This window comes from Manis javanica, chromosome 6 (assembly GCF_040802235.1).
Source record: "Manis javanica isolate MJ-LG chromosome 6, MJ_LKY, whole genome shotgun sequence".
In the NCBI taxonomy this organism is placed as follows: Eukaryota; Metazoa; Chordata; class Mammalia; order Pholidota; family Manidae; genus Manis; species Manis javanica.
Window position 1 is genome coordinate 124,027,915 of NC_133161.1, and position 144,179 is coordinate 124,172,093.

A 144,179-nucleotide genomic window follows, 5' to 3' on the forward strand; every position below is an offset into this window, starting at 1 on the left:
GATATATATGTTTTGAGGAGATTTCCTCTGAACTACTTACACCGCCATCTTCCCATTATCCCATCACAAACTTTTGTATACAATGAAATTAACTGGTCACCTTTAGGTTGATGTCAGATTATGCATAAAACTTGGAAGATATGAAATGATCCTTCAAGTGCATTGATTATATATATATTTTAAAGTTGATTAGTTGATATGGGGACCTTGTGAGAGACTTTATCCTCTATATCAGTTGTATGTCTTCAGTATTTCATAATAATTTTAATTAGTCAAATGTACCAAGTCTGACATTTTGGTAAGTACTATTGTCCTAATTTTCCAACTAGTACTCTTATGTGAACATATGAGATTCCAATCATAATATGTAACTTTTCAAGCTACTTAACATTTTTACATATACAAAGAACATTCAAATTATATACTTTAACCAAAATAGGATTGATGTCACTAAAATGAATAATGATAAGCAAAATTTTCATGTTTGTGAAAAGGAGAGTTACCCACATGTCATGATAGATTTTCCTCCTGTTCTACATAAGATGATTACTTGCACATTAGGCTGGAGAAATTATTATTTTACTAGCTAGAGCCACAGTTTCTCTTTAGAAGTATTTGCATTTTATAAGAATATCTTTACCTGCTGCTTTTATGGAGGAAGACAAAGTGTAAAAAAGTATGATGATGCGAGTGAAAATAAGAATGAGAATAACAAAGTAAGAGCGGAAAAAATAATTATCCAGGAGATGTCAGAGGGAGAGATTTAGAGAAACTCTGGATGAAGCATTAAAAGGCAGTGAGGAAAGGAAGAAAAGATAGAGAAGACAGAAATTTAAGTAAGGAGAGAGCTGGAGAGAGGGAAAGCACAGCATGGCAGGAGGGTGGCCACTGCAGAGGAAAATGGCCAGCAAGATCTTTCAAGTGTGAAATGAACAAGGATTTTTAAGTTAGAGGAATTCAGCATTTTATTCCAAGTTATTTGCATTGCTTTGAACTTCCTTAGTCCATATTGTTTGATAATCTTGTGAAGTCTTGTTTGGAAGATGTGAAAAATAATTAGAATATACAATAAAGAGAAGTATAGTCTCACCCATTATTTTCTTCTTTGATACCTATGCTCAGCATCCTATTTAGATATTTGTGCAGTTCTAAGCAGTAACTTGCACATATGAAAAAGAAAAGTTGGCTGGTGGATTTCTCAGTCATGGACATCCAACCCCAACACACGTCTTTTCTAAATATATAAGAAAAAGTTGACTCATGTAGTTAGATAAGTTAGGTTACGTTCATGTATGAAAACTGAAATAAAACGGCTATAATTTCATTCGTACATTGTGTCTTTTCTGTAAAAAAATCATTAATTTAAAACATATGTTTTGGTCCAAACCTCCAGGATTTTATGGGTTATTTCAGAGTCCACCGAAGTGAATATATACAAAGAAGTTATACCAATTTTTCAACAAACCCTAGCTATAGCATGTGTCTATATTTTGTGTAAATTCCTTTAATATTCTAAGTTTGGAAGTTTCTGCTTTGTAAAGGCTTCTTTGAAATCATGTTTAAGTTGTAGTTTGATCACTTCCAAAGAGCAACTTTCATGTAGCCCATCAATGAAATTTGTTTGAGGGTTCTCCAAGGAATCCAAAGTCAACCCATACATTTTAAGAGGTGAACATTAAATTTCTCTTTTCTGGGCATGAAGCTGTGTTTCAATATTTAGGCATTATTAGCAAGTTCATAATGTTTATTTTCTTACAGAAGCAAGAATATTACACATCGCTATTTATATTCAGTAAGGTAGATTTCCCTAGAAATTTATTTCAATTCTTCCATTTTTGATTCAATTCTTCCATTTATGATGGGTCTAGTACAATGACATTAATACTCATTTGATTCTCTCTACCAATCTGTTTGTCAGGTGTATATTCAGATAATTTTTCCCAGTATGAAGGAAAGGAAATATTTAATGTAATATAATTTTTTTTCCAGAATAAGAATGTTAACAAGGAGTAAGAGGAATGAAAATAAGTGTTTGGTTGGGGGAGTGGCAATGTGGGTGATTGTAACAAATTTTCCATTGATTAATGCTCGGCTTTCATACCAACAGATATCTATGATTATTTTTCCATATCTCAGAAAGCTGTACCTTACTCCAGAGAAAAGTACATAACTCTCTCTAATAAGATATAATTAAAGATATATTAGTATACTAGCTTGGGTTAAATATCTCTTTCCTTTTAGAAAATGATCAAAATCAACTCTGTATTTGAGTGAAATTTCATGAATTGGCTTCTGGATCACTTAAAATTTGATGGTGATATTCCAAGTGCTTAATTTGAATCCATGTGATCTAATAATAAAATGAAAATGTTCATAATGAATAGCATAAGCAAATTACCAGGAAATTAATGACTAGTCTGTTAGAATTTTCAGCCTTATGGCTATGCCTCCTATTTATCAAAATAAATGGTTGACCTTTGAGTTTCCTTAAGATTTTTCTGGAGACAAAAATCTAAGACATCATTATTAATAGTATTTATTCTTTATTCTTTCATTTCTGTCTCAATGTTTACCCCTAATATTGAAGATTCTAATGGGAAATAAGGTGAAAAATAAGGAATTTTTGTTTAATACTAACATACACGCTGACATTTTTTTATTTTATTTTTTATTTTTTATTTTTTGAGAGGGCATCTCTCATATTTATTGATCAAATGGTTGTTAACAACAATAAAATTCAATATAGGGGGGGTCAATGCTCAATGTACAATCATTAATCCATCTCAAGCCTAATTCTCGTCAGTCTCCAATCTTCTGAAGCATAACGAACAAGTTCTTACATGGTGAACGAATTCTTACATAGTGAATAAATTCTTACATGGTGAACAGTACAAGGGCATTCATCACAGAAACTTTTGGTTTTGATCACGCATTATGACCTATAAACAATCAGGTCAAATATGAATATTCATTTGATTTTTGTACTTGATCTATATGTTGATCCCACATTTCTCCCTCTATTATTATTATTATTTTTATTTTTAATAAAATGCTGAAGTGGTAGGTAGATGCAAGATAAAGGTAGAAAACATAGTTTAGTGCTGTAAGAGGGCAAATGTAGATGATCAGATGATCAGGTGTGTGCCTATGGACTAAGTATTAATCCAGGCTAGACAAGGGCAGCAAGACATCCACGATTGCAGAAGATTTCTCTCAAAGCAGGGGGGGGTGAGGTTCTGAGCCTCACCTCTGTTGATCCCCAAATTCTCACCTGATGGCCCCCCTGCGACTGTGCCTGTCTTAGGTTGATCCTCCCTTGAGGAATCTTACCCGTCTCTGGCTGACCAGTCATCTTCCGGGGCCATACAGGGAATTGTAAATTTGGTAAGTGAGAGAGAAGCCATATTGTTTGAAAAGGTTAGCTTTTTACTTCTTTGCAGATTTATGCCCTGTGGCTTCTATGCCCAGCACTTGTCTCGAGGTATCTTTACCACCTGGAGGAATTATGATACTCGGTAAATTCGATATGAGGCATGAATTCTATTTAGGGGTTGTAATTAGGAAGGAAGAAGAAAAGCTATAGATGTAGCATATGGAAGGAAACATGGGAGGATTGATTATTTCTTTGACATATCTTCTTGTAGAGTACCTTAAGTATGTATAGGTTTTAAACTACTAACTAATTTGCACACACATATTAACATAATAGGAATACGGTGACATAAACAAAGCAAATCTATAATTACCATCCATCTCCACTGAAGCCAAGAAAACCATTTAGGCACCCTAGGCATTTGTGAAAATTTATCTATGATATGATATGATGGATATTGTCCAACTGTACTTGAACAATCAGACAAATTAAAGCAGCCCATTTCTGGGATCTGTTCACATCCCATATGTTCTTTTAACCGTAGATAGTCTATAGTCATGAGATTTTGGTGTGCTACAACTTGCACCCTTCCCAACTCCTGGTTGAGTTCCAACAGTACAGATCCAGTCAAATTCGTTGTCTCACTGTATGCACATGCCAGCCTAGACATCTCCCTCCTCATTCCTATGGCAAGTCCAGGAGAAGGTGGACTGGATGCAGCCACAACCGCAGCATCGTCCAGATCCCTGTGGAGGCTTTTTGATGATCATCCCCCTGGCACAAGTCCTCCAGAGAGTGCTGATGCCGGAAGCTCCTCCTCATATCGTATCTTAGTTCATTTACTGGGTATCCAAGCTAGGCCTTGATCTTCTGCATAGAAACAAACAGACCCTTTGCCCATATTCTGAAATGCCCTCTATACCACTGTGCAGAACTCATTGGAGGTCAGCACACAGTAACTGCTTTTCTTTTTTTTTTTTTTATTAAGAGAAAGGAATATTCTCAGAAAAGAGTACCTCCATAGCTGATCATCTGACACCCTTTAAGTGATCAAAATTAAGGATATTTAAAGCATGCGTTGATCTTTCATTTACCAATAGTTTTATACTGTCAAGGAGTAATCCCCCTTTTCTTTCTTTCTTTCTTTTTTTTTTTAATTTTTAATCTACACTTATATGAAGAATACTATGTTTACTATGCTCTCCCCTATATCAGGTCCCCCCTAACAACCACATTACGGTTACTGTCCATCAGCCTAGCAAAATGTTGTAGAGTCACTACTTGTCCTCTTTGTGTTGTGCAGCCCACCCTCCCCTTTCTCCCTCCCCCCATGCACGCTAATCTTAATACCCCTCTTCTTCTTCCCCCCCCCCTTATCCCTCCCTGCCCACCCATCCTCCCCAGTTCCTTTCCCATTGGTACCTGCTAGTCCATTTTTGGGTTCTGTAATTCTGCTGCTGTTTTGTTCCTTCAGTTATTCCTTTGTTCCTATACTCCTCAGATGAGTGAAATCACTTGGTATTTCTCTTTCTCCGCTTGGCTTATTTCACTGAGCATAATACTCTCCAGCTCCATCCATGTTGCTGCAAATGGTTGGATTTTTCCACATCTTATGGCTGAGTAGTATTCCATTGTGTATATGTACCACATCTTCTTTCTCCATTCATCTACTGATGGACATTTAGGTTGCTTCCAATTCTTGGCTATTGTAAATAGTGCTGCGATAAACATAGGGGTGCATCTGTCTTTCTCAAACTTGATTGCTGCCTTCCTGGGTAAATTCCCAGGAGTGGAATTCCTGGGTCAAATAGTAGGTCTGTTTTGAGCATTTTGATGAACCTCCATACTGCTTTCCACAATGGTTGAACTAATTTACATTCCCACCAGCAGTGTAGGAGGGTTCCCCTTTCTCCACAGCCTCACCAACATTTGTTTTTGTTTGTCTTTGGATGGCAGCTATCCTTACTGGTGTGAGGTGTTACCTCATTGTAGTTTTAATTTGCATTTCTCTGATAATTAGCCATGTGGAGCATCTTCTCATGTGTCTGTTGGCCATCTGTATTTCTTTTTTAGAGAACTGTCTATTCAGTTCCTCTGCCCATTTTTTAATTGGGTTATTTGTTTTTTGTTTGTTGAGGCGTGTGAGCTCTTTATATATTCTGGACGTCAAGCCTTTATCGGATCTGTCATTTTCAAATATATTCTCCCATATTGCAGGGTTCCTTTTTGTTCTATTGATGGTGTCTTTCGCTGTACAGAAGCTTTCCAGCTTAATGTAGTCCTACTTGCTCATTTTTGCTGTTGTTTTCCTTGCCCGGGGAGATATGTTCAAGAAGAGATCACTCATGTTTATGTCTAAGAGGTTTTTGCCTATGTTTTTTTCCAAGAGTTTAATGGTTTCATGACTTACATTCAGGTCTTTGATACATTTTGAGTTTACCTTTGTATATGGGGTTAAACAATGGTCCAGTTTCATTCTCCTACATGTAGCTGTCCAGTTTTGCCAGCACCATCTGTTGAAGAGACTGTCATTTCCCCTTTGTATGTCCACGGCTCCTTTATCAAATATTAATTGACCATATTTGTTTGGGTTAATTTCTGGAGTCTCTAATCTGTTCCACTGGTCTGTGGCTCTGCTCTTGTGCCAGTACCAAATTGTCTTGATTACTATGGCTTTGTAGTAGAGCTTGAAGTTGGGGAGTGAGATCCCCCCTACTTTATTCTTCTTTTTCAGGATTGCTTTGTCTATTCGGGGTCTTTGGTGTTTCCATATGAATTTTTGAATTATTTGTTCGAATTCATTGAAGAATGTTGCTGGTAGTTTGAGAGGGATCGCATCAAATCTGTATATTGCTTTGGGCAGGATGGCCATTTTGACGATATTAATTCTTCCTAGCCATGAGCATGGGATGACTTACCATTTATTAGTGTCCCCTTTAATTTCTCTTAAGAGTGACATGTAGTTTTCAGAGTATAAGGCTTTCACTTCTTTGGTTAGGTTTATTCCTAGGTATTTTATTCTTTTTGATGCAATGGTGAATGGAATTGTTTTCCTGATTTCTCTTTCTATTGATTCATTGTTAGTGTATAGGAAAGCTACAGATTTCTGTGTGTTAATCTTGTATCCTGCAACTTTGCTGTATTCCAATATCAGTTCTAGTAGTTTTACAGTGGAGTCTTTAGGGTTTTTTATGTACAGTATCATATCATCTGCAAATAGTGACAGTTTAACTTCTTCTCTACCAATCTGGATTCCTTGTATTTCTTTGTTTTGTCTGATTGCTGTGGCTAGGACCTCTAGTACTATGTTAAATAACAGTGGAAAGAGTGGGCATCCCTGTCTAGTTCCCGATCTCAGAGGAAAAGCTTTCAGCTTCTCACTCTTCAGTATAATGTTGACTGTGGGTTTATCATATATGGCCTTTATTATGTTGAGGTACTTGCCCTCTATTCCCATTTTGCTGAGAGTTTTTATCATGAATGGATGTTGAATTTTGTCAAATGCTTTTTCAACATCTATGGAGATGATCATGTGGTTTTTGTCTTTCTTTTTGTTGATATGGTGGATGATGTTGATGGATTTTCGAATGTTGTACCATCCTTGCATCTTTCGGATTAATCCCACTTGGTCATGGTGTATGATCCTTTTGATATACTGTTGAATTCTGTATGCTAATATTTTTTGAGTATTTTTGCATCTACATTCATCAGGGATATTGGTCTGTAATTTTCTTTTTTGATGGGGTCTTTGCCTGGTTTTGGTATTAGGGTGATGTTGGCTTCATAGAATGAGTTTGGGAGTATTCCCTTCTCTTCTATTTTTTGGTAAACTTTAAGGAGAATGGGTATTATGTCTTCTCTGTGTGTCTGACAAAATTCCGAGGTAAATGCGTCCGGCCCCGGGATTTTGTTCTTGGGTAGTTTTTTGATTACCGTTTCAATTTCTTTGCTCGTAATTGGTTTGTTTAACTTTTGTGTTTCTTCCTTGGTCAGTCTTGGGAGGTTGTATTTTTCTAGGAAGTTGTCCATTTCTTCTAGGTTTTCCAGCTTGTTGGCATATAGGTTTTCATAGTAGTCTTTAATAATTCTTTGTATTTCTGTGGAGTCTGTCGTGATTTTTCCATTCTCATTTCTGATTCTGTTGATTTGTGTTGATTCTCTTTTTCTTTTAATAAGTTGGTCTAGAGGCTTATCTATTTTATTTATTTTCTCGAAGAACCAGCTCTTGGTTTCATTGATTTTTGCTATTGTTTTATTCTTCTCAATTTTGTTTATTTCTTCTCTGATCTTTATAATGCCCCTCCTTCTTCTGACTGTAGGCCTCATTTGTTCTTCTTTTTCCAGTTTTGATAATTGTGATGTTAGACTATTCATTTGGGATTGTTCTTCCTTCTTCAAGTGTGCCTGGATTGCTATATACTTTCCTCTTAAGACTGCTTTCGCTGCGTCCCACAGAAGTTGGGGCTTAGTGGTGTTGTTGTCATTTGTTTCTATATATTCCTTGATCTCTATTTTGATTTGTTCATGGATCCATTGATTATTTAGTAGCATGTTGTTAAGCCTCCATGTGTTTGTGAGCCTTTTTGTTTTCTTTGTAGAATTTATTTCTAGTTTTATACCTTTGTGGTCTGAAAAATTGGTTGGTAGAATTTCAATATTTGGAATTTACTGAGGCTCTTTTTGTGAGCTAGTATGTGGTCTATTCTGGAGAATGTTCCATGTGCTCTTGAGAAGAATGTATATCCTGTTGCTTTTGGATGTAGAGTTCTATCTATGTCTATTAGGTCCATCTGTTCTAGTGTGTTGTTCAGTGCCTGTGTGTCCTTACTTATTTTCTGCCCAGTGGATCTGTCATTTGGGTGAGTCGTGTGTGGAAGTCTCCTACAATGAGTGCATTGCCGTCTATTTCCCTCTTTAGTTCTGTTACTATTTGCTCCTGTATTGGGTGCATATATATTTAGAATGGTTATATCCTCTTGTTGGACTGAGCCCTTTATCATTATGTAGTATCCTTCTTTATCTCTTGTTACTTTCTTTGTTTTGAAGTCTATTTTGTCTGATATTAGTACTGCAACCCTTGCTTTCTTCTCACTGTTGTTTGCCTGAAATATGTTTTTCCATCCCTTGACTTTTAGTCTATGCTTATCTTTGGGTTTAAGGTGAGTTTCTTGTAAGCAGCATATAGATGGGTCTTGCTTTTTTATCCATTCTATTACTCTATGTCTTTTGATTGGTGCATTAAGTCCATTTACATTTCGGGTGACTATTGAGAGATATGTACTTATTGCCATTGCAGGCTTTAGATTTGTGGTTACCAAAGTTTCAAGGTTAGCTTCTTTAGTATCTTACTGCCTAACTTAGCTCGCTTATTGAGCTGTTATATACACTGTCTGGAGATTCTTTTCTTCTCTCCCTTCTTATTCCTCCTCCTCCATTCTTCATATGTTGTATGTTTTGTTCTGTGCTCTTTTTAGGGGTGCTCCCATCTAGAGCAGTCCCTGTAGGATGCCCTGTAGAGGTGGTTTGTGGGAAGCAAATTCCCTCAGCTTTTGCTTGTCTGGGAATTGTTTAATCCCGCCATCATATTTAAATGATAGTCGTGCTGGATACAGTATCCTTGGTTCAAGGCCCTTCTGTTTTATTGCATTAAATATATCATGCCATTGTCTTCTGGCCTGTAGTGTTTCTGTCGAGAAGTCTGATGTTAGCCTGATGGGTTTTCCTTTATAGGTGACCTTTTTCTCTCTATCTGCCTTTAAAACTATTTCCTTGTCCTTGATCCTTGCCATTTTAATTACTATGTGTCTTGGTGTTGTCCTCCTTGGATCCTTTCTGTTGGGGGTTCTGTGTAATTTCATGGTCTGTTCATTTATTTCTTCCCCCAGTTTGGGGAAGTTTTCAGCAATTATTTCTTCAAAGAGACTTTCTATCCCTTTCCCTCTTTCTTCTTCTTCTGGTATCCCTATAATACGGATATTATTCCTTTTGGCTTGGTCACATAGTGTTCTTAGTGTTGTTTCATTCCTGGAGATCCTTTTATCTCTCTCTATGTCAGCTTCTATACTTTCCTGTTCTCTGGCTTCTATTCCTTCAATGGCGTTTGCATCTTTTCCATTCTGCTTATAAATCCTTCCAGAGATTGTTTCACTTCTGTGATCTCCTTCCTGACATCTGTGATCTCCTTCCGGACTTCATCCCACTGCTCTTGCATTTTTCTCTGCATCTCATCCCATTGCTCTTGCATTTTTCTCTGCATCTCTGTAAGCTTTTTCATGATTTTTATTTTGAATTCTTTTTCAGGAGGACTGGTTAGGTCTGTCTCCTTCTCTGGTGTTGTCTCTGTGATCTTTGTCTGCCTGTAGTTTTGCCTTTTCATGGTGACAGAGATAGTTTGCAGAGCTGGTACAAGTGACCGCTGTAAGAGCTTCCCTTCTTCTTGGTTTGTGGCCTTCCTCTCCTGGGAGAAAAGCGACATCCAGTGGCTTGTGCTGGGCAGCTGTGTGCAGACAGGGCTTCTGCTTCCTGCCCAGTTGCTATGGAGTTTATTTCTGCTGTTGCTGTGTGTGTGGTCTGACTGGGGCTGCTCCTCCAAAATGGTGGAGCCCCATTGGAGGAGGAGCGGCCAGGAGCTATTTATCTCCGTAAGGGGCCTCTGTGCTCCCTGCTGCCCATGGGGTTAGAGTGCCCAGAGGTACCCAGATTCCCTGCCTCTGGTCTAAGTGACCTGTCCTGTCCCTTTAAGACTTCCAAAAAGCACTCTCCAAACCAAATCAACAACAGCAACAATGAGAGAGGGAACAGAAAAAATAAAGAAAAAAGGAAAAAACACTCGATTTTTTTTTGTCCTCAGGTGCTGGTCCCAGGCACCCGCTCACTGGTCCTGCTGCCCTGTCTCCCTAGCACCAGGGTCCCTGTCCCTTCAAGGCTTCCAAAAAGCACCCGCCCACTGGTCCCACAGGGAGATATGCGCGATATTCTTTGTCCTCAGGCACCAGTCCCAGGCACCCGCTCACCAGTCCCACTGCCCTGCCTCCCTAGCACCGGGGTCCCTGTCCCTTTAAGCCTTCCAAAAGCACTCGCCAAAAAGAGAAAAAAAAAGGGGAAAAACGTGCAATTTCTTCCGTCCTCAGGTGCCGGTCTCAGGCACCCGCCCACCGGTCCTGCAGGGAAACATGCGGGATATTCTTTGTCCTCAGGCACCGGTCCCAGGCACCCGCTCACCAGTCCCGCCGCCCTGCCTCCCTAGCACTGGGGTCCCTGTCCCTTTAAGGCTTCCAAAAAGCGCTCGCCAAAAAGAGAATAAAAAGGGGGAAAACACGCGATTTCCTCCGTCCTCAGGTGCCGGTCTCAGGCACCCGCCCACCGGTCCCGCAGGGAAAAATGCGGGATATTCTTTGTCCTCAGGCGCCGGTCCCAGGCCCCCGCTCACCGGTCCCGCCACCCTGCCTCCCTAGCAATGGGGGCCCTGTCCCTTTAAGGCTTCCAAAAAGCACTCGCCAAAAAAAAAACCGCTGCTGTTTCTTTCCACCCGCCAGGAGCCCGGAGGAGGGGCGCTCAGGTCCCGCCAGGCCGGGGCTTGTATCTTACCCCCTTCGCAAGGCACTGGGTTCTTGCAGGTGTGGTTGTGGTCTGGATGTTGTCCTGTGTCCTGTGTTCTCTATTTTAAGAAGATTTTTCTTTGTTATATTTTCATAGCTCTATGTGTTTTTGGGAGGAGATTTCCACTGCTCTACTCATGCCACCATCCTGGCTCCGCCCCCTACACGCTGACATTTTGTGCATGGTCATTGATGGAAGAAATTGAAAAAGACACAAATAAATGAGATTTTTTTTGGTGCCTATGGATTGGAAAAATTAATATGGGTAAAATATCCATACAATAATAAAAAAAAACTACAGATTCAATGCAATTTCTATAAAAAGTCCAATGGCATGTTTTTCACAGGAATAAAAAAAAAATCCTGAAGGTTGTATGGAAACACAAAAAACCCTGAATAGCCAAACATTCTTAAGAAAGAATTACAAAGCTAGAAGGTTCACTCTTTCTGATTTCAAACTACATTATAAAATTATAGTAATCAAAACAGTACAGTACTGGCATAAAAAAAGACACATGGATCAATGGAAAAGAATGTGGACCCCAGATAAAAACCCACAAATACAGTCAATTAATTTACAAAAGAAGCCAAAAATATACAACAAAGTAAAGATAATCAATCTGATAAATGTTGTTGGGAAAATATAACAGCCACATACAAAAGAATGAAAGTGGACTAGATTAAAGACTTGAACATGAGATATGAGACCATGAAGCTGCTGAAAGAAAACATAGGAGGTAAGCTCCTTGACATCAATCTTGGAGATGATTTTTTGAGTTACACCAAAACAAAGGAAACAAAAGCAAAAATAAGCAAGTGGGACTACATGGACTACAAAATTTTTGCATAACAAAGGTCATCAACAAAGTGAAAAGACAACCTAGTTTGTGAATCATAAATCTGATAAGGGGTTAATATTCAAAATATATACATAATTCATACAACTCAATCGCAAAAAATCAATCTGATTAAAAAATGAGCAGAGGAACAGAACATATATTTTTCCAAAGAAAACATACAAATGACCAACAGGTACATGAAAAAGTGTTCAACATTACTAAACATCAGGGAAATGCAAATCAAAATCACACTGAGGTATCACATCACACCTATTAGAACAGCTGTCATCAAAAAGACAAATAACAAGTGTTGGTGAGGATGTAGGGAAAAGGGAACCCTTCTGCACTGTAGGTGAGAATGTGAATTGATACAACTGTGGGAAATATGGAGATTCTTCAAAAAATTAAAAATAGAACTATAGTATGATTCAGTAATTTCATTTTTGAGTATATATCTGAAGGAAATGAAATCACTATCTTGAAGATATATCTACATCCCCATGTTTATTGCAAATCATTTAAAATAGCTAAGGCATGCAAACAACCTCGATTTCCATGGATGAATTAATGGATAAAGGAAATGTGGTGTGTATGTATTTATAGTGTGTGTGGGTACACATGTATTTATATGTATATATATATATATATGTATACATCAATGTATGTATATACACACACAACTATTATTCAGCCACAAAAAAGAAAAAATACTGCCATTTACTACAACATGGAAGGACCTTGGGGACATTATGCTAAGTAAAATAAGTCAGACTGTGGAAAACAAATACTGTATGATCTCACTTGTATGTGGAATCTAATACAACACAAAGCAAAACAAAATTGAGCTGATAGATACAGATGAAAGATTGCTGCTTGCAGAGGCAGGGGGTGAAGAAAGGGGGAATTGGAGGAAGATGGCCAAAACCTACAAACTTCCAGTTATAAGGTAAATAAGATCTGGAAATATATTGTATAGCATGGTAACTATAGTTGACAATATTATATTGTATATTTGAAAGTTGCCAAGACCAGATCTTTAATGTTCTCATCACATGAAAAAGAAATTGTAATTATGTGGGGTGAGGGATGTTAACTAACTATATTGTAAGTGACTATTTCACAATATGTACATATATTAAAGCATTATGTTGTATACCTTACATCCTTACATTAATAAAATGTTACATGCCAATTATAGTTGAATAAAAATGGGGGACAAAGGGAATTTATCAAAAATAAAACATATATGAAACACTCAAGAGGGGAGGATTAAAGATGGCAGCATGAGAGGTAAGACAGAGGCTTCCTCCTAAAACCACATATAATACAAAAATATAATAAATACAACTAATCCTGAAGGAACAACAGGAAAGAGGACTGCGCCACACTGCATACACCTGGAGAAAAGAGGAGACCTCACAGAACAGGGTCACATACCAAAGCTGTGGCCAGGCAGGACCCAATCCCTTCCCCCACTGCAGCTCAGTGGTGGGAGGAAGAGAAATGGAGCAGATAGGGAGTGGATCATCTCTTCAAGCAAGGGAAACAAAAGCAAAAATGAACTCATGGGACTACATCAGACGAAGAAGTTTCTGTATGGCAAAGGACACCATCAACAGAACCAAAAGGCATCCTATACTATGGGAGAATATATTCATAAATGACATATTTGATAAGGGGTTAACAACCAAAATATATCAAGAACTTATACACCTCAACACCCAAAAAACAAATAACCCAATTAAATAATGGGCAGAGGATATTAAGAGACAGTTCTGCAAAGAAGAAATTCAGATGACCAACAGACACATGAGAAGATGCTCCACATCACTAATCATCAGGGAAGTGAAAATTAAAAGCACAATGAGATATCACTTAACACCAGTAAGGATGGCCAGCATCAAAAAGACTAAAAGCAAGAAATGCTGGCGAGGATGTGGAGAAAGGGGAACCCTCCTACACTGCTGGTGGGAATGTAATTAGTTCAATCAATGTGGAAAGCAATATGGAGGTTCCTCAAAAACCTAAAAATACAAATACCATTTGACCCAGGAATCCCACTCCTTGAAATTTACCCAAAGAATACAACTTCTCAGATTCAAAAAGACATATGCACCCCTATGTTTATTGCAGCACTTTTTACAATAGCCAAGACATGGAAGCAACCCAAGTGTCCATCAGTGGACGAATGGATAAAGAAGAGATGGTACATATACACAATGGAATACTATTCAGCCATAAGAAAGAAACAAATCCAACCATTTGCAACAGCATGGATGGAGCTGGAGGATATGATGCTCAGTGAAATAAGCCAAGAGGAGAAAGAGAAGTGCCAAATGATTTCCCTCATTTGTGGAGTATAACAATGAAGCAAAACTGAAGGAACAAAATGGCTGCAGACTCAGAGACTCCAAGAAGGAACTAGTAGTTACCAAAGTGGAGGGGTGTGGGAGCGTGGGTGGGGAGGAAGGGAGAAGGGGATCGAGGGGTATTATGTTTAGTACACATGGTTTGGGTGAGCACAGGGAAAACAGTGTAGCACAGAGAAGGCAAATAGTGAATCTGTGGCATCTTACTACACTGATGGACAGTGAGTGCATTGGGGTATGTGTGGGTACTTGAGAATATGGGCAAATGTAGTAATCAGATTGTTTTTTCATGTGAGACTTTCATAAGGGTGTATATCAATAATACCTTAAAAAATTTAAATATATGTTAATAAAGCATATGCAGTTGGAGCAAGATAGTTGCTCTATAAACTTAATGCATGCTACAAGAGGATTCCTCAGAGAAACACCCCAGACTATACTATATGTAGCCATTTTATACATATATTATAAAGCTGAGAATGTCATTACTGCGAACTCGGTGTCTCTGGTAGATTGTTTACAGTGGATAGAAACAGGTGAAGAAGGGAATATGTACAGATACTGTTGTTGCTTAACAGCACACATTTCCTAATAGTAGAAATGGACAGTACAAGCTGGTGGTGTCTAGTTGCAGTCAAGAATGAGAGTTGTTAACAGAGAAGGCTTTACAAGAGGTTGTTTTCTCCTCAATGGTGCCTACACATACTCCCCTTCTTCACCTGTTTCTATTCTTTGTGAACAATTTACCAGTCACCAAATCTCAATAAGGACATTCTCATCTTTAAAACAATACATGTATAAAATGGCTACCTGTATAGTTTGGGGTGTTAATTATTCTGAGGAATCTTTTTGTAGCCTGCATTATGTTGATAGAGCAATGGTGACCTACAGGTAGCTGGAAAGCAGTGGCCAGGAATCCTGAAATCGGCAGAAGTGTTGTATAGCAGAGGCTAGCGTACTGTGCTAAAAGCTCGTGGAGATTACCAACTGGCTCTCCTTAGACTCTTAGAGGAGAAAGATCCTAACACCAGAAGTACATGGGGCATTAAACCTGTTAGCGAAGAAAGTATTTAAGAACAGTGATTAATTTAGTGGGGCTAGGGCCCCTCAAGAGCCTAGAAATGTCAAAGTGGTATAATTAACTTAGCCGTAGCATTGAGTATTGACCAGAGAAGTAGCAGGGACAGAAGCAAGCATGTATTGCTTAATAATCTCTTACCAGGATAGCTCAAAATCTGAGTGTTGTGCCTCATTCATTTTCAAAGAAAACATGTACTTGAGTAGATGTTTCAAGTTCACCTTGCTGACAAGTCACATATGTCTTTAAGTAGGCTGTAAACTCTGAGAGAATATTGCATCTTTTATTTTTTCTTATTTCTTCTGTGACATACACATAGCACTTTTAGTGGTCATTCAAGCAATATTTGTAGATGGAATTGTTTAGCAAATAACAAAGTTGAGCTCAATTCTAAATTAAAGACATTGACTAGAAATCTCCTTTATTTAAACTTTTTTTTTTGTTTCCTGGAAGGCTTAGAGTTTGGAAAGAATAAGGTGGTAGAGGATGGGAATATGTATGGCATCATAGCCTATGTATTTCATCTTTATCTACTTGGGCATGTTGACTGAATGAGAGCAATTAGTGGTTAGTAATACCTTTTAAAAAACCAGAACTATCTATAGCCCCATTTGGTGTCAGGGGATGGGGTATCATTGGGGGAGTGCACATATACTCTCCTGGGTAAATAACCCATCACTTCATCAGACATAACACACACATACCTCAGAACACCGATAAACAGATAGTGCTTATAGAGATTTTCTACTTGGAATCTGGCATGATGAATTACAGAGAAGAGACTTGGACTTTGTAATAAAATAAATGTAAGCTTTTCTTCACTTCTAGAGCATGAAGAAGAAAATAAGGTGAAAAGTTACATTCAGTGTGAATAATGTGACTTGAATCCAACATATTAAACATGTATTTGCCATATGTTGTCCTGTGTATACATATGATAGAGACTCAAAAATACAAGTCTTTTCCCTCATGTCACTTACATGCTAGAGAAAGGGAGGTAAATATATAAAACAAATAAACAAATGAATATATATAATGTAAAATAACAATATTCAGTGTATATCGTATTATCACAAATGGTGATAAGTGCTATAGGGAAAAGACCTTTTCATATTTTAAAATGTCTCATTTTAAAGTTCTTTATAAGATAAATACATTGCTTTTTATGATATTTTTTCATTGTATATTAAATGTTTTTTCCCCAAATTTACCCATTTTTTTCTAAAGAACTAAAAAGTAAGTGCAATTTGAATATTATATTCTTCTGGGAAATGTTACCGTCCTATGCAGAAAATCCCATGTTTCTTGTACTCCAAACTCAAACATTAACTTTTCAAATTCTCCCTATACCTTAAAATTGTACATCTACTGTTAAATTGAGGTCATGATGATATACTCATAATTAACTCAACCACCAAATATTTTTTAAAAGCTGACTGTACAGCAGTATAAAAACAAAGAGCAAGTATATTGTTATTCATTTTAGTATGGTTTTACTGACATGAATAGAGAATCCATATTTGTTTGATAATATCTTTGTCAATACTAAATTTTGTTGTTGCTAATTTACACATTACATTTCAAGCAAATATTGCTTACACTTTATTTTTCTCAGTTCTAGAGTGTCTTAAAAAATATTGTTTTCTTTAGTTTTCATGAAAGCTAAGTAAAATAGCAATTTACATGCACTGTGATTGACATAGTCAGGCAACATGCTGCTTTCTGACTTCTAAAGCAGTAAGTGATTTTTACAACAATGTTTATGGAATATTAGGGCTTTTGCAGTTACTGTATTTTCTCTTTAGCCTTGCAAAATTGACATCTCCAACTGATTGGGACATGGTCTGTAGGCATTTTGTTTGAAAGAATTCAAAAATGAAAAGGTTCAGGCATGAAGGAGTATTATCCACTAAAAAGCCTTGCTCGAGGAAGCACAAATTAAATTAATAAAGGGTAACAGTGAGTGAACATTAAATAATTAGAAATTCGTTTTAAAATGGGAACAAGTCCTGTGGTTTAAAATCTCCATTTTAACTCTGTGTAAAGGTGAATTTGAATCCTGTGTAGAACTTAAGGGACAGAGTAGGATCAGTAGGAGTTCAAGAAGTGTGAAGAGTTCCTGCCTTAAGAATATATTAAGCCTGCTTAATCAGAGGCCATGCCTGCTAGGAAGAACACAGCACCCTAATACCACTTGGGGATATTTATTGATGACAGTCTGAAATTTTTCCTAAGTATAGCAAATGTTTCACCATTTTAACTATAAATAGACAAACTGAAATATTTTTTATAAAATGTCTGTACCTGCCCAGTGCCATGGCAGACATTTTTCTAGGTGAAAGAGGATATTAGGACTTTGTATTTGCTATGTGGGTGGATCACACCTGCTTATACAGGTAATGTGATGTGTTCTTTGAAAATAGATCCATCATACTGCCTGAGTAAGGAATACATGTATGGCTTGTATTTTAGTTTATATGGATAAAGTGAATTCTAATCAAGAATCATAATGCAACTTGGTAATACAATGAACCAAAATGAGACGGCAAGGACTTAATCCCTCTGGAACAGTATGGTGTTCTACCAGCAAAGAAGACAGATTTGAGATCAAGTGATAATTTTGAGGGAGTGCAGTTTAGGAGAAATATCTCTCGGCCACAAATATATTCAGCAAAATGTTCATAAAGTGTGCCCATTAGCCTTTGTTATTTTTAGCCTTAAAGCTTCAGTATAATTTTGTTCTAAGAAAAGGAAAAGATGGGCCAATGGAAGAGGCTGCTATAGTCTAAAGATGCCTTGGCAGTACAGAAGGATCCCAGGTAGAAGTCCTCATAATAGTAATAACAGGAGCAGCAGTGGCAGGAACAGAAGTGATTTTTTCTTTTTCTTTTCTTTGTGACATTGTAATAGATGATAGGCTATCAGTGCCAGATTCCTCTGCAGGTGAATGCCTTTACTTCATTTCACATAGAAGTTGCAAGGGAGGCAGGATAATGGAATGGAGTGTCTCTGGAATCTGACTGATAGAATTTCAAAATCCCACCTCTATCATCTAATCTTTTTTTTTTAAACTTAGTCCTTTCACTCAGTGTTTTAAAAGTTTTCTCAGCCATGTAATGAGGGATAAAATGACACATCCTGGTTTTTAGGGTTTCAGTGAGGACTAAATTAAAAATACATTTTAAGTACCTAGACCATGCCTGATATATAAGAAGCACAGAAATAAAAAAAAAGTGATCTTTTATTATCCTTTCATTTATTGTTTGAGGAAACTAATACTTGGAGAGTTAAAATAATATTCTTTATCATATAACTAACAAGTTTCAAAGCTAGGATTGACTCCAAATTCTGTATTGATCTGGAATAAAATGTTATTGCTTTTGTAATCTGCCATTTGTAGACATCAGAATTATGAGTCATTTTAAATTAATGGACTTCAGCTATTGTTTTTACAATCTGACTTAAATAATTTTGCTCAATATTAATAAAGGAATTAAGAAAGTACTACACTGAATCACTATGGAATGAGAACCATGTATTATATGCTAAATAGCTTACACCCGGGTGAACATACAGTAATTGCACACAGTAAATTGTGAATAGAGTAAATTGCAAGAATTCTATAGTATGATTTTGGTGTGAACTTAAATGATTTGGAACTAGGGTTATAACCCATTTCAAATCAATCAAAATAGACTACTTTGGCTATCTGGAACTGATTTAATTTTTTACTTTTTCATTCACCATTTTTCCAGGTACACTCTTTTTAAAAAATTAAGTGCTTTAAAGCTTTTTTAACTCTATGAAAATATGTATTTTCACACACACTGAGAAACTGAAAAATATTATACTTGAACCTGCAACTTTTTGACACATAGCCCAATACTTTTAAACTGAACTATTTTATTCACAAGCCAAATCACTGACTTGGGAAATCAGGAATGTACAATGCAGTAGCTGGTACATTTGAAGCCCCTAGTAAATATGTAAACAGCTCTCTTTCAATTAGAAAGCTGTGAAAATGTTTCTGAGATACTTCCCAGTTATTGCTTTACCATGTCTTATCTGTGCATCCCAGATCGTGCTACTATGTTTGAAAATTAGCTACTATCACTATGCACAAGCCTGGGTGTTTGTGCACATGTGTATGTATACTGATAGCTAATACAAGAATGAACACATGAATGGATTTAAAATCATTCTCAATTCAAAAAAATATAATTAGCTTACTTGTCTAATTTAAAACATCAGGAGACCCACAAATTTACCAATATTTATTATCTTCTTCTCTTAGAGACATTTATAGGCCAATATCATTAAAGCATACATGCTTTTTGTTTTTCCACCTCATTATTCTTTATAATATCATTGATCGCCCTTGTGAAATGCTCCAAGAAAGGAGCATTTGTGGGAGACAGTGAGCTCAATGGTAAAGAAGTACAGAGATGCAGAGAGAAGGAGTGGTTGATATTATCAGTATGTGAGTCCTCATAACATTTTTTTTATCATTTTTTCTTAACTCCTTGTATAAGCAATTGTATTATTTTCTCAAAATTAATATTTTTAAAAACATTACACAAAAATTAAGAATTGCATAAAAGAGGACGGAAGGTACAGTATTACAAAAATTACTCTGGGTAATTTTATCAGTATGGAGATCACTGACAATCTTTCAAGCTATTCTTAAATAAAGATGTTTAAAGAACCTTACCTCACACCTCCCCACCAAAAAACCCCAATTGATTGTATAAAATATACATTCATTTCCCTTTATTCATTCACTCCATATACATTTAAAAATATTTACCATGTTGATTCTTTTGGACAAAATATAAGTAAACACCAATGAATAAAATAAACCTATCCTCAAGGAACTCACAATTTGTGTGGAAGAGAAACAGTCAGGTACAGTAGTGTGATAAACACTAAGGCCAACACGGAGTGCTTGGGGACCACATGACAAGGGACTCAGATTTTGGCATAGATGTTGGAGCCAGGGTCAAGAAAAATTTGTTTCACAAGTAGGACACTGTTTCCCACTCTACTTAAGAGACAGATTTGATACCAAATATTCATTTTCATGCACTTAAAACAAGATTGTCAAAAATTTTCTTCTATATTTAAAGGATTAGTACCAAAGTCAGATGGTCTAATGAGAGCCGGATATCTAGCAAATTCACATTGCTCAAAGTTGTTGAATATTTGAACAGTTCACATGTTCTTGGGCACAGAATCTTCTGCTTTTCCATCATCTTCACTCTGTAATAGGAAACTTTACAAAGGTATTCAACCATTTTCAGTATTATCTTTACAACACTCAGTGTGAGATATATCATTCCCATTTTAGATGACTGAGGCACTGATGAATGAAATAACTTGGTGAATTTCATTGTTAGTAACTAGTAAAGTCAGGATTTAAACCCAGTTAGGCTATCTTCTGAGCTTTTGGTCTTAAACTACTGCATAATATTTCCTTACCATTTCTCTTCATACTAACATAATACTGGCCAGCTTTTATCCTTTGTTCTGAAAACGGTTTGTCATGAACTAATAGATTATAAAAGATTAACACTGTCCATTTTAATTTTTTATCCTGACTTAATGAGGTTTAGAAGACAAAGTACCTAGTAAGCCTTCAACAGTAGAGAAATCAATAAACATAATATTCACAATAATGGAAGACCACACCACCTTTTTTATTTGAATCTAATATTTATGTCTCACTAATGAGTCTAAAGCATGTTTATTTTTACTACTTAGATAAGCTTACAAAGTAATAATCTTTATATAGTAATACAATGCTAGCTACTCAAAATATTTTCTTAACTAAGTTCATTCAGTTTAACAAGTACTATTTGCTTTTTAAGTGTGTATTAAAAATGGTTTAAAGTTGACTGTAAAATTCCTCACAACTAATTATTTTGTGAATGAAAATGATTTCACTGGCCAGACAGTACTTGGAGGCATTCAAGTTCTTATCAGCCTATGTGGAAAATCCTCACAAACACCAAGGACAATCAGTAGAAATACTGCAAGGATTATGCCTTAGTAATATTACTAAACTGGTCCTGAAATAAAGGTTACTCTGCTCTCAACAAATTTAAAAACAAGTCAGAAAAAGATCCAGGTGATCATCAAATAAATTAACTTCCTGCCAGGACAAAGGCCAACACTCATTAAAGCAAAACAATAAATAAGGCATTCAGAAATGTAAAGTGCATGGTGTGAAGCTTCTGATAAAAAAAGTTACCAGACCTGTTAAGTCAGGAAAATGTTACCCATAACCAGGAGAAAAATCAGTGACCAGAAAGAAATCCACAAGTGGTAAATTTATGAGATTAGCAGCAAGGTCTTGAAAGTTGCTGCAAATATGCTCACAGACTTAAATGGAAACATGATTAGAACAAGGAAATCAACAGAAGGCATAAAACTAAGTGAAACATCTAGAGATAGGTACACACTGTGCAAGAAATTCACTGGCTGGGATTAATTGCAGATTGGATATTGTAGAAGAAATATCTGAAATGGCCCTGAAGACTTAATAATAGAAACTAAACTAAAACAGAAAGAGGCAAAAGGGTGGAAAAAGTAAGCTGAGTTTCAGTGCCGTTAAGACAGTGCCAAAAGCTAACATTCATGAATTCGAGTCTCAAAATGACAAGTGAGAAAGTGGAAACAAAAAATTTTGAAGATATAATGACTAAAATTTTCCAAATGTGATAAACCACAGAGAGAAGTAGCCAAAGATATAATCATATTGAGATAATTTAACACATTTCCTCAGTACAAAATGCAAAGCTATGCAGCTTCTGCCTGTTTCTCATGGGACACTTGCTCTGGGAGAACCAGTCACCATGTAGGAAGCTCAGCTCTTCTGAGACTGCTGCTGGGAGAGGCCACGTGTGGACACTTGAAAGCCTCAGATGAGCTCTCAGCAGACAGCCAGCATCAACCCACCGCTATGTATTTGAGCCGTGTTAGATGTCATTGCAGCTGGAGCTTCAGGTGATTGAAACCCTAGCCAGTGTTTGGATCTTATCCTATAAATGGACCCGACAGAGAACGGCCCAGCTAAGCTCTCCATAAACTCCTGACCCACAAAATAAAGTTCTTGTTTAGAGCTACTACATTTTGATGTATTTTCCTACCCATAAATTGATCACTGGAACAGTTAACAAATGCATATTTTATAATTGCTCCATGCATACACAGAACACACACACACACACACACACACACACACACACACATTTCCACAACCTCTGCACTGAGATGGCTTTGATGATAAATTCCACTAACATTTTTTAAAGGAGAAAATGCCAACACTTCCAGAAGTCAGAATAAAGCGATCAATTCCTATGTTATTTCATGATGTTAGCCTAACTTTTCTTATAAAAATTTGATGCAGACATGACATGAAATTTTTTTTAAAGTTAAAAGTCAATCTTACTTTGATCATGGTTGAAAAAGTCCTAATTGATATATTAACTATGTATCCAGCAATAGATAAATGATAGGTAGGTGGATGATAGATCATATTCCATAAGCAAACTGTCCTTTTCTCCAGGAAAGCAGGATCTTTATGACATTTAAGCATCTGTGAGTGAATTCAGCACATTAACAAAATAAAGGAAAATAAATTATTATCACAATAGATTCAGAGAAAACGTAATAAAATTCATCATCCATTGTGATAAACTGTCTTAGCAAACTAATTTTCCTACATGTTTATTGAAAGTGTAATTAGGTATAGCCACTGGGAAAAACTATTTTGACATTGTCTGTAAACTTTGCACATATACTTACTCAATGGCCCCAAATTACTCCTAGATGTATACTGAATATACATGCACATAAGCAATAAAATACATACATAAAATTTTTCTCAACCACACCATTTGAAAGAATCCCATTGGACAATATGGTTAAGGGAACTTTTATATATATGACCAATTTAAGGATCATGAGAGATGGGTAGATTATCCTGGGTTATCTGTATAGGCTAAATGTAATAGCAGAGTCTTTATAAGAATGTCAGGAGGGTCAGAGTGGAGAAACGGAATGTAACAACAGAAACAGGGCTGTGATATAGGACCAGGACCCAAGATTACATGAAGTTTCTACAGAAGGGGCACGGAAACGGATTCACCAGAAGGAATATTGCTGTGCACATTTTAGCTTTAGGAACTCCAGAATTGCCAGATGATAAATCTGCGTTGTTTTAAACCACTGCATGGATGGTAATTTGTTACAGCAACAATAGGAAATGAATGCTACCACCTCTGGAATTAGGAACATTGCCCAAAGCCAAATTAATTGTTTTCTTGGAAATATCTACTAATTAACTTTAAATCTATAGATTATGGATTCAAGTCCACTGGATTCACATAAATTGAATTTTTAGACAGTTGGCAACAAGATTTCACCCACATACCCCCATGACCTCAGATATTATTAAATTTCTGCTAGAGTCTTTGGGGAATTCAAAATAATGAATTTTTAACATACAAATGTTGTTTGGTATGACAGTTTTATGCCCTACATATGAAATTGGTAGGAATGAAGGTGGCTTTAAGCAATTTTTGAAGCTCTTTAGAACTTTTTTGAAAAATTTAGTAGTGAACTTCATGAAGAGGTTGGTATATATCTAATACAATTGATGAGGCTTTGAATGAAATGTTTTCAGGAAGAAGTAGCTCATGAAAGATTTTTTTTTCTCTTTCTAAAGCATGAATGAGAGGTTTCTCCCTGATACTAAGTAAAATAATAAACAGGGGAATTTTAAAATTTATCTTAAGACTTTTAGGTAAAAATTTAAATTTAAGGCTTTAAACTCAGCAGAGTAAAATATTTATTCAACCTTCAAATTGTTGTGCTTGTATGGCTTGGACTTTTACTTTCAGGAGAACTAACATTTTAGTCTCTTTTCTCTGAGATTTTGATGATATAAGGAAGTTTATATTCAAATTTTGACATTTGTATGAATTATTGGCATTAAGTTATTAGAGCTCTTAAGCATTTATCATCAGTCACCTGTTACACTACTTACTGATATATTGCACTGTACAACATGGCAGAAGAAAATATGGAATGAGAAGAAAATAAATAATTTTCGGACCTGAATACAAATTGACCTTGGAATTTACTCAAGTAATATACTGGTTTACCCCATTTCAAAGCTTTTTTGTGTCTAAAAATCCATTTTACCTACTGGTGGTCCCAGTGGACCCTCAAAAGGAACTTTGAACGCAGTTGAGGGAGGATGCGAGGATGGCAGCACGTCTGCCCTGTGGAAGGCTCCCTTTCTCCAAAGGGGTCATCCGCACCCATGCAAACAAGCTATATAGTGTAATCCAGGGAAAAGAGCTCCAGTGTATATAAAATAGAATACTTCTTCCCTTCTCCTGATTTCTCTTTCTGTTCAGAGGGAACCTCATTAGGTACACTTCTGACCTTTCTCTAGCACCTTTCTTATTCCTCAGATAAAGGGGCTTATTGAATTGATGAACAGGGGAACAAGCACTGGACGTGTGCGAACCTGTCCTTTTTCCTCTTGGCAGTGAGTGAGCTTCCTTCAGAGACCAAATATACAACATTGCTCCTTCCTGAAGGCAGCCTGTTAGACAGCTCTACCCGGTGGGTGCTGGTAAATTCATCTGACTAAATTGGGAAACTCCACATTCTATCTCAGCCTTTATTATTAATGAAAGATATACTTTAAATTCTTCTCACCCACTCTTTGAGTCTCCCTCACTGTGCTCAGAAAGCAGGTGGAGAAGGTCATACTATTTTTATAATTCCTTTCACTTTTCAGGTTCCCTGAACTATGTATGGACTGTTAAAGCCAAGGAGACAAATTAACTCCTGTGGACTGCTACACAATATAAATATAAACAGCCTTTCTGGAAAACAACCTGAAAACATTTAGTACACTTGGATTTTATTACCTAGGAATTAAAATAATGGCAATAGAGAAATTTTTATAGGTATTTAAGGGGACAAATATTAAGATTTTTATGACAGCATGATTTGTATTAGTAAGTGGTTGGGGTGATTAAATGCCTATTTCAACTGAATTGTTCACACTCACTGGCGCAATGCATTTTAGAACAGGAGTAATGACTTAGAGATTGTACCACGACTTGGATAGATCTCAAAAATAGTGCTAAATGTGAATAATAAGAAATATAATATTTGGACTACCCAGTCATTTATTTACATTCAAATAACATGTGAAATTAAAATATGTACTTTTTAAGGTACAGGGATATATTTAAAACACATTAGGGTAGGTGTGTTTATAGAATAGGTACATATGAGATGGGGGATTGAAAAAGTGTTAGTTTAGACTCTGGACCTCACACTAAAGATTCATATTCAGCTACATTAAGATTAGAATCTAGGAATACACACTTTATCAAACACATTCAATATTTTCATGACTCTAAGACTGGGATTTATGGATAAACAGATTGTCCAATTAGATAGCTGCTGCTCTTTTCAAATTACTCAAGATTTTCAAGCTATGGTTTAGTATGCCTTCAAATATTACTCAATCTTCAAATATATCTCCTTTCAAGTGAATTTTTACACATTTCTCAAAACAAAGATCAGAGAGTCTTTTCCATGAAAACTTCATAAATCTCCCCCCCACACACCAATTTGAAAGTGGCATCTCCCACCGTTCATCTCTAACTGCCATTTCTTATGACACATCTCCCATTTTAAATGAATCTCATTTGGCTCTATGCATTTTCATTTCCTTGAAAGGAAGCTTATAAAGAAAGTTGCCTCTGGTATTCATCTTCCACGGCATCTCAACATTTTAGCTCAATAAATGTTAGCAGAATAATGAATTCACCAATACCTATATGTGGCATTTAAGCATATCACTTTAGTATTCTAATCCTTTGGTCATGGGTGGGAAATAATTTGTTTTATTTACTATTTTGTTTGTTTTGCTAATATGTTATACTGAAAGTGCTCAAATATGCATATTTTGAAGTAAAGTCACTTTTTTAAACTAAATATTACTTAAACAACTTTTTACATGAAACCTTGTATTTCTTCAAATATGTTACCTTATATTAAAGTACTTTTTTGATTTCAGGAAGAATATGCACTTATTCATAAAGACAGTAGTCAAGATAGTAAGATAAATGGAGATAGAGAACTCATGGGGAATACTTCAAAGTAGAAAGAGCACAGAATTAAGAATAGTCAGGAAAAAATAACATTGTGAAAGTATAACTTGGGTTGTTTATAGTTAGAAGTGATTTTCAAAATATTCAATATTTGGAAAATCCAGTCGGAATGGAGTCAGTCCAAAACACGGAGTGAGATCTTGGAGGCATTTATTGTGTTAGGCATTACTATTTTAATTTGAATATTTGAACAAATCCAGATTTGACCCAAATCTGACCCTAGAGAGGAAACAGAGATCTGACCAGTAACCATTTACCAACTGGTAAAAATAAATTTTATTATTTAATAATTTGTGTAGCTATACCAATGTGTATAGTCTTAATAGTCACAAGTGGTTACCATTTATAACAATAAAATCTTGACATGATGGAGTCCAAAATATTCAGTTGTGCATATTTTGGAATCATATTGTTACAAGGTTAATTAAATTTAGGGGTGAATCTACCCAGTTAGCCAGCTAGGTGTTCTGGGATCCACTTGTAATCCTCCAAATCTGTTCAATCCCAGCTGCAGTTTGGTACCAGTTCATAGCTGTTATCCACTTTGGCTTACATATAAATGGGGAAGGTTCTGTATTTAATGTCTGACTGGGGCTTCCAGCAATGTGGCAGCTAGTCCAAGTATTTTTTTGTTATTGGACATGCATTCTTTAGCTCAAAGTATATTGGGAAGAATCAGCTCAAGGTATACTGGGACACTAATATTCATCTTTTACCTTCCAAATTCCCAAGATGAATTTGTTTCTCCACCCCCCCAACATCTTTCCCTTATCACTACTCTCCTCTGAGAATATATAAACTTTACCTACCACTTTGGATAATGGAGTCTGGGAAAGAAATGGCAGCCAATCAATAGTGGCTTTTTGTACACATTCCTATTACTGTGGGAATACAGACTAGACAGTAAGATGAGCCCTCTTATTTAAATGATACCCTTACTAAAAATCTAACCCAACATCAATGGTATAAAATAAAGAGCATAGATAGAAAGGTGATTGGTATTCACTCCCATCTCTTTCATTTCCTAGCATTGTAAATTTGAGAATGATATTTATAATCTAAGTATTTTAACTTCATTTGTAACATGAAAAATGTAAGTAAGAAAATCTCCAAGGCTTTTTTATTCACTAAAATCTTATTATCTATCTGTAATTACAATATTGAAAATACCCATTTCTCTTTTACATTAGTTGCAAGAGACTATTAAATGTATTTTCAGTCAAGTTAAATAAAAACACATTTTTATCTACTTAGACAATCTTAAAATATGCTCTATTGCCAAACATGATTTGCAAAGATTTTTATTATTATTATTTTTAATTGTTTTCATAACAATCACTCCAGGCTATTCTTCCAACTTCAGGAAAAGAAAATTCAACCAATGTTTAATATATGATTGCAAATGTGATACATTCCTCTTCCTTTTTAAGCCTTTCTCCATATTCCTCTTTATTCACTTTAGATTTTTGTTCCAGAAGGACTTCACGCTTTTCCTGGCTGTACCCCTTCTCCAGTTGTGTACTGCCCAGCCCTCCATCTTTCTCTGGACACCCCAGAAGAGCCCATGAAAGAGTCTGCAAAGGGGTGAGAATTCCCCTTGTGTCCTGAGCTCCAAGAGCTTCTGTAATCTCCCTTCAGCCCACATCCAACCTTTAGCAATTGAGTAAAACTCTTCTCTGAGTCCTTACCCACTTAGCAGCCCTGTCTTCCTCCCATGACGGCTGCGTGCATGACAGTGCTCACACCTTGACTCTTCTTGGAGAAGTCTGACTTCCCTTAAATTTTAGCTACTGACTTGTCCTATCATTTCAGCTCTCTGATGGCTTTAAGAGAAATGTTAATTTTATAAATTATTTGGCTATATTTTATCATTACGTTGGAAGCGTGTGTTTTCAGCTTTTCACACTCTAGGTGGTAGTTGGAAATTTATTTAAATCATCGTTAACGTGTTTTTGATTGCATGATTCTAACTCATTCTTAATTAGTATGCAGTATCCTAGACATAGTCATGTTTTGTTTCTTTTTTCATTTCAAAAACATTTTGAAGCTTCATTTTGTTTTTTATTTTTGTATTTATATTTATATATTTTATATTTTTAGAAAAAAGAAAATTTGTCCTAATCATTCATTTTACCACTAAATGATAACCCATCACTGTTGCCATTTATACTTTTCACCATTTATTTAACATATATTTGTGGGGTAGCAATGAACTTGGTATTTTGTGCACTCATGTAATAAGCCCAGAATGGTAACATGCTCACTCAATTACACTTTTCACCTTCATGTGCATCCATTCTATATGAATGTAGTTGTTTTACTTTTCCAGCTTCTGAATAACAGTTGAATACTTCACTACAATGCAGCCTTATTTTAAAAACCAAAACCACTTGTCTCGAGCCCTACCTTCAAGCCCAGCTAGTATTAGCTATTCTTCCCTAAGAGCAAGACCTAGTTCCCACAGTATCTATGTAGGAGTATAACCGATTAGTATTCTGCCTCCGACTGCAGTAAAAATGATTTCTCTCAGTTCAAGCATTGCTTCACAATACAGACCACTTTTGACATGTCTAACCCGATGTATATGATTCCTCTGCTATCGGTCTTGCCTAAGAGAATGTCTCCATTACTGCATATCTTTTAATACTGACATTTGTTTTACCATATATTATGGAAGCCCAGATAAAATCTCCATTTAGTTTAGTCTTACTTCCTAGAGTCATTTCAAAATACCATTGGAGCATACCTATGAATCTTGTGGGCATTACACTTCCATGCAGCTTTAGTACCTGATATAGAACCTGACAACTTAAAAATTAAAAATATGGTTTGTGAAAGATTTGATGTCCTAAGCATGTAATTATTGTAATATAAAACTAAAAAATAATTCTTTTGATCTAATGATTTTTTAATCCCTACATTTATTATCTCAAATTTTAACCTAATTTTAAGTGGACTGGGGAATGACTCCCTAAAATTTAGGATTCTGGTTGAGCCATACATTCTATTAGTTCCTACATTCAAGGAAGATTTATTCTAGTAATACTTCCTTCAAAAGGTACTAGTTTCTCTTTTTCTGCAAAAAAAAAAAAAAAAAGTTTAAAGCTTGAAATTCAAAAAGAATAAATAAAAATGAAAATGTTAGGCTGGAGAAAGGAAAAACAAGGACATGCAAACAGAACAGAGAGATGCCATAGGGGGAGAACAGACCAGACCCCAAAGTCCGTGCCGTATATGGAAAGGGGACAGCTCTTCCTGAATTCCATCCTGATGTGCCAACTAAGACTCAGATGTCATCCTCCTCCCTCTTTGAAAGAAAAAAGTTTCTAGTTGACTAATATGTCACGTTTAGCCAATCATACCTCTCAACACCCCTTAGGATAGCTTGCCCACTCCTCCCCCTCCTAATCCCTTATAAGTGCCCCACTTCCCTAACCGGGCGTGACTTCTCAGGCTTGTAGTACCCAGGCCCTGAGAACCTCACCCGGGGGTATTTAAATAAATTACCTGGCCCTTTGTTGCCTCTCTTTGCCTGCTTATTTCGGTTAGAATTTATCTTACAGAAAATACACTATTAATGATAAGCAACTTATATTACATGGTATCCCTATTGATTCTCACACATCCTCAATTATACTTATTAACTGGTGATTTCATATTTGTGATAAGTTAATTTCACAAATAAATCATCTACTCAAATCACTCAAATCATCTACTTTTTCCTTAGCTAACTATAATCTGCTTTTCTTCCCTACTATTTATTTCCTCAAAAATATGCTGCTAATATTCTTGTTGACCCAATTTTCTTGACTCATTTCTTCATTGTTCCAAAATGTTTGGAGTGGCTAATGTGTACCAGAGGCTGGAAAAGGTTCAGGGACATATTGTCAAGGAACATCGACATTGTCCCTCATGGTCCTTACAGACTAGTTGTGGAAGGAGCAAGGAGACATTATTTAGAAGGAACACTTACCCCCCACCCTTCCTGTTTCTATAGGGATGAATCCATTTTCCATGCCTAATGTGATGGGTGAGTTTATGATTAAAGCTGAGCATGTTTGACTTAGTTGTTTTCTCTCTTCTTTTCTGAATTTTTTTTTTTTAACTCACAAAAGCTCAGCAGTTCTGCTTCTACATATAGTCAGTCCTGCAAGGACTGACCACCACAGAACAGGCCTGTCCACCTTAGAAATAAAATAACCATTTATTTTACCAGAAAAATGAGTTTATTTGGGAATAGTAGAGTGATTGCATTTCAGGACAAGCAAACTATCACAAACCATTTGCAAATCTGAAGAGACAAAAGGAAGGTCAGTTTTTATTAGGGTTTAGGAGGAAATTGGGGAGGATTGTTTTGAATAAAAGTTCACTGGAGAACAAAAACTTGAAGTTGTGGAGGTTCCTCCTTGGTTGCGATTGATAATTAGTGCATTGTTGCTGGGGCAAGAGGAGGTCTTCCTTCTTTTTCTTAAAAGCAGGCAATAAAGTTCCCACTTGAAAAGTGTCCTGTCTTGCCGGGGTAAGAATTATCTTCCTTCTTCTGCCTTGTTCCACGGACCTGCAAGGAGTGGTATGTGCCTGAGAGCTCCATCTTCAGGGCTTCCAGACTCCATGTCAGATAAGGTTTCCTTCACTCATTTTCACAGGTCCATATTAGTCTAGTGTGGTCTATGCCTCTACCCGTGATTCTGTCTAATTCAGAAGCAAATGTTAGTACACCCTCTTGTCCACAAACCTAAGTCACCCTCTCCATTTCTCTTTTATCAGCAATACTGCTAACATTTTTATACCCATCTCTCTGTCTCCTGCAATTATCTAATTGTTTCTCCACTGGGTAAAGAAAGACTTGCAGGAATTATTTGAATACTTCATGTACACAACTTTGGTTGGGTCAACTATGAACTTTACAAAATGTTCAAGAAGTATGACTTGTGCAAAATACATAGAAAGGCCAGTCTGAATAACATTAGTCACTAGGTTTTGAAAACATGTGGCACATGTGTAGCTTTAATAAATAGGAGCTTGCATGTGACTTTAATAAGAAGAAAGTTGCAGTTTGACTTTGAAATACACACAAAGGTGACAAGGATTAGATGTATCTCTAAAACAAGCTCACCTTGAACCAAACAGAGCTTCAGAAACAATTTTTTTTTCTTTTACTTTGTTTTTCAGTCAGTACTACAAACCAGACCAGGATTAAAAAATTTTTAAAGGTAGTCATCTCCTCTATGTTTGTCCACAGGTTTGATAAGTGCTTAGTTTTAAACTGTTAAAGCTAAGTACAGGGTATGCAGTACAAGAGTAGCTACTTCAGATTCTGTTTTCGTTTTTAATCTTGAGCTGCAATGCTCACCTTGCTTAACCAGCAGCAGTGAATTTGTTTTCAAATTGGTGATTGAACTTACAAAGCACTAAGCTTCACTAGTGTCAAATTTACTTACCATCAATATGAGAAACAGGACAGGGAACCCAATATGCATGGTGATAGCATAGTGAAGGTCATGCACGCAGCTTCTGAATATTCCCAAGTCACTCCACACTTAGCATGTATGTTACAGAGAGCAGGACGATTGGGCATGAACCAAAATCAGTTCTAGGGTCTCCTTGGCTTTTGTACTTTCATACTGTATTAGCCATGTAGCTTCAAAGGTATTTTCCAATCTCCACTGTAACTATACCTCACCAATTACATATTATACATGAAAAACAGGTTATCTGTAAATAGCATTGATGAGAAATACATACCCTTGTTTGAATACAGTAGTTATCTTGGATGGAGCATATTTCTGTAAATTCCTTGAATTCATGTGGCAAGGAAGATTTGAATTAGAGTTTATTAAAATATAATATTTGCATGACTTAGAACTTAAAATTATGGTATACAGAAAAATAAATTGTACCTATTTATTAGTGATTAGATGAGAAAATTTGAACTGCTGTTATTTAAAGAATGCCATCAAAGAGAAACAGATTAAAAAAAAAAAGCCTCAATGAATTATCATAAATCCTAGGGTGGGGGAAATAAAATGCTTATGATAGATCACTATATCTATGGGAAATAAGGCCTTTTTTTCCAGGCCAAAAAGAACTGGAGTGATTTGAAAACATGCTTTACTTTTACTATCAGATGAAAAGCGTTGGTGAATGAAAACAAAATAAAGGAAGATAGTTTAATTAAAGTGAATAAAAAAAAACACTTCCGCAGGGAGAAGGCTGAGATCATATAAGAAAGAACAAATATATGTAAAGAGGAGGTGATCTTAAAATCTAAGTGTGGGTAAAATTGCAATATTTCTAGAATCTCTCACCGCCTTTAGTTCATCTGCATATCAATAGGTGTTTCCAAAGGGTGGAAAGAAGTAGCCATCTACATATCAACAGGTAATTACAAGGGCCTGCTAGGGTTTATCTGGACCCGAGAGGGTCAAGAGAAACGGGAGGACTGCTTGTAAGAAATAAAAGAACTTCTTAACTTTATTTCTCACTTTGACTGATTTCAGTTTTAAAGGTATTTTGCCCAGGGATTTTCCCCCTGGAGTTACACCAAGATATTGTTTTTAAAATAGAACTTATTTTATTGGTAATATCTATTAAGATAGCCATAGAATATCTCATTGTTCTTAAAATAGGTTGGAAAATGAGGAGACTCTTTATTATTAGATCACAGAGATGACTAAGAGAAATCTTACAGGGCTGACAGTGATCATAGAGATAGGACTGAAAGGACCTTCAGAGGAAACCAATAGTCTAGAAACTTTTGAGATGTGACCTTTTAAAGCTGTCAACAGAGTCCATTCTAAGAGCAAATTATTCACTCTATAAAGATTAAAACAGCTATTTTAAGATATTAGTAATGCTGAATAGGGTTGGGGTCCAAATATTTAGGAAGACTAATATAAAATACTCCAAAAAAGTTTCTGAATAAACTTGAAGGGCATATAATTATTATAGATGAGAGATTATGTTATTTGAAAGAATATATCTCAAAATTTATGTAATTGAACTTCTAATTAAAGATAAAGCAGAAAAAACACATAGGGAAACCATACAGACAAATAGGAAGCAAGATTGGATTAGGTGTTCATTTAATGGGAAAACATAATCCAGGTGAGATTATATAACTCAGAATGGAGAGCATATGCAATGTTTTGTATAAAACCTTAGAGACATACAAGATCTATTCACAGGCTAGCTCTTATTATAGGAAAAATAATAAGACAAACTCAAAACAAATTATATTAATTTGTTTATTAAGTAGTTGTCTCAGAAAGCAAATAGACATTAAAAGGAAAGCAGAATGTACTCAGTTCTAGCAAATACATTAACTGACAGGCTATAGGTGCAAAGTTAGTTTAACTTAAGAAAGGTGGTTAAGCTGTTACAAATTTATGGTTGCCTAGTATGACAAAAGAACAATACAAGCAAATGAGCACTAGGGTCTTATCTTCACCCATTACTGATGTAAAAGAATGACAGAAATTTTTCTCAAGTTCTTGAAATTCAAAATCTGAGGAAAGATGATGTCTTCAGGAGCATTTGATAGAGCAATTGTTCCTAAATAGAATTGAGGATGTATAGGCTTCACAGACAGTGATTGTAACTTCAGTTGTCTTGAAATAAATGTGTGGCCTCAGGTGAAGGGGAGATTCATCCTAGAGGCAGGTTTCACTGGTGTCCATAGTTCTACAGCAAAAAACAAAATTCCGAAGTAAAGGTACTGTGCTACAAAATTTTTAAAGGTTCAATCAAAGGAGGTGTATGACATTAGGTGAGTGTGCACACTCAAAATACCACTATTGTGCCAAAAACACAGTTCAAAGGGAAATGACAATTAGGAGATTTTACTTATGTTGCATGGGAAAGAAGGGAACTTCAGTAAGATCTGGTGACACATTAGACATTGCTTATTTTTTGTTAGAAGAGAAAACCGCTGTGTAAGTGATACTCACGCTCTGAGTCAAGAGGCAGTATTTCCAAATACCCACTCTCTCCATTTGGAGAAACCATGACATTAACCTCTTTTGGGGACTCTTCTACTAATTTTATTTACATTTAAAGATAGTAAAAACTGGACAGCTGTCATTGACCTAACTGGTAAAACTGTTAAGTATGGTTTCTCTATTCAACCTCTTTCTCCTAGAAAAATCTTTGAGTTTGTGTCATATTCTTTGGCAACAGTCAAATATGGCCTAGTGGTATGAGCATCTGATGAATTTCATGAATTACTCTGAATCACTAACAAGTAAAGCACATCAGACTTCATAAGCATAAACTGCATGTTCCAGTTAAGACAGCACAATTGATAAACATGCTCTTATTCTTTCCAAGCTTTGAGATTCCCTATTACTGAGAATGAACAGCAAGAAACTGGGGCTATAAAAAAGGCTTTTACTTAATGTAAGCAGGAGAATTTTATTTGGGACTTTAATAGGATTCTTTCTGAATTTTAATGTCTTCCCAGGAAATTAGCCATGCATAAAATTTATAATCAATTTGAGAATATTTCTTTATTAATTTTATTGGGATGTCTTAATGTGGCTATTTAATTTCATTACAAAAACTCTGCTAAGTCATTTTATACAATGTAGCAAAATGTAATTTGGGAGGAATATAGAATAAACTGGATTTTCAGACTAGGGTATGGAGTGGCAATGATGTTGATTTAATTAATGTTTAATATTCTGATCCATTTCAGAGTCAATACTGATGGAAAGACATGGACATATATGAGATAATTGGGAATTAAAATCAACAGAACTTGGAGTTGAACTGCATGTTGGGTCATGAGAAAAAATAGGCATCAAGGATGTTTCCTAGTTTTCTGATCTGCAGAAGTAGGTGGATGTGAGAATTTGATTTTCAAAAGTCATGAATTGTGCTCTTTTTATGCAGAGTTTAACTGAAGATCTCCAAGTTACAGTGTTCAATAGAAAATTGGAAATGACTACCATATGATTTCACTTATATGTAGAATTTAAAAACAAAATCAAGGAAAATAAAACAGCCATAAAGTTAGACAAAGAAGTGACTGGTGGCTGGAATGGATGATGGGGATAAAGAGACACACTATCTCAATCATAATATAAGTTGGTCTTGGGGATGGAAGAGCAGTGTGGAGAATATAGTCAGTGATTCTGAAACATCTTTCTATGTTAACAGATAGTAACTGCACTAGTTGAAGTGAGGATTTAATAATGTGGGTAACTGTTGAATCACTGTGCTGTTTCTTGAAACCAATATAATATTGTATGTCAACTATACTTCAATAAAAAAAAAACTATTCCACAAGCAGAAACAAAAAAGAAACAAAGTTGGATACACCTTCAGGAGCTCAGAGATGAATCCTGGTATGGAAATATTAAACTAAAATTTTGGGATATATAAACAACAGGTACACACATCCAGCAAAGGAGTATGCGTAAGAAGTAAAATGGACTTAGGACCAAGAAAGATAAACATTTAAAGATGAGAGGACTTAACAAAGCTTCCAGGAATGTAAGAAAAAAATAGAGAAATCAGTGGAAAAGAAGGATTTAGAAAGATAAAATATTAAGTACTCTGAGATCAAATGCAATAGAGACTATTAAACTCTCTTTTGATGTAGAGAAGTGGAAGTGACTGGTCATCTTAGCAAGAGTTATTTAAATATAGTGATAACAGATGCACACTGAATAAATGAATCTGGGGGAGTTGAGGTAATCAAGATTAATAATTTCCATACTTTTTTTTAAAGCTTGGCTGTTAAGAAAAACACTTTTTTATTAATTTGGTAAATGTAAATAGGTGAAGTAGAAAGAGAAAAGATGGGATAACGGCATCCCTTTAATCCATGTTGGAAAACACACACAAATAGTGATGGTAAGGCTACACAAGAGTAGAAAATGTTTGTAATACAGGATAGTGAAGTGATAAGGAATAATGGAAAGTTGTCAGTAATAAATTCATTTTAGTAAGTCTTCATGGATTAATAATTTGATTTCTTCACAGCATGCTCATTTTAACTGTATCTTTATATATAAGAAAATTCTGAAGTAGTGGCTCTATTAGTTGGTTTAGGTTTGTGTTGTTAACTAGTGAGAGAAGAGTGGTGATGAGAGGCACCATTTGGAGCCACTCAAATCACAGTGTAAGGTGGCTTCCTCTGCTGCGGTCCTGGTTTGTGTCGCATTTTTCCTCCAGTACCTTTAATTACATTTCCCATAATTGGTTTACCTGTTGCCTCATAAAGCGCTCACGTGAGGCCCTCTGAACAATCTGGAGTCAACCCTGGGTAGTCACATTTTAAACTATGTTCAGGAAGGAAAGATGGAACTGAAAATACTTGGCAAGTCAACCCATGATACTATTTTCATTTTAATTATATTCACGGAGTAAAATACTTCTTGATAATATGCTGTTAACACAGTGAGTATTGAAAGTATTACTTAATAATCATTATTAAATTTTGTGGCAGTTGTCAAAAACTGTAATTTATTAAACTATAGGAAATTTAATTCATTTAATTTCTGATATATTCATACTAAATGTCTAGTGTAATATCTGAATTCACTCATTTTCAGAGTAGATCATTTGAAAGGACAAAATTAAGAAGAGAGTATTTAATTTGTTTTATGAGCACACTTATGTTTTAAGTAGGTCATTTGTATAGAACCTTGTGTGAAAGGAAGCATTTCCAAACAAATGAAGCCATTAATCTCACAGTATCCTTGTACAATATTGGTATTTTTACTTCTTTAAGAGATCAGCACACTGACCAGTAAATTGAAAGAACTTGACAAGCTTTTCTTTTTAATGAACAGTGAAGCTAGTATTGGGAATCTAGTCTTATGGGTTCACAAAGTAGATATGGTTAGCTAAAAATATGTTTGCCTTCTTTTATTATGATTTTTAATTTATTATTAATAATAAACCCTATATACATACTGAATTTTTTAAAAGATGAGTAAAATCACTAATGATATATTTTAGGGAAGATTCGAATGTAAGTTAGGCATTCACCATGTAACAACTATTTGCACTCTTGGGACATTGATCCATCAAAAATGTATGAGATGTTAAAGAGTAACACCCTAACACCCAAATGAAAATCCTACAGTAACATTGTGTTTTATTTAGAATAAAAATCTAAAGTCCTTACTATGACCTATAAAACTCTTTGTTACAGATAGATATCTGTCTACCTGTATTAATTAGTATTAGCTTTGGCACTTAAAATAGAAAGTCTCAAAGTAACAGTGACTTAAAAAATAAGGAAGTATTCATCTGTCACTTAAAGATCCGAAGCTGTTTTCAGTCAGTTCAGGGTCGTGCAGGGTTGACATGACAGAGTGTGGATTTATCAGCGACTCCTCCTCCGTCCGGCTCACCTCACTGCCGTCTGCTGCAAGTGGCCCAGCCTGATCGCCCCAGACGGCTGCTGGAGCTTCCTGTTCAGTCAGCGGAGGGGAATGGTATGTTAAGAACAATTTTGGAATTCTGTCATTTGAGAAGAATGAGAGTATTTCAGAGCAACTGGTAGTCTGGGTTCCACCCGTTCTATTAACCACCCATGTTGTTCTGCCTCTTAGTCACTGTTTTCCACCTCTTCTGCCCTCCTTTCAGTTCCTGGAACACATCTAAACACTTTTTGCTCAGTTTTCCCAGCACTGCTTAAAAATACCTCCCACAGTTACACATATGCCTTGGTTTTTTTTTTCATCTTTTTAAGCTCAACAAAACTATCATTTTGGATGTTTTAATATTTTTGAAATATTTTATATCATTTTTAATATTTGATCATGTACTATAACATTTCAACTCATCACCCAGTTACTTACTTTTACAGCACCCTGTTCTTGCTTTTTATAGTGTGTATCAAGTTTCAATCATAGGTCTAACCAATAGATCGATACAAAAATATTTCTCCATAGGTGTAGACAAAAATAGAGATAGATGGAGGTAGGTGTGTGTGTTTTGTGTGTGTGTGTGTGTGCATGTGTTCATGTAAACAGACTATTAGAGCAGAAGTAAATTCTGAAGATGATTTGATCTATTATTTTCTCTCCACCTGTCCCACTTTTTTTTTTTTTCCTAAAGAAGTTTGAGTAAAGTGAGATAATATCCAACTGTGGTCATAAACACATAGATACACACAATTACTAAACCATAGTCACAGAGTATTTTCTCTTCCAGTTCCCCACACCCCAGTTCCCTCAGGTCAAGGTAAAGAAACAGGGTGATATTTGCATATGCAGTGAAATGTATAACAAAAAGGAATCCTGAATTTAGGGAATCTTAATCTTTTATAATGGAAAATAAGCATGCCTGTCCTTTACTCTGGAGAGAGACATTTTCTTTATGATACTGTATAGATATCATACCTTCACTTTGCTCCAGAGAGAGAGACACTATCTCTTTCTTCTCAGGCTGTTTGCTGCACTGATAATCTTTGAAAAAATAGTTTGCAACAAATGGCAAACATGCCTCCCTTGCAATGTGTGCAGATATAGGAAAAACTCTGAGAGAATTGTCTAGTATCAATATACAAATATGCTTAGTGAAACATTAAGAGATAAACATAATGTATTAAAATAACTCAAATAACTGAACTTGGAAAGTATCTACATGTAGCTTTATTAAAAAAAATACTTGAGAGACTGAAAGAATGTACAGCCAATGAGACTTGATTAATGGTCAGATACTTCCCTTCATGGAAACCAATGTAGGACATGATTTACAAGATTAACAGACAATCATTTCTTTGTCTGCCTAACAGTTCTGTCACCAGTAGGAGTTTTAATCCATTCCTTAACAGCTTTCTTTGCAGCCATATGTCACCAAGAAAACTGTCAAACTGGTGTTCTTATTTAACTCCTCGCTATTGGACTCTAGGTGATTGTTGTAAGCGTAGGTGAACCTGAGTTAGAGTAATCGCCCCTTCCAAAGACCCTCTCCTCTGACTACAAGAGACTAGTAACAGAGAACTGTTTACCACACAGAAGCATGTCCTGAGGGACTATAAGGACCAAGTGTGGGCATTTGGATTTGTCAATTCGAAATCTATCGGTTCTAGAGGGAAAGCTGCTTTAATAGGTAATGAAGTGTCTGACTGCGTTTTCCATGTTTCCCTGCTGACAGCTTTCAGGCCTCATTCCTCCCGTCTCCACTTGCCCTCCATCTGGGTAAACTGCATGCGAGCAACCTGATAGGAAAACCCCACTGCTCCCGCACTTGACGCCATGGAGAAGTTCAAAGCCCACACGTTCCTGCCCATGTGGGAACTCCAGGCCCAGCAAACATGGCACTCAAACCACAGTGAAAAAGAGTCTCTTGGCCCTCCTCTCATTCAAGTAAAGGACATCTACTCTGATCTCCCAGGTTTGTGTGTGATGTCATCAGTCTGACTACTAGAACCAATTTTGGGTGAGAAACTGATCCCATCTTCCTCCTAGCTATTCGCAGGACACAGTAGAATAGTAAAGATGCAAACGGTATTACTAGGGGTTAAGGATAAAGTATGTAGTGAAGAAATAGAGACAGTAAAGGGAATTCTAAGAATAAATCTTGAGAAGAACAGTAGAAATTAGTATGACATTTACTGAAGGAGTAGCCATGTTAAAAGGATGTGTTTTAAACAAGTGGAAAGTGTAAAGAAAAACTTTCCTAAAAAGCAGTAATTATAAAAGTTATTTCTGATTCATGAAATTTAATGTATCATTTCTACCTTAAAAACTATGCAAAATAAGTTATCTATTAAAAATGTTACAGTTGAAGTGGCTGGGGTCGTCAGGCTTACTCTACTGTGTCAGAAATAACCACTTGCAGAAAACTTTTGCATACTAAAACCTTGCAGACAGCTCTTTTGTCGTTGTTTGGGGTTTTATTTTATTTCTTTGCTTGCTTGCTTTTGTATTATGTTATGGCTTTTAGGAAGTGTTCAAAAATGTTCCGTTTCTATGGTTTCTCTAGATGTCTTCTAATGCTTGCTTTCTCAAACTGAGTATTTCACAGGTGTTTTGCGCTCATTCAGCCTCTGCATGTCTGCAGAGCATTTCCATAAATTGACCTCTTTTTGAAATCTGTGGGAATTAAAACATCTATAGTACAGCCATGGGGGTGTAAAGGTATATAAACTTTAAAATCATAATTTTCATGAACCTCCTCTTGTATTTATATTTCTCATAAGGGAAAATTTTTTAATTGACTTTAAAATTGTGAATTTTGACAATATTGTAAGTTGTCATCAAAATGGACACCTGGAGAAAGGACTATACTAAAACAAAATGATGAATAGTCTCATATGTGATGGTAATTTAATATTTCAGTGGGGGGGGTTATATTTGAAATAAGTCTTATGTCATGCTGAAAAAAAAGAAAAATGAAATATTTGATTTATTATTTTCAAATGATGACAGTGCCATCACATACTGGACTTCTCAGATTAAAGAAAAAACAGTTTTACATTAGCATTCCTTAGACATATAATAAGAAGCTTATTTACTAATCCTGTGACTTTATAACTACAGAATAATTAAAAACAATGAATGCTATGTTTTATCTGAATCAGGTCAGTTTCAGATTATGTTCTTTCCATCCTAGACTGTTTGAATAGAATATCAGGAAACCAAAATAAAGGCAATTAATCATATATAGTCAGTGTGGTTTTACAAACCTTACAAACCAATGACAGAGGAAATATAACTATTAATAAGAAGTGTTTGAAATCTAATGCATGCAAATTATCCTCTAGAGTCCATTAAGTTACCTCTAGGACATAAGATTTTAAAATTTAATTTTGTGGTGAAAAATCACAAAAAAAGTTTAATCAGTGTGACCACACACCAAAGATGGTTTTTAATCATTTTTATCAGGTGGGTTAGGGTCGTGGGAATAATAGATGCAAGTTTGGAATGAAAAATAACACATTCAGAATGAAAAATAATACCCATGTATTTAAGGTGAGAGCAATACATTTCTGAATGTTTGTCATGAGTTATGTTTTAAAGGGTATTTAGACATCAGTTAGGATTTGGAGACTATAACTTTCCTAATAAGTTATATGACTGCATAATATGGGTGTGGTCAGTTTGTCCCTTTGTGTTGAGAGACAGAGAGGGAGGGAGAAGGGAGGGAAGGAAAGAGGGAGAGAGAGAACTGACAGACATATACAGAAAGATGGTTGGACAATAATGAAGTTGTAGAACTCACCAGAGAATTGGGGCATTTCGTAATTTTATGTCCAATCTAAACTGAGGAATGAACTAATTTTAACCGTAAATGGCCAAGAATAAATAGACCATGTTTTAAATCAAGAGAAAGAACCCTCAGCCTGCTCCTGTCCACTCTACCTGCAGAGATACCAGCACAGAGGAACCAAAGAGCCAGATCTGTACTGAGGCAATCACTCTATTGGTATAAATAAAACACACTCTTCTGAGGAAATTCACATCAGTGGACTGTCAGAGTTGCAGACAAATGTGTAAGTAATCCAAATGTTGCAGTTAAAATATATTTTCCCCAAGAATTCATATTAAAATGGGACAAATAAACCAAAACACCAGTAGGAAATCTTAGCAAAGCTCTGAAAGAAAATGTCAGGTTTCTTTTTATGAATTTCTAAAGAAAAGAAGTTACGAGGAAAGAAGTCACGGGGCGTAATTTCATTGTTGAGTTCTAGTTGAGCATCTAAACCTATCATCTTAAAAATGTGGAGGCAGAATGATTAGCTGAAATATGTTTTTCTTACAAGTCAATAGAAAGGCAGAACAGCCTAGGGGAGTCTGATTTGAACAGTAATTCCTAAACATTAGTGTTTCAATTCTAGGGTGAAGCCGATTTTCAAAATTATGAAAAAAGCATCATCTCCAGATTCTAACTAAGAGACCTGAAACAGGATGACAGATGAAGAACACTTCATTTTGGCAAGAAGTTGTGATGAAATGTGAAAGTATTGCATAATTTCCTGGGACAGGTAAATTAAAGCAAATATTTAAGAATGTGATGCTTGTATTTTGTTAGCATCCATCTAATAACATTTAATTAAGTATTGCAGGTTTATGAACTCAAGAGCTATACTTTCTTGCTTGTAGATTTGGTAAAACAAATGCATGCATATTTAGTTTTTGCTGATTAAGTGGTGACTCTTAAGACAGGAGATTCCAAAATAAGCAGTTCAAGTATAGGACAGGATAATCAGCATTTTAATGAACAGCTGAGTGATTCTGAAGAAGGTAGTCCATAGACCACATTTAAAAAAACACTATTTTACAGACTTAATTTTTTTAGGCTAAAGATGTTTTACTTTACCTGCATAAATGAGGAAGCATTTATTTTTATCTTGCAATATTTCCTATACATACTCATGCAATAATGGTCAGCACTGCATTTTAGATTTACTTGTTATCCATTTTCCATTCATTCATCCAATATATTCTGAGAAACTATTCTGGGAATAGTGATAGGCACTAAAAATTTTATGATGAGCAAAGAAAAGGGTATCTTGCACTTAGTTAGAGTAAAAGATAATTTCAAAGTAGTGAGATAACAAATATTAAAATAAAATAAAAGAAACTAATTCTAGATCTCTCTCAGAAATAGTGTTTTTTTTAATAGTAAGAGTTAGAAATTAAAAACAAAACTACTGAAGTAGCGTAAAACTATCAACTAATTCTAAATAAATCTAAGAACATAAAAGAATATCTCCATGATGTCTCAGTAGAGAAAGTTTTCTTAAATGGTGTATTTTTAAAAATGTCTATGTATGAATGACAAGGCATGTAAACGTGGCTACATCAAGGATGTGAACTTCCAATACATCATTAAGAAAGTGAAAAGTAATCCATGTGGTAGGAGAAAATATTTGCCACACATGTAACTGGTGAGGGGATTATATTCATAATAGTTTTAGATTGAAATATATTAATAAGAAAAAGTAAAGATAACTCAATAGAAAAATTTTCAGGGAGGGAAGAAAGGAATATAAGGAGGGAAGGAGATAGATAGGTTTGTTTCTTAAGTCCTTAGAAAGTCTTCAGAAAAGTAGACATATAGATGGCCAAATATTTTAAAGAGGTGCAAGTCTAGTTAGTTATTAATGAATTGCAGAGTAAAACATAAAAATATATATACACTGTATACCCAAAAGACTAAAATAAAAAAAAATAAAATGTCTGACAATACTAAGTTGGGAAGAATTTGGCACAGTCAGAACTTACACTGGCAGCAGAAACAGAAATAGTCCAGAGGAGTTAGATTTTGATTTTGAAAGCCAAAAACAACAGCAAAATTTAAAAAACAGTTGTTATTTTATAGTTGAGAACTTGTACACTCCTCAATTCTGAAATTCTTCCATAAACATTTATTCTGCAGAAACATGCCTATTTTCACCAATATATATGTACAAATATGCCCATGGTATAATTATTTGTGACAAATAAAACTGGAGCATCCCAAAATGAGATTAAGAATAAAATGAACAAATAAAAATACCTGTATACAAGGCAATACCCCCAAAACAACAAAAAATTGTAAACTATATTTGTACATAATAACTTAGATGAAGTTTTAAGTATTATGCTGAGCAGAAGAATACAGAAACAAAATTAATACATGTTGGATAATTTCATTTCTATAAAATTTGAAAACAGGTCACACTGAAGTACAGAGTAGTTATAGTGCTGCCTGCTTTTACAAATTTGTTTTGCTGTATATCTATATTTTATATGCATTCTGTATGATATATTTTATAATTTAAAAGGAAGAAAAAGAGGAGCCAACAAATGGAATAACTGGAATGGCTGATGGAGCAGAAAAATTTGTACATGGTTGTACTGGCCTAAAGGAACAGAAAAGGGCAGATTTGGTGAAATAGTTGGATGTATGAATGTATAATTAGTTGAATGTATGAAGTTGGGATTTCAGAAATGATGCAGTAGTTAAGAATGAATATGTCTAGTAAATATGCGAAGTAACTAAAGTGGAATTAAGAAGTAGATCATTGAAAGTGCAGATGCCAAACACCTAGAAGGCCAGCGAATTAAATGTAAACCAGCGTAAATTTAGACTGTGTCAACAATAATGACACAACTAATGATGTAAGAAAAGATGGCAAAGTAGGTGATAAAATGAGATTTGAGATTTTATTTGGGGATTTGCCCTCACTGGAATTTTATATTTAATGGCTATTTCTAAAATCAGAGTTCAAGACTGTTCACTCTAATTTTTTCAAGTGAAATTTATTTTTCAATTAGAGATTGGTCACAGGTAATTTCCTACCTCTTCAATATCAAAAACATTTCCAACGATATGATAGCTCAAAATATATTTTGTCCAGATCAATCTGCAAATGGGGTTTGTGCCCAAAGCTTCTTAGATATTTTGCCATCACTATTTGAGACCTCCAGCATAAGTACCATTTAATCGTATTCTCAGATACTATTCTCATATTAATTCTTTCTCTGATAGATGCATGCACTGTTTGATTCAGCATAGTATCTGACTTAATGAATATGGTAGACCTCTGATACATGAAATTAACATATGAGTATAACATAAATTGCTCTTCTTAGACTTTCTTTGAATAATGATCTATCTAATAATACAACTTTTGGCAAATCTATTGGAAATTTAAGTAACAGCTACAGATGACACATTAGTCTGAAATCATTCAGTAGGACATTAACATGAACTTATTACCAATAGAGCATTCATTCATTCATTTATTCATTCATCCATCGAATACTTCTTGAGAGCCTTTAGTGTTCTTGGCAGTGTTCTGAGTATTCTGGATACAGAAATAATCAGTAGAGAAGTATTCTTATGAAATCTACTGGGTGAAGACTAGAAAGAAAAATTATATCATATATAATGTGGTGATAAGTGCAATGAGAAAAATATAAAAACATCAAAGGAATAAAGAGTGATGGAATGGCGCTATTTTAAGTAATGATTTCAGAGAAGGTACTAAGATGATATTTAAGCAAAAGTTTTAATTTGTGTGAATGTGTTATAATAAGATAAAATGAAAGTAAGGGTTCTGTAAATTTTGATACACTGCAAAAAATGAACCCTGGATAAAAATTGCACACTGTAAAAAGGGCATGTAAAAAATGTTATAAAAATCAAGACAAATTTGCCAAACTGAGCCCTCCTGAAATGTCTTTTCTCACATGGATAGGACACAAGATATTTTAAAGACCTTCTAAATAGCAGATGGCAAATGCTGAGGATTAGCTTCCTGTATATATTTTATTATTCATTAACTCAATAAAATAAGATACTAATTTTCAGAGTTTGCATAACCTTCTAACTTCTATGGACATTTTGCAACCTTGAATATATTGGTCAAGTATTTTAAAGAACAAGTTTTATATAATTTTTGAACATAAATGTCCTCACAATTTAAGCTTACAATATCATGCATTATAAGAATTGAGGTGATAAATTTAGGAAATGTCCTTTATTCAAATTCACACAGTGAATGGGAAAAAAATATATCCTTACCCAGTTTTCACATCTAAGGAGAAGAAAGATGATTCAATTATTGGGTTTTTATATGGTCAGGAAATCAGACTATCAGAAGAAAAACATTTGATAAGAATATACCTAAGAATTGATAATGTATTTTTTTATGTGTTGGTCATTATATTCAGTGTTTAATGGTATATAATTGAGGTTCAAATTTGTATTTTTCTGATGATTATTGAAATTGAGCACTTCTTCATAGGACAGTTGGAGATCCTTTCTTGTGAAATTTCTATTGAAACCATTTGGGTACTTTTTATTGGGTTATTTGTCTCTGATTTTTCATACTCACTTGCATATTTTAGTTTAAGTCCATTTTCTGATATTTGTTCTACAAATTTTCCCAACAAGTTCAGATACTTTTGCTGTTTTTTGACTCTGTAAATTTCCACTTAAATTTTACAATGTTGCTCAATTTCAATAGTAATTCCGGTTGGATATGATTTTAGATTGGATCAAATCTGATCAGTTTGGAAAGAATTATACCTTATAATACTGCATCTTCTAGTAAATAAATACCACAGCAAATTTATATACTAATTTTGATCTTTTTATCTATGAGAGTTTGCCATGCTGCTGTTGAGTCATAGATATTGATAAAGATCATGGAAAAGACATAATAAACCATAACATGCATTGACTGTCACAGGCATTGTCTGATTTACTGATTATAAAGAAATCCAATAATTCAGACTTTTCTATTTCCTAATCTTAAAAATAATACAGCTTTTGCTCAAATAATTTGTATAAACCAAGCATCTGATATGTATTTTATTTAAATATTTTATCCATATGACTTGAAAACTGAATATGTGACACTTAGAAATGGTTTTACACCTTCATTCAATAACTTAGTCAATGATATTTCATTATTTCCCATAGAAAGAAGCAATGTTCCCATTAAAAATAACTTTTCATTTGCAAAACTTTACATTTAGGAAGTATTGCTATATAATACTTTATATAATCTTTGGTACAAATTTTAAAGTTTAAAAAAATTGGCATAAAATGCAAAAGTTATCTGAAATTGAGGAATAAGGGTACAGGGTTTATAAAATATTTTTTTTAATTTCACTTAACAAAAAAGATATTTATCGTAGAGTTGTTTACAAATAATAATCCATACTTGTGAAAAATGAAATTCTCAGAATAACATTCTCAGAGTAACAATTTCAATTGAACATTTATTAAACAGTGAGCAAAACACTGTCCTGGGTACAGGGCAGGAACGAGACTTGTAAAAACAAAATGCTTTACTAGTTGGTGTTTTGTCAGAATAGTAAAGTAGGAAAGAGAGAAACCACATTGATAAATTGTAATTAATTAATATCATTTGAGGGAGACTTCCATATTAATTTTTCTTAAATTGCCTAATTTGTGTCATCTCTGCAAACACCTATACTATTGATTAGTCTATTATCTAGAAAAATCTAACATAACCAAGTAATGGAATATTGTACAGTATTTAAATCCATGTTTTCAAAGAAAATTTAATGATAATGTGAAATGGTCATGATATAATTTTAAGTATAAAAATAATGAAAAAGATGCATATGCATGCACAAATTATTATATGGTATCATGTGTGTTAGAGGGGTAGTGTGTGTGTTCATGGGTGTGTGTGATATGAGAGACCAAGAGAGAGAAAGTTGTTAAAAGTTGGGTACAGACTACTTCCAAGGGGTTTATTAAGAGGTGCCGCAATGAGTATCCTCATTGTTAACTCATCCTTTTGTGGAAAAGAAAAACTCAAGAGGCAGGATAAAAGAATCACCAATGAACATAGGGAGTGACAGCAAGGACAGATAATCGGCTTCGCTTTCTTTGATTACCCTGCAGTGTACAGGAGAAAGAATAAGGATTATATCAGCCCAGCTCTATCTGTTCTCCCATTGGTTGGCTTGACAGGGTGAATGGGCTTCCTGTGACTCACACAAACCCGGAAAGCATCTGGGTTTGATTAACACAAGAACTTCACTTTAGCCCAGAGATGCTGGCAGTGAGCATTATGGGCTGTGGCCCTAGGAGCTGCTGTTGAGAGTAGTTGGAGAAGGTTGAGAAGAGGCCAAATCACCCACATCAGGGAAATTAGAGTGAAAAGGCCCTTGTATGGCCATTTGAAAGATGTTCTTTTAACATGTCTCTATCAATTTCTCGGTCTTTATTTAATTTCTCGCATAAGAAGAGGTTCCCAGTTCACCTTCATAATTCTCCTGTGCCAGTCTCAAAATAGTTATGTTTTTCAAGAGGTTCTACTTACTTTGATCTGAATAGTATTTAAAAACTGCAATAGGGATGCAAAGATGCTAGGTTCCTTAGTGTGTCGGGGCTGTTATCACAGAACATTATAGATTAGGTGGCTTAAAAGCAAGACATTTATTTCTCACAATCTGGAGGCTAGGAAGTACAAGACCTAAGTGCCAGCAGATTCTGTGTCTTGTAAGGGTCTGCTTCCTGGTTAGAGACCCCATATTTTCTCTGTAACCTCACCTGGTAGAAGGGGCAAGGTGACTCTCTGGGGCCTGTTTTATAAGGGCACTAATCCCATTCATGAGGGCTCCAACCTCATGATCTCATCACCTTCCAAAGGCCCCACTTCCGGAGCCCATCATCCTGGGGATTAGGTTTTAATATATGAATTTCAAGGAACACAAATAGTCTATAGTGCTAGGCATGCTCATCTGTGACTAGCTTATCATTGTTTCTTGTTCTTTTCAGCAAAGGAAGGAACTTATACTTTTATATCAGATTGTATTATATTTATTATATATATTATATTTGTATTACAAATTATGAGTTTATACTGAAACCTGAAATTCCATTCCAATACCACAAGGTTCTCCCCTTATAATCCTTCCCCTTTGTATCCCCTTGTCCCACATTGAGAATTCTAGCTGTCAGTGGTACCAATGTATTTAATCATTTACTCAATACCACAATATATGTCAAATAGTTACAAAATTGATACATCCATACCTCCAAAATCATCAAAACTACTAATTAATGGAAAATATTTATTTGTAGTTCTTTTATATTTTTATAGGAAATGTATATATTCACTTGGATTAGTCAAAATTATTTGGATTTAGCTCTGCTTTCCCCTTTTCAGTGGATAGGTTAATTTCAAATACAGTTATGTTAATATATTTGTATTCAGAGATCAAAACCATACCAAAGATATACATAAAAAGTGGTACTCACTGCTTTAACTGATGTCTCCCCTAGGTAATCAATTTTAATGGTGCTTGTTGCATTATTTTTATTATTTCCTTTTTACAAAAATAAGCAGATTTTTCCCCCTCTTCCTTCCAAAATGACATTTTGTTTCATAATTATAGAAAAAGATGTTTTAAACACCCATGTGCATGTTTTTGTGCAGATATACATTTTCTATGACTTTAGGTAAATACATAAAAAAACAATTGCAGAATCATATGGTGAGAGTATGTTTAGTTTGATAAGAAAACACTATAGTGTCTTCCCAAGTGGCTGGACCATTTCATATTCCCATCAGCAATGAATGAGAATTCCTGTTCCTCTTCACTCATTTTCTTACCTAGCAATACATTCTGGAAACTAGTCCATATCTGCCATTAGAGATCTTTTTAATTTATTTTTACGGGTACATAACATTCCATTGTATGATTGCACGACAATTTACATTTATTTAACCAATTGTGTGTGTGTGTGTGTGTGTGTGTGTGTATGTGTGTGTGTGTGTGTGTGTGTGTGTGTGTCCTGTGTGGCTACTTCATAAAATAGATGAGCCTATTGTTGTGGAAGTATGTTAAAGGTGTTTATTTTGACATATGATGAACCTGTCCAGAGACTCAAATGCCACATGAAGCATGAAGTAATCTCAAGGAGTCATTTGCATATTTCCTTTGTGTTCTGACTTTCCACTGCATCTTCTCTTATTATAATATCGGTGATTTGTTTTCTATTTCTTAATCTAATTCTGTCTCCATCAGTTTTTTTTTTTACTTGAAGTAACTTAAGTTTTCTAAATATGGTTAAACATTGGCATTCTTGTAGATAGTGCTCTTTCACTGAATTTATGTTGCTATTTCCTCTTTCTGTTGGTTTGCAGAGATTTGGATCACTATATTGATTTATCGTGATTTATGGCAAACACTGTGCCTGGTGGCACGGGTTTGCCTGTGCTCTATTCTCTGAGACTTGGACCCTTAGCATTTAGGTCCATTCTTTTCTTCCTTTAATATTCTCTGCTTCCCTCTTTTTCTAAAGAAATGGAAGATCACCGATAATTTTAATCAGAATTTTCAATTGAATTTGAGAGCTACCTGTTTCCTGTATGCATATTTATGAACTGTCAAAAGTGAATGAAAGGTAACTTAAATGTCTATCAATTTTCTGAACAAGGTTTTGTTTTTGGTTTCATCCTAATTGTTGTTGATTTAGGTGTTGTGCTAAGGGACCTATGTGCATACTGGCCGCTGCTCTGAAGTAAAATAATACGGAAAATAATAACGTTATTTGTATGTATAATATATTGGGCAGGGTGAGATATATATGAAGTCTTTCCTTCCTTCTTTTTTTCCCCCCTGCCTTATATGTATTCGTTCTTTGAGTATTTACTCCTCAAACATATTTTAGATACAAGGCACTGTGTAAGATGTTTCAATTGGGTAATTTTTACAAATACTTTGAATACCTGTGTAGATCATATTTTCAACACTGAGTGAAATAAGTTTACAGTTTTCTGTTCCTTAGATGGATTTGAATTGACAATATAACAAATCATATTTTAGTATCTATGTCAATGAAACTACAGACTATGAAACCGAAATGGAATTTTTACTTGACATTATAATATAGAAGAATACATGAATTATTAGCATACTATATATACATATATACATAAAACAGAAAATATGGAAATTTACTTAAGAGGGAATTTATGATATAATGAAAATTTATTTCCTCAAATCAAATTTAGTGAATCAAACCCAAGGCTGCTTGCTCCACTTTTCATTTATTTTCATTATGTTGCCATTCATAGCAGGATAAAATATTAGATAAGCACAAAACCATTAAATAAAAAACATTTCATTGAAAAACCTGTGTTTAAGAAGGATTATCTGATCAACAATTTGGGATTCTGCATGTTGTTAGACGAATAAGTTCCAAGTCTCAATAAAGTGACCTTTTACTAAGTACATAGGGGAATATAAAGACTTAAAAAAATAGGGAATACCACAGTGAGTCAAAAAAAATAGTACAGTGAGGCCTGAATAGTGTCTTCCCGGCCAAGAGAACAAGATAGCTTTTGCCAAAACATAATTGTTTTACTCCAGGGAATTTCACTTCAAACTGTCAAAGACTTATCACCAAAAATGCATTCATTATTTCACTACAGATTGTCAAAGATTTTACCAAAAATACATTCATTATTTCATGCATTTATTATGAAAATATATATATTTAATATCTAGGGTGTGAAGAACACTGAGTTAAATATTATGATGGGTACATACTAGGTTCCTCTTGACAAAAATAAGTCTGAAAGTTTTTCTGTCAATTGCCTGTACCTGCACTGTATCATCCTAGGGTAGGGATAATAATGACAGCATTAGTGGATTATAGTGTGCAACAGTAACAAGACAAACATGAGAATTGCATGATTGTTGCATAGAACAAAAGCGTAGTATGATGTAATATATTGAACGTTGGATATGGAACCAGGCTCAGCTGGGTTTAACACCTTGCTCTTCAGATGGAGCCTTAGGCAATCTATGTAACTCCCCCCAGCTTCCCTTCTTTTATGTGTAATACAGAAATGAGCACATGAGCATTGCAAAAGTGAATTTGACAGTGAAGATTAGATATACTGAATTTCATTTTATTCAATTCTGATGACACTGGTCCTATCACTAATGTCAGCCACCTAATCTTTCTATGTCCTCTCTGATATAGACCAAACATTTCCTATTCCTATTCAGGCTCTTTTATCTTTACAATGTGCAGTTTTTAACCCATCTTACATATAGATTTGAAAATATCTCACATTTTACCAATACTTGTCATTCTTTTTTTTTTTTTACCATGTATCAAGCATTAATTTAGCTGTCAGTTCTTTTCAAAAAGAAACTAGACAGAGATAGTTCCATTTAATGAAAGCTTCGATGCAATTCATTTCCTTATTTTTTTTTGAGAGGACATCTCTCATATTTCTTGAACAAATGGTTGTTAACAACAATAAAATTCTGTATAGGGGAGTCAATGCTCAATGCACAATCATTAATCCATCTCAAGCCTAATTCTCGTCAGTCTCCAATCTTCTGAAGCATAACGAACAAGTTCTTACATGGTGAACAAATTCTTACATAGTGAATAAGTTCTTACATGGTGAACAGTACAAGGGCATTCATCACAGAAACTTTCAGTTTTGATCACGCATTATGAACTATAAACAATCAGGTCAAATATGAATATTCGTTTGATTTTTATACTTGATTTATATGTGGATCCCACATTTCTCCCTTTATTATTATTATTTTTTTATTTTTAATAAAATGCTGAAGTGGTAGGTAGATGCAAGATAAAGGTAGAAAACATAGTTTAGTGCTGTAAGAGGGCAAATGTAGATGATCAGGTGTGTGCCTATGGACTAAGTATTAATCCAAGCTAGACAAGGGCAGCAGAACATCCACGGATGCAGAAGATTTCTCTCAAAACAGGGGGGGGTGAGGTTCTGAGCCTCACTTCTGTTGATCCCCAATTTCTCACCTGATGGCCCCCCTGCGACTGTGCCTGTCTTAGGTTGTTCCTCCCTTGAGGAATCTTACCCGTCTCTGGCTAACCAGTCATCTTCCGGGGCTATACAGGGAAATGTAAAGTTGGTAAGTGAGAGAAAAGCCATATTGTTTGAAAAGGTTAGCTTTTTACTTCTTTGCAGATTTATGCCCTGTGGCTTCTAGGCCCAGCACTTGTCTCGAGGTATCTTTACAACCTGGAGGAATTATGATACTCGGTAAATTTGATATGAGGCACGAATCTATTTAAGGGTTGTAATTAGGAAGGAAGAAGAAAAGCTATAGAGGTAGCATATGGAAGGAAACATGGGAGGATTGATTATTTCTTTGACATATTTTCTTGTAGAGTACCTTAAGCATGTATAGTTTTTAAACTACTAACTTGCGCACACATATTAACATAACAGGAATATGGTGACATAAACAATGCAAATCTATAATTACCAGCCATCTCCAGTGGAGCCAAGAAAACCAGTTAGGCACCCTAGGCATTTGTGAAAATTTGTCTATGATATGATGGATATTGTCCAACTGTATTTAAACAGTCAGAGAAATCAGACAAATTAAAGCAACCCATTTCTGGGATCTCTTCACATCCCATATGTTCTTTTAACCGTAGATAGTCTATAGTCATAAGATTTTGGAGTGCTACAACTTGCACCCCTCCCAACTCCTGGTTGAGTTCCAACAGTACAAATCCGGTCAAATTCGTTGTGTCACTGTATGCACATGCCAGCCTAGACATCTCCCTCCTCATTCCAATGGCAAGTCCAGGAAACAGTGGGGTGAACGCAGCCACAACCGCAGCATCGTCCGGATCCCTGTGGAGGCTTTTTGATGATCATCCCCCAGCACAAGCCCTCCAGAGAGTGCTGATGCCGGATGCTCCTCCTCATATTGTATCTTAGTTCATTTTCTGGGTATCCAAGCTAGGCCTTGATCTTCTGCATAGAAACAAACAGACCCTTTGCCCACACTTTGACATGCCCTCTATACCACTGTGCAGAACTAATTGGAGGTCAGCACACAGTAACTGCTTTTTTTTTTATTTTTTATTAAGAGAAAGGAATATTATCAGAAAAGAGTACCTCCATAGCTGATCATCTGACACCCTTTAAGTGATCAACATTAAGGATATTTAAAGCATGCGTTGATCTTTGATTTACCAATAGTTTTATCCTATCAAGGAGTAATCCCCCTTTTCTTTCTTTTTTTCTTTTCTTTTCTTTTTTTTATTTTATTTTTTTAATCTTTAATCTACACTTACATGACGAATACTGTGTTTACTATGCTCTCCCCTATATCAGGTCCCCCCTAACAACCACATTACGGTTACTGTCCATCAGCTTAGCAAAATGTTGTAGAATCACTACTTGTCTGTGTTGTACAGCCCACCCTCCCTTTTCTCCCTCCTCCCTATGCATGCTAATCTTAATACCCTCCTCCTTCTCCCCCCCCTTATCCCTCCCTGCCCACTCATCCTCCCCAGTTCCTTTCCCTTTGGTACCTCTTAGTCCATTTTTGAGTTCTGTAATTCCGCTGCTGTTTTGATCCTTCAGTTTTTCCTTTGTTCTTATACTCCTCAGTAGAGTGAAATCATTTGGTATTTCTCTTTCTCCACTTGGCTTATTTCACTGAGCATAATACTCTCCAGCTCCATCCATGTTGCTGCAAATGGTTGGATTTTTCCACTTCTTTTGGCTGAGTAGTATTCCATTGTGTATATGTACCACATTTTCTTTATCCATTCATCTACCGATGGACATTTAGGTTGCTTCCAAATCTTGGCTATTGTAAATAGTGCTGCAATAAACATAGGGGTGCATCTGTCTTTCTCAAACTTGATTGCTGCGTTCTTAGGGTAAATTCCTAGGAGTGGAATTCCTGGGTCAAATGGTAGGTCTGTTTTGAGCATTTTGATGAACCTCCATACTGCTTTCCACAATGGATGAACTAATTTACATTCCCACCAGCAGTGTAGGAGGGTTCCCCTTTCTCCACAGCCTCACCAAAATTTGTTTTTGTTTGTCTTTTGGATGGCAGCTATCCTTACTGGTGTGAGGTGATACCTCATTGTAGTTTTAATTTGCATTTCTCTGATAATTAGCGATGTGGAGCATCTTTTCATGTGTCTGTTAGCCATCTGTATTTCTTTTTTAGAGAACTGTCTGTTCAGTTCCTTTGGCCATTTTTTAATTGCCTTGTTTTTTTTTTTTGTTTGTTGAGGCATGTGAGCTCTTTATATATTCTGGACGTCAAGCCTTTATCGGATCTGTCATTTTCAAATATATTCTCCCATACTGTAGGGTTCCTTTTTGTTCTATTGATGGTGTCTTTGCTGTACAGAAACTTTTCAGCTTAATGTAGTCCCATTTGTTCATTTTTGCTGTTGTTTTTCTTGCCCGGGGAGGTATGTTCAAGAAGAGGTCAGTCATGTTTATGTCTGTTTCATTGCATTAAATATATCATGCCATTCTCTTCTGGCCTGTAGGGTTTCTGTCAAGAAGTCTGATGTTAGCCTGATGGGTTTTCCTTTATAGGTGACCTTTTTCTCTCTAGCTGCCTTTAAAACTCTTTCCTTGTCCTTGATCCTTGCCATTTTAATTATTATGTGTCTTGGTGTTGTCCTCCTTGGATCCTTTCAGTTGGGGGTTCTGTGTAATTCCATGGTCAGTTCGATTATTTCCTCCCCCATTTTGGGGAAGTTTTCAGCAATTATTTCTTCAAAGAGACTTCCTATCCCTTTTCCTCTTTCTTCTCCTTCTGGTACCCCTATAATACGAATATTATTCCTTTTGGCTTGGTCACATAGTTCTCTTAGTGTTGTTTCATTCCTGGAGCTCCTTTTATCTCTCTCTATGTCAACTTCTATACGTTCCTGTTCTCTGGTTTCTATTCCTTCAATGGCCTCTTGCATCTTATCCATTCTGCTTATAAATCCTTCCAGGGATTGTTTCACTTCTGTGATCTCCTTCCTGACATCTGTGATCTCTCTCTGGACTTCATCCCATTGCTCGTGCATTTTTCTCTGCATCTCATCCCATTGCTCTTGCATTTTTTTCTGCATCTCTGTCAGCATGTTCATGATTTTTATTTTGAATTCTTTTTCAGGGGGACTGGTCAGGTCTGTCTCCTTCTCAGGTGTTGTCTCTGTGATCTTTGTCTGCCTGTAGTTTTGCCTTTTCATGGTGATAGAGATAGTTTGCAGACCTGGTACGAGTGACCGCTGGAAGATCTTCCCTTCTTGTTGGTTTGTGGCCTTCCTCTCCTGGGAGAATAGCGACCTCTAGTGGCTTATGCTTGTCAGCTGTGCACAGACAGGGCTTCTGTTACCTGCCCATTTGCTATGGAGTTTATCTCTGCTGTTGCTGTGGGCGTGGCCTGGCTGGGGCTGCTCCTCCAAAATGGTGGAGCTCCATTGGAGGGGGAGCGGCCGGGAGGCTATTTATGTCCGTAAGGGGCCTCTGTGCTCCCTGTTGCCCAGGGGTTAGAGTGCCCAGAGATCCCCATATTCCCTGCCTCTGGTCTAAGTGTCCTGTCCTTCCCCTTTAAGACTTTCAAAAAGCACTTGCCAAACCAAAACAACAACAGCAACAATGAAAGAGGAAAAAGAAAAGAAGAAAAAAAAAAAGGAAATAAAGCTCTATTTTCTTTGTCCTCAGGCACCCGTCCCAGGCACCTGCCCACCAGTCCTGCCGCCCTACCTCCCTAGCACTGGGGTCCCCGTCCCTCCAAGGCGTCCAAAAAGCACTCGCTGAATAAAAAGGGAAAAACGCACGACCCTCTCCGTCCCCAGGCCCCATTCCCAGGCACACGCCCACCGGCCCTGACGCCCTGCCTCCCTGGCACTGGGGTCCCTGTCCCCCTAAGGCCTCCAAAAAGCACTCGCCAAAAAGAAACAAAAAGGGAGAACGCGCAATTTTCTTTGTCCCCAGGCGCCGGTCTCAGGCACTTGCTCACCAGTCTTGCTGCTCTGTTTTGCTGGTATTGGGGTCCCTGTCCCTTTAAGGCTTCCAAAAAGCACTCACCAAAAAGAAAAACAAAAATGGGGAAAAATGCGCTATTTTCTCTGTCCTCAGGCACCGGTCTCAGGCACCTGCCCACCGTTCCTGCCGCCCTGCCTTCCTGGCATCCGGGTCCCTGTCCCTTTAAGGCTTCCAAAAAGTACTTGCCAAAAAAAAAAAAAAAGGGAAAAACACGCGATATTCTTTGTCCTCAGGCGCCGGTCCCAGCCACCCGCTCACCGGTCCTGCTGCCCTGCCTCCCTAGCACCGGGGTCCCTGTCCCTTTAAGGCTTCCAAAAAGCACTCACCAAAAAAAAGACCGCTCCGGTTTCTTTCCACCCACCGGGAGCCGGGGTAGGGGCACTCGGGTCCTGCCAGGCCGGGGCTTGTATCTTACCCCCTTCGCAAGGTGCTGGGTTCTTGCAGGTGTGGATGTGGTCTGGATGTTGTCCTGTGTCCTCTGGTCTCTATTTTAGGAAGAGTTTTCTTTGTTATATTTTCATAGATCTATGTGTTTTTGGGAGGAGATTTCCACTGCTCTACTCACGCCGCTATCCTGGCTCCGCCTTCACTTGTCATTCTTCATTATTTGTATCTATAGCCTGTTTTCATTTAATATTTAACACCAAATAGTCATGAGTCAAGATAATTAGATCAAATCTAATAACACTTGCCTGCCTAATTATCCACAGAACACTTCAAAAATATAATTAATCTTCAAAATGATACCATCACCATCACCACATGACCCATTGACATTTGATCAAGCACCAATCTAAAACTCTAATTCAAAATGCTTTTTTTTGAATATTTTCAATGTAATTCTTAATTTTGAGTTCCCTTGTTATTCTTTTATTTAAGATATGCCTTTCTATTCAGCCAGTTTGTGAATATTCCCATACCATTTTAATTTACATCAGTCAAATAATCCAAAGGTAATCCAACACCATAGGCGTTTATCTGACAGTATTTCTTGCATACCTCGGTGTGTTATGTATGCTACTGGATGATAGAGTTCCTTTAACAGAGATGATGTGGCAAGGATTCATTTATCAAGTCAACATTCAAACTACGTAAGTTTCAGTACTTCTGGATTGAAACAAGGTACCAATAGTCCATCAAAGAAGAGAGAGAATGGCCTAGAAATTCCTCTACACTTTTGAAGAAACAGTGCATTTTCCTAAAAGGAAATAGAGTCCAAGTTGTGTCTTTACTTTATTGCCGTCTAAATCTTTATAGTACCTAATTTTAACAAAATTGTAAGAACATCTTATAGTCAGTTATTTCTGCAAGATTTTTAATGAAGAAAAACAGTTTCTTTATTTAACCTTTTTTCCATTTCTCTCTCACCAGAGGCAATCATTTTTTTTAATTATAATTTTTTATTAAGGTATTATTGGTATATACTCTTATGAATTTTTCATGTGAAAAACAATGTAGTTACTAGATTCACCTATATTATCGAGTATCCCCCATACCCCATTGCAGCCACTGTCCATCAGTGTAGTAAGATGCCACAGAGTTCCTATTTGTCTTCTGTGTGCTACATTGTCTTCCCCATGAACCCCCCACCACATCATGTGTACTAATCATAACACCTCTCAATCTCCTTCTCTCTCCCCCCCACCACCCTCTCTCCCTTACCCCTCCCCTTTGGTAACTGCTAGTCCCTTCTTGGAGTCTGTGAGTCAGTTGCTGTTTTGTTCCTTCAGTTTGGCTTTGTTGCTCTACTCCACAAATTAGGGAAATCATTTGGCACTTGTCTTTCTCCACCTGGCTTATTTCACTGAGCATAATAACTTCCAGCTCCATCCATATTGTTGCAAATGGTAGGGTTTCTTTCTTATGGCTGAATAGTATTCCATTGTGTATATGTACCACATCTTCTTTATCCATTCATCTACTGATGGACACTTAGATTGCTTCCATACCCTGGCCATTGTAAATAGTGCTGCAATAAACATAGGGGTGCATATGGCTTTTTGAATCTGAGAACTTGTATTCTTTGGGTAAATTACTAGGAGTGGAATACCTGGGTTAAATAGTATTTCTATTTTTAGTTTTTTGAGGAACCTCCACATTGATTTCCAAAATGGTTGAAGAGGCAACCAGTTTTTAATGTCTTTTAGGTAATTATTTTGGTAATTATTTGGCATATATAGCATGTCCCTAAAAACACATGCTAATGTTGCTTCTTTCAGTTTTTTAGTTTTAGTCATGAGCTATGTGTATGGTGGCACATGGGAAATCATTGGGATGTGTAGAAGAGGGAATAATTTTACTTCTTAAATATACTTTCAAAAAATCCTTTTCATTTATACCAACTCATTTGCAGGCACACACACTCTCAAAGGTTCCTGGTACCACCAAATTTTGTTTAGGAGGACTCTGCAGTATAAATTTGGTTGGTATTCTGTAGCCCCACTGCCTACTACAGAGTCATTTTCTTTGGAAATAATATATATATCCAACTATAATATATGTGCATGTGTCTATATATTTCTTTTGCACTTTGGCCCTCCTCTATTTAATCTTATTTACCTTGGTGTCTGGAAGAATGGAGGCAGAAAGTTGGAACAAAGTAAGTTTAATCTTGGCTTCTAACCTAAGTAATATACTAGGGAAATTGCATACTAAGTCAAAGATCTGTGTTAATTCCCTCGCCTTTCTCTTCTTAGTTAAATAAAAATATTTGTGCAAGAGGAGTATTATTTTCATTTATTTTATTTCCAGCTTTCAAAACTGCTTGGTGGTGTCTTTTTCTCTATTCTCCATATCCTTGTAGATTTATATTTTATAAACTAATTCCCTTATTGTGTTGTGGAGGTATTTTAAAGGAAGCAAAAATTGATGTAGCTATTTAATCTACCAGCTTTATCTATATGCCTTATTTGAATTACATTATCTTTAATGATGAATTTCACTGACCATGAAGTCAGAAACCAAAAAAATGAAATTTTAATGTATTTCTTATATGAATCTAAATTTGATCTTGAATATCCATTTTACTGATAGTTGAAAATCTAATTTTCATGATTTCTACTAAATTCAGTTAATTTAGTTTTCTCAGTCAGTTGAAAGGTTATTACAATTACTGTTTTCTCTGTGGTCTTTGGTACATGAAAATCTCTGGTAATGGTCACAATTTCAAGAATTCTTTAAACATGGAAACTACTAATGCTACATTTCTGGCACTATTAGCTTCACAGGAAAGTGGTATACTAGTTTATACCACTTGCTGAGACTTTATGCCTAAAACTCTAGATAGGACTTATAATATACTATTTTCATATCATGCTCAAACAGGATGGAGATACAGGTAGAATTCCTGTGAAGTTTACCAATTTCCCATTTGTTATTCTGCAAAGTAAGCACAAACCCTATCTGATCTCAGATTCCTATATATACCTGGGCTTTCTAATTATTTTACTCTAATACTCCTCTTGCACAAATATTTTTATTTAAGTAAGAAGAGAAAGGAGAGGGAATTAAGACAGATCTTTGACTTAGTATGCAATTTCCCTAGTATATTACTTAGGTTAGAAGCCAAGATTAAACTTACTTTGTTCCAACTTTCTGCCTCCATTCTTCCAGACACCAAGGTAGATAAGATTAAATAGAGGAGGGCCAAAGTGCAAAAGAAATATATAGACACATGCACATATATTATAGTTGGATATATATATTATATCCAACTACATTTAAGTTTAATTTGTCATACTTAATAAATTAGCATGCTAATTTGCATACAATTATTCTACATTTATATAAAATCATTTTTTACTTATAACATTGCTGACAATGTTACATCATTAATTATTTTTAGTTTCTATTACTGTTGTTTAATAAATAATCTTAGTATGCAAATTGTGTACAAAGTTCTCATCAAACTCTCCAAGTATTTTGTTAGCATAAATCTCTAGATGTAAAATCACTGGATTAAAAGTGAAGCACACATATAATTTTCTTATGAATATGACAAAATGATTTCAAAGCAGGTCTCATTAATTTACACTATGAGAAGTTTAACAGTCTTTTTTACTGCTTCCTCACAAAATCTTGTGAGAGTAAGAGAGGTGACCTCAATAATTTGAATACTCAAGAAAATATGCTGCTTAGTCTGATTGAAACAGATTGCACAAAATAGTAGGTAGTTGAAAAATATGAACAGCCCAAAGAAACCCTTGCCACGTGAGCAAGGCGAACTACAAACCAAAATCAGAAGGGGTCACTCCAATATTATATAACAAACAAATAATGCAGGTATAATATTTGGGGGTATTTGCTCATGAGATTGAGTATAGAGTAGATTTTGGTAAGTGCTTGCTTATGGACTGAATTTGCTAAATGAGATTGAGTGTATCTGATCTAATTGATATTCAAGTAGCTTAATCTTTTCCACCCTAACAATATAAACATGGCAGATTAAATTGATTTTTAATTATCATCTATCCATCTAAATAAGGTAAAAGCAGGAAAATCTGTGAAATGTTTGAAGCACTTTTTAAATGTCATGATGAGAATTTGGAGAAAGAAAATGCTATAGAAAAATCTTTATAAAGTCTCTGAGTCAATCTTACTACTCTTGGTCCACTACTGTTTATCCATTCAATAATGAAAGATGATAGGTCTCAGAACAGCAAAACCAAAAATCAAATGTAAATGGGAATTGATTCCTAAGAATGAATGTAAACTGGCAGAGTCTAATGATATAATCCAAAAACCTGGATCCCAGAGAGTTAATAAAAATACCAAAAATATCTATAACACTTACAATATGCCAAGTATCATTTTAGGCCCTTTATATTGATGATTAGTCCTTTTAATTTTAAAGATAGCCCTACGAGGTATGTGTAATTATTATACTCATTTTAAAGATGATGAAAATAGCACATAGAATTAAAGTAACTTGCTCAAATTCAAAGGTATGATGAAAATTCAAAAGGCCTAGATTACCTGCTCAAAGCAGTCCTCTGATATATTGGTAAAATATATCACTAAACACCAAACAGTTCTACAATTTTATCTTTACTTTCCCAGTTAGATTAGTACATGTTTTTCTCACTAGAATAATGACTACATTTTCTAGTAAAAATCTATTGACATAGTCAACTTGCCAAATGGGTCTGTACAAATATCTATCTGGCCAGCCTGCAACTTCATAAATAAATTTGTTTTAACAAATAGCATATATCTTGCTAGGGAGCTGACTTGGGGCTACAGGAAATTTCTGTCATATGAGTTGGAATTCATCTGATGCAAATACTTTGTAGTTTTTATTTTGAATCATCAAATATTCATGTAAGAAATATTGATGATTATGATGAGGACACATTTAGTAAGGTTTGCTAGATTTTTAAGAAATGTTTAAACATCAGCACTTCTTTTCAGCTTGATTTCCTTTCCACAGAAATGACACAATTTTTTCATGCTATATACTGCAAGTCACCCTCAACCAATGCAAGTTAGAGCATATTCAACCAACTAGTCCCTAGAAATACGAGAATGTGAACAAATATATGTGAAAGGGAGGCAGAATTGCAACCATGTAGAAGATTTTTAGTATTTTCATTTGTGATTATTCAGTTGGGCAACGTTTGCCCAGGAAGAGTTTTCAGTTCCTAAACTGGAAGAACCTAGGACAGATACAAATTTATGAAAGTGACTGAGAAATATAAAATATCAGACCAAACAAAAACAGGACCAATCTATTCATGAAAACATTGCGAAAATGCTTCCCAAGTGCGTGGATTCTACTAAAAAGTAGAGGATCTGATAAAGAAGCTAATTAGAGAACTATTTTAAAAAGTAGTACACTTATGTACTAATCTCTGAAGACTGATTAAGTCATTCTTCGGCGTCTCCCGAAGATATTTTTTTCTCTAGTGGAGAGGCTTATGATGGATAAACAGTCTCAAATCATCTATTTCTGGGTATTCTTAGAAGTTTATTGATGATTTAGAGATAGGTGAAGAAGAAAGGCACAGTACTTAGATCTGTTCTCTTAAGTTACATCATTCTATCTAGACCCTAGACTTTCCAGAAAAGACCCAACTAGATTAAGAGATGTTCCTGAAAAAGAAGAGCTGACTTCATAAAATAACCAAAACTGTACACCATTGGGGATATAGACAATAATATTGTAATATCTTTACATGGTGACAGTTAGTAACTACACTTACCATGGTGAGCCTTTCATAATGTAAATTGTTGAATTATTATGTGGTACGCCTGAAACCAATATAATATTGTGTATTGATTGCACTTCAATTTAAAATAATGAAAAAAAAAACTGAAACTGTTCAGGAGACTAACACACCAGTTTTTCTCTTTTCAGACCATGCCAAAGTGGACAGTGGACGTAAAGAAACAGCACTCATTGCAAGCAAGGTAAATGTGGTTTCAGAGATACAGATGTCTATGCCTTGCCCAGAATCACCCTGTGTAGTCCAGGTTATCACATGATAATCCTTCCTGTGTATAATCTTCCAAATATCCTTCCTCCCAGCTGTTTGCAGAGTGTTTCCCAAATAAAATATTTACAAATATCTAATATAATTGAATTTGAAAGATGAAATTTCTAAGATATTGTGAAATGTTATGAAGGAATACTAAAACAAGTATGCCCTTTACAAAAAGTATCATTATTGACTAATCCTATAACTTGATGAGAATTTTTGGCAGCCATATCACACCACTGGCATACATAAAAAATTCCCTCTACGTATTATGCTCAGTGAAATAAGCCAGATAGAGAAAGACAAGTATCAAATGATTTCATTCATCTGTGGAGTATAAGAACAAAGAAAAAACTGAAGGAGCAAAACAGCAGCAGACACACAGAACCCAAGACTGGACTAACAGTTACCAAAGGGAAAGGGACTGGGGAGGATGGGTGGGAAGGGAGAGACAAGGGGAGTGTGGGCGGAAAGAAAGAGGGCATTATGATTAGCATGTACAATGAGGGGGGGCACGGGGAGAGCTGTACAATACAGAGAAGACAAGTAATGACTCTATAGCATCTTACTATGCTGATGGACAGAGACTGTAATGGGGTATGTGGGGGGAACTTGGTGATGGGGAGACTCTAGTAAACCTAATGTTCCTCATATAATTGTAGATTAATGATAGAAAAAAAAATCACTCTATTAAAACCATTTACAATAAGGAATTGACCTTAATCAGCAATTAGTGTTATTTGCCATTTTTTCCATTCAAATATTATTTATTGATAGAAGAAAAAATTGCTAAGCATTTATCCATATAAAATATTGAGCACCTAACTTTTTAAAACATATACCTTTCTAGTTAATTAGAAACCAAAAGAAGTGCTTTTTCTTACTGGACTGTGCAAGGAAATTTAGATTCATTGCCTCACTTAATCCACAAAACAATCTCACATGGCAGATATTATAATCCTCATGAAACAGTTGAGGAAAATGAAGGAGTGTGCAATGTGGTGAGGGTTAAAGGATAATATTAGGCAAAACCATCCTCCTGAGTTACATTAATCTAAATTGAAAGCCTTTGTTCAAAATCACTATGGTTTAATTATTCACCTTATGTGTGTATGTTGTATAAAGTCCTTACACATAAATGATTACCTTTAATAATTTACTTTTACCCTTTATGATGTCACAATTGTCTTGATGAATGTAATGCTATATATTTTATATTTATTTCAAATAAAATACCAGATGTGGAGAAAATGACTTTTACATTAATGATAAGTGTAAATTTCAAATAAAGGCAGGTTAAAGCATGTTTAGCTTGATAATGTGGTATAATTAACATAATTTCTAATTATGGTGAGACTTCAATATTTTCATGACATGTAAATAGTTTAGCTATCAACTCTATGCAGATGCTCATGAATTATTGATCTAATTGCTGTTTGTCCAAAATCATTTTGCTCCACTTTTTCCTTAAATGAGATATATTATGTAAAATTACAAAGAACTCAATCATTCATGAATGAGAAAGATCCTCTCAAAAATATTACCCACATTCCTTAAAATAAATTTGAGTAATGATCAGTGGCATGAGCATTATTTAACCTATAAAAATATGTAAAGTAGTCATTTATTAGGCATTTTTGTGGGTGAAACAACACAAAAACTATAGAACAAAGGAAGATTTGATTACTGAACTAAATAAATTATACTCAGGTTATCAGATGTGAATTTCTTAGGCCTCCTTTCCCCAGTTAATCTAAATATAAACATCTAAGGTAGAATGCAATGAATTAGTATCTTGAAGATTATCATTCTTTAAAGTAAAATATGCAAATGCTAAAATTAGACTCCTATAAACTGTTCACTTTGAGCCTGTGCCATAAATCTATTTGGAAAGGCAAAAACTGGTTTCTTACAAACTTTTGTTCCACTTGAAGTCTTCAAGAATATTCAAGGACAAAAATGTATCTCTAATTTAAAAGGGTATCTATTTTTATATGTATATGAAATGTTTCATGCAGCTTTTCTACCTAATTCAATCCCTTGGTATGCTGCAAAGTTAGTTTGAAAATCTGTCTTCATATCACACCAAAAGTTGTTTCTTCATATCACACCAAACAAAATCTCCTGAAAAGAAAATTTAAATATCCAGAAAAGAAAATCACTGATTAGTTGGTTGGATAAGAAATAAGTGTGCACACTATTCTGTCTTTGTATTTAGATGAAAAAAAGATGAATATATGATATTTATTTCCTTTCAAAGCAATGCCATGTTCTGTCGATTATATATATCTGCATGAACATTGCTGCCCTAAAATACATTTGATGAGGGATCAAAAGTTCCCTCCTATTCACTGAGGTGATAAAAATAAGTTCTAAGTAGTAATTCACTTGAGAGGATCAGGAAGGATTAGTCTTAAGCCTTGGATTTGAGTAAAGCAGAGAAGGAAAGACATGAGGAGGAGGAGGATACACAGAGGAGGCGGAAGCAGAGGAAGGCATGTAAGGAGGGAGGAACCAAATACATATTAGAGCTGGTTCTCTTCTTTAAGGAGCAACTGTTATTGCCTTTATGAACACATTCTTTAGGGAGCTATCTTTTATTAATCACTTGTTATCTACCATATGATTCACATGAATTTTCATACTTAATTTTCATAGCAATGTATTCTTTATATAGAAAAATTGACCATCAAAAATTAAGTAGTTCACTCCACATTATGGAAACTGGGTGCAGACATTCTTCCTAAACTCGTCCTCTTTCCTTGGTATGGTACACTTTAGTTTGGGGTCCTGTTGCTTTGAGACATAAGCTTCTTTCACTTATTCTTCAGGCTTGTGTTTGCATATTCAAATATGTGGTTCTCATATATCCCATCAAGGCTCAGCTCTAATGCCATCACTTCCCTTAAACATTTTGTGATCCTTCTGGATGAAGAAATATATTCACCTTAGAACTCAGTTCTCAGCTAAGGTCCATTTGCACTGTGCCTTGCATAACAGTTATTTATGCAAATATCTAAGCTAATTTGTAACATATTTGAAAGATGTTATCATCTCTTATTTCTAAATTCCCTACATCTCTACAAGTTTAGATATATAATTACTGCAGAACTGGCTTGTTTTTGAATGAAAAAGACAAAGGAGTTGACAGTATGAATAAACTAATAACCAACTGTCCTTCAAATGATCTGATCACACAGTCTTTAATGTTTTCTTGAATTAAATTAATAGACAAAATTATACTGGCTTCAGATGTACAACACAGTGACTTGATAATTAAATAAATTACTGGATGCTTGCCACTATAAGTGTTGTTGTTCCCCCTATTACCATACCAAGATATTACAATATTATTGGTTATACTCTGTATGTTCCAGTTTATACCTCTTTATTTCCTTCACCTATCTCACCTATGACTCCAACCAGCTTCCTATGGTAACCAACAATCTGTTGCCCATTTTTATGGATCTATTTATTTTTCTTGTTTGTTTGTTTTGTTTTGTTAGATTCCACATATAAGTGAAATCATACGGTATTTGTCTTTCTCTGCCTGGGTTCTTTCACTTAGCATCATATTCTGTAGGTCAGGCCATGTTGCCACAAATGGCAAGATTGCCTTCTTTTTTATGGCTAATATTCCATTGTGTATATGTAACACCCCTCCTTTATCCATTCATCTATTGATGGACATTTGGGTTGCTTCCCTATTTTTGCTATTGTAAATAATGCTGCAGTGAACATAGGTGTGCATATATCTTTTCAGGTTAGTGATTTTGTTTTCTTCACATAAATTTCCAGAAATGGAATTGTTGGGTCATATGGTATTTCTATTTTTTGTTTTTTGAGGAAACTCCATATTGCTTCCCACAGTGGCTGCACCAATTTACATTCTCACCAACAGTGTAGGAGGGTTCCATTTTCTCCACATCCTCCCCAACCCTGTTATTTCTTGTCTTTTGGGTAGTGGCCATTCTGGCTGATGTGAGATGACATCTCATTGTGGGTTTGATTTGCATTTCCCTGATGATTAATTATATCTGTTTCATACCCATTTTTAATTGGATTACTTGGTTTTGGTGTTGACGTGTGAGTTCTTTGTATATTTTGGATATTATGCCCTTATCAGATATGTCATTTGCAAATATAGTCTCTCATATAGTAGGTTGCCTTTTTGTTTTGTTGAGGGTTTCCTTTGTTGTGCAGAAGTTTTTAGTTTGATATAGTCCTACTTGTTGATTTTTGCTTTTGTTTCCCTTGCCTGTGGAAACACTTCTGCAAAGACATTTCTTATGATGATCTTTGCAAGATTCTTGCCTATGTTTTCTTCTAAGAGTTTAATGGTTTCATGTCTCACATTTAAGAATTTAATCCATTTAGAGTTTACTTTTGTGTGTAAGTGGTCTTATACACAAAAATGTGAGACTATGACCTAGTTTCATTGACTTACATATAGCTGACCAGTTTTCCAACATCATTGAAGGAGACTGTCTTTCCACATTGTATATTCTTGCCTCCTTTATCAAAAATTTATTGACCATATATGCATGGATTTATTTCTAGACACTCTATTCTGTTCCATTGATCTATGAGTCTGTTCTTGTGCCAGTACCATTCTGTTTTAATCACTTTGGCTTTGTACTATATATAACTTGAAATCAAAAGGCATGATACCCCAAGCTGTTCTTCTTTCTCAAGATTGCTTTGGCTATTTGGGATTTTTTTTGTGGTTCCATATAAATTTTAGGATTATTTGCTCTAGTTTATTGAAAAATGTCATTGTTACTTTGGATCTGTAAATTGCTTTGTGCAAGATGGCCATTTTAACAATACTGGTGTATTTTCAAGCAGATGGAAACTATAACAGATGGAAAGATGGGAATCTGGGTCTACACAAAGGAATGAAGATCTGGCAAAAACATGGATAAATGTATTTTGTTCCTCATTTTTAGTGCAAATATAGTAATGTGCTACTGTATTTTGAGTTTTTAAATATATTGGATGATAATAGTATAATAAAAGCACTATATATTCTATTATAGCAATAGTACAAAGGATGGGCATGAGAAAATTGGTATATGAAAATGCAGGACTTTTATGCTACAACTGAAGTGGCATATCACTTCCTATGCATAATAATGCATATCCTTCCTATGCATTAGTATGTGATAGATTTCAATTTATTTGGATCTTCTTTCATCAATATCAGAGTACACATTTTTCACCTACTTGGTTAGATTTATTCCTAGGTATTTTGTTATTTTTCAGTTGGCCAAATATTGAAAGGATATTTCAGATTCAGGAGGAAACAGGAGAGAACTCAGGAAGACATAAAAATACACTGTGAACTGGAAATGTCACTATTTTCCACATAGAACATGCTCTTCTGCAAACCTCCACTACATTTGATTTTAAAAATACTGATTTATCAACTAGGAAATTGGGGTTTCTACATAAGCAAATTGCAAGCAATTTCTCATTTTGAATATACTTTAAAAACTTTAAGGAGAAAAATTCTGAAATATTGTATTAATGAAGAAATATTCAATCAATTGAAATAAATCAACTATGTAAAATAGAATAGTTATGATTATATTGGGTGAGTTGTCAAGGAACTTTGTATAAATGAAAATACTAAATAATTAAGGACTTTCATAGACTTACTGTAAATTATTGTATACTAACCCTCTTACTATTAGCAGTCAGAAAATGAGAACAGTTTACAAAAAGGAGTACAAATATGAGAAATCTACCAGCTTACCTGTTAAAATTATGTAAAACAGAAAGTAATGAATTTACATCTTTTTAAAAATTATTTATTTATTTATTTTGGTATCATTAATCTACAATTACATGAAGAACATTATGTTTATTAGGCTTCCCCCTTCATTGACATCTTTAAAAAAGTGAGAGAGAAGAAATCAACTTAGAATTCTATATATGGCTAAATTAACTTATGCAATTTAGCTTATGATAATTAAACACATTTTAAAATACATGAAAGCTGAGAAAATCTATTGTCAGCAGAAAAACCTGCATTAAAAAAACAAAACAAAATGAACTTCAAAGTTCAAAAGTATTTTCAAGCAGATGGAAACTATAACAGATGGAAAGATGGGAATCTGGATCCACACAAAGGAATGAAGATCTGGCAAAAACATGGATAAATATATTTTGTTCCTCATTTTTAATGCAAATATAGTAATGTGCTACTGTATTTTGAGTTTTTAAATATATTGGATGATAATAGTATAATAAAAGTACTATATATTCTATGATAGCAATAGTACAAAGGATGGGCATGAGAAAATTGGTATATGAAAATGCAGGATTTTTACACTACAACTGAAGTGGTGTATCATTTAAAAGGTTGTATTAAAGTAGATTTGTTGATGTAAATTATAAAGAAATAACTGATCAAAAAGTAGAGCTAATAAGAAAAGAGTGGTTATAAATGCAATCATAAATAAAAGTATATAGGAAGAAGTTAAATGATCACATTTAAAAAGAAAAATTGAAAATTTGCACCAAATCATATTGGCAATTATATTAATGTTAAATATTCTGAAAACTGTGATTAAAGTAAAATATTTTCAGATGTATAAAAATGCAATTCATAGAAAATATAGATATAAAACCTGTATGGTTGTAGAAGACTAGATTAACACTATCAACCAAATAAAAAAAGCTTGTATTTATATAAACTTCTTATATGATAATAGGTTCCATATTGTATTCAAATGTACATGGAATATTGACCCATATAAGCTAACTTATTGGTCAGATGTTAATATATTTAAATATATTGAAATCTTAAAATACTAAAGAGGTATGTTCTCTATCCACAAAAGGACTAACCTAGAAATCAATGACAAAATGAAGTCTAAAATATATGGATATTAAATGAAAAACTTAAAAAAGGTATCCTTCCCTCCTCTCCCCCCAAAAAAGAACACTGGAATGTAAGCAATATTTACAATGGAAAGAAAAATGGGGAAAAATTAAAACAGGGTTTAGATATAAATGCATATGCTCAGCAAGATGGATGAAGAGGAAGTCCCAGCCCTCAGCCCGCCACAGAACACTGGTAAAATAATGATATTTGGGGAAAAATAACTTTCTGAGAACTCAAGAATTCAGTTAAGAAATTGCAACACCCCAGATGAACACAAAACAAGAAAAAACACTTTGAAATGGATAAGAAGGGTGACAACCCCCCACGCCAAAGCCAGTATAGCTGAGCATCCAGCGAATTCACTTGGCCCGTGGTCTTTCTCTCGGGGAAAAGAGTAAGTGAAGCATGCATTTAAAGTCTCCAGCCTTTGGTGTGTTGCCCAAAAGACATCATTCTTTCTCACCTCACATGGAGTGCTGAGGCAACCAGTGTAGTTACAATGACTGGGGAGCAGTTGAGAGCAAAGAAAGAGAGAAAAGACTCCCCGAAGCTGGCTGACTGGGTGGTACTAAATGATTCCTGGCCCCTCTCCAGCAGTAAGAGAAGCGTAGCTTGCAGCCAGCCTCCTGGTCTTTCAGCACACTGCCCCAGAGGAAAGTGCGGGCAGCTTGCAGAAACTGACGGAACTCTGCAGAATGGGGAGAACAGAAACGATGCATAATCTCCTTCAGGGCTGAAGTAGAAAAGTAATATTTCACCCAATATTTCAGAATTTCAGCACACTGCCCTAGAGAAAAGGGGAGGGAGGTTTAGATGGCCAGCCAGGCTTTGCAAGATTGAAAGAAGATGCGCACCTGAGATTTGTCTGCTGGGATAGAGAGAGAGGACTTGAGTGGGCCTTCAATGTCCCAGCTAATCAGTGAACAGCTCTGAGGATATAGACCAAGCTTATATAACAAAGAGACTTTTTTAGGGAAAAAGTGTTATTCTGGCCAATTGGGCTCTATGAGATTGAGAGATAGATAGTGTGCAACTTTCAATTTGTCTTCTAGGAGCGAGGGAGAGAAATGGAGTGTGTACATCCACAGAAAACATTTGAGAGACTCCCAGAATCTTCAGCTAGGATGATTGAAGCAGCTTTGTACTTGTTAAAAGCAGTCCTTAAAAATAAAGGTATATGGTGGAGCCAACATGGCGGCGGGAGTAGGAGAGTGGGACTCTCCTCCCAAAAACATATATATTTTTGAAAATACAACAAATACAACTAATCCTAAAAGAGAGACCAGAAGACACAGGAAAACAGCCAGACTACATCCACACATGTGAGAGCCCAGCACCTGGTGAAAGAGGTAAGATACAAGCCCCGGCCCAGTGGGACCCGAGCGTCCCTCACCCCAGCACCTGGCGGGAGGAGAGGAGTCAGAGCAGGGAGGGAGAGGGAGCCCAGGACTGCTAAACACCGAGCCATCTGCACCAGAACGCAGACACAGTGCATGTGTGGTGGGCTGGAAACTAGGGAAACAGGGCAGCAAGAACTCTGAGCAGGTTCCAAAGCTGATGCCCCTGTGACAAAGAAAAGTGAGTGCTTTTCAAAAGTCTTAAAGGGACAGGGAAGTAACAGCTGGACGGAAACAACACAGGTCACAGTCCAGCAGCTGGAAATTACAGGGAAAACCGGGTGCACTAACCCCCTGGGCAACAGCTCTGAGACCCCTCACAGAGGTAAACAGCCAAAGAGCCCCCCGTCCATTACCCCTCCAGGGCGCAGCAAAAGCAGCGCAGCCTAAGGCTGGTCACGCCCTCAGCAAGGAGCTTCCTCCATACTGGCCGGGCAAGAAACAAAGACCCAGTCTACACGCAATTACCCAACAAAAGGCACAAGGGGTCGCAGTTGTCCCAGTAAAGAAAGGCCAGTAGCAAGTGGAAAGTTTGGCCTCCCAGCTGACAGTCAATAGCACCTATCAACATGAAAAGGCAAAAAATACGATCCAGACAAGACTAACTCAGACAGCTTCAGCATCTGCTACATCTTCCCCTGAGAAGGAACCTGGGGAGATAGATTTAACCAGTCTTCCTGAAAAAAAATTCAAAACAAAAGTCATAACCATCCTGATGGACTTGCAGAGAAATATGCAAGAACTAAGGAAGGAGAATACAGAAATAAAACAAGCTCTGGAAGGACTTCAAAACAGAATGGACGAGATGCAAGAGACAATTAATGAACTAGAAATCAGAGAACAGGAACACAGAGAAGCTTATGTAGAGAGAGATAAAAGGATCTCCAGGAATGAAAGAATTCTAAGAGAGCCGAGTGACCAATTGAAATGGAACAATATCCACATTATAGGGGTACCAGAAGAAGAAGAGAGAGAAAAAGGCATAGAAAGTGTCTTTGAAGAAATAATTGCTGAAAACTTCCCCAAACTAGGGGAGGAAATGGCCTCTCAGACCACAGAGGTACACAGAACTCCCATGACAAGGGATCCAAGGAGGGCAACACCAAGACAAATAATAATTAAAATGGCAAAGATCAAAGACAAGGACAAAGTATTAAAGGCAGCCAGAGAGAAAAAAAAGGTCACCTACAAAGAAAAACCCATTAGGCTATCGTCAGACTTCTAAACAGAAACCCTACAGACCAGAAGAGAATGGCATGATATACTTAATGCAATGAAACAGAAGGGCCTCGAACGAAGACTACTGTATCCAGCACAATTATCATTTAAATATGAAGGGGGGATTAAACAATTCCCAGACAAGCAAAAGTTGAGGGAATTTGCCTCCCACAAACCACCTCTACAGGGCATCTTACAGGGACTGCTCTAGATGGGAGCACTCCTAAAAAGAGCACAGAACAAAACACCCAAATATGAAGGAGGGAGGAGGAGGAATAAGAAGGGAGAGAAATAAAGAAACATCAGACTGTGTTCATAATAGTTCAACAAGCAAGTTAAGTTAGACAGTAAGATAGTAAAGAAGCTAACACTGAACCTTTGGTAACCACAAACTTAAAGCCTGTAATGACAATAAGTACATACCTTTCAATAATCACCCTAAATGTAAATGGACTGAATGCACCAATCAAAAGACACAGAGTAATGGAATGGATAAAAAAGCAAGATCCACCCATATGCTGCTTACAGGAGACTCACCTCAAACCCAACGACATGCACAGTCTTAAAGTCAAGGGATGGAAAAAGATATTTCATGCAAACAGAAGAGAGAAAAAAGCAGGTGTTGCAATACTAGTATCAGACAAAACAGACTTCAAAATAAAGAAAGTAACAAAAGATAAAGGTGGACATTACATAATGATAAAGGGCTCAGTCCAACAAGAGGATATAACCATTATAAATATATATGCACCGAATACAGGAGCACCAACATATGTGAAACAAATACTAACAGAACTAAAGGAGGAAATAGAATGCAATGCAGTCATTCCGGGAAACTTCAACACACCACTCACTCCAAAGGACAGATCCACCAGACAGAAAATAAGTAAGGACACAGAGGCACTGAACAACACACTAGAACAGATGGACCTAATAGGCATGTATAGAACTCCACAACCAAAAGCAACAGGATACACACTCTTCTAAAGTGCACATCGAACATTCTCCAGAATAGACCATATACTAGGCCACAAAAAGAGCCTCAGTAAATTCCAAAAGACTGAAATCCTACCAACCAACTTTTCAGACCACAAAGGCATAAAACTAGAAATAAACTGTACAAAGAAAGCAAAAAGGCTCACAAACACAAGGAGGCTTAACAACACGCTCCTAAATAATCAATGGATCAATGACCAAATCAAAATGGAGATCCAGCAATATATAGAAACAAACAACAACAACAACATCAAGCCCCAACTACTGTGGGACACAGCAAAAGCACCCTTAAGAGGAAAGTATATGGCAATCCAGGCATATTTAAAGAAGGAAGAACAATCCCAAATGAATAGTCTAATGTCACAATTATCAAAATTGGAAAAAGAAGAACAAATGAGGCCTAAGGTCAGCAGACAGAGGGACAAAATAAAGATCAGAGAAGAAATAAATAAAATTGAAAAGAATAAAACAATAGGAAAAATCAGTGAAACCAAGAGCTGGATTCTCAAGAAAATAAACAAAATAGATAAGCCTCTAGCCAGAATTATTAATAGGAAAAGAGAGTCAACACAAATCAACAGAATCAGAAATGAGAAAGGAAAAATCACGATGGACCCCACAAAAATACAAAGAATTGTTAAAGAGTACTATGAAAACCTATATGCTGACAAGCTGGAAAACCTAGGAGTAATGGACAACTTCCTAGAAAAATACAACCTTCCAAGACTGACCCAGAAAGAAACAGAAAATCTAAACAGACCAATTACCAGCAATGAAATTGAAGCGTAATCAAAAAAGTACCAAAGAACAAAACCCCTGGGCCAGATGGATTCACCTCGGAATTTTATCAGACATACAGGGAAGACATAATACCCATTCTCCTTAATGTTTTACAAAAAATACAAGAGGAGGGAATACTCCCAAACTCATTCTATGAAGCCAACATCACCCTAAAACCAAAACCAGACAAAGACCCCACCAAAAAAGAAAACTACAGACCAATATCCCTGATGAATGGAGATGCAAAAATAGTCAATAAAATATTAGCAAACTGAATTCAAAAATACATCAAAAGGATCATACACCATGAACAACTGGGATTCATCCCAGGGATGCAAGGATGGTACAACATTTGAATATCCATCAACATCATCACCACATCAACAAAAAGAAAGACAAAAACCACATGATCATCTCCATAGATGCTGAAAAAGTATTTGACAAAATTGAACATGCATTCATGATAAAAACTCTCAGCAAAATGGGAATAGAGGGCAAGTACCTCAACATAATAAAGGCCATATATGATAAACCCACAGCCAACATTATACTGAAGAGCGAGAAGCTGACAGCTTTTCCTCTGAGATTGGGAACTAGACAGGGATGCCCACTCTCCCCACTGCTATTTAACATAGTACTGGAGGTCCTAGCCACAGCAATCAGACAAAACAAAGTAATACAAAGAATCCAGATTGGTAAAGAAGAAGTTAAACTGTCACTATTTTCAGATGACATGATATTGTATATAAAAACCCTAAAGACTCCACCCCAAAACTACTAGAACTGATACCGGAATACAGCAAAGTTGCAGGATACAAAATTAACACACAGAAATCTGTGGCTTTCCTATACACTGACAATGAACCAACAGAAAGAGAAATCAGAAAAACAACTCCATTCACAGCTGCATCAAAAAGAATAAAATACCTAGGAATAAACCTAACCAAAGAAGTGAAAGACTTATACTCTGAAAATTACAAGTCACTCTTGGAAGAAATTAAAGGAGACACTAACAAATGGAAACTCATCCCATGCTCATGGCTAGGAAGAATTAATATCGTCAAAATGGCCATTCTGTCCAAAGCAATATACAGATTTGATGCAATCCCTATCAAAAAACCAGCAACATTCTTCAATGAACTGGAAAAAATAATTCAAAAATTCATATGGAAACACCAAAGACCCTGAATAGCCAAAGCAATCCTGAGAAAGAAGAATAAAGTAGGGGGAATCTCAATCCCCAACTTCAAGCTCTACTATAGAGCCAAATTAATCAGGAAAATTTGGTACTGGCACAAGAACACAGCCACAGACCAGTGGAACAGATTAGAGACTCCAGAAATTAACCCAAACATATATGGTCAATTAATATTTGATAAAGGAGCCATGGACATACAATAGCAAAATGACAGTCTCTTCAACAGATGGTGCTGACAAAACTGGACAGCTACATGTAGGAGAATGAAACTGGACCATTGTCTAACCCCATATACAAAAGTAAACTCAAAATGGATCAAAGTCCTGAATGTAAGTCATGAAACCATTAAACTCTTGGAAAAAAACATAGGCAAAATCATCTTAGACATAAACATGAGTGATCTCTTCTTGAACATATCTCCCCAGGCAAGGAGAACAACAGCAAAAATGAACCAGTGGGACTATATTAAGCTGAAAAGCTTCTATACAGCAAAAGACACCATCAATAGAACAAAAAGGAACCCTGCAGTATGGGAGAATATATTTGAAAATGACAGATCCGATAAAGGCTTGACGTCCAGAATATATAAAGAGCTCACACGCCTCAACAAACAAAAAACAAACAATCCAATTAAAAAATGGGCAGAGGAACTGAACAGACAGTTCTCCAAAAAAGAAATACAGATGGTCAACAGACACACGAAAAGATGCTCCACTTCGCTAATTATCAGAGAAATGCAAATTAAAACCACAATAAGGTATCACCTCACACCAGTAAGGATGGCTGCCATCCAAAAGACAAACAACAACAAATGTTGGCGAGGCTGTGGAGAAAGGGGAACCCTCCTACACTGCTGGTGGGAATGTAAGCTAGTTCAACCGTTGTGGAAAGCAGTATGGAGGTTCATCAAAATGCTCAAAACAGACCTACCATTTGACCCAGGAATTCCACTCCAAGGAATTTACCCTAAGAACGCAGCAATCAAGTTTGAGAAAGACAGATGCACCCTATGTTTATCGCAGCACTATTTACAATAGCCAATAATTGAAAGCAACCTAAATGTCCATTGGTAGATGAATGGATAAAGAAGGTGTGGTACATATACACAATGGAATACTACTCAGCCATAAGAAGGGAGAAATCCTACCATTTGCAGCAACATGGATGGAGCTGGAGGGTATTATGCTCAGTGAAATAAGTCAGGCAGAGAAAGAGAAATACCAAATGATTTCACTCATCTATGGAGTATAAGAACAAAGGAAAAACTGAAGGAACAAAACAGCAGTGGAATCACAGAACCCAAGAATTGACTAACAGGTACCAAAGGGAAAGGGACTGGGGAGGATGAGTGGGTAAGGAGGAATAAGGGGGGAGAAGAAAAAGAGGGGTATTAAGATTAGCATGCATAATAGGGGGTATGGGAGAAAGGGGAGAGCTGTAGAACACAGAGAAGACAAGTAGCAATTCTACAACATTTTGCTATACTGATGGATAGTGACTGTAAAGGGGTTTATAGACGGGACCTGGTATAGGGGAGAGCCTTGTAAACATAATATTCCTCATGTAAGTGTAGATTAATGGTAACAAAAAAAAGAAAGAAAGAAAGAAAAGGGGGATTACTCCATGATAGGATAAAACTAACTGTAAATCAACGATTAATGCATGCTTTAAATATCCTTAATTTTGATCACTTAAAGGGTGTCAAATGATTGGCTATGGAGTTAAATTTTTCTGATAATATTCCTTTCTCTTAAAAAAAAAAAGCAGTTCCTGTATGGTGACCTCCAATGAGTTCTACACAATGGTATAAAGGGCATATCAAAGTGTGGGCAAAGGGTCTGTTTGTCTTTATACAGAGGATCAAAGCCTAATTTGGCTACCCAGAAAATGAACTAAGATACGATATGAAGAAGAACTTCCAACATCAGCACTCTCTGAAAGACTTATTCCAGAAGATGATCATCAAAAATCCTCAGCAAAGATCCAGGCGCTGCCACAGCTATAGCTGCATTCATCCCACTGGTTCCTGGACTTGCCATGGGAATGAAGAAGGAGATATCTAAGCTGGCCTGTGCATACAGTAAAACAACAAATTTGACTGGATCTATACTGGTGGAACTCAACCAAGAGTTAGGAGAAGTGCAAGTTGTAGTGCTCCAAAATCTTACAACTACAGACTATCTACTGTTAAAAGAGCATATGGGATGTGAACAGTCCCCAAGAATGGGTTGTTTTTATTTGTCTGATTTCTCTCAGACTGTTCAAGTACAGTTGGACAATATCCCATCATATCATAGATAAATTTTCACAAATGCCTAGGATGCCTAACTGGTTTTCTTGGTTTCACTGGAGATGGCTGGTAATTGTAGATCTGCTTTGGTTATGTAACTGTATTCCTATTATGTAATGCGTGTGTGCAATTTAATTAGTAGTTTAAAACCTATACACGCTGAAGTTACTCTACAAGAAGATATGTCAAAGAAATAATCAATCTTCCCATGTTTTCTTCTTCCTTCCTAACTACAACCCTTTAATAGAATTCGTGCCTCATATCGAATTTACCGAGTATCATAATTCCTCCAAGTGGTAAAGATACCTCAAGACAAATGCTGGGGATAGAAGCCACAGGGCATAAATCTGCAAAGAACTAAAAAGCTAACCTTTCAAACAATATGGCTTCTCTCTCACTTACCAACTTTACATTTCCCTGTATGGCCCCAGAAAATGACTGGTTAGCCAGAGACGGGTAAGATTCCTCAAAGGAGGAACAACCTAAGACAGGCACAGTTGCAGGGGGGTCATCAGGTGAGAAATTGGGAATCAACAGAGGTGAGGCTTAGAAACTCACCCCCCCTGTTTTGAGAGAAAACTTCTGCATCAGTGGATGTTTTATTGCTCTTGTCTAACTTGGATTAGCACATAGTCTACAGGCACACACCTGATCATCTACATTTTCTCTCTTACAGCACTAAACTATGTTTCTACCTTTATCTTGCATCTGCCTACCACTTCAGCATTTTATTAAAAATAATAATAATAATAATAATAATAATAATAATAATAATAATAATAATGAAGGGAGAAATGTGGGATCCACGTATAAATCAAGTATAAAAATCAAACAAATATTCATATTTGACCTGATTGTTTATAGTTCATAATGCGTGATCAAAACCAAAAGTTTCTGTGATGACTGCCCTTGTACTGTTCACCATGTAAGAACTTATTCAGTATGTAAGAATTTGTTCACCATGTAAGAACTTGTTTGTTATGCTTCAGAAGATTGGAGACTGATGAGAATTAGGCTTGGGGTGGATTAATGATTGTGCATTGAGCATTGACTTCCCTATACAAAATTTTATTGTTGTTAACAACCATTTGATCAATAAATATGAGAGATGCCCTCTCAAAAAAAAAAAAAAGAAATGTATAGAATTAATTCATCTAAAATTTTACCCGATGAACCTAGAAAAAATAGAAAATTGAACCCATGTTAAGGAGAAGCAAGAAAATATTAAAGATAAATTAAATCAGTGAAATAGAAAGTGAGTGAGCAATATGTAAAAAATAAAATCCAAGATTATTAGGCATTTTTTAAATCACTAAGAAAATTCATAAACCTCTAGCCATACTGATAGAGGAAGAAAAGAGAGATAAATTGACAGAAAAAAATTAAGAGTAGATATTATTACCTATCTTACAATAAAAATACATTAAGGGCACATTTTAAACAATTTGTATCACCCTAGATTAGTTTTTCTGTTTTCAAATATATTGAATTAAATAATGTGTACTTTCTTGTATCCATCTTATTTTTCTTTCACATTATATCTAAGATGTTCATCCATGTTTTTGTGTATATTGGTACTTTCTTTCCTTTTATGATTGAATAATATTCCATTATATAAAGATACCACAATTTGTTTATTCATTCTCTTGCTGATGGACACTTAGATTATTTTCAACTATTATTTACACACACAGATGCTATATGCATACTGTTTTCTCATTATTATTTTCAGGTTTAGATGACTGGGTTTTAGCTAGGCGTGTGGCCACTCAGTCAAGAGACTACATTTCCAGTGTAAATTAAATATTGCCATGTGGCTAAACAATGGTTGAAACTAGAAAAAAATGTGAGCATCTTTTAAGCGATATATTTATGAATAAAACTGCTCTTTATTATTTCTCCTTCCTTCAGTATGAAACATGGTTTCTGGCAAGCTAGTTCTAGCCATGTGGGTTCCAGAAGAACAAGAAAACCTGTCTCTGAGTGTCCTCAGCCCTCCTCCCATACTCAAGCCTTCAAACTCTTGCCTCTGGACTTTTGCGTAAGAAGAATAAAGCTCCTGTCTTTCTTGAGCCCATGTATTTGATAGTCTCCTTGTTATATAAGCTTGGTCTATATCGTAAACAATATAATATGTACTTTTCTTATTTAGATCTTTGATGAAAATATATACAGTAGAGTAGTTCTCTAACTTTACTGGAAGAATAATCTGGAATTATTATTAAAGAGTAGATTCCTATGGTCCATCCCAGGATATTCTGATAAGATAAGGCTAGAGAAGGACCCAGATTTCCCAGATGAATTTGAAACACAAGGTTTGGATATCAATGTTTTAGACAAACTTTTCTAGTACCTTTTTATATATACCTGGACTAGTCATCTTTCTTTCATATCAAACACATATGTCTAAAAATGTTACTTTTACATACTATTTTGATTGGATAAGGTGAATTTATTATAAGATCTTAAGAATATGGTATAAATATGTTATCACTCTATGTTAGACAGTTATGAAAATTTTAATCTAAAATAGGATGACTTATATTAAGGTTCATATAGAGAAGAGAGTGCCATACATTTCAAAAAATAGATGCCTACTATCTTTTAGCAGAAAAGGTCCATTGACAGTAAATGATCTTGTACAGTTGCAAAGTCAACTGCACAATGTCAACTTATTACACAAAAGTTTCACTTAATTCCTGCATTCTTGTATTTTGAATGAATACCATTCTAACCATGGCATTCATTCCAATCAGTGCTAATATTTTTCCTCAACATTCAAGCCAAAACACAGTTCATTGACTATTTCATTGATTTATCTTGTACAATTGTGGCATGTTAAGATTTTCAAAATACTTCTTATGAGCTAAGAAAAACACAAAGAAAAAAACGTACAGAACATGCAAATATGAAAATAATCTTATTCCTATCATACTATTGTATGAACTGTTAAAGACTGAATTATATACCCCCAGAATCTGTATGTTGAAGCCTTTACTCCCAGTACCTCAGACTGTGGCTCTATTTGGAGATAAGACATTTAAAGAGTTAAGTAAGTTAACATAAAGTTTTTAGGGTGGGCACTAATCCAATATGAATGGTGTCCTTACAGGAAGAGATAAGGAGACAGAGTCATCATGTGAAGGCACTGGGAGACAGCCATCTACACAACAAACAAAGAGGTCTAACAAGAAACCTACCATGCCAACACCTCGATCTCAGAATTCCAGCCTCCAGAACTGTGAGGAAGTGAGTCTGTGGTGCTTTGTTATGGAAGCATTAGCAGATTAATACGTGAGCCTAGGAAAAGTGTTCTCGACTCCAAAGGTCTGACTACACTCCTTGGTGTCTTCTTGATTTCTTTCTGCCTTTTGCTTTCTGCCAATATACACATACCACACCTATCTTATTTCTACCAACAAAAGGTGCATCATTTTCCATATTGTAATTTCTTTAAACTTGCATGAGAGATCATGTTTCAACTACTCAAAGTTTCAACTCTAAAGGTCCAAAAAGACATGAATAGTTGGGAACTGATAAACCTTAACCTTTTAAAAACATTCATACTTCTTCACTTTAGGCTTTACCTTTTTTAATCTTTAAAATGGGAACAATAATAATGCCTACCTTAAAATATTAGAATAATATAATAAATATAAGACACACAGAACTGTGTATGAAAACAATCAGAGTAACCATATAATTTATTTTCAAACCAGAATCATTTTGAGCATGACAAAGGGTGTTCTTCATAATCATGCCAGTCCATAGTCATATACTGTACCATCTGGGCAAAGGTAAACCCAGTAAACATGCAATGAATAGTTTTTATTATTAATAACTGATAAGTAAGAATGCTGATGGATATAGTTAAAGTACCTGTAGTTCGTGGTACATATGTAGGTTTCATTTACTTATATAGAGTTTCATGATCCCCTCTCACCCATTTTGTACCATGTCCATGTCCACTTCAAGCTTTCAGTAGAGTAGGAATTGTGGGTTACCTTTCCTAAGTATAGCCTCCCTCAAAGCTCAAAGCAAGCTTATATTGCATGACTGTACTCATATCAGGCACAAATAAGACATTGCCCTACAGCTAAGGACAGAAGGCTGATGATCAGTGACTTAATAGATTTCTCTCTCTCAAGGATGTGAAATGAGATATAAGCTTGTCTAGCAGTAGGTATCGGGCCTGTAAGGGTGTGTCGACTCAGGGTTAGTGTGCAGGGTCATATACACAGGGTCATGACATTAGTGCTCATGTTTTGGGTTGTTTTCTCAAGCCTGATAATAGCTCTGTTTTAGTTGAATGTTTTATCCTGTGTGATTTGCTTCATCTTTCAGCCAAGGCATTCCTAAACCAGATAAAAAATATTTTAACAACAAACAATTGTAACTACCATATACTAAGAATAAGCATGCATATATAAAATAAAATTCAATATCTCAACACAAGCAGTCTTAACTACTGAAATACGTGAAACTAGTTGTACATAAAACACTCTGGCAATAAACTCTCACTAGACCAAGTGGGTTTTTTTGATATGTTACTTTAAAATTTTACTTATCCACACACAAAGCTTCCTAACTTAAAAAGAAAAATAAAAGACTTTGGCAGGCTTTCCAACTAAATGTAAGAAATAATGCATTTTCAAAACTTTTAAAATGTTCACAGAGGCATGATAAATGAACAAAGAATTAACAATTCACCTTACTTTCTACTCATTACATTAATGGTTTGTGGATAAGAAAAGATTCAAGCTCATGAATGCTATGCCTCAATGTTTAGACAATTTATACTTGCCAAAGCTGACGTAAATGTAGATAAATACTGTTTTTTGACAGTTTTGGATTTGCTTCAGAAATTATCTGTCAGGAGGTTGGAATGCGTCAGGTTAAAAAACTATTTATTCTTAAAACAACCATGCATACCAAAATTAGACTCCATCGTTTTCAATTTTAGTGTCTGAAAAAAGGAACCTATAAGACCTTTTCTATATTTGCAAATAATAACCACACAATTTAATCTCCCATAAGTAGCTTTACTCGTATTTTTCACAGGCACAGAATGTGTCTGCTTAGAAATTACAATTTTAGGCCTCAGAAAAACAGCATTTCATGCTGTGAGGTCTCTATTTTATGTGACTACATTTGACAAGTTCCCTAAAATTCAGATCTAGGGAAATAGTTTCAGGGAAAAAAAAGTTTATTTGGATGAAACACAGTTTACCTCTTACAGAATATCTTTGAAAGAATTATCTGTAGCCTGTGTTAAATCAATTATTGCCCTCACCTACTGTCATGGTTTTTGGTAATCTTTAAAACCTCCAAAGTCATGTGACTGTGTAATTTATATTGCTTGACTCTGTGTGTTTTAAGAAACCTGGCACAGATGACTTCTGATAAATGTTGTGGATGGTAATGTGGTGATAATAACAGGTAACTGATCCAAAGATTTCTGCTGTCCCAATACTTCACCTCTGTCTTCTGGGTTCTTCCTGATACTTTCTAAAACTGGTACTTGTGGCAGGTGGACATGATGACTGATGGGTCGTGGCATCGGACGTATTACCCATCTTTGATTCTTCTGATGCAAACTGCTAGTAACTAATGTAGAAATGATTCACTGAAGCAATTGGGGACAGGGAGGGAGGTGTTTCCAGTAGCTTCTTACTTTTTCACTCTTCCTATTCTGTTTATAACTGATGTTAGATTGTCTGACTCTATTCAAAGTTTGATGAAAATATTAACTTTAGATATTTTTTAAATTTTTAAAGGTTTCAGCAGTGATAACAGTAACTTCTTAGGCATCCTAAGTTCTCTGAAATCTGTCATTTCTCTCACTATTTAAAAAGCCAATGTGAGCACATACAAAGCAGCTCAGAGGGAAATACCTGTATATTTTCCCAACAACCCTGTCTCCACCTTTATAACCCTTTGAGTCATGCTTTACTTTCTAACATTTGTGTTTAAAGAGTTTAAAGGCAATCATTTTCCAAAGGTAATAATAAATCCTGACTTCTTTGAGTTTAAACCACTCAAAAATAAATAAAACCTTCCAAAAGAGATGAAAGTCAGCTTTTGTTATCATCAAATGCTGGGCTGTAGAGCAAACTTGAATCTGCAGCCACAGTCATGCTACATATTGTGAATTTATGTACCTGCACCTATTCTGGAAATCTTACCACTCTCAGGACAGAGGATCTTGAATGCTTTGGGCAAGCAATAGCACAGAGAAAATAAAGACAAAGAGGTGATAATCGCAACACTCAGTACCTTTTCTCTGTTCAATATAAGAACGTGGACCGGTGGATGACAGATGCTCAACATTTGATACATCGTTTCTCTCCTAGAGGAATAAAATGTAATAGATGGTCTGGAAAGCAGAAATGTTACTCCAAAGTTGATTCCTTAGGGGCATAGAAATGCCTTCATGGAAACAGAAGTAATAGAGAATATGGTTAAAACTCTGTCAGGTATCCACAACCCATTGGTTTCCCTTAATTGGTTCACTGATCATGGAATCCAGGTTACCTCTTACATTTGCATGCTCTCTTCATTTCACTGCTCACCATCATATTGTTAGTGCCATTTCGTTCTCCAGCTTGATTCCTTCAAACCTGTCTTCGCCTGGGAAGCTAAGTGCCCCAGAAAATGGAGGATGCATGTATGTATGTATTTTGCTATTTTTAGTGTGGACGTCAAACTCAGCTACATAATTTTATGGTCTGGCTGAGTGGAAAATGTAAGTGCTGGGCCCTTTGTTCAAAAAAATAGAACAACAGTGCTATAGAAGTAGCCAAAGCATTAAGTTTTTCTTCCTTACGTGGTCTCTCCCTTGACTTGACATGCTGCTTTTAATTTGTCTTTAATATTGTTCTAAGCAAAGAAAAATTAAAATCTTTAATTATTAATAGGAATTTTACCATTCATCTCTATATTGTCCAACTTCGGACTTAACTGCAAATGTTAGAGTATTCAACTAATGTTCAGAGTCACCTAATGACACAATTCATATTTAATACATGCATATGTATTCTGTCATCATAATAATGGAAATGCTTCACAAAACTAATTCAATTATGCTTCATAAAACTAATTCAATTGTTTTTCCTTTCCCTTCCTAATAAGTGCACATTCTGCCAACACTCTACCTTTGGCTTATCAATGAGTAACGGAATGAGAGGAAAGGGAACCACGGATTGCTTTATCTTTCCCATTCCTTTTATGGTATCATTTTCATATAACTGCTTGGCTAATTCAGGGAAGTAGCATGAACAAGAAAGAATGAGAGAGGTTTCCTAGGCTGTTGTGTTTGTTAGAATGCCATTGCCTTCTTTCTGCCTTCAAAGTAAGGGCTCCTTCAACAGAAAGTTTGTCAGTGCTTCTGCTTAATCGATCATTGATGTAATGCACTTACTTTACACTTATTCTAAGCCTCACTGAACTGCCACCCTTTATGAGAACACTGGAATCCTGTGCCCATGTAATATGGTGAATGCTACATGCCAGGGGGTCGACAAGGAATGACAGATATGCATGCTATGTACCACTGGGAAAGCCTCTTTCACGCCTATACTATATTGTGCCTTTGGAAAAGCACAGGTCAAAGATAAATTTATTAAGAATTTCAAGATGATGAAAGCACATTTTAAACCAAATATGTAGTCTTAAGCAAGGAACTCTGAGAGATATAGGTGGTAGAGTCATGAAATAAGAAATATGGTCTTATTGGGCTTTCTTTCCATTCACTAATTGCTTTTATACTACTAATTATTTTTCTGGCCCCTCAAAACTGAAGTCAGTATCTCCTACAATAGCTGCCTGATGATTCCTCTTTTCTCTATGAATTTCCTTTTCAAGGTCAATATGAGTTCAAATTTCAGAAAGATCTTCTATTCATTCCTCTTCTTTGCTTTCATGTCTAACCAGTCAAGAACTGTATTTGTTGGTACAACTTGATTTCTAATGTTAGCAAACTATCTCAGAGTAGGTTAAGAAAAATGGGATTGTTGGCTCAAATACTTGAGAAAGACATTTAGAGAACCCACAGAATGAAAAGAATTGATGGGAAGAAATTCACTTCATAGACCCAGGGAAGTCAGACTGAAAAGTAAGGAAGAAATTCATTAAAGCGAGAATAGCAGGGAATGGCAGCTGCCTTGCATGCAGCAGAGACCAAGGAAAGAGAGAGGGAGGAAAGGGAAGCCCACTGAACTCCTGTCCAGCCTTGGGCAACTCCCTTGCCAGCTCCTAAAGCCAGAGTCACCTGCTGCCCAGTGTCTGCTTGAATCTGTACAGTGTGGGATCTAAGTCCCTACAATCCCAGGATTTGGGGGAGCCGCAGACCACTGCATAGAGCAAGATCATGTTCTGAGAACTTCCCAAAGGCAAAAAGAAAGGAGATTTTCAAGTAGTCTAGTGTAGAGCACAGTCACACAACTGGTGTTTTGTCTGGGTCACCCAGGCTACAGGAAGTTGCAAGCCCTGGATCAGAGCTCTCAGTAGCCCCTCCGTACTTATATGGAGAACAGGGGGAGTGACACACTCACAGAAAGGGAAGTGCAGCAACCTCAGAGAGGAGGCACACTTAAGACTTTAGGGTTTGTGGTTTTATAGGACCTTTGGGTAGGTGTCAGCATAAGGCATGATGTATACAGGTGATTCCTAACTCCTTTGAAGTTTTGTCTGAAGAATAGGGTTATTAAAGTGAGTGTGTTGGTCCAGATCTCAGCATTCTTTATCTACATAGGTTTATTTTTACACTTTAGAGGTCAATCTCCTGTCCTGGTTACAAACTTACTTGATTAAGGGGCTGGAAGAAGAGGAAAAACAGCATACAGATTAAGTTAAAGAAAAAGCTTGGCGCTTTTTGCAGGCTAGGTAGATTTTCCAGTGGCGTGACCCTTGTGCTATTTCCCTGTTCCACCTCATGAGGTAGGGCACAGAAGTCTTTGGTTGACTTTTCTTTATCGGGGGAATTGTTTTACATCTGGGGAATCTGTACAGTCCAAGTCACTCCTGGCCTTTGAAACTTCAACTGATTAATTAACTCTGTGAGTCTTTCTGGCTCTCTAGTTTTATCTGGTTAACTCTTTGAGTTCTTTTTAGTAGGCTTTACTGGCTTTATTCTCTCTCCACCCCACTCATGTCTATTTTCCTGCCTAACAGAATAAGCTGCAGGAAACAGGACCATATAAACTAAAATTGTGGTCTTAATATCACCAGGCATCTCCCCTCTCCAACTGTGTCTCTTTTTTTCTTATTTCCAGCAACACTTCAGGCCCCATTGAGTTTACATTTTTAAATAACTTGGAGTGCCCCATATATGGTAAGTGTTCAATTAAAAAAAACTATTATGATTTACTGTTGTTGTTATTCTCATTTTATTATTACATCCAACAAGAGTAAAGGAGGTTACTCCCATTAACTGCAGTATGGCCTTTTTGAAAAGAAAGACTTCCTTTGCCCAGGTTGAATCAAGGTTGAACACAAAGCAGGGAGAGAAAGTGTTGGCAAAAGGGAAGAATTTAGATTGTTTACTTCTGGAAAATCGTATGGATTGAGATTAGAACTCATATCAAAGGAAAGAAAGTTGTTCTTTCATGAAAACTGGCAAATCAAGGACAATTTATCAGTGTCAGTGTTTTATGCTCCCAATGTATGTTGCCACAAATACTTTTGTTTTTGCATTTGTTCTGCCACTTCACTAGTTCAGGAAGTACCTTTTTGTAAGTAATGTTCTGCAGTTATATTTTAATTTATTATCCTACCTCCATTGTATCTCCCTAATAATCCTATCAAACAGGAGTCACTATATGAATCTTCTAGTATGAACAGATTTGATTCATCAGCATACAACTCAAGCAGGAGTAATGGCTCCACAGTCCCAAACTGAACAGGTAAATTCCACACATTTCCTAGTTCTGACTCTATTTTCTTTTTAGCCAAAATACTTAACCCTGCAGATTCACCAAGTCAGAAAAATCACTTAGTCCCCAAAACATGCCTTGTACATACTTCATCTCTTATCTTTGTTCAAAGAGATCTCAGATTCAAATATACTTCCAGTCAATGTATCTCTAGTCAAGTTAGACAAATGTGTGAGAGCACTTTTTAATTATTAAATGCAATGTAATTGTTACCATTATTACCATCCATCCTTTAAGGTCTATCTCACATGCTAAAATCCCCTGAGAAAACCTTTACCCATATAGCAATTCAAAAATCATCTCTTAATTTTTTCACAGTGATATTTCTTTTTCTGTCATACTAATTTTTACTTCTATATCTGCATAACATAAATTTTGTACAGATTATCACCTTAAAGAATGTGAGTTTTTTGACATGATCTTTTAAAGCAGAAATGTAATTGATACTGTCTAAAATTGAAATGTAGCAAAAAATTCACATGGCTTCCATCCTAATAGTTTTTCTTTTTCTCAACTTCAGAAAAATTAGCTTCTTGTTAATTTCAAGCATTTATTTGAAATTTACACTTAACTTTAGTTCTAATTCCTTTCTTTTCAAAAGTTCATGAAAAAATATACTGTTAATTTTTACTTATTTATTGAAGTATAGTTGATGTACACTCTTATATTGATTTCAAGTATAAACACAGTGATTCAACTGTCCCCCATGTTATTAAATCCCTACCCCAACTAGTGCAGTTACTATCTGTCAACATGGGAAGATGTTACAAAACCATTGACTGCATTCTCCATGCTGTACTACCATCCTCGTGACCAACTTATATTGTAATTCAGAATTTTTGTGCCCCTTTATCCCCTTCACTCTCCCAACCCACCCACTCCAGCCCCTCCCCCATGGTAACTGCCAGTCACTTCTTAGTGTCTATGAGTCTACTGTTTTTTTGTCTATTTTGTTTTGTTTTCAGATTCCACTAATAAGTGAAATCATATATTAATTTTTAAATAGTATACATAATTTGATTATATCCCTACAATTATTTTCTGAATATATATACATTCAGAAGTAAATATACATTTACCCAACTGGAAACATACACAGAATATATCTGAAATTCCGTTCAACAAATACCATAAGGTTGTTCTTGGTTATTGGGATTTTAGGTGATTTGTCCTTGTTTTTCTTCATATCAATCAATGTAAAATTAAATTGAATAAATCCATATGTACTTATTGAACTTTTATTTTAAACTAGACTACTAGGAACATGCTATTTTCTAAAAGTTTTATGGAAGGACATTTTAATTTTCTATATGGCTTTGAAATAGTCTTTCTTTGGAATCCCATAGGGTCTAGTTTAATGCTACTCTGACAAATTAAGTTTAATACATTTCTTGAATTGAATGTTGCATATTACATTTTGTAAGTTCTATTGTCCTTTCTCCAAGCAGTATTAAGAAATAGGTTAGAGGCCTGAGAAGAAATATAATTATTGACTAAATATTACATGAGAAATGCAGAGTGCACAGTTTTCCCACCAAGGTTTGGATCAAAAATGATGAATGCCATATTTTTGGTGACCGAAATGCCAACATTAATTATTGCTTACTTCATTCATGAGCAATCAAGATACTACATAGTAGGAGACACATAAATCAAAATCACTTCATCTTTCTAAATAATGTTGCATTTGATTATGTGATTTTTAAAATCCAAAAATATCAAAAGTTATCTGAAGAAGAAACAGCCAATAGACCCACAAAGGTTACAGAGTTGGTTGGTAGACTTAGAAAAGTTACCTGCCAAATCCTAATGTCTATCACATATAGATTATAATTCAATTATTATTTCTCACTATAAAGAAAGCCTATTACTGATTTTCATCATATTCAAAATTGGCAAGATGTGCATTATTGCCAAATGTTTTGTTTTGGAAGTTTCTTTCTCAGGCCTATTATTTATACCACTTAATTTTTTTCAGAATATATCAGTAGTTCATAGACTGGCAATGCAACCTTTAGAATATTTTTGAATTCTCAGAAAAAGTAGGCAAACTTTATATGCATTCTTGTAAGTTTTATCAGCTTCTTTCAAGAATCTGTGATGTAGAAAATGTTTAGAAACCCCCGTAGGTGATTTATCCACTGTGATCATCTACATGTTTATAGATACAGCTTTAGAGTTTATGCCTATAGCTAATCAATTTTTAGTTTGAATGGCTTTTTTGAGCTTCAGACTTATATATGTACAGTGGTCTACACACTTCTCTGCTGGATTGTTCCACAGGCACTGAAGCTCCACAGTCAATATCGCACCTCATCTGCACTTCACGGCTTGTTCTTTCCCTCTTGTCCTTTAGCTCCAGGTGTATTACGCTTTATTCATTTGTTCAAGTCTGATACCTTGTTATCTGCCTGAACTCAAGAGATTAAAGACTCTCTTCCCAAATCAAATTAATCCCAATTCCCTCTCAATTTTACCTTACTAAATATGTCACAGGTTTCATTTCGAATTTCTTTACAAGGCTTAGAAAACTGTCAATTCAGGCTCCTGTTTATCACTCCAGCCTCAGCTGTAGGAATCATTCACCCTCTACTTCTTACCTTTCAGGTTATCTTAAGTCATATATTAATCCCCTGGAAATCTCTCATGATTCTCTAAGATTTGGCCAAGGGTCCCAAATTTAAAACTACTTTATATGTTAATTTAAAAACTACATTTTTACTATTATAATGCCTATACTCTGATTTTAGTAACAACATCTACTTAGGAGTGTGCTGGTAAAGAACTGACTCTTTGGAAAGTAAAAGTCTTAGAAATGTAACATTTTATGGATTTTCTTGGTAGAGTTCATTTCAGGCTAATGAAGTGACATGAGCTGACTTGCAAAATTCTTGAAAATTCTGCAGTTGTTTCTGTAAAAGCTAGATTCAACACAATACTGATTCTATACTTTACTTGTGTTTCTAGAATCTAGCGTAGGAACAGGGCATAGTGAAGAATCATTAAATGTGTATTGACTGTGATTCCAGAGACAGATGAGAAGGTAAGGGGTAATCACAAGTGCACCTTCCATGGATGTTTAATAAAATTACAATAGGAAAAGGAGAAATAAAGAAAACACACAATAAATCAAGTTAGAAGGAAAAAATAAAAGCTAGTTGGGAAGAAAGCAAGGTATCAAATGAGAATGCCAAGAAGGAAAGAAGGGAGTAGGAGAGGAGGAAGGGAAGAGAAAGGAAGTGGAGTGTTGATGTGATTGAGTTTAATCTATGATTTTATGGTTTATTTTATATTTTCATGCTTTTCTGCCTTTTATAAATATGTTTCTTTTTCTCTCTTTCTTGTTTCCAGTTTAGCATTGTTATCGACATATTATCTATGACTTTGTTTTTTTCATTACGATTTTCAGAAACATTTACATATATGTACTTCACATAATACAGCTTGCTTTGAAATACCATCACACCATGTAAACTTCACTTCCCACTTTATCCATTATACTGTTTTGCCCTATCGTTTACTTCTGCATATGATATAAATCCTGTAATTTTCTGCTTTACTAATTAAAATAGCTTCAGTATATTTAAAAATAAAGTGGTTATCTATATGGTTTCTCTCATTTACCAATTTCCAGTGTTCTTCCTTCATCCCTGCAGATTCTAATTTCTATTTATAATTTTTTCCCTTGAGCTCAAAGAACTTCTCTTAGTATTTCTAGTGCTGCAGCTTTGCCAATGATCAAATTCTATTAGCTTTTGTATATCTCTAAGTGTCTTAAATTATTTTTCAATTTTTAAGGGTTTTTCTCTTGTTTGATAAAAAGTATTCTGACCTCTTTTTTTCTGATAAAAATCAGCCATTTTTAATCTTCATTTCTTTCAATGTACAGTGTCCCCCACCTGCACTATTTTAAAGAACTTCTCTTTATTTTTGGTTTTAGCAGTTTAGTTAAAATTTACATAGATGTAGTTTACTTTGTCTTTATCCTCTTGGGGTTTGGTGGATTTTCAGAGCTTTTAATTGCTATTAATTATATCACGAAAAATATTGGATAGTTTTAAATTAACAGACATTAGTTTTAGAGTAATTTTAGGTTCACAGCAAATGAACAGAAATAACCAAGCGTTCCCATATGCTTCCTGTCCCGAGATATGCACAACCTCCCCAATATTGATATCCTGAACTACAATGGTACATTTGTCACCATAGATGAATGTACATTGATACAACATGATCAGCCAAAGTATGTAATTTAATTAGGCTTCACTCTTGGTGTTGTACATTCTATGATTTTAGCAAATGCATCATGACATGTATCCATGATTGTCGTATCTTACAAATGCTGTCACTGCCCTAAAAATCTTTATTCTTCCTGTTTACCTATCCCTTTCACCCAACTATGGCAACCACTGATCTTTTTATTGTCTTCATTGTTTTTGTCTCCCAGAATGTCATGAAGTTGGTATCATAAAATATGTAGCCTTTAAGATTAGCATCTTTCATTTACTAATACACATATTTAATTTTCCTACACGTCCTTTCATGGCTTGATAGTTAATTTCTTTTTAGCACTAACTAATATTCCATTGTCTGGATGTACCACAGTTTATTTATCCATTCAACTACTGAAGGACATGCTGGCTACTTCCAGGTTTTGGCAATTATGAGTAAAGGAGCTATAAACATCTATAGGCAAATTTTTGTATGGATGTAACTTTTCAATTCATTTGGGTTACAGCAAGGAGTACAACTGCTGAATCATATGGTAAGAATATGTTTAATTTTATAACAAACTGCTAACTGTCTTCCAAAGTGGTTATGTCATTTATCATTCCCATCAGTCATGAATGAGAATTCTTACTACTCCAGATCATTGTTAGCATTTCATGTTCTCAAGCTTTTTTGAATTTCTGTCATTCTAACAGGTGTGTAGTGGTCTCGTTGTTTTAATTTGCAATTCTCTAATGATACATGATGTTGAACATCTTTTCAATATGCTTATTTTCCATTCATATATCTCCTTTGGTGATGTTTCTGTTCAGGTATTTTTCCTATATTTTTAATGTTTTTTGTTTTCCTATTGTTGAGTTTTAAGGATTCCTTGTATATTTTGGGTAAGAGTACTTTATCAGATTATTTTTCAAAACATTTTCTCCCAATCTCTGGTTTTTCTTCTCATTCTCTTAACTTTATCTTTCACAGAACAAAAGTTTTTAATTTGAATGAAATGTAGGTTATCCTTTTTTTCATAGATTAAGCCTTTGGTATTGTATCTAAAGACTCATCATCATCCGCAAGGTCACCTCGGTCTTCACCTGTGTCATCTTCTAGGAGTTTCACAGCTTTGTACTTAGTATTTAGGTCTATGCTCCATGTTGAATTAATTTTTGTGGCTGCTATAAGGTACCCATGTAGATTCATTTTCTTCTTGCACATGGATATCCAGTTGTTCCAGCAATATCCACTAAAAGATTATCTTTGCTCCATTGTATTGTCTTTTCTTTTTTGTTGAAAAATCATTTGACTGTATTTATGTGGGTCTGTTTCAAAGCTCTCTGTCCCAATCCACTGAAATATTTGCCTGTTCTTTCACCAATACCACCCTATCTTGATTACTGTAACTTTATATGATGTCTTGAAGTAAGTTGGGCATGTCATCTTCCAACTTTCCACTTCTCCTTCCATATCTTGTTGGCTGTTCTGGGTCTTTTAACTCTCCATATAATTTTAGAATCAGCTTATCAACATCCACAAAATAACTTGCTGATTTTGATTGGGATTGTGTTAAATGTATATATCAGAAGAACTGACAACTTGACATATTGATTCTTTCTATCTAAAGCATGGTTTCTCTCCATTCATTATGCTCTTCTTTGATATCTTTCATCAGGGTTTTGTAATTTTCCTTATGTAGAGCTTGTACATATTTTGTTAGATTTATACCTAAGTATTTCATCTCTGAGAGTTTTTACATAAATGGTAATGTGCTTTAAATTTCAAATTCTACTTGTTCACTGTTTGTATATAGGAAAATGATTGACTTTTGTATATTAACCTTGTATTTTGCAACACTAACATAATCACTTAATAGTTCCATAATTTTTTTATCAGTATTTTGGGGGGGATTTTCTACATAGATAATAATGTCCTCTGCAATTAAAGACAGTTTTATTTCTTTCTTCCCAATCTGTATACTCTTTAGTTCCTTTTTTCTTACTGGATTAGGTATGAGTTGAGTACATTTTGAAAATCACTGGTAAGAGGGAACATTCTTGCCTTGTTTTTGATCTTAGGATGAAAGCTTTGAATATCTCACCATTACATGTTACCTGTAAGTTTTTTGTTTACATTTTGTATCAATTTGTAGATGTTCTCTATTCTTAGTTTGATGAGTTTTATTATGAAAAATGTATTGGATTTTGTCATTTTCTCCATCTATTGATATGATCCCTTTCTCTCTTTAGTGTGTTGAAATGATGGATTAGTTAATTGGCTTTTGAACATTGAACCAGACTTGCATACCTGGGATAAATTCCACTTAGTCACAGTGTATAATTCCTTTTATCATTGTTGGATTAGATTTGCTAATATTTGTTGAGGATTTTTGCATCTATGTTCATGAGAAATATTGGCCTGTGGTTTTCTTTCTCATGTCTTTGCCTGGCTTATGGCACTAGAATGAGTTAGGAAGCATTCTTTTTGCTTCTATTTTCTAGAAAAGATTGTAGAGAATTTGCATAATTACTTCTCTAAGTGTTTGGTGAATTCACAAGTGAACCTGTCTGAGCCTGGTGTTTTCTGTTTTTGAAGGTTAGTAATTATTGATTAAATTTATTTAATAGATATAGACCTATTTAGTTTGTCTATTACTTCTTGTGTGAGTTCTGAAAGATTGTGTCTTTCAGGGAATTGGTCCATTTCATCTTGCCTATCAAAGTTGTAGGCATAGAGTAATTCTTAATATTTATTATTATTCTTTTAACCCCTATAAGATCTGTATTCTGACTCTGTGGTTCCTATGGAGATTTCTACTGCTCCTGTGCTTCTGCTTTCATAAGTTCTGATTTTCTGTATCCACTTGCCTTTCTCTGACAATTCTGGGGACAGCATCTTGCCCTTTGACCTTACTTCTCTGTCAGATCTAATAATTGATGATTTTTCAGTTTGTTCAGTTTTTATGTTTTAAAATGCAGTGGCAAATTCTCAGCTCCTTATATGCCAGAAGAGAAAAGACTATTATTTTTTCTAATATTGCATTTGCCCCTTTCTCTCAAATGTTCTTCTCAGACTTGAATTATATGCATGTTAGATCTCATGATATTGTCCTGCAGTCCATCTGATAATACCAAATGTTTCTTTGGCATGAATGACCATCCTTGCTTATTGTCATTATAATTTATATTTCTCATGTCTTTTATTATTAAATGTTTCACTTCATCTTCTTTTAGGAATGTTTCTGGTTTGCAGCAATATAGTGATTTCAGTTCTTAATCTAATGAACTTCCTTTTGCATTTTATATATTAATTAAGTCTCTTTTGTTGATAATTTTTACATTTGTTCTAATTTTGTCATTATGGTAAACAAAAATTTGTATTGTAATCCTCAGACAATTCTGATAAAGAGTATTAGTACTTTACTAATACTTAAGCTGGATAGATGTGGGAAGTAATACTTGGAGATTGTTAGGCATTGATTCTGCCTTCTCCTGCTAGGTGAACATGTGGTCTTGTTGAATTTTTTTTTTGATTTTTTAAATTTTATTTTGTTATCATTAATCTACAATTACATGAAGAACATTATGTTTACCAGGCTCCACCCTTCACCAAGTCCCCCCCACAAACTCCATTACAGTCACTGTCCATCAGCACAGTAAGATGCTGTAGAATCACTACTTGTCTTCTCTGTGTTCCACAGCCCTCCCCGTACCGCCCCCACATTATACATGCTATTCATAGTACCCCCTTTCTTATTCCCTGCCCTTATCCCTCCCTTCCCTCCCATTCTCCCCAGTTCCTTTCCCTTTGGTAACTATTAGTCCATTCTTGGGTTCTGTGATTCTGCTGCTGTTTCGTTCCTTCAGTTTTCCTTTGTTCTTATACTCCACGTATGAGTGAAATCATTTGGTATTTGTCTTTCTCCACTTGGCTTATTTCACTGAGCATAATACCCTCTAGCTCCATCCATGTTGTTGCAAATGATAGGATTTATTTTCTTCTTATGGCTGAATAATATTCCATTGTGTATATATACCACACCTTCTTTATCCATTCATCTACTGATGGACATTTAGGTTGCTTCCATTTCTTGGCTATTGTAAATAGTGCTGCAATAAGCATAGGGGTGCCTCTGTCTTTTTCAAACTGGGCTGCTGCATTCTTAGGGTAAATTCCTAGAAGTGGAATTCCTGGGTCAAATGGTATGTCTATTTTGAGCATTTTGAGGAACCTCCATACTGCTTTTCACAATGGTTGAACTAATTTACATTCCCACCAGCAGTGTAGGAGGGTTCCCCTTTCTCCACAACCTCGCCAACATTTGTTATTGTTTGTCTTTTGGATGGTAGCCATCCTTACTGGTGTGAGGTGATATCTCATTGTGGTTTTAATTTGCATTTCTCTGATGATTAGCAATGTGGAGCATCTTTTCATGTGTCTGTTGGCCATCTGTATTTCTTTTTTGGAGAACTGTCTGTTCAGTTCCTCTGCCCATTTTTTAATTGGATTATTTGCTTTTTGTTTGTTGAGGTGCATGAGCTCTTTATATATTTTGGATGTCAACCCTTTATTGGATCTCTCATTTTCGAATATATTCTCCCATACTGTAGGGTACCTTTTTGTTCTATTGATGGTGTCCTTTGCTGTACAGAAGCTTTTCGGCTTGATATACTCCCACTTGTTCATTTTTGCTTTTGTTTCCCTTGCCCAGGGAGGTATGTTCATGAAGAAGTCACTCATGTTTATGTCCAAGAGATTTTTGCCTATGTTTTTTTCTAGGAGTTTTATGGTTTCATGACTTACATTCAGGTCTTTGATTCATTTCAAATTTACTTTTGTGTATGGGGGGTCTTGTTGAATTTTGTCCATCCACTTTTTATCCCTTTATTGATTCTTGTTTAAAAATATGCCTTTATTATATTGGACAGTTATGACTTATTTGTCAAACATTCCTATGTAGTCTCTTTGTAAAATGATCTAAAACTCGAGAGTAATCCTATATTATAAAGCATTGTTCTTAGCCTTAGCACATAGGAGACATTTATCAAATTCTAAGTTGAATGTTCTCATTTAAATTTTGTGCCATAATTGAGCTACACTTAGAAATTTTTTTCCATTTGAAGAATTGGAATTTTAGTATTTTCCAAATCAAATTTCTAAAAATATGTTGAAGAATATAAACATTTTCCATAGGAGTTAAGCTTCTTATAATTATCTGATGTTTATAGCTCTTAATCAGGCATAAAAACAAGAGCAGAGCTCAAGAAAATCAATTTTAAAATAATTTTTTAAAAACAGTAAGGTTAACATGAATACTCAAATTGTTTCATTTTTAAAAACTATATCTTACATAATTTATTAATCAATTTATTATGTTTTTTACTCTGGATTTCAAATATTGTAGGAAGAAAGGAACTATATTCCAGCATAAAACCTCTTAAAATAAAATCAAAATACAAAGTTGCTGAGACACACGCTTGCTAACAAGCATTAGCCTTGAAATGTCTAGCAACAAGTCCCTGGATTTTCTGTCAGTGCACTTTGTAAACTGCCCAAGAACATATTGGAATGAGGTGGTGGGGGCTAGCCCACTCTTATCAGCCAGATACTGCTAAATTGCAATATTTGAGATAGAATTTTGACCTGTAGTAGACAGATATGATGTAGCTCAGCATCATCAGAACTGTGGGAAGAGAGAAAGAGAGAGAGAGAGAGAGAGAGAGAGAGAGAGAGAGAGAGAGAACAACCTTACATAATTTATTTATCAATTATATTATGCATTCAAATTAGCTTTTTACCCTGGATTTCAAGTAGTGGAGGAAGAAAGAAGCTATATTCCAGTGTAAAATCTCTTAAAAGAAAATCAGAATATAGAGCTGTCAATACACATGCAAAGGAAGGAGACAGCAACCATGCAGCTGTTTCTCTGAGAGGTGAATATAAAGGAAAGGCAGGACAAACTGAGCTTGTTCTGTCACAGTTATGAACTGATAGACATAAAGGACATTCCATAACAATGCTTCTCTTGTTAATATCAGAGAAACTTTTAAAACTAATTTAATTATTTCAGGGCAATTGTGATATAGATGTAGCTTCTGTAACTTCTTCCTGATCTCAGTTTAAACAGTACAAGTGTTGTGCACTGAATGTGAAAGGACAGTCTGCAATAAAATAAATAGACAATGGAAGCCCAGCAGTGCTGAGAACTGGCTGGTCTGTTGCAAATTTTGGAGACATTATACAACAAATGAATAGCTGTGATTCTATTTATGGAAAAAGACTATATGTTTTACAAATGGTTTTATTATCTTGACGTTTAAAAAGACCTCTTGGTAGGTATGCTCTATTTCATCTCTAGTGAGCACATAACAAGTGGATTTTTTATGTATGTCAGTAGTGTGTATTCACTGACGCAGTGTGTATAAATGCCAGATACAGTAAGATTTCACCTAATAAACATGATCAGATAAAGTAACTTGACAGAAACTAAGGAAATTGACAGAATGACCTTATGACTGATGTTGTGTGGCTTATGGTATGTTCTTTTAATCAGTAAATAAAGCAGAATGTAAAAAACAATAAATAATTGAAATTAACAATCTAAGTCACTTTTGACAAATGATATTGTCTTACTGAAAATATATCACCAATGTTGGATATATTAGAAGAAGTAATTTTTTATGTTTTCTTACTCTGTCCTTGATTATTTTTATTTTGGCACATTGGATCATAATGGAGAAATCATTACTTTGCACATTCTTTGAATTTAACTTACTAAATTACTGTAAGCCATATTATGGTTCAGTTCTACATTTTTTCCATATTCAAGTTATTATGAATCATTTACTGATAAATTTGGTTTCATTAGGTGATACTATAATGATAAACAAAATGGCAATTAAGCACTGAAATCTAAGAGCTGCATTTTTCATAGCACTGGTCACAAAGAAAGAATACACTAATTTTTTTAATTTTCATTAGAATAAAAATATAAAATTATGTACATAAACACATGCATGTACATACACAAACATACAGAAACAATTCATTAGAACTGAAGAATGTATCTACAGATCTCACATCGAGATACAAAGAATAAGCATATCAGAAACAAATGTTGTAACCAAACCAAATGTGAGTAAACTGAAGGCTCAGTTCATTAGGCAGAGATACTGATGTAGGCTAATATTATGTCATGAATGTCAATGCCAAGTTTATAAGAAGAAAGGCCAAGTTTAATAAGAAGAAAAGCAGATGTGGTAATAAAAAAGAAAACATAAGAAAATGCTGGTTAAATGACCTTACTTAACATTTGTAGATAGTGAAGTCTTGCCCTAAATGTTCTCTAATCAAGGCAAACATTGTAACTCTAACTCTAGCATCTTAAAGTGGCATTGATAGAAGAAACATAAATACTTATTTCTTTCCCAAATCAAACTGAGTATTTCAGATAATTAAATAGTAAAGGTTAATAAAATTTACTGATATTATTGAATATATTTTTGTAATTTAAACATAAATTAATTCCTTTTTTCTTGCAGGTGGGTAGGCAAAGTGTTGGGACTCAAGCGATGGCACCAGGCCAGTCTTATATTCATTTCAGACATGTGCAGCAGATGGCATGGTGGCTACTCCATTTAAGCTCAAATTATCCCATTATCATTTTATCTTTCCTGCCATTAGGAAAATGTATAAGGTAATTTTGATAAGCACTAGAAAACATTTTTATAAATTACACATTTGGTCAAGGTGTAAGATACAGTCAGCTACAAAAATACCAATTGCTCTTGATCATGATTCTATAATTTCAAATGAAGAAAAAAATGTTCTTTGTAGAGAACTTTTTTTGAAAAATCTAATTCTGAATAAATAATCTTTACTGCAAGCCAATGTTTAATTCATCAGGAAATTATTACCACTTAAGAAAAAGGAATAGAAGGCAGTTTTATAATATCAATGAGGGAAAAATTATTAAATATCTTAAATATGATATGTGTGGTATTTATATACTGAATTTTTCTACTCCATTGCTGCTCAGTTATTTAGACAGGGAAACAATATATTGTTTCACTTACATTGTTATTAAATATTTATAGCAAAAATTAACTAAGTTTATGCATTTAATATTATAACAAGTTCTCTGAGTAGAAAAAATACTTCATATATTTTATTTAAATTTCATGATAAATTTCACTATCAAAATTGAAATAGTAACACGTAAAATTAAATTTGTACACATTATGGAAAATATTTTTGCAATGAATATATAAGTATAATCAGTTATTTTAACAAATAATTATTTTCATTAATATAAGCCAATTATTTAAAGCATTTTGTCCTGGTAAACTAATGTGATGTCCAAGTTACTTCAACTCTTGCCACTCCAAACAGACACAATTAAGCCTTCCATAGACTTTATTTCACATAAAGAATATTGATAAATATATCTTAAGAGTTTAAAAATTATTATATTCTATTAAATAAAATACTAAGTTGGCTTGAAGATAAAAAATGCAATACTCCAGTAGTTGAATAAATGACTAAAACTTCCCACAGACTGGATCTTTCAATATAAAGAAATTCAAAATTTTGACCCAGAGTTGAGACACTATAGACCATTTTGGAATCCTGTTTTTTCTTTCTGTCTCTGAGTAAAGATTTATTAATAACTTGCTAATTGATGAGGGGAGTGAGGATGAATATGTGTAGGGCTTGGGAAAATAATGAAGAAATTAGGATTATCCTCAAGAGATTTTACCCCGATGATAATTGACGGTACAACCAATGAAAATTAGTCCAACAAGAGTATAAATAGATTTGGGGAGTAAAGAAAGATGTCCTCACTTTTAAACATTTGTCCTGTGGGATAGTCACATAAATGTATCTATTAACAGTGGGAAATCTAAGTTTGAAATTTTGAATACAATAGAATTTGGAGGCATCAAAATATGGTTGTTATCTGGGATCAGACAATATTAGCCAATACAATTAAGTGAAATAAGAGTACTGATGGAATGCTAGGAGACCCTAACAATTAAAACAGTGCCTCAGAATCTTCTGGATTATTTTTCTTTTGAAGATTCAGTTTCTTGAAATATTCCTCATATCTAGTTTGGTGATGGGTTCAGAAACCTGCTTATTTATTAATGGGCATTGCAGGTGATCCAATTTATAACACAGCTTGAGATCCATTGATTTAAGGGGACAACAGAAAATAAGAACAAAAATGAAGAAGGCCTGGCATAAAGGTTAAAAAAATGCCAGAAAAATCAGATCTCAAAAAGCAGGGGAGGAGATTATTGCCAGGAAAAAATGGCTAATAGGGTTAATGCTGCACAGAGGTCAAATAACAAAGGAGTTGGCGTTTTCCTACTGGGTTTATAATTTTGTAGTGATTGATCTCATCACAAATAGTATCAGGGAAATTGGGAGAATAAAGAAAAATGTGAGGATAGAGGGATAAAATTATGGAGAAGTTGAAACAATAAATATGGAATGTTTTTTCCAGAAATTTTACTATGAAGGAAATATTTAAATAAGGTAATATGCAGAGCAGAAGGCAAAGAGAGATGATGGCTTCTTAAGTGTGATGAATTTATTCAAATTAGCTGAATAGTATACATTCTTCTTGTCAATATAGCATCAGACATTATTTAACCAATTTATAACTTCAATAACTCCTAATCCTACACTGTGTTTCTTAGTTCATGACAGTTATAAAAATGTACATATAATTTTTCTCATTATATGGGTGGAGGCAGTAAGATGCTGGAATTCACATACCATTGAGAAACAAAATATTAGAAAGAACTCAGTTTTAAAGAATCCTGACAAATGTTTAAGAATTCATCACCACCAGTTTACTATAGATCTAATGGACTACATGTTAAGTTCCTTGTTGTGTGAGATAATCCTTTTTATGTAATTCAACACACATATCCAGAGAGCAAGTTAAGTCTCAGGAAGATAGCTACAGCATAAAAGGATGTCTGGTTGTCACTTATTAATGAGGCCAACCAGCCCCTACACGTGAGTCTTTTATGAAAGTTTCCACTGAATGCTTTATCCTACTGAGTTTTTGCTCAATATAGATGACTTGGGAATAAACAAATAAAAGTTGATGTGTCTTAAAGTAATCATTTTTCTGGTCCTTGATTCCCTCTGACATTACATTTTTATTGTATTTGGGCATTGAGGTTAGAAATAATTAAAAGGATTTTCATTTCCGTAATGTGTCTAGAAAGCATCAAATTAATGTTTTAAAAGAAATGTTTTCCAAAGTTGATGCTTGTTGAAAAGCAAGGGACGGGGGCTTTTGTAGGAAGGCTCAGTGTCTCTGTTATCAAAATAACAGCAATGGCTCCATTGTTTTGAACATTTGCCACCCTTACTTAAATTAGCAAACATATGCAAGACCATTCAAATGTAGAAAAGAATGCTTTATTTGGGATCCTTATAGAAGTTCATTGAAAGCTTGACTGGATTAATTACCATACAACATTTTCATATAGATGAGATCAGGGAAGTAAAACTGCTTAAACAAGATTTTTTTCTCCCATTGCAGTCTATTGTGTATCTCAACATTCTATAAAGATTTTGGAAAAATATATGCTAGCCACTGTGAGATTCTAGTGGCAAAGCAAATATATTTGATCATCACATATGCTTTTATTGTTAACAAGAAAATAATTATGATTATCATTTTAGTAGTAGTAGTTCTAGTAGCATGCACCCTTATTGGACAATGCTAATTCTAGCTACTGTACTAAGTATTTTATTGCAGTGTTAAATTTAATTCGAATTGCACCTTTGCTTACTGATGAAGGAAGTGAAGAACAAATATATTAAATAACCTGCCCAAGAGACACATCTAATACCAGGCAGAACAATGATGAGGACTACTTTGATCTCAACATTGAGCCTGAGCTCTTGCCTACAGTTGCTTACTTTCTTTGAATGTGTATAAAACCCAGTCTAATATGACTTGTGGATGCCCTACAGGTAGAAATGCAGTGCCATGCTATAGCCTTTTGCACATGATAAGGAATGTTATTAGGCTGTTTATAAAAGATAACATTTTTGTGTAATATGTGGACAATGTGTATGTGTGTGTCACATAAAAAGCAGAGCACTTTAATGCTTTCTATGCTAGAATTAACATAGGCTAACCTGTGTAAATAGCCAAGGCTGATGACAAAAAAAATAAGGTATAGAATTTTAGTTTTAAAAATAAAATAATAATTGCATGTGTATAGAATTCCTCTAAGAAACTTATATATAACATTAAAACTCTATGTCAAAACCTGGAGACTACAGCACAGAAAATAATAGGAATAGAGGTTTCATAGTGGGATATAAGAAAGAATGGAGTCCTACCCTAGGTGAATTATCTGTCATCCTAGATTAAAAGTCTAGGCTCCTGGATTAAATAAGATGGTGGCATGAGAAGTGAGGAAGAAACTTCCTCCCAAAACCACATATAACAAGAAAATACAGCAAACACAACTAATCCTAAAAGAGTGACCAGAAAGAACACTGCAACAGAAGGCCTACATATGGGGAAAAGAGAAGACCTCATGGAAAGGCTCAGTAGCAAAACCACGATCCAGAGGGACCCAAGCCCTCCCTCTACTCCAGCTCACTGGCAGAAGGAAGAGAAACAGAGTGGGGAGAGTAGAAGTCCAGGACTGATAAACACCCACCCCTGGAGATCTACTCCTGGAGCACAAACCCACATTATATGGTGCTCTGGAGATTAGAGGCTTTGGAAATAAAAGAAAGATGGAATACTCACACTGAGATTCCAGCCACTTGTGGGAAACAGGTACCATAACTGGCCATTCTGGAAAAAAAGAAAGGCAGACACTTTGAAAGACTTTCCAGTGCTGAGAGGGGCACTAAAGGGGCAAGGATTACACAGAACTGGCTGCTCAGGAGAGTGGACAAAATCATTCTGGCACACTCAGCCCAGCAGGTGGGGAATGCTCAGAAGCTTCATGTGCTCCATCCCCCTGGCTGATAAAGCAGTGCAGAGCCCCCCCCCCCCGACTGTGATATGCAGCCTGCCACTCCTTCCTCCAAGCCAGCAGTGGTTAACAAACCTGCTGACCCTGACATCATGCCAGGCCAGCCAGAGGGCAGCCCTGCCTATGACAGCTAAGGGGCATAATCCAGAGACTCCTCCTTGTGTGCTCAGCCCACTGGCCCTTGCAGTGGAGGCAGGCACTGCACCCGGGAAGCAGGAAAAAGTTATTTCCTCAAGGCAGGCATTGGTGCCACACAACTGCAACCCTCACCATTGCTCCAGAGGATGGGCAGCTCCAGAGATTAGAACTTCTTGGCAGAAGAGGGTGCTGCATACACAAAGTTATTATTCCATAATAATCATTAGAAATATGAAACCACAAAAGAAGTTGGTACAACCCAAAATCCCTGAAACACCAGAAATAGAACTAAGTGAAACTGAAATCACCAATCTTCTGGATAAAGTTTTCACAATAAAAATCATAAACATCCTCATGGAGCTACAGAAAAATATTCAAGACTTCAGGGAGGAATTCAAGAAAGAGAAACTGAAAAATACAGTATTGAAATGAAACATACAATGGAGAGATTTAAAAGCAGATTTGATGAGGTTGAAGAGAGTAAATGAAATAGAAATTGGAGAACAGGAATACAAAGAAGATGAGTCAGAGAGAGAAAAAAAGATCCTTTAGGAATGAAAGAATAATAAGAGAACTGTGAGACCAATCCAAATGGAACAATATTGGCATTATGGGGTGCCAGAGAAAAAGAGACAGAAAAAGGAGTAGAAAGTCCCTTTGAGGAAATAATTGCTGAAAACTTCCCCAATTTGGGGAAGGAAATAGTCTCTGAGGTCATGGAAGTGCACAGATCTCCTAACACAAGGGACCAAAAGAAGGCAACACCAAGGCATATAATAATTAAAATGGTAAAAATCAAAGACAAAGACAGAATATTAAAGGCAGCCAGAGAGAGAAAAAGGTCATATACAAAGAAAAACCCGCCAGGCTATCATCAGACTTCTCAGCAGAAAACTTACAGGCCAGAAAGAAGTAGCATTATATATTCAGTGCAATGAAACAGAAGGGCTTTGAACCAAGAATACTTTACCCAGCAAGTTTATCATTTAAATTTGGAGGAGGGATTAAACAATTTCCAGATAAGCAAAATTTGAGGAAATTTACATCACACAAACCATCTCTACAGTATATTTTAAAGGCACTGCTCTAGATGGAAATGCTCCTAAAGCTAAATAGCTGTCACCAGATAAAATAAAACCACAGTAAAGAAAGTAGACCAATTCATTACTAAACCAATGCAAAATTAAATTAAATCAACTACCAACAAAGTCAGTCAAGGGATGCACAAAGAGTACAGAATATGACACCTAATATATAAAGACAGCAGGAGGAAAAAGAGAAGGAAGAAAAAAAAGAAAAATCTTTAGATTGTGTTTGAAATAGCATAATAAGCAGGTTAAATTATACTGTTAGATAGTAAAGTAGCTGCCACTGAACCTTTGGTAACCACAAATCAGAAGCCTACAAAGGCAATAAGTACATAGCTATCAATAATCACCCTAAATATAAATGGACTGAATGCAACAATCAAAAGACACAGAGTCACTGAATAGATAAATAAACAAGACCCATCTGTGTGCAGCATTCAAGAGGCTCATTTCAAATGCAAAGACATACACAGAATAAAAGTGATGAGATGCAAAAAGATATTTCATGCAAATAATAGTGAGAAAAAAGCAGGAGTTGCAGTATTTATATCACACAAAATAGACTTCAAAAAAAAGAAAGTAACAAGAGACAAAGACAGACATTACATAATAAAGGGTCAGTCCAATAAGAGGGTATAACCATTATAAATATCTATGCACCCAACATAGGAGAACCTACATATGTGAAACAAATACTAACAGAATTAAAGGGGGAAATAGACTGCAATGCATTCATTTTAGGAGACTTCAACACACCACTCACTCCAAAGGAAGGATCAACCAGGCAAAAAATAAGTAAGAGGCACTGAACAACACAGAACAGTGTGCAAAGAAAACAAAAAAGCCCACAAACTCATAGAGGCTTAACAACATGCTCCAAAATAACCAATGTATCAATTACCAAATAAAAACAGAGATCAAACAATATATGGACACAAATTTAAAAAACAATTCAACACCCCAAAATCTATGGTATGCACTGAAGGCCATTCTAAGAGGGAAGTATATTGCAATACAGGCTTACATCAAGAAGGACTACAGCAAAAGATACAAAATTAACACACAGATGGACCTAACAGACATCTACAGAACACTCCACCCAAAAGCAGCAGGATATACACAGTCTTCCCAAGTGCACATGGAATGTTTTCCAGAATAGATCATATTCTAGGCCACAAAGAGATCCTCAGTCAATTCAGAAGAATTAAAATTGTACCAAACAGCTTCTTAGACACAAAGGTATGAAACTAGAAGTAAATTGTGCAAAGAAAACAAAAAAGCCCACAAACTCATAGAGGCTTAACAACATGCTCGAAAATAACCAATGGATCAATTACCAAATAAAAACAGAGATCAAACAATATATGGACACAAATTTAAAAAACAACTCAACACCCCAAAATCTATGCAGCAATCAAGTTTGAGAAAGACAGTATGGAAGCAACCTAAATGTCCATCGGTAGATGAATGGATAAAGAAGATGTGGTACATATACACAATGGAATACTACTCAGCCATAAGAAGTGGCATGCTCAGTGAAATAAGCCAAGCGGAGAAAGAGAAATACCTGAACTGAAGGGCCATTCTAGTGACTCTACAACATTTTGCTAAGCTGATGGACAGTAACCGTAATGGACCTAACAGACATCTACAGAACACTCCACCCAAAAGCAGCAGGATATACACAGTCTTCCCAAGTGCACATGGAATGTTTTCCAGAATAGATCATACTCTAGGCCACAAAGAGATCCTCAGTCAATTCAGAAGAATTAAAATTGTACCAAACAGCTTCTTAGACACAAAGGTATGAAACTAGAAGTAAATTGTGCAAAGAAAACAAAAAAGCCCACAAACTCATAGAGGCTTAACAACATGCTCCAAAATAACCAATGTATCAATTACCAAATAAAAACAGAGATCAAACAATAAGAAGATCAATCCCAAACGAACAGTATAAATTCACAATTAATGAAACTAGAAAAAGAAGAACAAATGAGGCCCAACGTCAGTAGAGGGATGTAATAAACATCAGATCACAAATAAATAAAATTGAGAAGACTGAAACAATAGAAAGATCAATGAAACCAAGAACTGCTTCTTCAAGAAAATAAACAAAATAGATAAACCCTAATGAGGCTTACCAAGAAAAGAAGAGAGACTATACATATAAACAGAATCAGAAAGGAAAAAGGAAAAATCACTATGGCACCACAGAAACACAAAGAATTATTAGAGAATAGTATGAAAAATTTTATGCTAACAAACTGGATAATGTAGAAGAAATGGACTTCTTTCAGAGATAAAAAACCTTCCAAGATTGACCCAGGAAGAAACAGAAAGTCTGAACAGACCAATTACCAGGAATGAAATTGAATTGATAATTAGGAAATTACCTAAGAACAAAACCTTGGACCAGAGGGCTTCACCACAGTATTTTAACAAACCTTTAGAGAAGACCTAATACCCATCCTCCTTAAAGTTTACCAAAAAGTAGAAGAGGAGGGAATAATTCTGACTTATTCTATGAGGACAGCATCACTCTAATACCAAAACCAGACAAAGACACCACAAAAAAAGAAAATTGTAGGCCAATATTCCTTATGAACATATATGCAAAATTACTCAACAAACTATTAGCAAACTGAATTCAAAAATACATAAAAATGATCATCCATCATGATCAAGTGGGATTTATTTCAGGGATCATGGTACAATATTAAAAAATCCATCAACATCATCCACCACATCAACAAAAAGAAGGATGAAAACCACACAATCATCTCCATAGATGCTGAAAAAGCATTCAACAAAATTCAGCATCCATTCATGATCAAGTCTCTCAACAAAATGTGTATAGAAGACAAGAATTTCAACATAATAAGGCCATATATGACAAACCCACAGCCAACATCATACTTAACAATGAGAACCTGAAAGCTTTTCCTGTAAGATAAGGAACAAGACAAGGATGCCCACTCTCCCCACTTTTATTCAACATAGTACTGGAAGTTGTAGGAATGGCAATCAGACGACAAAAAGAAATAAAAGGCATCCAGATTTGTAAGGAAGAAGTTAAACTGTCACTGTTTGCAGATGACGTGATATTGCACATAAAATATCCTAAAGAATTCACTCCAAAACTACTTGAACTAATAACTGAATTCAGAAATGTTGCAACATACAAAATTAACACAGAGAAATCTGTGACTTTCCTATACACTAACAATGAACTAACAGAAAGAGAAATCAGGAAATCAACTCCATTTACAATTGCATTGGAAAGAATAAAATACTTAGAAATAAATCTAACCAAGGAAGTGAAAGAACTGTACCCTGAAAACTACAAGACACTCTTAAGAGAAATTAAAGAAGACACCAATAAATAGAAACACATCTGGTGCTCATGGATAGAAATAATTAATATTGTCAAAATGGCCATCCTGCCTAAAGCAATCTACAGATTTAATGTAATCCCTATCGAAATACCAACACCATTCTTCAACGAACTAGACCAAATAGTTCTAAAATTCATATGGAACCATAAAAGACCCTGAATAGCCAAAAAAATCCTGAGAAGGAAGAATATAGCTGGGGGTATTATGCTCCCTGACTTCGAGCTCCACTACAAAGCCATAGTAATCAAGACAATTTGGTACTGACATAAGAACAGACCTATAGACCAATGGAACAGTCTAGAGAGCTCAGATATAAACCCAAGCATATATGGTCAATTAACATATGATAAAGGAGCCATGGACATACAATGGGGAAATGACAGCCTCTTCAACAACTGGTGTTGGCGAAACTAGACAGCTACATGAAAGAGAATGAAACTGGATTACTGTCCAACTTCATACACAAAAGCAAACTTGAAATGGATCAAAGACCTGAATGTAAGTCATGAAACCATATAACTTAGAAGAAAACATAGGCAAAAATCTCTTGAATATAAACATGAACAACTTTTTCCTGAAAGCATCTCCTCAGGCAAGGGAAATAAAAGCAAAAATGAACACATGGAGCTACAGAATCAGAAATGAGAAAGGAAAACTAAAAAGCTTCTGTACAGCAAAGGACACCATCAGTAGAACAAAAAAGCATCCTACAGTATGAGAGAATATATTTGTAAGTGACATATCCAATAAGGGGTTGACATCCAAAATATATAAAGTGCTCTCATACCTCAACACCCAACAAGCATATAATCTGATTAAAAAATGGGCAGAGGATCTGAACAGACACTTCTCCAAAGAAGAAATTCAGATGGCCAACAGACACATGAAAAGATTCTCCACATCACTAATCATCAGGGAAATGCACATTAAAACTGCAATGAGATATTAACTCACACCAGTTATGATGGCCAACATCCAAAAGACAAGCAACAACAAATGCTGGCATGGATGCATAGAAAGGGGAACCCTCCTTCACTGCTGGTGGGAATATAAATTAGTTCAACCATTGTGGAAAACAATATGAAGGTTCCTGAAAAAACTAAAACTAAAAGTGCCATTTGACCCAGGAATTCCATTCCTAAGAATTTACTCAAAGAAAATAAGCTTCCTGATTCAAAAAGATATATGCACCCCTATGCTCATCACAGCATTATTTACAGTAGCCAAGATATGGAAGCAATCTAAGTGTCCATCAGTAGAGGAATGGATTAAGAAGATGTGTCACATATATACAATGGAATATTATTCAACCATAAGAAGAAAAGGAATCCTACCATTTGCAATGACATGGATGGAGCTAGAGTGTATTATGCTCAGTGAAATAAGCCAATCAGAGAAAGGCAAGTACCAAATGATTTTACTCAGTTGTGGAGTATAATAATGAAGCAAAACTGAAGAAACAAAACCCAGCAAACTCACAGACTCCTAGAAAGGACTAGGAGTTACCAAAGGGAAGGGGTGGAGAGGGTGAGTGCAGAGAGAGGGGGAAGGGAATAAGGCACATTATGATTATAACACATAATGTAGAAGGCTTATGGGGAAAGCAGTATAGCACAGAGAAGACAAGTAGTGACTCTATAGCATCTAACTATGCTGATGGACAGTGACTGCAATGGGGTATGTGGAGGAACTTGATAATATGGGTGAATGTAATAACCATAATGTTGCTCATGTGAAATCTTCATAAGATTGTATATCAATGATACCTCAATAAGAAAGAAATTCTGGGCTACTATCAATTCATATGTCATGAGAGGAAAAATCAGTGAGGAATTAAAACATACAAAGTAACACCAAATGAAGCAGTTTAATGGAATATTTTGTTCTGACCTAACACTTGCTTATAATTGACAGCTGGGTAATATCTTTGGGCTAATAAAACAGATGAAATCTTCTTGTTAATCACCACATCCCCTCCTCTCCTCTTGTGGAAAGAGGTTGTGTAATTACACTTAAATTTGGCCTTATGTAGCATTTGTGCAAAACCTATTTGCAAGAAAATTAATTTTTAGGTGATAAAACTAGTATTTTTTTTTAGTGTCTTCAGGAGTGAAGATTCAAGTGAAAACAGCTTACTTAAGAGATGAAGGAAAACTCTGAAAAGGGATTAGAAAATGAGACAAGGAAGAAAAGGCAACCATCAAAGGTGTGTTACCAAGCCAGCTACCACTGTGAGCACCTGGAATTTAATCGTGCTGGGAAACTTCCTGGAGTAAAGCATAAAGCACTTAACTTAGATTTATCTCACTGGAAGCGTGAGGGAACTGAGGAATTTATACATGGATTTTCTTCAGTCAGTGGTTAAAGGTTGTCAGGGTCGGGGGTGGTGTTAATACAGTAGTGTCTGTGCTTTCTCTCCTTGGGGGAATTTGTTCTGCAGAAGGCAGAGGTGCTTGCAGAGAGTTGCCTTTATGCACTTTGTTAACAGAAACTTAAAATCATTAGAGATATTATGATTCGTGTCCTATTCATGGGGCTAAGCAGGGTCCAGCAAGCAAGAGAGTCTTCAAAGATGGGCCAGAGCCATGGGTTAGAAATTCAGTTGCTAAGTACTGAAGTGGTGAGGCCCGGAGGACAAGGCACACAGCACACAAAGCACCTGCTACAACTTGGGTTAAAGGTTCTTATGCAAAACATTATATGGGGTAGTTTTTTAATTAAAATGTGTAAAGAATGTAGAATTTGGAAGGTGATAAATTTGGTTTCCTTCATCACTTTCGTCCTCCTTTCTCTAACTCTGCCCTCATAAAATTGAATGGAATTAGCCACATTTTAGCTCATTTGATCTCAGATTCCTTATTAAATCTGAAAGTCCTTCTCGGTTCCTAACATAAAGTAAGCTAATTGCTGAGAGCTTGGAAAGCTGATAACCTAGTTAAAGACCCGTAGTAATTAGGAAGCTATTATCTTTTTGTGAGTGAGACTCACATTCTCCTGATTTTGCTTATTCAAATTAAAACCATTGAGATCAGATGATGCATAAGAGATTCCATTTTGGCAACTATAATTGCATTAAGAAAAAAGTCCAAATAACCTGTATTTCATATTAAGAAAATTTACTATCCAAAATATTCTTTCTTCCATCTCTTTCCTTAAAAAAAGTTATTATGAAAAATATTGCATGCCAAAAAACACTTGCTATGGTGTCTGAAGGATCCATGAGCACCAAGACACTGTGAGATACATTGTACATGTACCTTTATTAACTTACTGTAAAAAAGTAAATGTATTGGGAATACAGATGGTCAAGCATCAACAAACAAACTCTTTGTCTTTGACCCCAGGTAGTCAAATCATTAATGACTGGCAGAGTATTTATGCAAGAGAATGTTTTTTTGATGGTTGGTTTTTAATGGCAATTATGAAGCACTCCAGCTACTGCTGTTTCTACTGTTTCTACTTTGATAGTGAATGTACATTGTATTTCTATATTTAAAAGGCAAATTCATGGGACAAGTGGTCATTGCTCTTTCTAACCAAACTATTTGTGAGTCAAAACTATTTTCATGATTAAAACAAACTGTAACTTAAAGTACTTTCATACAAATATATTTTTCATTTATCTAGTTGATTTCCTTCATATGACAATGTCCCCTATTTAATGTGCAGCTATTTCTTTGTTTCTATGTGTGTGTGCCTATATTGTTTGTCACAGAGCTGCATTCAAAGTAAAAAATCAGAAATTGTTATATATGAAAGATGTTCTGTTCTTCTGTGCTAGGTGCTTTACTGCAAAAATATGGGTATGAAACAAGTTATAATGTTCATAAGATCATTGAAAAGGAAACCTAAGGAAAATTCCAGTATGACTTAAGAAAGCAGGAAATGTTGTCAGGTGAGGTTTACCACTATTATTAGATTATCCTCCATCTCATTCTGTACTGTTGTGGACTTAAACTACTTATCTAAACTTCAAGTGCCAGGATTTTAGTTTCTTTTCTTAAGTAAAATAAAGATCTAGAACTGAAGGCAAACACTGGCATAGATTCCAGTCAAACAGTGATATAGATTCCAAGGGGAAAAGATCAGTATTTATTTATACTTTTTATATATTTAGTGGCTTTTGTATTTAGAAAAATTTCTCCTTTGTAATAAAATCACCTCAGAGTGAGAGTATGGATTAATGGCTTTAATTAAATGTTTTATTTCAGTTTAATTAAATGACCCATGTTTAATAAAGTTAACTTTAAATGTTTTAAAGTAAGCCCCCAAATCAGAGCTCCACAAACTGTATGCAGAAGCTTTGCACCACTAGGGGCGCTGGACACAAAGTGCGACAGCCAGTAACTAGGCTCTTTAATAATAATTTAGGTCAGAAATGACTACATTTCTAGTACAGTACCCTCTCCATTCAGTGTAGGCATTTATAGATCAAATGAATGAATAATGGAACATTTTCTTTTATTTTTAATTTGCCAAAAATATTTTTTTCTTTAGTTCATCTTATCATTTGTTGGAAAATGCCATTAGTTTTAAGATCTTTATATTTTATACCTCAATCAAAATAACCACTTGAACCATTCAAAATGCTTTCCCTACTTCTAGCTTTTCCTTACAAGTTAGCAAGGGAGCTATTATGAAGGTAATAGGGGGTCATGGAGAATTAATAGGTTCATTGGTGGAGGAGAAGACATGTCTGTAAAAGGTAGGAATTGATTAGGTGGAAAAGCTTCAAGGACTGACTTTGAAATTGACCTGGCTTGTGGCCTTGGAGTCTTATCTATCATTTCCTGAAATATATATCTATATATATAATAAAGTATGTATACATCTATCTATCATATATTTCTACATGTCTTTATTAGAACACAGTGTGAGCTGTGAGAGAATTGTTTTGCTTTGTTTTATTTTCCTCAAAATATTTTTTATCTCTTCCTTATTTAGGGAGGTGCCTTGTTTTGCTTTCTTAAACAATGTCAAGTTTGTGCCTTAGGGAGAATTTAGGTCTTGGCAGAAAACAGAGGTGCCTGGAAGCGCTGTCTTTCTGGCTTTTATTTCCAAACATTTAAAGCCATTGAGGAGATTATAATTTTATTTTTGTCCAAAAACATAGGAAAATAGATTTTGAACAATAAAGAAAGAAATATCTAGAAAAGAAATATAAAGAAAGAGTAATTCATATCATTCAAAAATATTCCTGTGGAATGGACAGTGGATGTGGGAGTTTAGGATTTAAGCCTCCCAGCAACACCATGCAAAGTTGATGCCTCAGTTACAGCATGAAGGCAAGAGAACTGGTGGACTTGACGGGACCATGTGAGCCAACACAGTGGATTCTTATGCAGTCTGAGCTGATCCTCAAGGACCAAGGGAGCAGAAAGGAGAAGAGAGGCAGCTGTCATGACTGAAGTTAAATGTCCTATATGCCTGCATGTAGAGAGGCTTAGAGAATCAAATTTAATTAGGAAATAATTTGAGTTTCTGTTGTCTTAATCACCTGTTTCTTCCTCTTTCCTGATCATAATCAGCTGCCTACAAACATGGATCTACCATTATAAAATCTCATCCTTTCTCCCAGACTCTCCAACAGTTCCCCTAATCATCCCTTCTACAGCGCTTCCTAAAGAATCACCACATGCTTTCTCCACATTCCCATCTTCCATTTGCTTTCAACCTACTTTAGTCTGATTCCTGTTCATACCACTCATTCACTTTCCAACAGCAAAGTCACTAGGCTCTTTTTGTTGAAAAATGCAGTTTTCAATTCTTTGTAATTGAACAGATCTCTAAGAACCTTTTAACACACTTATTTCCTAGTAGAAAAATGGTCCCATGGACTACAAGCTAATACTGCCATCTAACCTCTTTGGGCTTATTTTACCATTTAGCCAATATGCAAAGAAGAATGTTACTTTATTGACTGGAGTGATTGGGCCTAATGACAGAAAAATAAAATTGATGTTTAATATTTGGAGCACAAAGGCTCAGCCTAGCCTTATATTCTCAGAAGACTTCCTGAAAACTCTGACATTCCAGGGTGTTATTAAGATATCCTGTAACAACCTAATAAGGCAGGCTTACTAATAGCTGTGAAGGTTAGACCTTTTCAGTATGAAAGTTAGGATTACTCAACAAAGAAAAGTATCACAACCAGCAGACAAGATGGATGATAGCACAGTTGGGTATAAAAATACCAGCTATAGCCCTACATCAGATTCAGACATGACTGCTATAACAGTTATGCAATTTTCTTCCTTGTTTTATTATTTATATTTGAATATGTCAACCAATTCCACTGTCATCTTTCCTTACTATTTTATGTAAGATGTTGGTTAAACCCATAACTTGCTCTTCAAGTTAAAGGATCTCAAGTGGAATTGTGGTTAATCTAGTGAAGGAGTGAATATCATTCAGAGATATATATAATCCTTATGGATAGTTGTGGTTCTCCTTTTAAGGAAGGAAATAGAGGCATATTCATTATGTTAGGCAAAGATAAAATGTTGATGTTTCTTTAAATTAACTCTGAGGAATAATATATATAAAGCAAATTGTATCCATTAATAAATCTACAAGTTGATACATCCTGATAGTTTTATGCACCCATGAAACTATAATTAGATACCCTCCAACCAATATTTTTTAAAAGTTTAACCACAAAAAAATACTTCTCATTCCCATTTGCAATCTACATCTTCCTCTGCCAACAGCCCAAGATAACCATTGATAAGCTTTTTGTTGGTTTATTTTAGTTTGCATTTTCTAGAATCCTACATATATGAAACCATTTAATATATAATTTGTGTGTCTAGCTTCTTTTACTCAGCATAATAATTTGAGATTTATCCATGTCACTATATCAGTAGTCTGTAGTTTTTACAACTATATAGAATTCCATTTTCTAGATACACCACAAGTTTAACAATTGTCCTGTTGGTGCAGATCTAAGTTGTTTCCCATTTCTTAGCTGTTGTGAATGAAGCTTCTGTCAACTTTTTTGTATGATTCTTTATGCAGAAATATGTTTTCATTGCTTCTGGTAAGTACCCAGGAGTAAAAGGTCTCTATCACATAGTAGTTTTATGTTAAACTTTTGAAGAAACTATCAGACTATTTTCCAAAGTGATTGATGTATCATTTTACATTATCACCAGCATTGTATGAGTAGTCTAATTGTTCTACATCCTCATCAACAATTAGTATAATAGGGTCTTTTCCTTTTTTACATTTTTTCCTTTCTATTTTTCTCTTTTTTCTTTGTTTTCCTTTTTTTTTTACTGCATGTGATGTCATATCTCATGTGATTTTATGGCTTTAGTTCATACACTTATAATTTCTGAAGATATTCATTTTTTTCTTATGCTAGTAGACATTTCCATGTCTTTTATAGTGAAATATTTGTTTGAATTCTATGCTCATATTGATATTGGGGTGCTTTTGTTCTTATTCTTGAATTGTCAGTTTTCTTTGTATACTCAACATACTAGTTTATTATCATATATTCATATATGTATATTGTGAATATTTCCTGTCTGTGACTTCCTCATTCATTTTCTTAATAGTGTCTCTTGAACAACACAGAAGTTATTCTATTAGGCTTTATGAAGCCTAATTTATCAATTTTTTCTTTCATGCTTGGTTCTCTTTGTGTCCTAAGGACATAGAATATTTGCCTATTTAAAGACTACCAAGATATATTTTCATGGTTTCTTTTAGAAGGTTAATAATTTTACCTTTCTTCTTCAGTCTCTGGAATTAGTGACCCTATAAGAAGAGGAATAAAGAGAGATTGGTTTTTCTCTCTCCATCATGTGAAGACACAGGAGAAAGGTAGCTGTGAACCAGAAGAGGGCTTGTGCCAGGAAGTGAGTCAGCCAGCACTTTGAACTTAGACTTCTTAGGCCCCATAACTGTCTGTCATTTAAATCACCAATATATGGTATTGTGTTATAGCAGCCAAGTACAGTAGGACAGAGAGAACTGGAGAAAACATTATTTATTGCAGTAACTCTGGTAGATAGTTGAAATCATTGTTGTCTTTAAGAAGCTCCAGAACAACTTGAAAATCACCTCCTTTGGGCTTCAGGCAGGTAGAATCCTCGTGGCTGCATCTGAGCTTTCTACACTATCAGGTTTCCTGAAAGCTGCTTTGCTTTCCTTTGCTCTCTCAGCCTTTCCACTGATTATTTAAGTTTCTATTTAACCATAATAAACCTCTTCTTACTCAAAACATCTGTGGGATTTAAATTTTCTTTATTCACTGATACATTTCCACAAGTAAAAAAAGATGTCTGGAAAGTTTGTTCTCTTGCATCAGCCATTCAACTTCCTAAATGATTTATGTGATACAATGACAAGGAAGAGACATGAGTCATTTCAACAGACTCATGCCTGGACACAATAGAATGACATGTGCTGGCACATGTTTCACCTGTGTCACCCCTAGTTGAATAGAATTTCTCTTTTCATTTGTATTTGGGCAGGGCAGGGAAAAGGAGAGGCATTCCTGGGATTCTATCATTCATTAATACATTCTTTCTCTATTAAAAAAGCTAATTTATGAGTTCATTTATAATAACCTACAAGTTACTTTTAGGATATGCTCCTTTGATAATACTGAAATTGTCTTTTTAATTCCTATATAACCCTTTTTAATAAACTAAGTAATGTATTTCTTATGGACAGTTGAGAGAACAGTAATCCAAGAATTCAAGCACTCTTAATTCTACATTTCCTGTAAGATTACTTGTCCTTAAATTAGTTCTAATTATGTTATTGTTCAGGCTCCCAAACTTTAATTGGATTTCCATTCTGTAAACACACACACGCACACACACACACAGTGTCCAGACCTCTCACCCTGATTAATAAGGTGCTGTGTAATGATAATTGATCCAACTTAGTTTTCCCATTTTTAAAAATTTTCTATCCCTTTTCATGTACTCCTAGTTGAAAAGAATGACTACCAATTCCCCTAACATCCTTTACTCTTCTCTAGCTTTGGGCCCTTGCTTATGCTATTCCTCAATATGAAGTAATTGTGTCCCAATTCTGTATGTAAAAATTAACTTATTATTTTTGCTCTAGTTTAAAAGCTATCAAATTTCCCTCATTTTCTATTAGATGTGAGGTTCTTTTTCCTTCCTCTGAATTCTCAAAACCATTTTTTTGTCTGCTTCAGGGAACAATTCCTGGTTTGTATCTTTAATTTTATGTCTTTTTATATATCTAAGGGAATATTAAATTTGAATGTCTTTCTATTATCTAGGCTCAGCTAAGGTTCTGTAATTGAGATCAAATACAGATATCAGATCATTTATGCATAAGCTTCTATAAGGTGACCCCAAAATTTGTCTATCCCCTTTGTCCATCACTAGTACTGAGAAGATTAATCAGAGAACTTGGAAGTGGCAAATTTTTGGAGAGTAGATAGAGATCAATTCATAATCTTTCCCTGATAAACATAAAATCTGGGAGATCCCTGCTATATCTCACTTCTGGTTTTAAGTTCAATGAAGTAAAGAATTCTGCTAATTCTGTTGCTGACAAGTGACTAGAATAGTACATAGAGGACTCTTAAAAGAACCTGACTTATGCACCCTAAATTTTGGTGTGCCTAAACACTTGATCCTAACTCCATTTAAAGAAACATGAAGGAGAAAGGCTGGCTGGAAACCACCTTGATGGGAGGATGAATAAAGGGGGTACAGTATAAAGGAATTACACTTTCTGTGTTGACAGTGAGGATGAATGCTTTCTCATGAATCAAGTGGGATTTCAGAAGTTAGCCAGCCTTGAATGGGCTTCACCATCTCACTCAAGAAGTCTTCCTTTCAAGGAGTGAGGCATCACCAGAACATCCCAGAGAATTATAACCAGTAGGATATAAACATATATATATTTGATTTGTTAAAAGTAATTGGTTCACATGATTATGGAGGCTGAGCAAGAGTCATGATTTAAAGATGAGGTACGGCAATGAGCCAGGCACATGAGACCTGATGGTGCAATTCCAATGCAAGTCCAAGGCTGAGAACAGGAGAGCTGATGGTGTATTTCAAATGTATAGGTCCACAGGCTCAAAATCCAGGAAGGGTTGATATTTTCGTTCCAGTTTGAAGGCAGGAAAAGGTCAAAGTCTAGCTAAAAGACCATCAGGTAGGAATAATTATCCCTTACTTGGGGAAAAATAAGTCTCTTTTTTGTTATATTTAGGCCTTCAACTGATTGCACAGGGCCCACACACATTGGGGAGGACAGTCTGCTTACTCAATCTACTAGTTTAAATGTTAATCTCATTCAAAATCATCCTCATAAAAACATCCAGAATAATGTTTGACCAAATACCTGTCACCCACAGCCCAATCAAGATAACACATAAAATTAATAATCACACTCAGTAAGCAGAGATAAAGGTTCACTCCTGGATGCAGACACTAACTAGTCAAAGCCCAGAGGGGAAAGAAGGGGAGGGACAAAGGCCAGTCAGAGTGTGGCTCATGTTCTTCAAGTCAGAGAGATCTCTCAGGAAACCTTTAAACATGAATAGGTGAAAGAGCAAGCATTTAGATATCTACCAAATTTGGAAGGCATCAACACTAAGTAATAAATTGAGTCGAATTAAGAACTATTCTCCTTTATTCCTGAATGATGTTTCCTGCAGTTGTACAAGAACTAGACGTAGCAATTTTCTGCTGATCTCCAATACGACTGAGACCCTTTTTGGAATAAAGTAGAGGCTTTAAATCAGACAAGGAAAGGAAATATTACTTGTGGGCTGGATTTGCTGTTTTGATCACTGAATAATCACACAGTTGAATGAAGAATTAGTCTCAGGACTATGAAAAATCTAGTTTATACCCATCCTAACCCAATTTATTCAATAATCATGTATATATGTAACATGTATTATATCTTCATTTTTTTCTCCATCATCTTGTAAATTACTCTATGTATTAAAATATGAAAGTCTAAGAAGAGACTTATGTAAGACTAATTTAAAAAAAGGATAACCATTTCAACTTTTGCTGTAATCAGGTTCCTCCTATTATCTTTAAGGATACAAATCCACCTTGGAAGATAAATTATCTTACAGTTTGCTCTTCTCTCTCTTTGTTGCTAAGACCCCATAATGATATACAAGGCTGAACTGCCTCATATTGACACTGTGCCTACCAGGATACTGTTAACCGAGGTCTATTCCTTATCCTTACTAACAGGCATTTATCAGCTCACTGGAGATACAAAATTAACTGCTGATTTCAAGAAACTAACACAGTGGAGTTGGCTATCTAAAAAAGTAATTATAATAGGGACAGATTATAATCAAATAAAGCCTAATTAGTGATTAAATATCACAATATTCTGTAAGTGCTACTATAGCTACTGGAGGTGCATAACATACCACTCCAAAACCGTGTGGCTTACATTGATTTGGTTGATAAATTTACAATCTGGACAGGAATTGTTCAAGACGGCTCTCTTGCCTCTACTCAGCATTAGCTAGAGGCTGTAATCACTGAAGTGTCTGGTCTAGGAACACTCAAACAGCGGGGGACTGTAACAATTGTGGCTGCTTAGTGATCTCTGTCCCAATGTGATGTCTTCATGGGATCTCTCCAGCATGGCCACTTAAGCAAGGGCAAACTTTTTATAGGCTCAAGGCTGTAACTCCACAGTGACCCATGTCACCACTGAGAGCCAGGGAAGCAGCATTGTCTTTATGACCCTGCCGCACATTTACCATAACCCAGCTTCTTGAAAATTATAGTCCTCACCTCACCTTGAAAGGGTGGTAATGTCATGTTATAGAACATATGGACTGGAATATTGCATTTGGAAAATGCAATCAGCTGTAGGTGCACAAGGAAGGCTGGCTTATTTCAACTCAGATCGCAAGGAAGTCTTTCAGCAGTGAAAGTCAGGAATCCAGGTACAGGCAGCACTTGGGTCTCCAGCCTCTAGTGTCTCATCCAAAAATCCATTATTCACATTGCCTCCTAAACAAATTATCTAAAATGCAAATTGGATGTCACCCAATGCCTAGCACCAAGAACTCATTTCCAAACTTCAAGAACCTAAACCAGCAGTGTCATACAGAACTCACTGTGATAAGGAAAGTGTCGAGCTTCATGACCTATTAAGGATTTCAAATGTGACTATTGTCACCAAATGACTGAATTTTTTATTTTGTTTAATATAAGCTAATTTAATTTAATTCAAATAGACACATGTGGCTGGTGAGCAACATTTTTTTTATTTTGGTATCATTAATCTATAGTTACATGAGTAACATTATGGTTACTAGAGTCCCCCCATCACCAGGCCCCCCCCCCACACCCCATTACAGTCACTGTCCATCAACATATTAAGGTGCTGTAGAATCACTACTTGTCTTCTCTGTGTTGTACAGCCCTCCCTGTGCCCCCGCTTACATTATGTCTGCTAATTATAATGCCCCTTTTTCCCCCTTATCCCTCCTTTCCCACCCATGCTCCCCAGTCCCTTTCCCTTTGGTAACTGTTAGTCCATTCTTGGGTTCTGTGAGTCTGCTGCCATTTTGTTCCTTCAGTTTTCTTCTTTGTTCTTATACACCACAGATGACTAAAATCATTTGATACTTGTCTTTTTCCACCTGGCTTATTTCACTGAGCATAATATCCTGTAGCTCCATCCATGTTGTTGCAAATGGTAGGATTTGTTTTCTTCTTATGGCTGAATAATTTTCCATTGTGTATATGTACATCTTCTTTATCCATTCATCTACTGATGGACACTTAAGTTGCTTCCATTTCTTGGCTATTGTAAATAGTGCTGCAATAAACATAGGGTGCATATGTCTTTTTCAAACTGGGCTCCTGCATTCTTTGGGTAAATTCCTAGGAGTGGAATTCCTGGATCAAATGGTATTTCTATTTTGAGTTTTTTGAGGAACCGCCATACTGCTTTCCACAATGGTTGAACTAATTTACATTCCCACCAGCACTGCAGGAAGGTTCCCCTTCTCCCACATCCTCGCCAACATTTGTTGTTGTTTGTCTTTTGGATGGTGGCCATCCTTACTGGTGTGAGGTGATATCTCATTGTGGTTTTAATTTGCATTTCTCTGATGATTAGCGATGTGGAGCATCTTTTCATGTTCCTATTGGCCATTGGTGAGTAACATGTTTGAATAGCACAGACATTCTGAGATAAACTTGAAGGTCCTCAAAAATTCCCTTTTTAAATCCTTGTGACATCAAGTTCCTGTGTTATTATACTCTTTTAAAGGAAAGAAAACAGGTTAAACTGAATAATTTTTATTTTGGATGGTACCTTATGCCTTGTGATCTGAAGATGTTGTTTTAACCTAGGACAATACAAATATTGAGAACTGCTAAGTGCAACATTCAGTGTTATCTTGAGGAATCTATTTTTTGGGGGTCAGCTTGACTAGCATCCTTGTTTGTAAGGTGACATTTTAAAACCTCACATAGCTCAAGAGGCTGAGCAACTATGAAAAAAAAAGTTGTGCTCTAATCCTTCCCACAGTATTGCTAATTTCTAAATGTTGTTAATTTAAAGTCACCCCTGCAAGACTCTGTAAGTGATTACATTGTTCAGAGTCTACAGGTTTACATAACTTATAAGACCTGTATAGTTGGTCTTAGGGGCATGAAATTTTAAGCATTGTTAGTTCTCTTTAAATTACCTCCCCTGAACAAGGTAGTGAGATAGTCCCTTTACAGACCTATAACAATATGATGATTTACAGATCCTTTCTATGAAGCAAACTTAACGTGGAATTTTCCTCAAAATTAAAACACTTGGACAAATATTTTTGACAGAACACTAAAATTTCATATATATTATATGAAACCTAATATATACATAAGAAAGACAACATTTATCACACATGTAAAACTAACAAAAATGAAGATACACAATTGATAAAAATATCTTATATGAAGTATATAGACTAGGAGAGATCTGAATATTCTTTTACATAGTTACATATTCTCTTTTCTGGTCCATACTATCTGAGCCATACATTAGTCATCTTATTTTCAACTCCTGATTTCCTTTTGCATTTTCTAGATGAGAAAGGAAACTTTGTAGGCAAGATGAAAAGGAGCAATTAAGATTCTGTTTATTTCATGAGTTGTAATTCACAGTTCCTACTGATTAGCAAAGAGCAGTATTGAAAGGTTGACTATTATTGTGATGTGTGTTTTCTACACTAGGATAAGAATAACTTTCCCCCATGGGTGGCTAACCAGTGAATGTAAAGAACTCATTTCTACAGGCTAGAAACTTTTTTGGCAAAGACCGTCTAAATAACCAAATCGGAATTTTCCTGCCATTTCCTTCTCATGAGAATTTCCCTGTAAGAGGGAAAGGGATCCACCTGTGGGGTCAGGCCATGCCTTCAGCATACGGGGTCCTCCACATGCTGGTACTCACCGGAACACAGTTGCCAGGCAGAGCATAAGAGGTGCCAGAAGCTCTGGCAGCTAACATTGTTGGTGTATGGGGCTGAATACTGGATTTCTCTGCTGCATCCAGCCTGAGAAGAAAGGAACCAGCAAAACAAGAGACATGTATTCCAGGTAGGTGAAATTAATGTGCTAAAGGTTGCTTGCTTTTGTATTCTTACTACATTTTTCAGTTCATGAAACTGAGTAAATATTGTATTAAATGATGAATACATTTTTGGTCCAACTCTTACCAACAACTTAGTGAACTGCCGAACACAAGTCAGTTCACTTAGGCCTTCGATTCAGTATCAGTAAAGAAGGAAAAATATTAATGCCTAACTTACTGGCTTGTCTCAAGATGTAAATGGGTAATGCAAGTGAAATCACCTGTTACTCTAAGGCAGTGCTTCCCACGTTGGTGAGTGCCAGGAGCACCTGAGAACTTGTGAAACTAGCGCCTCCCAGTGTTGCACTGATGTAAAGACTGCCAACAACTTCAACTGACATCCTATCTAATAGGAGAGGTAACCCATACACAGGATTCAGGAGACCATTTTCGTGAAGAATAAAGGCAAACTACGTGTCTTGCCAATGGGTTTCAGCTCTGGTCAAGTTCACTATGGATTCCATGGAACCAAAGAAATGACAGTGGAACATTCTTGGGGTGAAAGGGTTTATAACCAACCCTATTCTCACAATGGCAGGTCAATTACTAGAATCCCGTCCACTCAGAGCAAGTCTGCAGACAGTAAGCCGGTCTCTGCCTCCGGGCCTCTCTGCCCCTGCAGCTTCTCAGTCTGTCCTCGGCACTGCCAACACTCCAGTCTCATCTCTTCTCTCCTGCAGCCTTACAGCTGAGCCACCATGTCGCCCTGTATATAAGATTTATATTTACATTTATACAGATTTAGATTTCTATAGGGCTCTTTATATAGATTCAATATCAGTGTATTGCCCACACATGTGTAGTGAGCTAGCTAACAAGGGCCAGGTGAGAAGCCCAGCCCCAGAAACCTTCACTTTATCCACAATACCTTTGGTAAATACGTTCAGTTTTTGTAAATTGGGTCATATACAGGCAATACTTCCTAGTATTACTGCAGGAGTTATATAATCATTCTGATGTCATTGGATTAAACGTAATCATTACATTCTATAACTCTTGATTATAAAATATGGAAACAAGCTTTTTTTTCTTTAAGAAATCTTAGGAAATAACCAAATGCTTTCTTTCTAGACTTTGAAAGAAATCATGTAGTAGATAGAATAGTATTTTCTCTGGTTTCATGCCCATCCTGTCTGAGAAGGTGGCCATATTTAGAAATAAGAGTATTTGTAGATGTAACTAAGTGTGAAATTGTACTGGATTGGGATGGGCCCTAAATGCAATGAAAATATCTTTATAAGAAATGTGAAAGGACACAGACACAGAGAAAAAGGTGATAGATGCAGAGATCAGAGTGTCCGCAGCCCATAGATGCCAAGGATGGCAGGTTATCACCAAGATCTAAGAGAGAGTCAAGGGACTTTCAGAAAAAACAACCCTGTCAACACCTTGATTTTGGATTTCTAGCCTATCAGACCATAAGAGAATAAATTTCTGTTGCAGACAAGTCACCAAATTTGCAGTAATTAGTTACAGCAGTCTTAGAAAACTAATATATCAAAATAAGTATAAAAATAGTCATGCAAGAAGTTTAAAGTAGCCTCTGTTACTGTATCAAGTCGTTTGTCACATGCAGAGATTCTCAGCAGTGTTTCTAAATCCTCTTGAAAACAGACCATGCTTTCCCTGGTCATTGTCCCAAACCTGGAGGGCCTCCTGGCCCTCTGCTGTTTCCTTTCTCATGGCTTCTTGTAGCTCTTTGGTCGACTTTCACTTTCCATTCTGACCTTCTGGTTTTTCTTAAATAATCCACTCTGCCACAAGGTTATGCATTCATTTTCTTTCTTTTTCCCTCTCCCAAGCAAAGCAAACAGGGCTTCTTACCTCCAGTAACTGGCATTAGTGCAGAGAAACATCGCCATTTCTGTCTCTGGCATGAAAGAAAACAAATCTGCATGCAGATTTTGGTAGGCTGAGAACTTTGTTAAATAGCAAGCAACCAATAAAACTACATATACACATAATACACATATACATCTCCTACATTCTGAAAAAAAGTTTTCACGGTATGTCTGCTTTAGCTTTGTTAGGATTTTCTGCTCTTCAAAGGTCCAGTGAGAAATCAGTTTCTTAGCACAGCTGCTCCACCAGCAAGAGAATAGAAAAGAGGTGGCTTTAGCATATGTTTATCAACCTGGTGCTGGTTCAATTTGGGCTCAAAATAGGCTATATTGCAATTTTCAACTGCTCCTCTAAATAGCAATTACTGCACACTTTAAGGTCATATCAAAACTGTCCTTTCTGGTGGATTGTCAATACAGAATCCCATCTGTATCCATCAAAAGTATGTGATTTATGCCATTTTAATTAGTTTATAAATAATTTATTAAAGAATATGCCTGCTTACCAAGACCTGAAAATGAATTCCTACAGCATTAGATTTACCATTTGCCTTTTCCCTCATAATTTTGTTGATCCCTTTAAAGAATAAATGCCCAATTAAAGAATGTAGTGTATTCTCAATTTAATCTTCATTTAACTTTGTGATTATGAATAAGAGCAATTAATGTACTGATATTTTTCTGAATTGGGTATATAAAAAATGAAGTTTACCAAACAAATACTAACATAGCAGAGGCTGCATCATAATATCTGGGCATATTTAGACTATTGTTCCAATGTCTAAACCCCCACCCCCCAAATCACAAATAGTTTATTCAGTAGTGCATGCATTCATTTTGCACTTCAAAAAAAAAATTCCAAGTATAAGGTACTGCAGGAGCATCAAATATGTTTAACATATGGCATTTAAGGTGCCTGTATTCTTGTACAAAATTTGCAAAATGTCATTAATGTGTTTAATATAACCCACAGATTGTTTTACCTACACAGTATTTTTGTTTTTTTAAACATGCATTATGATTTCTTTTTCGAAATTTAACAATTGGCAGTTTTTGCATATGTGGATGTCTTGCCAATAGGTTTCAGCCCCAGGCAAGTTAGCTATGGATTCCATGTGACCAAAGAAATTGACAGCAAAACATTCTTTGGGGTGAAAGGGCTTATTACCTGTCTTGTTCTCCCGGTAGTAGGTCAAGCACTAGTGTCTCTGCCTCCGCCCAGAGCACTGGGCCGAGCTCACTATATAGCGCAATAATAGTTTATTGCCTAAAGGTGTGACAGCAGTAGCCTAGCAAAAGGCCAGTTACATCATCAGGTGGTTTAAGTTCAGTGAGGATCCTGGCCATAGGAACCCCAACTTCCCCACACTCCACCCCTCCAGGATTCTCGCCTTTCAATCAACACTCTTTCAATCTTCCGGAATGGTCCCTGTGCGAGAAAGCTGGAGCACTGTAACCAGATTCCACAACAGCAACAGAGGATAAAAACAACTTAGAGATAATAAAAATTAAGATACAGCAAGATTTTGATACAGGTAACAAAAATTATAATAATCCTCAAGCCAGAGGAAGTTCCCAATCCACAAAGAATTTAGTAGTGATAAGACACGTTTTAATGACACCAACATAGGCAAATCTTGTCCGTCAGGTAGGATGCATGCAAGAGAGTGGTCCTGTGATAGGACTGTAGCAGGAAGGGGGTCCCTTCCAGGTCTAGTATACCATACTTTTACTCCTCTCCCCATGGGGGTTACTGAAGGGTCTATATATAGTGCTACTGGAGATGCGTGCACAGGCCATAATGATAAAACAAAACTCCCTGGTAAGATGCTTCTACCTTCTGGCTGTTCAGGATATACTACTGTGACCTTTGGTGGGCACTCTGCTGTTATTCCAGGAATACACAGAAGGCCAGCTTCCAGGCCTTGTCCTCAAGGTGCCAGGAGAGCCAGCCATCATTGGTCCATGTGTTGAAAGTTCCAAGGCCACGTCCACTCAATGGAGTCTCCAGGGTTCAGTGCCATTGGTGCTGGCAGCAAGATGTTACTCTAGTGGTTAAAACTTGGCTTCAGTGATTCTTCCTTGGTTTGTACTTGCAGTTGTATAGACGAGGCAGCCATATGTGTTAACATGTCTACAGGTTTCAGGGCTCCCTTTCGGGGTCTCTAGTTCAAATGCCATAGCATGGTTCATAAGTGGACTGACCATCCCGCAGACTATTGGTATCTGACATTAGTCCAGATTTTAACAAGCCATTGTGCCTCTCTATCATGCCTGCTGTGGTAGGATTGTATGGCATATGAAATTTCCATTTGATTCCCAGCTGTCTCACCCATTCTTGCAGTGTATGTCCAGTAAAATGGGTGCCCTGATCACTCTCAATTACCTGTGGTCGGCCATAGGCAGCAAAGACATGCTCCAGGCTTCCTTTGGTCATTTGCTGGTCTGCACAACAGGTAGGAAAAGCAACCAGAAGTCCAGTAGCTGTGTCCACAGTCATTGCATACCGATATCCTTCTGACACAGGTAGAGGCCCAATATAGTCTATCTGCCACCTGACGAGGGGTATAGGCCCCTTAACTATTCCATTTTGCTGTGGAACTTGGTGTAAGTCCCTTTTGGAGCACATGACACACTCCTGCTGGGCTCTACTAACTTCTTCGAAGGTCAAAGGCAAGCCCTACCAATGGGCTACAGCCCACATTGTCTTTTGCCCTGCATGCAATAAATGCTCATGTAGTCATTGGGCTACATCAGAGGCAGGCTTTCCTTCTAATCAATGTATCTGGGCCAATTTATCTGCTTCACCATTTCCTGGGGATGCCAGTGGCAAATGACTTGTCACATGGTATACTGTAATTATTTTAGTTTGACCACAGGCCCATAAGTCTTGCCACAATTCTAGCCCCCAAAGGGGTTGGTGACCAACCAGGCAGTTGGTATGGCAACAGGTGGGTAGCCACAGGGTCAAGCCCTGATAGACAGCCCAGCTGTCAGTGCACACAACTATAGGTGAGGGCTCCTGGCTGATCACAAGCAACACAGTCCGCAACTCTGGCCATTGGCTGCTCTTCCCCTCACCATCTTCCATCCATATTGTCTCAGTCTTAGGATGGAGAGCTATGGCCCTCCATTTTGGGGGCTGCCCATGGCTGGAACCATCTGTGTACCATGCATCTTGGGGTATAGGGGCTCTTCCTTCCCCATAGGAACTCTCTGATACTAATGGTTCAAAAGCAGGTTCTTCCTGCTTTTCACTAGTATATGTCACTGGTCCCAACAAGCGTTGGAGTTCTTCACTCAAGGGGCTACTAGAGAGGGCACTATGCTGCTGTAGGTAAGCACCTCACTTGGCTAGTGTGGATGTTTGTGCCACACCACTGCTTGGCTTTTGGGTCCAGTCTTGTACCCACCCCAAGAAGGGATAGGTGGTTATTACCTTTATTGGGGCCATTACAGTGATGAGTTCTGTAGCCAGCAAGGTATGATACAAAGCAGCCAGTTGTTTTTCTATCAAAGTGTATCATACCTCTGTCCCTTTCCAGAGTTGTGACCAGAATCCAACAGGTTGGTGAGTTCATTCAAGCCGCTGTCAGAGACCCCAGCCATAACCGTCTTCAGTGACATGAATGTCCAGCTCACAGGGCCTTGTGTCTTTCACACTCAAGGCCTGAATGGCCTTGACTGCCCGTTTTGCTGTAGTAAAGGCAGATACACATATCCCAGTCCCACCTGACACGCTTTCATACCAAATGGTATAAGGGCTTCAGAATTTGTGCCAAGTGTGGAATAAACACTCTCCAGTAGGCTAGAAGACCCAGAAACTCTGGTAGCAATGCTACAGTTGTGGGGGTAGAAAAGGCCTGGACTTTATAACTGCTTCTGGTATAACTTTGGTCTTACCTGACCAGACAACCCCCAAGAATTTGACAGACAAACCAGGTCCCTGAACCTTCGTACTGTTCACAGCCCATCCTTTCTCCTATAGATGTTGCAGCAGTCTAGGTGCTTCACCTTCTAGATCTGAAAGAGAATTGGAAGTGAGCATGAACATCATCAATATAATGGTATGGCTGCACTGTTGGTGGTTTCTCCCATGTAGCCAAGTCCTGGGCTACAAGTCCATGACAGATGGAGGGGCTGTGGAAGGATGGTGAAACTCCATTGCCATCCTTCCCATGTGAAGGCAAACTGTTCCTGACTTTCCTGCTCAATGTCAGTGGAAAAGAAGGCATTAGCAAGATCTACCACATAATGGTATGTTCCTAGTTCATGGCTGAGGGTATCCATCAAGCCTGCAATAGAGGGGACAGCAGCATGCATAGGGGGTATGACCTTATTCAGTTCTCAGTAATCCACAGTCATACGCAAGAAGCCATCTGGCTTTTTTACTGGCCACATTGGGGAATTGAAAGGACTATAGTTGGGCTTTATAATACCCACCTTTCCCAGCTCCTGGAGATCCAGGCAGTTTGTATTGTTTGGTATTAGTCACCCGCCGAGGCACAGGCAAAGCTATGGGTGGGTGCCTAGCTTGTCCCCTGAGAAGTGCCTTCACCACACATACTCTCAGTCTGAACTCACCTGCAGTGGTCTGCAACCATAGACCCTGCAGGATATAAATCCCCAAAATATACTCAGGGATAGGAGATATATACACAGTATACTCTTTAGGGGGTAGACACCCTATTCCCAAGGGAATTTGGGCTTTTTCACTCTGATAGCCTTCCTTCCGTATCCAACTATGATAGTGGGGGGTCCCAGAGAACAGCTCAGGGTTACCATGAATCAGTGAATATTCAGCCCCTGTGTCCACCAGAGCCAGGACACATTGTATGTTCACTAGGGGCCAGTGGATAGATATTTCAACATGTGGCCTCCGGTCCCCCTCTGGTCCCTCAGGGCAGATAACTTGACCTTCCCCTCAGTCAAACCGTGTTCCCCAATCACCTTCCTGTGTGGGCTCAAGTGAGGTTGGCTCACTCTCCAGCAGAAAATCTTGCAAACAACCAGGACAGACTCATGGCTCTGTCTCTGACCTCTGCCTCTTTGGTCTTAATGGCTGGAACTGCTGCTCTGGTTTTAGCTGTTGCCATAGCTCTAGTAAGATACTATTTGACTTCCCATCTAATTTCCTTCCATCTGCTCCTGCCCATATTAAATCAATCCACATCTGGGTCCTCATAACCTTCACGGAGCCCTGTAAATTCTTCTTGTAAGTAACAGGTCTTACTTCTTTCCAGATTCTCATTGCTTCAGCCTCTCCTAAGTCTGCTATTGTATGTATCACCTTGCTTATGGGATGCCCTATGTGAGGGGAGAGAATGGCCACGAGAGACCCAAAGAGGGATGTAGGAGCTGTTTGAAGTACAGCATTTCTCATTCCAGTAGTAAAAATCTCTTTATCTGGGCCATAATTCTCTGGACTATAGATGGCATTTCTTATGCCTACCTCTCATAGCACCTGTTGGAGTTCAGCATATGTCTGCCATCTAATAGGAGAGGATGGCAGATCACCCAGATTGGGCCACACAGCACGAAGTGCAGCCATAAGCCAATCGAGGATGGAGTGACTCCCTAGGGTCTGATGTGCATTTTGTAGTCACTGCCTCAAAGCAGGCTGCACTGTCCGAGAAGACAGTTTTCCCATCTCTGATCCCAACAGAACAATTCCATCCACCCCTAAGTCCCACAGATGCAGGAGCCAAGCTGATATTGACTCTGAGGGCTTCTGCCTAAACCAGGAGCCCAAATCCACCAGCTCAGCCTGAGTATAGAGGTGGACCATGACCTGGGGAGGGGGCTGCTCCTCTCCTTGGGGAACTTTCAGCTGCTGGGTCTTTATTTTCTTTACAATCACTGAGCATGCTTTAAATACAGGAGGTGCCAGTGCCTCTGGCATCACCCCTTCATACTTCTCCAGCTCCTCCATTTCTGGGGCTGATGGCACCTTTCTCTCCCCTCCCCCAAGTGCCTCCTCTGCTACAACCTTTACCTCTTCTACTGTGTCTCGCAGCAATGCCAGCTCAGGCTTCAGAAAGTCTCTTACCTTCACCTCAGTGCTTCGCAGCTGACATTCTCGTGCCACCTCCCCCTGTGCTTCCCTCAGGAGTTTGTCTTTTTCCTTGATGGCTTCTTCCTTCTTCAGAACACCTGGCAGCACTGCTGTCTTGTATTCAATGGCACCTTGCTGCTGGCGCTCTCATGCTGCCTCCTCTCGTTATCAATGCCATCTCTTTCTTCAGAGAATCCACAGAAGTTTGCAGCTTATGTTCTCGTGCCACTATTTCTTGGGTCTCCTCTGTAGACCTTTCTAAGACTGTGAGAAGCAGCCAGCCCAGAGTCCCTGCTGCTTCACGGGCACTCTGCTTCTCAAAGGATCTGCTTACTATACCAAGGGCCACCCCTACTGCCTCAGGTGTTACCTCCACTTGCCTCCAGTCCTGGGGTGGGGTCCAGTCCTCTAGGAGGCAAGCCGCTTCAGACTACATACCCATTGGAGGATGATCCACTGTCTCCCCATTCACAGGAGCAGCCCACTGAAGTACCCCTCCCATAAGGGCAGAATGTCTTTTTCCTTGGTCAACAATGAATCCTGCCGACTATGCCAATTGTCTTGCCAGTGGGTTTCAGCCCAAGGCAAGTTCTCTATGGATTCAATGTAACCAAAGAAATTGACAGCAAAATGTTCTTTGAGGTGAAAGGGCTCATTTCCCATCTTGTTCTCCCAGAGGTAGGTCGAACACTAGCATCTCTGCCTCCACCCAGAGCACTGGCTGAGCTCTCTATATAACACAATAATAACTTATTGCCTAAAGGTGTGGAAACAGTAGCCTTGCAACAGTGCAGTTACATCATCAGGTTGTTTAAGTTCAGTGAGGATCTTGGCCATAGGAACCCCAACTTCCCCACAGTGGATAAAGTGAAGGTTCTTGTGGCCAGGATTCTCACCTGACCCTGGTTGGCTAGCTTACTACACACATGTGGGCATATGTGTTGTTAGCTACTCTAAATAAACAGCTCCACCTAGTGGTCTGGGTGACACCGTGGCACGGCTGCAAGGCTGCAGGAGAGCAGAGACTGGAGTGGTGGCAGTGTCGAGGACAGAGACTGAGACGACTGTGCAGTCAGAGAGGCCCAGAGGCAGAGGCTGGATTGCCGCATGCAAACTCGCTCTGAGTACATGGAATTCTAGTGACTGACCTGCCACTGTGGGAATAAAGTTGGGAAAATAAACCCTTTCACCACAAGAACGTCTCATTGTCATTTGTTTGGTCTCATTGAGTCCATAGTGAAATTGTCCAGGGCTGAAACCCATTGGCAAGACAGCATAATTCAGAATTCTGACTTCCTTTAGTAAACAAGATGTCCTAAACATTGAGGGTAGGTGTAAGATCCTGTGGCTTCATAGAAGTTCACTAATGATTTGCTTATATTATTAACTTTGAGCATAATTGCTATTATCTAAAAGAATAATTAGAGAACAAATACATTGTGATAAATTTGTAATGTTTCAACATGGCTAAATGGAACTTTGCTTCCCAGAATTCCCTTCCATGTATTCCTCCATTATGGCAGGCTATAAGAGAGGTTCCTGTGGGATACTTGGGGAGCAGAAATGAAGCAGCAGCCATTTTGCACTTCACCTGTTGATTCACTTCGTGTGAAGCAGTGCCTGAACGCAATTGTTCCTCTTTTCCTTTATCGTCTACCTTCTCCAACTTCTGGCACAGGTGTGTGTTCAGTGTTGTGACAAAGAACCCCAGCTTCTGCAGGATACCTGCATTGCCAAGGTCAGAGACAATGAGACCTTCCTCAAGTTTCAGTCCACCCCTGTGAGTTCCAGCTCTTGCTTATGGGTTCCTGTTTGCTCTTACTCTCTTCACCTTAAATTAGTTTTCCCTTCTTTCTTTTCCTGTGGACTTCAAGCTCAAGTATCAGGTCTGAAGGTAGCAAGCAGCCTTACAAAGAGTGGTTTATGAGCCCCCACATTTAAAGTTAAATCTCTGTAACATATATTTTACCAAGTCCACATTTGTGTCACTTACTGCATGACATGCCAAAAAGTCGAAATACAAAGTGTTCAGGCAAGGAAAGCAACTTTATTTGCAATGCCAGAAGAATTAGAAGATGGTGGACTGATGTCCTAAAGAAGCTTCTTAACTTAGAGTTGATTTCAAGCCTTTATATTAGGGAGGGAGTTGAGGTCAGGAGGTAATGATGGACATCAGCAAGGGTCAGAGGAGAATTGTAAAACTACTTGTTCTTGGCAAGTTGACTCCAGTCATTTTGAGGACATGGGTCTGGCTGTGATATTCCTATAAGTCCTTGACAATCCAGTCTCATTTTTGTACATACTTTAGTCTTCTTGGGGAAGGTGAGTTTCGACTAGGGCTGGATACATCAATATTAAGTTGAGCAAAATTCCTTTTGATGATTAACAAGCCCACATTCAGGGCCACAGGGCTATGCAGAAACTTTTTGTCCCAGTAATTAAACAGCAAAGGAGACAGGTACAGTATGAAGGCAGAGATGTCAACCTTTTTTCAATCTGTTACATATATAATGATACTTATAAGATATCTTATATACTAAGGTAAGATACTCAACTACCTCAATGATCTCCATAATTGCTACTCAAAAACATTCTGTGAAAACTGGCAACAGTGCTTGAACTGTTACTGGTCCATGTTGAAATAATATATGTGTTTATTATCATGACACTTCAAAAATTTGAGAATTTTGTATTTGTCTTCCATATTTTGTTTTCTTAAAAGAGACTTTTTTTTTACAAATGTATCAGGATGCAATGGATTGAGAAATAAACTGACTTTTTACCAGAGTGGTAAGCACAGATCTAAGAGGCTTATACTTGCCTTTGTAGGCATGTAAGTCTGTTAACTCTGCTCTAGTAATAAAAATACAATTTATAATTAGTCATAGTAACAGAAGGCTGCATGTTAAGTTCCATGTAATTGGTAGAAATCTTTGTCTTGACTGATAATAGAAAACTTCATGGAAGGGTCTTGCTATGAGTTTGTTAGTATTTAAAGAGGCAGCTTGACAACCAAATAGTTTCTTCAGCATTTAATTTTGTATGTGTATATATGTTTTAGGTAGGGTGGTCATTTCTTTGCATATGGTTTCATCTCTGTTTATCTTGAATATGTGAGTTATTTTGATAAATGGTGGAGTATAGTTCACTTTATTATGGAGTACCCTAGCTTAAGTCTATGAAACTATGGTGATAATGGCACTTCATTACGATTAGCTAAATTTAATCTAAAAGACTGGCAACAAGTATTTACCTCTACAGCCAGTTCTATTTCCTCAGTAGTGGCTGTTTAAATGGTAAACAGTTATGAATCCATGCCCAGAGTCAAGGACATATCTGCCAGAGATATGGGCGAAGGTAGTGGAGGTACATCTGCTTAGTATTTGTTCTCTCTGATATCCATGGTAGTTTTTGTAGGAAAACCTATAACCCCTCTCTTTGACTGTTTAACTTCCAGCATCCTTCTGAAATTTCCTGAACAACAGTTTGTCATGTCATATTTACATCACCTCTTTTCAGTACCCATATCCAGCAAAAGTTGACTGGTCAAAAAAAGGGATTACGATCTATAGTTATTTTACATTTGCAAAGCAAAGGGCTCATCCGGATGATCTCTTGAACTATTTTGCATCCAAAACATCTGTGATTGATTTTTTAAATCATTTTTTTCTAAAGCACTTAGGGTTAGTGTAAAACAACTAGATAGAGATTTTCACTCATGACATAATAGACAAGGTAAAATAGGGATGCCGACTTACAGTATATTTGAATACAATCAAAAGCTATTTAGATGTTGCTGAGCCAAGCAATTGTTTAGAATTCAGAGAAGTTAGGACCATATTCAGAATTTGAATTGAATGTGTCACTTGGTGAAATGTGCTCATTAGTTACTTTGTTCAATTCAACATTTTCTCTTTCCATTAGCTCTCCTTCCTTCGTCTCAGGGAAGTCTCAGTTACATAGACTTGGCTTCCCTTCCACAGGAGTGGACTTAGAACCAAAGCTGAGCCAACTAGCATCCCCCAGAGAAAATGTGCTAGAGTGACCAAGAAAGGAAGAAGAAAAGGCATTTCCTTTTCTGTGTGATCGCTGGCTTTGAGGATAACAAGTTCTTGCATTTACATAGAATATGTGTAGGAATAAAGCCAAGAGAGAACTCAGAGCCGAGAAAAGGGAAAATGCAGTTTTCTTTGAACCTGTGAATTTAACGGTACTTGAAGTCTTACACTTTTTAAGCATATAAACTGAATTTCCTATTTTACCCAAGCTAAGTTTTGTATTCCTGTTCTTTGTGACCAAAGTGTCTTAACATGATAGATATCCCAGAATATGATTTTATATTCTTAAGAATTGTAATGATGGTTTATATCTTTTAATGCATTATAGCCCCTAATTGAGAAATTGTTAAAGATTTGAAATACTCAAAAATGTGTATATACATATAAATACAATATATCCCATATAATTTCAGGGTATTCCTAGAAATCTGTTGGAATTCCATGAAATCCCAACGTATAATCAACACTCTGGAAAGAAAATGTATTTTAATCAACACCAGGAATATGGCTTCAGACCAGAGAAATATCAGTGGGAGAAAAAGTCAAAAACAAAATGGAAATAAAGGAAGCCTATACCCAGGCTGTATAAACTTTACAGGATTTTTTGGAGGGCTATGTCCTCAAAGTCTTATCATGGCCCCATGGAAACAATTCTTTGAAATAATGCTGACTCCAGAATGAAACTCCTATGTGGGATTCACTCTGTAAAAAACTATATCCCTGGGATACATTCTAGATGAGTCCAAATCTGTACTCAAAGATCCATGATTTTGCTATCAAGCACTGTAAAATTGGCTCAAATTGGGATATATTACTTTTGAACACACAGCCAGAAGAACTGCTCTACCATGTTTCACACGTACAGTTTTCTTTGGTATTTGCCCACAACTATACTCAGTATCCTTGGGGAAATCGCTCAGTATAATGTCCATCTTTCTGCCAAAAGCAATTAGAAGGGCAATATCACATTGGGAGAAATCAAATATTTAACTTGGTATTCCATGGAGTAACTTAAATTTAGGAGCTGCCCTACGCATTGACTGCTGCCTGCAGAGATTACTTCCTATCATTCTAACATGATTTGCCTCCCCCACCCAGTCCATACCTTGACGTTGCCTTCTTCCTTAGCAGAAAGGTCAGCTTCAAGATTCATGATTTGTTTTTTATTTTCTTTTTTGTTTGTTAGCTTCTAAGTTGATGCTGCTTGTGTAGTATCCTTAATTACTGGCTGACCTTGACTGACAGCCTTCCTTTGATCTCTGTAACATGTAACTTCCCCACCTCCTCATTCCTCTTTCTCTACTACTCTTTGAGATCGTGTCTGAAGCACCTCTTCTGTACATAGATCTGATTTTATGCTCCTAGTTATGTTTTTTTCATGTTGTGCTTGTAATTTTAACTGCCTATGGGCTCAGTATGACTTGTATACATTCCTAGGCAGGAAATTCCTGTCCCTTTGTTGGAAAGTCAGCCTTATGGTCCACCATGGTGGGAAACTGCCCTGCTAAGAAAATAATAACCTGAAATTTATTTGGTTAGCTCTATTCTTGCTGTTGCATTTGCTTACATCATCCTTATGTAAAACAAAAAATATAGATATCCTCATTAGTCATCTCATTCTGGCAAGAGAAGCAATAGCAGTGCTCCTGAAACCTCCTTATACAGTAAAAATTCAAATGAAAATGAACTAATAGAGGCCAGTGTGGTCCAGGCCATTTGGCATATGAGCTTTTGAAACCTCCTTGATCTTCATGTTCTTGGAATTTAAGTTTACTGCCAGAGATGCAGGAGAAGGGATATGGGACGTGGCTAAAACTTTTGGACCAGCTGGATGATGATTCAGATCAAAGTCTTTGGAATAACTAATCTTTCCTGACTTGAGGAAGTCTTAGTTACTTTCTCTTAAAAGCAAACTATTAAGTTTGTATTTTGTTTAGATTCACCATTCACATTCACATAAACTCAAATGACCTCCCTACACGAATATACTATTATGTAATTGTTGCATCATTTCATAGGTATTTAAAAATGGTAATTTGCAAATTGTTGCTTAGCTTTTATTGCCAAGGTTGTCTTTCCTGGGTTTGGGAAGAATTGCACAGTGCCTCAGTATCAAAAACGACTTACTGGAGAAAAAGGAACTCCTCAGTAGCCGAGTGAGCATGAAGAGATCCAAAGGCACTGGTCTGCACTTTCCCGGTCCTCCACAGCAAAGGAGGCTAGACTAGACCAAGGTATTGCTGGGCCAACAACAGGGCCTACATTATCCTTGTTTTCTTCCTTTTGTATGTCCAACATGACAAGATTTATCTATCAATACAATACGTACAGAGCTTTGGGTCCATTTGGATTTTATAGGCCAGGTGCCTGTAGGAGTTGTCTAGAAACTACAGATCTGGAGGTCTGGCAAACATCTGGAGACCTTAGGGACCGTGGGATTTTGAATTACCTTCTGCTAATATAGGCATGTGGTAAGGAACAGGGATTCCCCCAGTAGGGAGAGAAGCTGAGGTTGGATATAGCATTTGCTTGCTGCTAGGAGGGAAAATCTTTTACTCTACAAGTGTGCCCGGGCAACTCAGAAAGAGCTCCTAGAATGATTCTCAGATAATTCTGCTTGTTGCTCCCAGTACTTCCTGAGCAAAGCATATTACTATTTAATTATTATGATGATAAATAATAAAGCCCACATTGAAGCCTCTCTATGCCAATTGAGAATCATCTTTTCTGTAGTAATGACTTATAGACTAGAATCATGGCATAACAAGGATGTCCTTGATTTTATTGGTAACTACACTGGATAGAATCAAAGATAAGCTAACATTAAATTGAGTACTCATTCCAGATTTTCATTATATAAAGAAGACCCAGGTATACTGATTTTACTTCATCCTGGGCTTATATCCAAGTTGACAATACTTTTTTATACAGAGCTTTTTAAGCAGTCTAAGTCTGAAAGGCTAACTTTCTTTTTATTTACATGGATGTAGTGCCTGGTATTAATTCATTCACTGTGTATTTACCAGATGTTCCACATATGTGCCTGACATTGTGAGTGGGAGTAGGAAATCAGAGAATATGTATGTACTGTGTTAAATATCATTAGAATTTTAAGCAGCCTGAATTTTGGAACACCCAAATTTATGTTCTCACTTCAGCATTTTGAAAGAGATTATTCACATTTTGAAGATCAGTCACAAAATTACACTTAATTTTTTGTTCTTATTAAAGTGACTGTACATTAATAAAATTGATTTTAGAGCTGAATATAAGCCAAAGTAATGTTACTGACTAGTACTTTTATATTTCTGGATTTTACCCAAAGCAAGCTTATTTCAGTTTAATACAGTGTTTGAAGAATTACATTGAGGGTTGTTTGAAAAGGCTTCCATGAATTTTTATTGTAATACCTGTGACTACACAAATATAAAGCACTGCCAATATTCAAGTATTCAGCTATGGGATTAGCAGATATAAAATAATAAATTCTGAACAAAACCATTTCATGTAAGGAAAACCAGATACACCTGATGTTATGAATAAAACATCAAATAATAACATGCAACTATTGACTGACAGCCATGAAAATCTTTATACGTCTATTGTGAACTCAGCTTTTATGATGACATCAGGACATCTCTCATTTCATCTGTAACATGCTAAGCAATTTAAATTATATCTGAAAGTTATATGTACCTAAGTTTTTCAGCAGTAGAGTGACATTATCATATTGATGTGTTAGAAAACTCACTCTTTCATCAGGGTGAATTATTTATGCAGGGGAGGATCTGAAAGGACTGTACTGGTCCAAACACTCTTTTTTCCTACTGAACAGCTTATTTTCCAAAATGAATCTGTTTGGTATATAAGACAATGTGTGTTAGGGATTAATCCAACATTGGTTTGAAAGTTTTGACCAGATAGTATATAGTTTGGGCTTTATGGGCCATGGCATGTCTGTCCCAACTCTACAGCCCTGTCATTACAGTGCAAGAGTGGCCCGGGCGATATGGAAAGAGTGAGCAGGGCTGTATTCCAGTGAAACTTTATTTACTAAAACAGACATCTTTTCTCAGGACCATTTGCCAATCTTCGATGTAGAAATTCCTTCTAGTTGAAAACCGCTTCTGAGGAATAAACAGCTCTTTCTGTCCTGATGTACAGAAGGTCTTTAGAGCAGAAATGTGATGCTTATCATGAGTTCTCACCTTTTTGGCTCTACAGTGCCGGTAATACACAAAGTTCTCCAGTTACCAATTTGCTGTGTTTTAGCATGTAATTTTTAAGTTGATTATTTCTAAATGGAGGAATTGGGATAGTTATAAATATACATTAACTAGACAAAATATTCTGTGGGTAAATATTTAATAACAAAGAACTTGGTTTAATTTTAAAAAAATATTTTAAATGTAAACTCAGTTATGAAGAACAAAATGCAGAATCATGGGAGCACACGAATTGCATCTGTGAAAAAAGTCATGTAGGTGACTGGCTGAAGACTGTAAAGTAGTTATAAAAATAATAGACATGATTACTTTTTTCTTAGGAAACTTCTCTAATATTATATTATTTGTTAAATAAAATATTACAAAATTTAAAATAAATTGGTATATATTGAAACCCCAGGAAATTTTAATAAGAGTGAGCAAACCTTGGGAAATAGAACACATTATATTTTGACAGGGGATAAGAGAAATTACAAAAGAAACAACATTACAAATGACTTATTGATACTGAGATTTGGTAGAGACTATGAATGAATACAGTTTTTTCTACTGAGGAGATTTAGAAATATTTGACCAATTATTTTGACTTGGTCCTACATATCTGTCTTCACTCACAGAAAGAACATAAAGAGATTATCTCTGCTCTGTTTTAGGTCTTACACTAATTATATTTGTTCATAGCAGTTTGTTGCATCAATAGTTTCTTGTAATAAATAAATAATGGTGATGAATATTTAGATAGCATATGATGTGCTGTGCTTCCCCAAACAATCAAAATACACAGGCAGGAGATGCATCTACTATGTGAATCTCTGCTTCCCTCCACAGTACTTCCCCTACAAGGCTATCAAACAGTCCCTGGTAGCTACTTCTTAATATGAGTGATTGAAGTTTTAAAATTATCCTGGAGTGTATGGGACAGGTGGGTGAGTGAAGGGAATACCTAAGATAAGGGAAGTCCTGATTCTATTTTAATAGTGGAGACATAAGACAATGAAGATATGGCTAAGCATCCAGGCATTAGAAAGGGAAGGATGTGTGTGCAGGTGTTATACAGAAGAGGCAGAGAGAAGCAATGAATTAGGAAAATTACCTTGTTTTCTTGCCAAGTTTAAGATATTTTAAAATAAAAATTGATACAAGTTTAACAGAAAGGAAAATAAAAATAAAAACATGAGAAATAAGTTAAACTGTTACATTTTTCAATAGTTGAAATAGAGATGTTTTTCTTCTTTTCTCTGATTTGAATAGTGAGCATATGTTCCTAGAGGGAAAAATGGACTTAAAAAACCTCAGTGTGTCCCTTCACTTTTTTTGTCTTCTGAAATCAGTACACCTATCTATTTTCTCTAGATAGTCGTTTAAATGATATTTTTAAATCTAAAAACATTTTATATGAACAAAAATATATTAGCATTTATATAAACATCCTTCATGTTGCTTTAAAAATTCTTCTTTGTTGGTATATTAATGCTTGTAGTTTTGATATGAGAATATAAAATATAAGACTGTTTAGGTGTATTCCTAGTTCTTCAAGCTGGCGTACCTGAGAGATACTGTGGATTCAATTCCAGGCCACCCTAACAAAGCAAATATCACTATAAAATGAGGCAAGTGAATTTCTTGGTGTCCCAGTACATAAAAAAGTTATGTTTACACTGTATCATGGTCTATTACATATGCAATAGAATGTTTCTAAAAAGAAATGTACACACATTAATTAAAAGTATTTTATTGTTAAGGAATGCTAACCATCAACAGGCCTTTAAGCAACTCATAATCTTTTTGCTGGTAGAGTGTCTTGCATGGTGTTGACAGCTGCTGACTGATCAGGGTGGTAATTGCTAAAGGTTGAGGTTACTATGGCAATTTCTTCAAATAAGACAAAAATGAACTTTGATGAATTTATTAACTATTCCTTTCAAGAATGATTTTTCTGTAGCTGGTGATGCTGTTTGATAGTATTTTACCCACAAAGGAACTTCTTTCATAATTGAAGTCAGTCCTCTGAAACCCTGCCACAGCTTTATCAACTGAGTTTATGCAATATTCTAAATCCTTTGCTGTCATTTCAGTAGTCCTCAAAGTATCTGCACCAGACGTAGATTCCATCTTGAGAAACCACTTTCCTTGTTCATTCATAAGAAGCAACTCCTTATCCATTCTGGTTGTATCATGAAATCACAACAATTCAGTCACATCTTCAGCTCCACTTCTCGTTCTAGTTCTTTTGCTATTTCTACCACATCCACAGTTACTTTTGCCACTGAAGTCTTGAACCCCTCAAAAGTCATCCATGAGGATTAGAATCAACTTCTTCCAACTCCTGTTAATGTTAATATTATGATCTCTTCCCATAAATCATAAATGTTTTTAATGGCATCTAGAATGGTGAATCCCTTCCAAACCTTCCAAAAGGTTTTCAATTTACTTTGCCCAGGTCCATCAGAGAAATCACTATTCTATCACTGTCTATAGCAGTTATAGTCTTACAAAATATATTTCTTAAATAATAAGACTTGAAAGTCAGAATTACTCCTTGACCCATGGATAGCAGAATGAATGCAAGGTTTGTCTGCAGGCATGGAAACAATAATAATCTCATTGTACATCCCCATCCGGGCTCTTGGGTGACCAGGGACATCGTCAATGAGCAGTGATGTTTTAAAAAGGATCCTTTTTTCTGAGCAGTAGCTCTCAATAGTTGGCTTAAAGTATTCAGTAAACCATGTTATAAACAGATGTGCTGTCACCCACACCTTTTCCATGTTTAAAGCACAGGGAGAGTAGATTCAGCATTATTCTTAAGGTCCCTAGGATTTCTAGAATGGTAAATAAGCATTGGCTTGAACAAAGCCACCGGCTGTGTTAGCCCCTAACTAGAAAGTTAGCCTGTCCTTTGAAGCTGTGGAGCCAGGCATTGCTTTGACTTCTCAAGCTTTCAAAGTCCTAGATGGCATCTTCTTCCAATAGAAGGCTGTTTCATTGGCACTGAAAATCCGCTGTTTAGTGTAGCCATCTTCATTATCTTTGCTAGGTCTTCTAGATAACGTGCTGCAGGTTCTACATCAGCACTTGCAGCTTCACCTGCACTTTTATGTTTTGGAGATGTCCTCTTTCCTTAACCCTCATGAACCAACCTCTGCTAGCTTCCAACTTTTCCTCTGCAACTTCCTCACCTCTTCAGCTTGCCTAGCATTGAAGACAGTCAGGTCTTTGCTCTGTATTAGGCTTTGGCCTAAGGGAATGTTGTGGCTGCTTTGATCTTCTATCCAGACCACTCAAACTTTCTCCATATGAGCATTAAGGCTGTTTTGTTTTCTTATCATTCATGTGTTCAGTAGAGTAGCACATTTAATTTCCTTCAAGAAATTTTCCTTTGCATTTACCTCTTTTCTGTTTGGTGTAAGAGTCCTAGCTTTTGGCCTCTCTGCTTTCGGTATGCCTTCCTCACTAAGCTTAATCACTTCTAGTTTTTTATTTGAAGTGTTACATGCTGCTCTTCCTTTCACTTGAACACTTAGAGGTAATTTCTGGGTTGTTAACTGGCCAAATTTCAATATTGTTGTGTCTCAGGGAATAGGTAGGCCCTAAGGAGAGAGAGAGGGGTTGGGAAATGGCCTGTCAGTGGGGCAGTCAGAATATTTATTAAATTATTGGACTTCCACACACATGGTTCATGGTGCCCTGAAACAGTTACAATAGTAATCTCAAAAATTACTGATCAGTGATATATAATCTAATAATAATGAAACATAAATGCACTAATAATGAAAGTTAGCAATACTGTGACAGTCATCAAAATGTGACACAAAAACATGAAGTGAGCAAATGCAGTTAGAAAAATGGCCTGAGTAGCCTTGCTTGATTCAGGGTTGCCACAGATCTATAATTAAAAAAAAAAAATTTGCCAAGCATGACAAACCAAAGTGAAATAAAATGAAGCAGGCCTGTACTTGGTTTTCCCTTTTATCCTCCAATAGTCTCTCCTTGCCACATTCAGTTTGGCTTTTGTTGTGCCCTCTCAAATGAAACAACAGTACCATTTATTTTTTATTTGGTCATAATTCCAATGTCTTCTGTGCTTTCATTGACCTCACTGTGGTTGTTGGTATAGTACATGATTCTCTCCTTCAAACTAAAAAAAGTTATATAAAGAAAATGATAGGATGAAGTAGCTGAAACATTATTCTCTTGAAAACTACTACCCTGGTCAGTTAACTGTCTGTGATAGAAGCATTTGGAGAGGCTGGAAAAGAGATCAGAGGTTTTAGAAAAGAACTTTGAAAGTAAGATTATTTAGACTCCAAACAATATTTATTTTAAAAATCTGCCAATCTGTCTAATCTTTGATATGTTACCCAGTCACTACCAGTGATAAATTAAAAACACACCTTGACTTCAGTCTCACATCAATTTTAGTTTGCTGTGTAGGTTGGTTTTGTACTCTGTAGGAATGGAAGACCCTTAAACCTGACATTTCATTTTCTGGTCATGTCATGGGATCCTTAGATGTTTCCATGGCTAAGTACCTTTTTCTTGAGTTTCCTTGACACAGGCAAATGAATGTTTTATCTGGATAGTCAGAGTAGCTCTTTCCTTTACTCCTTGAC